A 144,179-nucleotide genomic window follows, 5' to 3' on the forward strand; every position below is an offset into this window, starting at 1 on the left:
AACCAATCTGGTTTGCATAAGCTTCGGATATTTTATTAGCCATGTGGCATTTTCCAGCCTATGGAAATTAAGCTATGGTCAGGGCCAAGTCTGACTAAAAAAACCAAAAAAAACAAAAAAACAAAAAAACAAAACAAAAAAAATAGGCAATCACACAATTTTAACAAGCTCACATGTTTTAATATAACCTCAAATCTATTTTCACTATTTCCATTTCCTGCCCAATAACCACTCCCATACTGAGATGCAGGGACTGAAGCCTCCTTTTTTTCTCCCACTGGAGAAATCTTATCTTACTCTATTAGGACATAAATAAACACTAAGACCCATGCTAAACCTCAAAAATCCTAAACAAATATGCAATATATTCTTCATATGCTCACCTATTTCTTTCTTATAATGGCTTTCCCTGGATCTGTGGTTCAGATGCTTACTTTGTGACAAAAGTATTTTGATTCAATTATCTGTGAAGGGAAATATCAAAGAAAAACCATCATGAAGATGTCTGGCCTCTTAAAACTATGTTGCCTTTAGGAACTCATGTTAGAAGTGTAGGAGCTGAAGTTTTCTGTCTGAATTCAATTTCAATTAGATTTTAATATCAGACCTCCCTCTGATTATTAATATTCCACCACCCAATTTTCAAAAATGTAATTTGTGATGCAATAACCTTGTTGCCTCTGTATTTCCATCATCACATTTGCCCTCACTCCACATTCTATATAGTCTGTGTGAATAAGCTCTTAATCAAAATCGTATTCCATTCTTGAGAGTATAACATTCCCAAACTAAGTTTGTAAAAGCGACATCTTTTTCACTCAAACTTTGTAAATTACGATCTTAACATCAATGGTTTAATGTAGTCTCAGAATGAGGAAAAAATAAGGAGGGAAGTTTGTGTGTTTTAATAATCCTTCCTTTACTTCTAATGAAGATAAAAGTTTAGATGAAATTTAATGAGACATTTGTCTATCAAAGGTAAAGTCTATGCAATATCTCCTGGACAACACATAAAATGGGCCTCTTTGAAGGAAAAAAGGAGTTCTTCATATTTAAAGTATCATGTAATAGTAAGAAAAAAGTAAATCTACAAATCACTGATGGAATATCCATGGTGTGGTATGTTACCATTTCATAAATTTTGACTATCCTTACAGAAATTGAATTAACCCAGTCTAAATGCAAATAGGCTTTATTTATTTATTTACTTATTCATTCATTTATTTATTTAAGGCCAACTTCAGTTTCTAGTAGACACCAATAATGTTGTAATGAGGATTGTGAGATTATGTGAAGTCATTGGGGAAGATTATCATGATCAATTAATGATGTCTGTCATGAGTTTAGCAAGGAGAAGTTGTAGTACATATATATGCAAAATATTTTGCATCTCTGGTCTATGTGAAGTAGAACAAGACTGATGGTATTAGTCCGTTCTTCACTGCTATAAAGACATACCTGAGACTGGGTAATTTATGGAGAAAAGAGGTTTAACTGGCTCACAGTTCCACATGCTGTACAGTAAGCATGGCTGGGGAGGCCTCAGGAAACTTACAATCATGGTAGAAGGTGAAGGGGAAACGAGTGTTTTACATGGCTGGGGCAGGAGGAAGAGAGTGAAGGGGGAAGTGTTACACACTTTTAAACAACCACATCTCTTGAGAACTCACTCACTATCATGAGAATAGCAAGGGAAAAATCCGCCCCCATTATCCAATCACCTCTCAACAGGTCCCTCCCCCAACATTGGGAATTACAATTTAACATGAAATTTGGGTGGGGACACAGAGCCCCAAGCCATATCCCTGATTAAAGTTTTCTATTATTTTCCTATTATACATTAGGAAAATTTTCCCATACTTTTGGAATTAGAGCTGTCAGGGCTGAGGTTTGGGAATGAGAACTTTAAAAAATTTCCCCCATTGATTATAACAAGGAGCTGAGTTCAGGAGCCATTGTTTTAAGAATCAGATTTATATCAAGCTTATTTTTTAATATTTAAAAAAGTTTTGTGGACACATAGAAGTTTTATATACTTATGGGGCACATGAGATGTTTTAATGCAAGCATGCAATGTGTAATAATCACATCATGGAGAATGAGGAATTCATCCCCTTAAGCATTTTCAAACATATTTTTCATTTCAGAGCTAAGTGGTAAGCAATGAGTGAGTGTGTGCTTGTGTGTGGCAGGCAGGAGGGGGCAGTATAGGAAAGAAACAATAGAATTCTTGTTGACAAAGGACTGCTTTATTGCTTTGCAATTATTTTGCATGTGGGTTTTTGTTATTATGGAGATCAACTTCAGAGGAGAATAAAAAGTAGATATAGACTAGTCCAAGAGAATAAGAAAGAAAAAGAAAGCAGAGTATAATAGTCATGTAGGGTCATAGGTCTTTCTGTTTTCTGAAATTTACATTACAGAGTTACAGTGGTTCACTTGCCTTAGTTAAACATCTGTTAAGTCTCAGAGGAGGAAGAGAACTGGGGCAATTATTTGCAAATTCATTGACTTACTTGAGATTTGCTTTAAGTTTCCGTTTCAATCATATCATGGAGATCGAACTAGAATTTATTTCCTGGTTGAGTGATCCTAAGAAGTCATGCCCTGCTCTCTTCTACTACCATACCATTTTATTGCAAGCTACAGCACCTCATACACACAAAAAAGAATATATCAATGAATATCTAATTTTTTTAGAGACAGGTTCTCACTGTGTTGCCCAGGCTGGACTTGAACTCCTGGCCTCAAGTTATTTTCTTGCCTCAGCTTCCCAAGTGCTGGAATTATAGGTGTGAGCCACTTGGGCCAACCCAAAATTTTTCACAAACATGTTTATGTATATGTGTGTGCGTGTGTGTGTGTGAGTGTGTGTGTGTGTGAATGTGTGTGGGTGTATGTATATACCTATCTACTAAATTCTCTTCCCCGTCCGCCTTCTGCTTTTCCTTCTTTCCATCTCTCTCCCTCTTTCACACACACACACGCGCGCGCACACACACACACACACACACACACGCGCGTGTCCTATGTAGCTATTTCTGTTAAGGCATTCTAATAAAGGAAAAACTTTTTAAAAGTCCACAGAAATTAAAGCTTCTCAAGATGCATCACGATCCAACGAATAAAAATAACAATGTTTTGCAACATGCAAAATCACAACATATTGCAAAAGATAATTGAAATTCCTGCATATGCCTAGGATATTAATATTTTTCCCTGCTTTTTTGTAATTAGATTGATGTGCGTATTTAAAAATCTGCTCCCCACATGTGCTTAAGAATGCCAGGTTTTTCCTGAGTCATATTGCCAACTCAAATACTAGGTTTGAATGTGTCTTCTATCCCAGTGGTACATACACGTGTGATATTTTAGCATCACTGCAAGGTGCTGGTGTACTGAGAATATCAGCACAGATGTTAGAGAATGCTATTATTCAGAAATAAATTATTCATTTCCTGGGCACTTTCAGTTTTATATTGACAATAGTAGCCATTACAATCCAATCTGATTTACATTCTCAGCATTTACCTTTCAAACTGATAGGTCTCTGAAGCAATAAACATTTTTGAAGTTTAGAAATTATTTTCAGTCTGGTTTTCTAGATGCAGAAACTGAGATAGCGATTTGAATGTACATGTATCAGCGAGTGTGCTGAAGAGATAGGATTGAGGAAAGACCAGCAGGAGTTGGTCCACTTTGAGGCAAGGGGGTCAATATTTATATCCCCAATGTATTAGTTTGATGGAGTTGTGATATGGTTTGGATCCGTGTCCTGCCCAAATCTCATGTTGATATGTAATCCCCAATGCAGGGGTTGGGTCCTGGTAGGAGGTGATTGGATCAAGGGGGCCATTTCCTATTAATGGTTTATCACCATTCTGCAAGTGCCATCCTCACGATAGAGTTGTCATGAGATCTGGTTATTTTAAAATGTGCAGCACCTCCCCTGGCCCCTTTTTCCATTGCTGGTCACGTAAGACATGCTTGCTTCTCCTTCATCTTCTGCCATGATTGTAAGTTTCCTGAGGCCTCCCCAGAGGCTGATGTTGCCAAGCTTCCTATACAGCCTGCAGAACTGTGAGTCAATTAAACCTCTTTTCTTTATAAATTACCCAATCTCAGGTATTTCTTTAGAAAAATGTGAGAACAAACTAATACAGAATATTGGTACCAAGAAGCAGGGCACTGCTATAAGGATACGTGAAAATGTGGAAGCAGCTTTGGAACTGAGAAACCAGCAGAGGTTGGAAGAGTGTGGAGGGCTCAGAAGAAGAGAGAATGGTAAAGAAAATGTTGGAACTTCCTAGAAGCTTGTTGAATGATTGTGACCAAAATGCTGATAGTAATATGGACAACGAAGTCCAAGTTGATGAAGTATTGGATGGAAATGAGTAACTTATTGGGAACTGAAGCAAAGGTCAATTTTGTTATGCATTAGCAAAGAGGTTGGCTGCGTTGTGCAACCTGGCCATGTGATTGAAAAGCAAAGTCCCTTTTCAGGGGAGAAACTCAAGCAGGCTGCAGAAATTCGCATAGGTGAAAAGGAGCCAAATGCTAATATCCAAGACATGGGGAAAAGACTTCAAAGGCATTTCAGAGACCTTTGTGGCAGCTCCTCCAATCACAGGCCCAGAGGTCTAGGAGGGAAAAATGGTTTTCTGGGTGAGGTCCAGGGCCCTGCCACCCTGTGCAGCATTGGGACACTGCCCCCTACCTCCCAACTGCTCCAGCTCCAGCCATGGCTCAAGGGGGTCCAAGTATAACTTGGGCTACTGCTTTAGTAGGTAAAAGCAATAAGCCTTGGCAGCTTCTTATGGTGTTAAGTCCATAGGTGCACAGATTGCAAGAGTTCAGGCTCAGGAGCCTCTGCCCAGATTTCAGAGAATATATGGAAAAATCTGAATGTCCAAGTGGAAGGCTGCTATAGGGGTGGAGCCTTCATGGAGAACCTTTAATAGGACAGTACAAAGCAGAAATGTAGGTTGGAGCCCCCACACAGAGTCCCCACTGGGGCACTGTCTAGTTAAGCTGTGAGAAGAGGATCACCATCCTCCAGGCCCTAGAATTGTAGATTCGACAACAGCTTGCACTGTGAACCTGGAAAAGCCACAGGCAATCAATGCAAGCTTGTAAAAGCAGCCAAAGGGGTTGTATCCTGCAAAACCACAAGGGTGGAGCTGCCCAAGACATTGTGATCCCACTCCTTGTACCAGTGTGCCCTGAATGTGAGATGTAGAATCAGAGGAGAATATTTTGGAGCTTTAAGATTTAATGACTGCCCTGCTGGGTTTCAGGTTTGCCCAGGGCCTGTAGCCCTTTCTTTTGGTTAATTTCTCCATTTTGAAATAGGAGTAATTACCCAATGGTTGTACACCCATTGTATCTTGAAGTACCTTGCTTGTTTTATATTTTACAAGCCCATAGGCAGAAGGGACTAGTCTTGTCTCAGATAAAACTTTGGACTGTGGACTTTTGAGTTAATGCTGGAATGAGTTAAGACTTTAGGGGACTGTTGGAAAGGCATGATTGTATTTTGAAATGTGAGAAGGATGAGATTTGGGAGGGACCAGGGATAGAATGATATGGGTTGGGTGTGTCTCCCCACCTAAATCTCGTGTTGAAATGTAATCCTCCATCCTGGAAGTGGGGCATAGCAAAAGGTGATTGGCTTATGGCGGCTCTTTCTCATTAGTGATTGAGCACCAGCCCCCTAGTGCTGTTCTTGTGATAGAGTTCTCATGAGATCTGGTTGTTTAAAAGTGTGTAGCACCACCTCCCTCCTTGCTCCTGCTCCAGCCATTTAAGACGTGCCTGCTTCTCCTTTGTCTTCTGCCATGATGGTAAGTTTCCTGAGGTCTCTCCAGAAGCTGATGCTGCTGTGCTTCTTATATAGCCTGCAGAACTGTGAGCCAGTTAAACATTTTTCTTTATAAATTACCCAGTCTTAGGTCTTTCTTTTCCTTCCTTCCTTCCTTCCTTCCTTCCTTCCTTCCTTCCTTCCTTCCTTCCTTTCTTTCTTTCTTTCTTTCTTTCTTTCTTTCTTTCTTTCTTTCTTTCTTTCTTTCTTTCTTTCTTTCTTTCTTTCTCTCTCTCTCTCTCTCTCTCTCTCTCTCTCTCTCTCTTTCTTTCTGTCTTATTTTCTTTGAGACAGAGTCTCACACTGTCGCCTGGGCTGGAGTGATCTCGACTCACTGCAACCTCCGCCTCCTGGGTTCGAGAGATTCTTCTGCTTCAGCCTCCTGAGTAGCTGGGACTACAGGAGCCCGCCACCATGCCCAGCTAATTTTTTTGTATTTTTAGTAGAGATGGGATTTTACTATGTTAGCCAGGCTGGTCTCTAACTGCTGACCTCGTGATCTGCCCGTCTCGGCCTCCCAAAGTGTTGGGATTACAGGAGTGAGCCACCGCGCCCAGCCTGGTATTTCTTCATAGCAGTGGAAGAACAGACTAACACATGATGTCTTAGCAAAATACTAGACTGGGTGGCTTCAGTAACAAAAATTTACTGTCTCATAGTTCTGGAGGCTGGACATCCAAGATCAAGATGCTAGTGGAGTTGTTTTTTCTGAGGGCCATAAAGAAAAGAACCTTTATCAGACCTCTCTCCTTGGCTTGCAGGTGTCCACCTGCTTGCTGCCCCTTCACTTGGTCTTTCCTCTGTATCTGCATGCTCTTTAAGGCTTTTTTTGTGTGCAAGTTTCCTCTTGTTAGGACACAAGACAGGTTGGATTTGGGCCCCCGTAACAACCTCACCTTGATTTAAGCACCTGTTTAAAGGTGCTATCTCCAAACATAGTCACATTTTGAGGTACTTGGGGTTAGGGCTTCAATGTATGAATTTGGGGTGAACACAATTCAGCTTGTAACCCCCATCAATCCAATCTTTCATTCACTGGCTATAGGCAACATCTAGGGAAGGGGTGAGGAGTAACTTTTCAGTGTCCCTGAGAAGTCACTTAGAGCAGTGGGAGGATAGATAGAGGTGTTACTGAATAAAGGTGATCTGGCAGGGCAACCCACAGTGTCATCTGCAGAATGTATTATATGCCAGTGGAAGAATCATGAAGTTCATAAACTTGGAATGGAGAACTTTATTTCTCATAAAGGGTTGCAGCCTCTAGGCTGGCCACTACACAAGCTGGAAAACATAGCCTCTGGAAAACGCCAAGTTGAAGCACTTTGAGGCAGGGGGAAAAGGAACAGTTTATGCCCAGCAGTTGACTAAGTATACATATCCTATAAACTAAAGGAGGAGTCATGAATATTTATGAAAGGAGAAACTGTGCCCACGAGAAATTGAACTTCATGCCTCTTCAGGAATTGCATAGAAAAAAATGGCCATGCTAGCATGATGAGGGTGGAGGTTTTGGCCCTCTGATGTCAAAAGGTGAAGCAGAGGACATGAAAACCTTTACTGCACATCCTCCATGAGTTAATCAAAAGCAGTCCAGAGGTGGTGGTCGTTTTTTAGGAAGTAGTGCATTGTAAAACTAGTGAGCTGTCATGTCAAAACTGCAAAGCTGGAGGGGGGGTCCAGTGGTGGCCTCAGATGACTGATTAAGGGAAATAATGGAATGAATCAGCTGTTTCTTGTTTTCCAGAACTTGTTTCTGCTTACTCCTCAGGAAAGAATTCTGGTTGAAGGTTAATAAGGGAGGGGAGGACTGAGGCAAATCTGACTTCTTATCCCAACATGGCTGGGAGCTCAGTTTTCCCTTTGGTCCCTTTGGCTCAGAAGGGGTCCATTCAGTCAGTCAGCGGGCTTAGGATTTTATTTTTATTTCTCAATATATAGAAGTAACTAATATTTCATGATCCCTTAATAAGATATTTCATCAAATTTAGTAACCCATTAACTATAACATGCACTATTATTTCAAGTACCGTAAATAAAGAAAACCGTGCCACAAGATGGGGATCTAATAGGAAACCTCCACAAAAGTGGGACACGAAAGAACTAAATTCTCAATGTCAAGAAAAATGAGCAATGATACTACCATTCAGAAAGGCAGTAAGAAACATTCATGTTTCTATATTGGCACATGATAGAAGAAAGAAAAAAATAACTCCCTTAAAAATCTGGACCTTAAGTGCTCTTACTAACGTGAATTTTTGACTTAAATTCACAATACTCAAGTGGTCCAAAAAACCTTAAGCAGACAATTTAATTAAAAGTGCTCTCAGGTATGTAGTGCCCCCAAATAATTGGAGAAGCAAGTACCAATGTGACCAAACGGTGAAGATGCACTGATTAGAAAATGCTTCTTCCACAGATGTCAAATGATAAATAGTGATGATAAATAGTGATGATTATAAGGACAGATAAAATTTTGTATCATCTGGGGTTGTTCTTTTAGTGTTGGCAAACTACAGCCTGTGGGCTGGCTGTTGTTATAAATAAAGTTTTATTGGAAGACAATCATGCCCATTCATTTCTATACAATCTATGGCAACTTTTGTGCTATAACAGCACAGTTAAATAGTTGCCACAGAGACCACCATATGACCTACAAAACTGGCAAGAATTATTATCTGACCCTTTACAAAAAAAGTTTGCTGAACTCCTGATGAATTTCCACCTATTAAATTATTTCATTTTAACCACAATCTTATGTGGTAGATAATATTATATCCCCATTTTATAGACTGGGAAACAGGGAACAAGAGGTTAAATGACTTACCCAATGTCACATACCAGTAAATAGTATAAGAAAAATTTGATTATACGTATGTCATTATTTTCCAGTGGTTAATTATGTAAGAGGGGAAGGTGTCCAAAGAAAATGGGCTAGGCGATAGTAGGAGTTCAATAGATAATTTGCTGTATGAATAAATGCATGAATTAATGGATATAGTCAAGATGTGGCAGAACCAGGATTTTTAACCCAGGCCACTCTGAATCCAAATTCCAATATCTCTTAAAAACTAGATATAAAAGTGTAAGTAACTGCAGAGACTGCCTTAGCCTCTACCCTTAACTAACTTGACACAGTAACCCACACCGTTTTTTCTAATAAAAACATGCTGACTCATGCATCCACTAGGGTACTCACAAATACTTTTGTTCCCAGCAGATGTGCTGTATGAATCTCATTTCAATCTGTATTTTTATTAACTGACCTACTGTGGTCCTGATTACATTGAAGAAGAGGTCATGCATTGTACCAGATACAGGACTTTCTATAAGTTAATAGATCCAAAGGCAGGGAAATAATTTTCCTTAACAAATTATCCATTTGTTTCCCAATGTTTAGAAGAAAAGTCATTATTTTTGTTCCCAATTAAAATAAAATTACTTAAAAACACTATGTTAATTGAATGCTGATTATAAAGTGAAACATAATTTGAGTGAAGTATTTATATCTGTGCTTATAACTTTTTTTTTTTTTTTTTTTTTTGAGACGGAGTCTGGCTCTGTCGCTCAGGCTGGAGTGCAGTGATGCGACCTCGGCTCACTGCAAGCTCCGAACGCCCCTGCGGGTTCACACCAGTATCCTGCTTTTGCCTTCCTAGTAGCTGGGACTACCGGTGCCCGCCACCTCGCCCCGCTAATTTTTTTTTTTTTGTATTTTTAGTACACACGGAGTTTCACCGTGTTAGCCAGGATGGTCTGGATCTCCTGACCTCGTGATCCACCCGCCTCGACCTCCAAAGTGCTGGGATTACAGCGTGAGCCACTGCGCCCAGCCTGTACTTATAAACATTTCTATAAAATATTGCACTTAAAATTGTTGTAAAAAGATTATTAAAATAGGAAAATAGTTCAAAAATTAATAGAAAAAAAGGATTTCTTTTAAATTATGAAAAACTTTTTTAATTTAAGCAAGAAAATATTCACCTACTGGTGATATTAGCAACAAAATGGCAGGTTCTATTCTCCAAAGAAGCTCACTGTGCAGTAGGGGAGCCTGTGCTGAACCCAAGCAGATCTGGCTCTGGAGTCTCTGCTTTTAACCACTGTATTCTACTGCCTTTTCCTGAGAAATGCCATTTTGCACAAAGATCTCTGCAAATTGCTTAAAAAGCTTTCTATTGGAGCAGAGTGGAGGAGATATTTGAAATGAGTTTTGAATGGATCACGGGAGCTTAGCAAGAGAACGAGGAAGAAAGAAAGGTGAGATGAAATTTAAAAAATAAAAAATGTTCAGAGGCCAGAGGCATGAAAAAACATATTAAGGTCAGCGAGTTTAAAGTGGTTTGGTAACGGTAGAGGGTAGGTTGAATGTTGCGACATGGTGAAGGATAAAACAAGCAAAGTAATAATAACATGCCCTATTTTGACTTTCAGTCAAAGAACAGCAAAGAGTCACTGAATAATTTAAACAACAGAATGAGAAACTCCATTTTCATTATTGAAAATTGTCATTCTGGCAGTAGCATGTGAAATGACTTGGAATGGGGAAGGCTGGGATCTCTCTGAACCTTCCTTAACAGTGGTCTTTGTTGACCTCTCCTCTCCTGTCTATTTTTCTTCTTCTTTTTTTTTTTTTTTTGAGACGGAGTCTCGCTCTGTCACCTAGGCTGGCGTGCAGTGGCCGGATCTCAGCTCACTGCAAGCTCCGCCTTCCGGGTTCATGCCATTCTCCTGCCTCAGCTTCCTGAGTAGCTGGGACTACAGGCGCCCACCACCATGCCGGGCTAGGAGACAGGGTTTCACAGTGTTAGCCAGGATGGTCTCGATCTCCTGACCTTGTGATCCACCCATCTCGGCCTCCCAAAGTGCTGGGATTACAGGCGTGAGCCACCGCACCTGACCTCCTGTCTATTCTTTACATACCACCATAACCCAAGAGCCAGGCCCTGGCCTCTTCTTTTCACTTTCTACACTTCCTTGACTAATCTCATCCATCCCCATGATTCACACATCTATTCATGTGAGCTGGATCCCTCTCTTGAGAAACAGTCTGATGGTGCACATTCACAGCAGCTTGGAGCAGAGGAATCTCAAAGTCCATATATCTAAAGGAACAGAAGAAGCTCAACTCTGTGGATTCAGATCTGACTGACAATCCTCCAACCCATGCCATGAACTGAAATTAGCAATTGACCTTACCATCCCATCCTACAGGCAAGCCAGGAAATCAGAGGCCTTCCTAATTTTCTCTCTTTCTCTCACCACCCATTGCATTTTATCCCATCAATTTTAAATTAATACTTGTATTCTGTTAACTCAACATATAATAGGCCCATCCCTGCCTTCAGTGTGGAACCTGAAGAGCTTTTAAACTATATAGATGTCAGAACTCCAATGCCCAGAGAAGTCTGAGATAAATGGTCTGGCATGAGGCTCAGGACTGGTATCTCTTAAATGTTTTTTAGGTGCTTTGGATGTGCAGATATGAGTGAGAATCATTGCTCTCAGCCAAATAAGCTGTTAGCGATTTGTCCATTGCTTCCACCTCCATGTTCTCTCTTACTCTCAGCCCATGGCATGTCCTTCAGCCATGTTCAAGGCATGGTCAGTTCCTGAATATGCCGATTTATTCCAAGCCTCCCTGCTGTGACTTATGCTGTCCTCTATGTCTGGATTTCCTACCTTAATCCTTCCCTGTATACTTAAGCCTTCTCTCTTCAAGTAGAACAGATTATTCCTTCATTTTGCCTCAGCCCATGAGGTCCTTCCTCATATTTTAGAGTATCTATCACTTCATTGCCTTTGTTCTTTACCTATCTATCTTCCCCACTGGAAATCACTCTGAGTTGAGGGATCATCCAATTTCATTCCTAGAAATATTTCAGAACCTTACATTTAGAACAGACTCTCTTAAACTATACACTATTGACATTTTGGGCTAGAGAATCCTCTGTTGTAGGGATCTGTCCTATAGTATGTTTAGCAACATCCCTTGTGTCTACACACTAGATGATAAGTAGCAACCCCTTCTCACTTGTGATAATCAATAAGTGGCACATGCCTATAGTCCCAGTTACTCAGGAAGCTGAGCTAGAAGGAGCTCTTGAATTTGGCCAGCCTGCGCAATGCAGCACAATCCTGTAAATAAATAAATAAATAACAACAACAACAACAACAACAACAAAAAACACCTACAAACATTGTCCCAACTCTGTGGTGGGGGTAAGGACAAAATCAACCCTGGCTGAGGACAACTGAGATGCTAAAACTGACATGTAGAAAGTGTGGCTGCGTGTTATGCTGAATTATGCTTATTCTTTAAATTAAGCCTCCCTGTGTAGTCTCCTCTTCTGTTGACTCAGGGCTTAGCCATGTGACTTCCTTTGGTCAATAGGTCATCAACAAGGACAATGCCTGCAGAGGCTTGAAGAAAGCTTGTTGCACTGGGGAGTGCCCCTTTGGAGTTCAGCTACCATGTATAAAGCCCAGGCTAGCTTCCTTGAGGATGAGGCACCACAAGAAAAGAGAGACACCCATACCATGAGGAGAAAGAAGCCCAAGTCTTCCAACATTCCAGCAAGGCCTGCTCCCAGTGTACCTGCTGTATGAATATACCCAGGTGAGACCAGTAGTAGAACATCCCAGTCAAACCACGGGATCATGAGAAATAATAAATCATTATCTGTGATTTTATATTTAGAACACCCCATCATCTCAGCCCAAAAATTTATTGAACTGATAATAAATTTCAGCAAAGTCTCAGTATACAAAATACATGTGCAAAGACAACAATCATTCCTTTACACCAACAATAGGCAAGCAGAAAGTCAAATCGTGAATGAATTCCCATTCACAATGGCTACAAAGACAATAAAATATGTAGGAATACAGCTAACAAAGGATGTGAAGGACCTCATGAAGGAGAACTACAAACCATTGCTCGAGGAAATAAGAGAGGACGCAAACAAATGGAAAAGCATTCCATCCTCATGGATAGGAAGAATCAATATCGTGAAAATGACCACACAGCCCAAAGTAATTTATAGATTCAATGTTCTTCCTATCAAGCTACCATTAACATTCTTCACAGAATTAGAAAAAATCTACTTTAAATTTCATATGGAATTAAAGAAGACCCCATATAGCCAGGACAATCCTAAACAAAAAGAACAAAGCTGGAGGCATCACATTACATGACTTCAAACTATACTACAAGGTTACAGTAACAAAAACAGCATGGTACTGGTACCAAAACAGACATATAGACCAATGGAGCAGAACAGAGACCTCAGAAATAACACCACACATCTACAACCATCTACAACCTAACAAAAACAAGCAATGGGGAAAGGATCGCCTATTCATTAAATGGTGCTGGGAAAATTGGCTAGCCATATGCAGAAAACTGAAACTGAACCCCTTACTTACACCTTATACAAAAATTCACTCAAGATGGGTTAAAGAATTAAATGTAAAACCCAAAACCATAAAAACCCTAGAAGAAAACCTAGGCAATACCATTCAGGACATAGGCATGGGCAAAGACTTCATGACAAAAACACCAGACACATTTGCAACAAAAGCCAAAATTGACAAATGGGATCTAATTAAACTAAAGAACTTCTGCCCAGCAAAAGAAACTATCATCAGAGTGAACAGGCAATGTACAGAATGGGAGGAAATTTTTGCATTCTACCCATTTGACAAAGGTCTAATGTCCATAATTTACAAGAAGCTTAAACATATTTACAAAAAACGAACAAACAACCCCATCAAAAAGTGGGCAAAGGATATGAACAAACACTTCTCAGAAAAAGACATTTACATGGCCAACAAACATTTGATAAAAAGCTCAACATCACTGATCATCAGAGAAATGCAAATCAAAACCACAATGAGACACCATCTCATGCCAGTCAGATGGCAATTATTAAAAAGTCAGGAAACAATAGATGCTGGCAAGGCTGTGGAGAAATAGGAACACTTTTACACTGTTGGTGGGAGTGTAAATTAGTTCAACCATTGTGGAAGACAGTATGGCGACTCAAGGATATAGAACCAGAAATACCATTTGACCCAGCAATCCCATTATTGGGTATATATCCAAAGAAATATAAATCATTCTAGTATAAAGACACATGCACACATATGTCTATTGCAGCACTGTTTACAACAGCAAAGACATGGAATGAACCAAAATGTCAATCAATGATAGACTGGATAAAGAAAATGTGATATATATATATACACATACACCTTGGAATACTATGCAGCCATACAAAGGAATGAGGTCATGTCTTTTGCAGGGACATGGATTAAGCTGGAAGCCATCGTCCTCAGCAAACTACCACAGGAACAGGAAACCAAACACCCATGGTCTTGCTCATAACTGGGAATTGAACATTGAGAACACATGGACACAGAGAGGGGAAAAATACACACCAGGACCTGTTGCGGATAGTGGGTGAAAGGAGGGAACTTAGAGGACAGGTCATTAGGTGCAGCAAACCACCATGGCGCATGTATACCTATGTAATAAACCTTCACGTTCTGCACATGTATCCCTTTTTTTTTATTTTTAGAAGAAATAAGGAAAAGAAAATCATTACACAAAGCCACTAAGTTGTGGGTAGTATATTATGCAGTAATACAGAACATAGAGGTCGTTTTAAAAGTGCAGTGAAAGGAACTGAGAATATGAACTAGGGCAGTGGTGGTGGGAATACAAAGTGGTGTGGAATTTAGTTCAATGTTTTCTGTACTCTTTGCTGAGCAATCTACTAAGTACCCTGCAGGATTCATATTTATCAATAATTGATGATTTATACTTGTACACTTCTTTAAAGATTTGAAAACCCTTATAACCTCAGTAATTATTTTCTTAAGTGCTTGCCATGCATCAGGCACTTTACAAGCATTAGTTCATTTAATCCTCGTAACAACACTATGAAGTGAGTCATACTATCAGTTCATTTTATAAATGAGGGAACCAAGGCTCATAAAGTTAAATACTTGACCCCATCAAATAGCTAGTAAGTGGTGAAACCAGGATTCAGACCGAGCTCTGTCTGACTCCTGAAGAATTGCTTTTAAATATTCTTCTACATTTTTCAAAAAAGTATTTGGTGTAAGATCTTCTTTATTTGATCTTTGTGGGAGTAGAGAAAAGCTATTTGCCATTCTTTTCATTCTCAACGATCCCTTTCCCAGGCTGAAGTTTCAGTTTAACAGGGAGCATTTTTATTATGAATAACTGCAAGGTCAATCTGTGGTACATTTTTACTTCCTGAATGATACAAGTTTAAGGGAGATGGATGTGATGGACATGGATTTCCAATCTGTTAGCAGCCACCAAAGATTATTTGCTGTCAACTGATTAGCTCCTCATCTCCCTTCTCTTCTTCAAAATCTAAGGAAAGTTCTGTCTTTTCCAGTACTTCTAGGACTTTTTGTGATGTAAAATGGGGAGCATGAGTCAGAGAGAAAGTCAACTTGAGTGGACAGAGCCAGAGGTGTGCTTCTGCTGAAGGTAGGGATTTGAGTGGATAGCAGGAAGGAGTGGTCCCTAAGAGGGAGTAAGTTCACATATGACCTTGCTACATATCAAGGTTATAGATTCCTTTACTTGCTCTATTTACAACTTTCCCAAATGTTGCTTACACTATCTGAAGCCACATAACCAAGGATTATAAACTTTCTTGAGAAAGCATTGCTAAACTTCCCCAGACTTGGCAAAGTACACGCTTAGCTGTTCTTATCATGCCTACAGCTGTGGGGCGCTTTCTTTGAAGAGTCTCTCTTCCCCACAACCAAATGCAGTATCAGAAAATTCCACCTGAGAAACTATTGTTTTTTAGACGTCATTTGAAATATGGCTTTTGAGATTTCAAATTAAATTAACAGCAGCCTGCAGTCTTGACTCCTAGAGAAAACTGTGCATAAAAAGCCGAGCCATCTTTTGATCTAAAAGTTCTGTATGTATTTAAATTTCCTACTATCTCATGTCTACATTAGAAATGCCCATCTGGGTTTGCTGAATGAGGAATAATTTTGTGTCCATTTGTTTTTCTCTGATTTTAAGTGACCTCACTAGCTCAAGATAAAAGAATATTTTACCTCGGTGAGAGAGGACTAAAGTTTTTTGACAATGCCACCTGTGATACAGCCAAGTGCTTTTTAACCTACTGTACATATCTAAGTGGATATTTAACTGAAAAGAAAATAAATTTGATTCGATGCTTGAGTCTAGGCTAATGTCAACTGTGACAGAACTTTTCTTTCTTTACTCTGTAATCCAGCAGAGGGCACTGATCAAACATCAGTGGCTTTAAACCTAGATGCCTTGCTCACTGAATAGTTTATCAGTGCTATTAGATAATATTTCTCTTCAAGCCATTATCTAACTGGAAGCAAACTTTGGAAAATGATGTGTACATTGGCCTTGGTAAATGGTTTATGGATTTAAAATAATAATTTTCAACACAACTGCACCCTGTGTTCTCTATATTTGTGCTGTTCAATACAGCAACCACTTGCCATAAGGGGTTATTGAGCACTTGAAATGTGGCTAGTTTGAATTGAGATGTATTGTTAAGCATACAATATACACTGGCTTTTAAAGACTTAATGCCAAAAAAAGAATGCAAAATATCTCACTAGTTTTTTTTTTTTTTTTTTTTTTTTTAATTGGGGAAAGGATGAAATCATATTTTGGATATGTTGGGTTAAATATACTATTTAAATAAATTTCAGCTGTTTCTTTTCACTTTTTTAACTTTTCTACCAGAAAATTTAAAATGACAGATCTTGCTAGCATTGCATTTCCATTGTAAAGCACTGATCTCACTCTTATAAAACTTCGTTTCTTCTCTAAGAGTAAGTGTTTTCCAATTATACTGCCTATTTTGAGGTCCAAGCCCCTATTTTTGCCTGCCCTCAATGTTTCTCATCTTCCCAGATGAATCCAGAAGCCACAGGTCCCCAGTGGTACCTTGGCACTCTCATAGCACTTTAAAAAGTCAAAGGCCGAGCCGGACACGGTGGCTAACATCTGTAATCCCAGCACTTTGGGAGGCCGAGGTGGGTGGCATCCCTGAGCTCAGGAGTTTGCAACCAGCCTGGGCAACACAGCGAAACCCCATCTCTACTAAAATACAAAAAATTAGCCGGACGTGGTGGCGGGCGTCTGTAGTCCCAGCTACTAGGGAGGCTGAGGCAGGGGAATTGCTTGAACCTGGGAGGTGGAGGTTGCAGTGAGCAGAGGCCACTGCACTCCAGCCTGGGCGACAGAGGGAGACCCCTAGTGGGATGGGGGTGGGGGAGCGGAGGGGAATCCAGAGGCGACCTCTGAGATCTTGTCCTTACCCTGGGAGAATATGGAACTCAGAGAAATCATCTGATCCCAGTAATATGTGACAACAAGCAGGAAAGGTTTGCTTGAGGAAAAAAAAAAAAAAAAAGAAGTTCTTGTTTTAAACGCTGAAGCTTTGGAACCACAGTTTCATGATGAACAAACATTCACTGAACCCCCTACTTTATGCCAGAGGCTTTTCCATAATTATCTCCTTTAATTATCACAAGAAAACTTGGCAAGTGTCAGAGTTATTGCCATGCTACAGAAGTAACATCGAGACTTAGAGAGGTGGGACAACTTTGCCGAGACCACACAGCTGGTAAGTGGCAGAAGAGACCTTAGGAGCCAGCTTTGTTCAGCCTGTTTGATGCTCTCTCCGTCTGCGGCTGTCAGGTTAAGAACACCCCGGGTCTGAGATGGTGATTGCAGGCAGTCAGTGAATAGGCTCTGCTCACTATCAGGTGGTCAGTAACCACATCGAGGAGCCAAAGCAGGGAGCTGGCAGCTTGGGAGCAGGGACATCACTTCTGACAGCAATGGGACGCTGAATAAATCAGTTATTGAACTAAAGAATAGAGAAAGAGAGAGAGAGCATGTAACATAAAAATCTCCTCTTTTGTGATCTTAATAAGATAAATGTTTCATTGTTCTCACCTCTGATTGGGGCCTATTTTCGGCAACAAAAGAACTGCTTTGGAACTATGAATATTCTGCTGATTAGACAAACTAGGTTCATTAGAAAGATCAAACAGAAAAGTTACAGAGAAAACAGAATTTACCAGCATAGTTCAGACTCAGGGGCTTACCACGGTATCATTTTCTCCATAACTGGATTCTTGAAACAGCAAAGAATTCTTTTCTGTCATCACCCCTCATGTTTTCTAAACTAGAAACCGGAAATGTGTTGCTGTAATTGTGTTCATGGCATCTTTGTAATTTTCCAGGCCTTAAATGAGCCAGTCCGAAAGCAATACTGGTTTAGGCAAAATGAAACTTAGCCTTCCAAGAATACATATTTGGTAAAGGCTGAGCTGATGTTAATAACTAATATTTATTGAGTGCTATTTGTCTGATGGTTACATGCAGTATTTCATTAAATCCTAATTCATTTTAAGAGAGCAACACTGTGATTATCCCTATTTTACCAAAAAGGAAGCTGAGGCTCAGAAAATTTATGTAATTTGCTCTAAGTCATAGAACTCACCAGAGTGAGGATTGTCACCACTGACTCTTACTCAAGAGCTTTGACGCACAACCATTACACCATGCTGTCTTCCTTAGAGAACATCTAGTTATCATGCAAAAAGTTATTTTCTTTCTCTGGCCCATTAAAACCATACAAAAATCTGTATCAACAGCATTTGCAATGCACTGGATACTTTTACCCTTTTCATTCTTTTACTAGCAAAAAATTGGTACCAAAGGTAAGCCCATGTGTGTATGCAGGCAGTTGGTTCCTGCTCACCTCATTTTACCGTTTGCTTTCACTTGAAGGAAAGGAATAACTGAGAGCAACCTTTACTGCTATAATTGGATTTTTGTCATCAGGTATGGTTTGGTTCAATTGTATCTTAAGATAAATAATACACATTTTGGGTTTAGTTTTATAGAATCTATTTTCTGTAACCTTAGAAGTCTTAAATTTTATCTAGGAAAGCATTGTATTCAACACTTTCAACTTGCATGTAACCTGCTAGGGGGAAAAAAAAAAAGGCTAATTTAAGAAGATCTTTCTAATCTTGTCTTCCAACCTTCACAGTGAACATACCCATCTGAAATTTACATTTTTTGTCATCTTAAACTTTGCATAAAACTTCTAAAAATGTTCTTATCTATGAACTGCAGGAACCTGAAGAATAATTTTGTCTCCAAAATAATTACTGGAGCACTTCCATGTTCTTTGTGTTGTTGAGAAATTTTGTCTTTTTTTTTTTTTTAAGTATGCAGCTTTAAAAAAAAATCTTTGTTTAAGGCCCTAAATATCATGCATAGGGTATTCGATGAACAAGAGTTTGGGGAAAACCATTTATTATTAGTAGTATGTTATTGTTAACAACATGCAGTTTATATTTTATTATAATTTTTTAATTTAACTTTTATTTTAAGTTCAGGAGCATGTGTACAGGTTTGTTTTACAGGTTAACATATGTCATGGGGTTTTGTTGTACCAATTATTTTGCCAACCAGATATTTAGCCTAGTACCCATTAGTTATTTTTCCTGATTTTCTCCCTCTTCCCACTTTCCAGCCTCTGATAGGCCCCAATGTGTGTTGTTCCCCTTTGTGTGTCCATGTGTTCTCATCATTTAGCTCCCACTAATAAGTGAGAACATGTGGTATTTGATTTCTTGTTCCTGTGTCAGTTTGCTAAGGATAAGGGCCTCTAGCATGCAGCTTATATTTTAAAGAAAACTGATGAGTTGGCCCCAGTTGTGGAATGAAGAGTTTTCAGCTTGTGTTGGGAACCAAAAAGACTGTTAAGTGTAATTCAAATGTTAAAACAGGGTAGTAGAACATTTTACTGATGGCTTACTAGTTTCTAGTAAAAATGAAACTCATCCCCTAACTGTGGAAATTCAGCGTAACTGTGGAGTCTCATAAAATTATACTGTGAGCTATTACGACAAACACAAAAGGAAAAAAAATGCAATTTAAGAAACATATTCTGAATGTACTTTTTAAGAAAAACGTAAATTCTTTAAAAATCATGTGACAATCTGCAGAAGGAATTATGGTAGATTCTTCTAGTAATAGAAAATAGTATTTCTATTATTAGGTAACAGTTTTGTGGATTTGTATTATCCATCTCAAGAATTTTTATAAAAGCCTGGTTTTCTTTTGCTTTTTAAAAATGTCCTATCCTGACTGACCCTCTTAAGGTCAGACTTGAAGACAAGCTTCTTACCTGATACTCCTTAAGTGTCTAAAACAGTGTTTATAAACTTTCATCTACAGGTGACTCACCTGAGTGCACTGTTAAAATGCAAATTCTGATTCGAGTGAGATGGGGCCTGAGATTCAGCATTTCCAGCAAGCTCGCCTGGGATGCCCTCACTGCTGGCGGGCAGACTTCACTTTGTGTGGCAATGCAGGGGAGCCCTGACTATTCCAGCCTTGCCTATCCTCTCTGTTCCCACTCAATCCATCCACAAACCTATTGGCTCTGCCCTCAAAATCTATCCAGAATATAATCACTTCTCACCCAACTGCATAGAGAAGCCCTCAGGCCAAGCCACCATCATTCCCTTCCTAATCTCTGCTCTGGCTTCCTAAATGACATCTGTCATTGACTCTTGCCCTTGAAGAATATTTTTCTCACAAACAGCAGAGAGATCTTTCTCCAAACATAAATTAAATCAAATCTATTCCTTATTATTTCCTAATTGTTTCCCAGCCCATTAATACCCAAACCTAAACTGTTTGCCATCAGTAAGACCCTCCCTTATCTGACCTGTTTCACCTTGTCTGCTACTTCTCTCTGTTTTTCACTCCATTTCAGCCAGACCAGATGACATGTTATTCCTTTAAAACACCATGGGCATTCTTACCTCAGGGCCTTCATATTTGCTATTCCTTCTTTCTGGAAAGTACATTATCTAAATCTTTAAATGACTCCTTACCTTATTCAGGTCTCTATTCCAATATCTGCTCTTGAAATAAACCTCCCCATACCTCCCCATACCCTGTTTACAATACTGCTCCAGTTATTATGGATGTGTAGCTGAGAAATGTAGTGGTTTAAAACAAAAATATCTATTTTACTTTTCAATTTGTAGTCTGGGCAGGGCTTGGTGGGAACAGCCCTTTTCTGCTCCACTCAACTTTGGCTGAGGAAGGTGGCTAAACGGCTGGGGACTGGAATCATCTGAAGGCTCACTCACCCACAAGCCTGACACCTGGACCGAGAAGACTCAACATCTAGGGCTCCTCTGGCATCTGTCTGTGTCTCTATGTGGCATCATACATGGTCTTTTTATCATAGTTGCTTCAGGTTAGCCAGACTCTGGGATCACAGGTGGAGAGGCAGAGAGGGAGGGAGAAAGAGACAGAAAGAAGAAGAGAGAGAGCACTAGGTGGAAGCCAAATGGCCATTTGTGACTCAGCTTTGGAAGTTACTCATACACAGTTCTCACCTCTGCTGTCTTGTTGCCTGCCAAATTCTATTAGTTGGAGGCAAGTCACTAAGGATGGCCCACATTCAAGGAAAAAGAAAATAAATTCCGCCTTTTGGAGGAGGAATGCCAAAGAATTTGAAAACATTTTGCAAAACCCACCACAAGATCCAGCTGCTCAACCAAGATTCTGCCTTATTTTTCTTCCCAATGCTGATCACATAGATCTCTTGTCTGTTCCTCTTACTAGAAATGTAAGCCCCATGAGAGGAGGGACTTGGTCTTCTTTACTCTGCTTCACCAGTAACTCAAAACAGCTGGGCGAAGAGTAGACATTCACAAGTACTGGTTGGGTCAATTTATTTATTTAATAAACTTGTTTTCTCTGCAGACCTCAGTTCAATTCCTGCTTAATAACATTACTAATGAATTCATATACGAAATCTTCTTAGAATAGTGCAGGGCCCCATAGTCTATGCTCAGTTAATTCTAGGAATTGTCCCTAATAAGAGCTAACATTGACAGTGTGCTTAGTACCCACTGAACTCTTCATATGGGTTACTTTATTTAATCTCCCAGGAAATCCATGAGATGATACTATGATTACACCCTGACTTCACATAGCTACTTAGTGACTGGAATTCAAAACCAATCCTGTCTAATTCCAAAGTACAAGCTCTCAATCTTCCTCTATAGTGCATTTTGATCATTTATATGGGCAAGGTGGAAAGTAAGTGATTTTGGATTAAGACACAGAATCTTATCCTGGCTCTTCTATTTCACCTCTTTTAGCTTCAGTTTTCCCATTTGTAGAATGGGGATGATAATGATATCTACCGGAGAGGGGTACTGTACAGTTCAAATGAGCTACATGTGTGAGTGACTTGCCAATAATACAGTGCTAAATGAATATATTAAAATAATTAGTTGAGAGGCCAATAGGCTGAGGCAGCTCCAGCACTCTGGGCTCTATGTAAGCAAATTGAAACCTGATTCACTGGAAATAATAAAACAAAACTTAGGCTTAACCAGTCAGAAACTGCCAAATAAGATTTCTATAGGAATTTTCCACTTGAATGATTCAAATAAGGCCACTGCTCCACTTCAACCAGTCAAATATTTTCTTTGCCTTGCTTCCACATTCACCCTGTAAAAGCTTGTAACTCATACTCCTGTTGGTGGAACCCCCAACCACCTGTGGTCTGGAATTGCCTGATTTATAAATTTCTGTTAGCTCAAAGAAACTGTTTATATTTTAATGTGCTTCAGTTTATCTTTTAACAGTAAAATATAATCCTTAAAATTTTACTATGTATCCTAATCATTGCTATAGAAATCTGTATGCATAATTTATTCTAATTTTAAGTATTTGGTTCCTAGTATAAGATTGACTGTACTGGTCTATTTCACAGTGTCTTAGACAGAATAAGATTTTGGTAATCGTTTCAGGAATTAATGAGTAGTTCCAACACTCATAGTTTGAAAAGTGCCCCTAAAATTAAGAAAAAATGCATATTCTTTATGTTTATTTGAAACGAATTACCTAAAATTCTTTCAGAAGTGAATAGGGTAATTGTTAAAAAATAGAAAAAAAAATCGTCTTACTATGCATGGAATCATGAAAGTGTGAAGATGGGAAAGAACAGAGTCATAGTTCAAAATCCTGATAAACCACTTAATAGAAAGGACAACCTCCTAAATGTTTTTATTTTAAACTTTCACTTCCTCACATGTAAAATGAATGTGATAGTACTAACCTCATATGTTGGATTAAATGGTATAAGGTAAATAGAAGTACTTTGCAATATATAAGTTATTGCATAAATATAAGGCATCATCATCTATTCCTTTTAAGTCTAGGCTAATTTCTACTGATCTTAGAAAATGAATATTACCCTGGTGATTCTTAGAAGAAGTAACTAAACATCACTTTAGAAATTTTTGAAAACATGTATTTTAAAATTATAAAAATGAACTCATGAAGTTTATTAATGGAACAAATGCTTTTGCTTTTCATTGTAAAGAAAATGGTTCTGATAGGAATATATTGCCCACAAGTGCTGTAATGGAGGCCTTGCAAATCCTTGATAATTTATTCTTTCTTAAGTGTACCAGGTGAAAATAGGGCATGCCCTGAGATGAATCCTGTAAATATTCTCCCAAGTATCATCCTCCAGCTGATTCTCACTCACAGATATTTGATTTTGTTTGGGATAATGTCTTAGTTTGGGCTGTTATAACAAATTACCATAGACTGGGTGGCTTAAACAGTAAACATCTATTTCTCACAATCAGGAGGCTGGAAAGTCTAACATCAAGGGACTGGCAGATCCAGTGTCTGGTGACGGATGCTTCCTGGTTTGTAAATGGCCATCTTCTCATTGTATCCTCACATGACAGAGAGTAGAGAGAGCAAGAGCAAGCTCTGGTGTCTTCTTTTAGGAGGGTTCTCTTCTCATGGCCTAATCACTTCTCAAAGGCCCTACCTCCTAATACAATCATATTGTGGGGTATGATTTCAAACTATGAATTTGGGGGATGAGAATACAAATATTCCGACCACAGCATGATCAGCCCCAAGGGCCAATATGTGATGCATTTTCATTAATTGTGCGTATCGTATTTTTCTTTGCAAAACACTTGTTTTCCTAGTCATGCATAGCTGGAATTAACCTTCTAATAAAATTTTGTTGATGAAGTATAAGTGGAGGTTTGCCAAGAGACTTCTGGGGAGGGGACACTTTCTGATAAGAACCACACTTAAGCAATCTCAATAGCTACACTCCTTTCCATTCCTTCCTTGTTGAGACATAAATAAGTCTCTAACATTTGTAACCATGAGGAATAGACTAAGAAAATAGAAATATCTCTTTATGTAATGGAATCCTGATGTAATTGAGCCTCTCAATAACCCTTGTACTGTCTACCTACTTACTTACTATCTTAAGTAAATAATAAAAATTCTATGATTAAGGCCACTTTAGTCATTTGGTTGCTGTTGTGGTTACTTGGAGATGACTGTATATTAACTGATATACGCTATAGTATCTCTCTAGGAAAGAGTAACATAAAGCAAGGGATTTGTGTACTATGTTAAAATATTCATTTGATTCTAGCAAAAGTTCAAATAAAAAAAAACAAATAATCCCTACAACAAAAAATATTGCTCCATAATAATCTTTTACATGAAGACTCTGTGAGTCCCTAAATAACTTTAGAAATTAGAAATTCTAATTTCTCTGAGATTTTCTTCATTCTTTGGCCAGACAAGCAGCATCCCAGAGAACTTCTTTTTCTAATTAAAATATGAATAAAATTTCACTGGTTAAGTATGGCATGACCCATTAAAAATAAGAACAATGAAAATAACAATTTTCAGGTTACTGTTCATCGAACATACGGACTTATCAGTTTTGTACTCTGGTCAATGCTATTTAGAAATTCCTTCTTTTTGAAAGGTTTTTCTCCTTCAAATTCTGTGAAGGGACTGAAAGTTCAAGGCATCTGGATTTAAGAGAGTTAAAAATCAGATGGCAAAGTGACCCCAAAAAAGTTAAAAATAAGAAGAGATGGGATTTCACTGTGTTAGCCAGGATGGTCTCCATCTCCTGACCTCGTGATCCGCCCGCCTCGGCCTCCCAAAGTGCTGGGATTACAGGCGTGAGCCACTGCGCCCGGTCACAAGATGAAGATTTTGATAAGCCAAATTAGGGAGTTAGGCATCATCTTTCATAGGAGCAATAATGAGAGACTGCATTATCTTATTCAGGGAAAGATTTAATGCAATGAACACATTAAAGGAACCATGCTGGCCTCGGGATAATGAGTCATTTAGATGGGGTGAGATGGGGAAAGAGACCACTCAGTTGGTTGTTGTCATAATTTAGGCAAAAATAGTGATAACCTAAATGTGGTACCAGAAAGTGAACTGGCAACAAGTGCAACAATTATAGGCATTAAACAAAGGATATACAATCATCCCTTGGTATCCATGGGGATTGGTTCCAGTAACTCTGCAGATAACAAAATCCAAGGATACTCAAGTCCCTGATATAAAATGGCATAGTTTTTGCCCACAATCTATCTATATCTCTTCGTGTGTTTAAAATCATCTCTAGACTACTTATTATGCCTAATGCAAAGTAAATGCTACGTAAATAGTTTGTATACTCTATTTTTTAATTTGCATTTTTATTGTTACATTGCTATTTTTTATTTTTATTTGTCAAATATTGATCTACAGTTGGTTGCATCTGCAAATGTGGAGCCAATGGATACAGAATCTGCTGAAAATGGAGGGTTGACTGTATAAGCAAACAGACAGAAGTTTGTGCCATATTAGATATGGACATAGAGGGAGTGAGAATAGCTACAATGACAGAAACACCTGGATTTCTAGCTTCAGAAAACTAGACAGAAATCAGTGGTACTGTTCACTGGGATTGCTTAACTAAGCCAAATGCTGCAGAGAAATAAAATTGCAAGAGAGGGGAAAAGGTATAGAAGGCCTTGGTATTTATGTGAAGAATATGGTCTATGTGGGAGAAGAGTAGAGGGGATGCCAGATGTTTGTGGCTTGAAGAGGGAGTAGACAGTAAGTTGATAAGTAAGTGGAGGCAGATACATCTTGAAGATGTAGAGAAAGAGAGGGGCAAACTGAAGGAAAATGGAAAGTTAAGGCTGAAAGAAAACTTTGGTTTGAATAGGAGAGAGCCAAGTAAGTTTCATGGATCCAGCCTTAACAGTTGGTTATCTTCATTCTCTTCTCTTACACATCAAATACTAAAACAAGCAAAGAACACCTTCTGTTATTTTCCTTTCTTTTAGACTCACTCTGTGGCATTGCAGACAATACAAGGAAAGATGGTTTAACATTAGGAGAATTGAATCCCAGGGGCAGCACTGTGACTCAGAAACCAAAAGGGACCATTTCTTATTTGAAATCAGCCATGCAATTCCACTGGTTTTACAATGACTCCAGCCACCATTCCTTAGACACTTCCGGGTCTACTGCTTTTTACCTGGGTCCTTTCCCTTTTGACCACAGATCCTTCTGGAATCTCCAGTGTGAGCCTTCCTTTTCCAGGGGCCTCCTCCTGTGTCTTCTTTACTTTGACACAAAACCAGTTCGATTTTCGTTTCACTTTCTCTTGTTAAAGACAGATGCATTTCTAAAAATAAAGAGTCAAATACTTCATGTATAGAAATGTATATCAGCTTTGGAAGCTGACGGCATTTGTGGCAGTGATGGCTCTGTGTTCATTAAAAAAAAAAAAGTATTGCCTTTTCTTCCTGGTGATTAGCTGCCTGTCCAGCCTTTTGTGCAGTTAAGAGAGATCATATTATGCAATGCACACTGTGGGCCGAAATGCTATGTGTCACCTCGCATGGTCACGTGTTTTCATGTATTCTTTTTTTTTTCCTTTCAGGTGGCTGTAATGGCTTTAACCCCAACGCAGTATTTGGAAGCCACTTGTTGGAAGATTAAGGAGCCAGAAGGTAGAAAGAGCTCCTGTCTCTGATTCACCACCTGAGGGAGCACTATCTAACTATCAGACATTTTTATCAGCAGGAAATAAACTTCTATTGTGTTAAGCCTCTAAGAATTCAGGGTTTATCCATTAAAAAACAACCAAAATACTAACAAATAGATTATTCATTCATGATAGTAACATTTGCCATACATGGACTTAATACCAAGCACTGTATAAGTAGTATATCATTTAATTGTCTTATCAGCTGCTACATGAAGTAGATATCATTCTCCTTATTTTATAGATAAGGAAGGAATCTATGTTTCACAATGTTAAATAAACTGGTCCTGACAGTGCGTAATAACTTTTTAAAGGCTATTTAGAGTCTCAGAGTCTTTACCTAAAAGATTATTACAGAACAAAGCACAGGAAGGTTTGCTTGAGACTCATAGAGAAAGTAAGTTCCTCATTCATTTTAAATCTGTATGTATAAAACACTTGGAGACAGTGTAATCAAAATATAATTATATATAGTGTTACAATTCATAATAGCATTTTAATTACCTGAAAAATTACATGTTCTAACATGTATATGCAAGGTCAAATTCTAGAGTATCTTTTAAAACAATAAAAAAGGAAAAGATTCCTTTTTCTAAAAATAAGTCCAAGTCATAGGAGTGTGTCATCTAATAAAAACTTTCCAGATATAGCTTTTACTTGACATAACCTATTTAAAACGAAGAACTCAAAACCAACCTGGTTTGACCTAAGTGTACATGCTCAAGTATTGCACGCACGATCTTGAATATTCACATTACGGTTCATTGAAAAGGCAATGGGCTTTGCAACAAGATTGACAACAAAAGGAAAAATGATGAGGAAAATTGCCTTACTTATCTGCTACAGTACTCTTGATTGCCAAGTGTAATTTTACGGTTCATTATAAGAGAGGGAAAAGTTTGACCATTAACTTGAGTACTTGCATATCCTATTGATACAAAGAATAAGTTGCTTGAAACACACTTGGTTCTTAATGAAGCCACTGTAATTTTGTGTTTTTAAAGCATCATCAGTTTTCATCAGTTTTGCCCCTGCTGGAGTTTTATGCAGGTAAAATAGCTAAAGGTCATCAGACACTGTGGGAGTAAAACAACTATAGAAAAATGAAGATGTTAAAATGACACGAGTGTGACATGAGCTATTTTCTGAGTTACCACTTGACATAGTATGATATTTGACTGGTAATTGAGGTAAATAGCATTGCTGTTGCAGATGTCATGATAGATCAGATAGGGGTCAGATAACATAACAAGTTTAATCATCCTTTAACACAGGTGAATGTTGTTCTAAATTTCTATGGGGAATGCACCCATTTAAAATTGTATTCCTCCATTCTACTAAATATTCCTAAACTTTAGTTCCCTAAAGGGCACACCACTGTTCAAAACACTTTAATACCTCCTCATTATCTGGAACTGTGTTGTTCAAAACTATAGCCACTAACCACATGTGGACTATTTAAATTCCATTCAGTTGAGGTTAAAATTCAGTTTCCCAGTCACAATAGGCAAATTTCAAGTGTTCAATGCCTTCAAGTGGCTAGTGGCTACTGTATTACAATGCAACTCTACACAGTTTCCAACAACTCAGAATGTTCTATTTGATAGCTTATATCTAGAGCTGGACTATTCAACATGGTAGCCCCTGGCCACATATGGAGATTGAGTGCTTGAAATGTGGCCAAATTTGAGATGTGTCATCCATGTAAATTACATACCAGATTTGGAAAACATAGTTCAAAAAAAATACTGCAAAATAGCTCATTAATAATTTTGTATGCTAATGACATGTTGAACAATACTTTATATATACTTTTAAATAAAATATAGTACTAAAGTTAATTTCATCTGTTACTTTTTAACTTTTTAAGACATGACAACTAGAAGATTTCAATTTATTTATTTATTTTGATGTGGAGTCTCACTCTGTCGCCCAGGCTGGAGTGCAGTGGTGCGATCTCAGCTCACTGCAACCTCTGCCTCCCGGGCACAAGTCATTCTCCCACCTCAGCCTCCCAAGTAGCTGACATTACAAGTGCATGCCACAACACCTGGCTAATTTTTGTATTTTTGGTGGAGATGGGGTTTCACCATGATGCCCAGGCTGGTCTCAAACTCCTGACCTCAAGTGATCCACCCGCCTTGGCCTTCCAAAGTGGTGGCATTGCAGGTGAAAGCTACCATGTTTGGCCTAGAAAATTTAAATTTAGGCATGTAGCTTGCATTGTAGTTCAACTGGACAACACTGATCTACAATGAAAAAGTCTATATGATAAAGGCCTCAAGGACATAACCGTAGTGCAACAAAGTGGGGCTTCTTAACTTGCTGTCTACTGGAGGAACTATGGGGGTGCTCACCAAACAGAGGAAGAGACACAGTTATAGTAGGGATCTGCGGAAGAGCAGAATTTAAGAGGAATTTAGATGATGTAGTATTTTGGTAGAATCAAGCAAAGGAGGGAGGGCTATTTATAGAGGGATTAACCTCAGGCCCAGACTGAGAAGCAGACATTTATTGTAGCTTTGAAAACTATAAAGTCAAGATAAATATGGCATGTATTTAAAAACCCTTCATTTGAAATTCTTAATTAAGTTGAAAATTGAGACTGTGTTTGTGGGCCAAAGTGACTCAGTCCAATCAAAGGTGAAATGCTCTGCTCTTACTAATAGATGATTCTTCACCATTATGTTCTTTCATTAATCATCAAAAGGAGTGTTCACAAGTTCATCATCAAATAAAATTAGTATTTCTTGGCGTAGCATTAAAGTCCATCCATGATCTGACTCTGTGGTTCCCAGTAATATTCCACACTATGATTCCTCATACACACTGTGATAATGCAAAACTGTTCTCAAAGCTTGCCCTGTTCTTGCTAACTCTTTAATTTGCTCGTATTATTTCCCTTCTGCTAGAAGGCTCTTCCCGCTCCTTCTGTTGAAAAACTTAAAGACTCAGTTCAATAATCACAGCTTCTTCTAAAGACTTCCCAGATTTCATCCTTTATAGTAAAGCAAGTATAAAACAAATATCCAAGAACATTTGGCTTTGACCTTCCAGGGGCAAATGAGGGGTACACTTTCTACTTTGTGAGATGCTTATTTGGTCTTGTGCCCTCTAGGCTGCCTGTCACTTGTCCAGCTCCTGAAAAGCAGAGGACCTGCCCTGTTTGTACGTTTTTCCCCACCCCGTAAAAGCAGTTCATTTCACATGGGAAGTTCTTAAAAAAAATCTGATGAATGAATAATTATTCTTACATAAAGATAAAATGTAATTATGTTGGCAGTGAAAAAAACTATCGTGTGTAGTTTAGGCCTAGGCAGATCCTGTAACTTCCACTTATTTTCTCTTTGCAAACACAGCTCCAAGTAATTCAGTTACTATACACAGACTGAAGAAATAATGACGTCAAACCTGGCTTTGCCTATACTTGAATGCATTTAGTTGTTTTGGTGCTTCACACTTGAATTTCAGTTTGCCTGCATAGAACACACACACACGCTCAGACACACACATGGTCTAAATCTGTGCATGCTGGAGGGAGAGAGAGGAAGAAAAGCGTGGTCTTTGTTTTAGAGGGTTAGTGCTGACTCAAGATGCCTGAAAGGCTCCTATCATACCACCCTGACTATGCCTTGTGTGATAACAGCTATCAACATTCATACTAATGTCAGATTGACTCTGAAGCAGTCTCTGCTTTATTCACTCATTCATATCATTTACTATGCATATAATTCATGCAAGACATTGCTTGTTAATGCATTTATATGATGGGAAATTATTCTAAGCACATATTTTGCAAGCCATATTTATGCATGGATAGAACCGGTAGATTAAAAGGCAGTATTCTTTGAGGATCTGTTGCGAAATTATCTTACCAGTACCCTGTTATAATGTCAAAAATCTTCATTTTTCTCTGCAATTATAAATATATCTTAACATAGGAAATGCTAGTAAAATACTACAAAGAGCAATGAGCTAGGGAACGCAAGGCTGGTGTCCCACCTGATTTGTTAGCCACGTGATTTGAGAAATATTATTTTCTCATTTTTAAGACACCTTGTGCCTATTTCCTCTTCTCAGAAAAAAGCAATAAAGCATTGCTCTTTACCTTCTTAATGATAAGAATCAAAAAAGAAAGATTGCCAAGCCTGGTCCATGGGGACTATGATTCAGGGGGTGTAGAGAGAAATCTAGAAATCTGTTGTGCTGTGTTTTGTTTTTATTAAATGTCCTGGTGATTGTAAAGAAAATTTGAAAAACTCTGATTTAGACCTGGCTTCACACTTCAAAGTGTGTGAGAATCACCAGGAGGCTTGTTAAAAAATGCAAATTGTGGGGTCTCACCTCTAATGATTCTGATTCAGCAGATCCGAGATGGGGCCCAGGAATCTGAAATTTTAATGAGCATTTCTAGGGAATTCGGGTGCGAATTCACAGACCACAGTCTGAGAAGTACAGATCTCAACTGTGACTTTTGGGAGGTTAGAGATTGTCTAGTTCATGGCCATAATTCCAGCAACCAGAGCAGAGTGGACGCTCAACAACTATTGCAGAATTGAGTGAAATTGCCCTATGATACAATATTTTCCTTTTACCTAGAAAAAAAGAACCATCATTTAGAAGTGGTAAAATAATGTATTTACTAATAAAATAACAAAGATAATTTATCTAATTCATCTCTATCTTAGTTTCTTTGGTACTTTGATATTTCCAGGTCATTTACTCATTCATCAAGTACTTACGGAATGTGTGAGGCACTGGTAATATAGCAGTGAACAAATTGACATGGTTTCTTTTCTCCTGGAACTCATGGTATAAGTAGATTTTCTGGCTATCTACTGCTGGATAATGGACCACTCTAAAACATTGGTTTACAACCACAACAATGATCTATACTCAAAGTAGGGTCAACGTGACAACTTGTCTCTGTCCCATATGGTATTAGCTTTTGCAACTAACTGTGGCTGAAGATTCAGTTCCAATAGGTTGGCTTACAACTTGGTGTTGACTGCCACCTGGGAACTAAGTCAGGGATGTTAGCTGAGCCCTTGGTTTCTTTCCACGTGGCCTTCCCAGCAACTGCTTGGGCTTCCACATAGCATGGGAGTCTCAGTGTAGTTGGACTTCTTACATGCAGACTGGCTTTTCTCAAAGACCACTGTCTACCAGAATACAGTGTAGGCTGCAATGTTTCTTCTGAGTTACCCTCTGAATCACAGAATGTTACTTCCATTAAATTCTATTTGTCAGTCAAGTCACTATGGCTGCCCAGATTCATAAAGTGGGGGATTATTCCCCACTTTCAATGACAAGTGTAGCAAAGAATTTGTGGCCATCTTTAATTTACCAAGGAGTGAGACGGATATTTAACAATTAACTAAATACACTTGCAATAAGGACCAGTAAGGAAAAGTATCTGGTACTAGGAAAACATAAAACAGAGGGAGGTAATTAGGAAAAGACCCCCTAAGGAGGTAATATTAAAGATGAGATGGGCTCTAAGTTAGAGTGCTACAATAAAATGCAAGGAGTTAGTAATTAGAAAGCAGGTAGAATAATTAGGCAAAAGAGACAAGGATAAAAATGATAAGAGCTAGTCTTAATTACTTGCTTCCTCTGTGCCAGGCACTGTTTCAAGCCTTTACATGCATTATCTCATTTAACCTTCACAAAGATCCCAGGAGATAAATAATTGTATTCCTATTTTACATAAACTGAGAAGTAAAGAGTTCCTCAAGATGGTGTGGCTAGCAGGTGGCAGAACCGGGGTTTTAGGGTCTTGCTTTACTCGAGAAATTTATGATATGGACATTCTTGCACCATATACTGTCATCCTGAGGGCTATGAGTAGCCCCGAAATTCCAGCAGGGAACACAGCTGAAGAGCAAGTTACACACAAAGTAAGAGTGAACGAACATCAGAGGTGAACTTCATCTACTGCACCCTGGCTCTAGTGGAGGGTTGTAATTTTCTCTCACAGCAGTGTTTTAGAAGGAGATTGGAAAATAGCAGCTGGACTCCTATTGGTAACTAGGAAAGGGGAAGCATTTCCTTTGATTTAACTCCGTTACCGAATCCGATAATTTTTTTTTTAAGCCCAGAAAGACCCTTATTGCCTCTCTCTCCAGGTGGGGGCATAGATATTTTTCTTCAAAATCAGACAGGATTTGCTAAATAAATAATATTCCTTTAAATAAACCTTGAAAGGCAAACGTCAGCTGTGTACGTTTCCAGAGGTCTGGTGACAGTGCAGTGAATGTATCACCCAAGTGACGTGGGTTTTGTGATCTACAGATGTAATACTTCATCTGGACCCGTGTGACATACTGTCAGGTCTGTGTTGCTTTGATGATGTATTACTTGGGAAAATAAGGTTAGCTGTCAAAAACTCATTCTGGGGAACTGAGAGTTTGGCTGGGGGGAAAATTCATTTCGGGCCTTAAAGAAACACATTTTTCATTGGAGTGGAGGGAATGATGACACGGCTAGAGTCAAAAAGCTTGAGGGCCTTGTGAACTCTCATGGCAATTGCATCTTTCAATACAGATGACTCAGGGGAACAGCAAGGGACAAATGTATATAGACAGAACCCTTCTTTATTTGGGGTGTTTGCAGCAGCCAATATATACAACTATAGGATGGTACAAATGGGTTAGTTTCTGTGAATTCCCATTGGAATGTCCTTGAGACAGCATAGGCTGTAAAAGCTGTTTCAGAAGGCTACGTTTTTGTAATAAACATCTGGAATTAGAGTTTTGCATTGGGGGCTAGAAAGTGTCTTATAATTATTTTGCATATCTCTATTTATGGATGCATTAACAACTCTTATTTTACAGAGAGTGATAATGTATTCCGAAATGATCTTTAATACTGATATTTCAAAATCTGTTTTTAAAAATGTGTGTCATCTGAAATTAAAAAAAAATGTCTTCAGTATTTTATCTACTTTCAGATGTGCTGACTAATCTTGGAACTTGATTTACATTTATCACTAAATTCAGATTTCACATCCATGTATTGTTAATTTCTGCCTGAACTTAATATGTTTACAATAATGCAAAACTTCTATAATAGATTTTCCGAGAAAATAAATATCAAAAAATAAAAGCAAAAAACGAAAACAAAACATAATCCTTGAGGGAGCCAAATGGAAGAACTATTTCTTTTGGGTAAAAAAGCAAGTCCATAGATGTTCTGAAGTTTTAGAGTTGGGCTCTGAATTTAGTAACAGTTAGATCTGTTTACTTAGCTAGAAGATACAAGTGAGTGAACAATCGTTTATTCATCACTGAGGTGAATTTCACTTTGTGATTTGAAGAAAGGCCAAGAGTTATTCTTAAATCTAATAAAACACTTTGACTTAAGTAGTAAAATAGTGGTCATGAAACCAAAACTTTTATATATCTTGTTCTTTGTTTTTTTTTTTTTTTTTAACATAGTAAAGGTAAAGGTATAAAACACAATAATATTTCATTTTCCAAATTTAAGGAATAATCCAAAGTGTTTTCAAATTTTGTTTGTAACAGTTTGTCCTAATTACTGTAATTATGTCTGTATAACTCTTATATATCTTGGTAGGGGGTGGAGTAAGATAAGGTAAGGCAAGGGATTGGTCTAAATAATTCCCTGATGAGAGATACAAAGAACAGTAATATATACTCAATAATCATTTTTAAATAAATTCCTATATTGACGTTGCTCTAAGTCTTTTTTTTTTTTTTTTTTTTGAGATGGAGTCTGGCTCTGTCGCCCAGGCTGGAGTGCAGTGGCCAGATCTCAGCTCACTGCAAGCTCCGCCTCCCGGGTTTAAGCCATTCTCCTGCCTCAGCTTCCGGAGTAGCTGGGACTACAGGCGCCCGCCACCTCGCCCGGCTAGTTTTTTGTATTTTTTTAGTAGAGACGGGGTTTCACCGTGTTAGCCAGGATGCTCTCGATCTCCTGACCTCGTGATCCGCCCGTCTCGGCCTCCCGAAGTGCTGGGATTACAGGCTTGCTCTGAGTCTTAAAATAACTTTTCAATAGATAAGCACACAAACAGTAAATTTATTGCCAAATGAAAATTGTGATTGCTCCTAAGAGCACCTTACCATATCTTTGTCCAAAGAAAATACAGCCTCAGGAGAGAAGCCTTTCAAATATATCAATTGGTATATATATATATATATATATATATATATATATATATACACACACACATATTTTTTTTGCAAAATTTAAATGCATCTTTACTTTATCTAAAATTATTAGAGCTCTTCTGTTTTTTAAAGAAAGATCCAAGAGAGTTTATAATACAATAACATAAATATTTATTTTTTAAAAATCAATGTAATGAATATGTTATTTATTATTTTTTGGTGAGCTCAAAGTTATAATTTGTTTCTCAAGAAATTTGAAATGATGGATTAAACTTGATTTATATAATAATAATAATGAAGATGATGATAAAAATAATATTGGTTACTCTTTTAAAGAAAAATAAAGCAAAATCTATTTATGTTTAAATGCCCGAAACAAATCCAGCAAAAATAGCTAAGATAAAAAAAATGAAGGATATATATGTATATGCATATCCACAAATGTATACATATATTTTACATATAAACATATATGTGTGTGTGTGTGTACATATATAATTGCGTGTGTGTGTATATGTATATATTTCCTTTTTCTATTTCTTTAAAACATGAAGGTGTAGGAAAATGTGCTTAAATTGTGACAAACAAGGAAGGGCTGATGACGCATTTTGAATGAATTCAAGTCCTCAGTGTGTGGAAAAAGAGGGGTCTGGGTATAGACTGTGTTGAGGACACGAAAGACTTTGGGACTCCCTGTCATCCAGGAAAGGATTTTTGAGTGACCTGAGAAAGAAAGACATACATAAGTCCGAGAGCGGGTGCATTGAACTTGCTAAGTGATATTGGAGTGGAATGTTCAACAAAGCCAAATATAGAAAACATTTAAAATTTCAGACATAAAACTGGGCCCCTCTACCACCTAAGAGGGTGAGTATTTGCCTCTTAAGCTCCTCAGCGAAGGTTAATATGACGAAATACGCAGGAATCCAGGTCTAACCTGGAGAGATGACTACTATCATCTTACTTAACACCTGGAGGAATGGGCAGAGGGTTAGATGCATTGTTAAGTGAGGACAACACAGAAAGTTGTAGGGGCTTGATGGTAAAGCAATATAGAGCATACATCAAGAAAACATAATGCCCTGTCCTATGGTCACCTTTAGGAATGTGGCTATTACCTTAAGAGAAAATGTTTCAAATGCACGTTCCTCTCATTACACGGCTCAGTGTTTCCCAGGTAGTGCCACTCCTCCCAAGAGTATTCAGAATGACTTTAGGTAGCATTTCAGCAACATTTCTTTTTCAAGCATTCATTTGTTTCAAAGGTATGTTAGAAAAAATACATGTCTGGAGCAAAAAACTCATGATTTCACAAATATTATTGCTTAAAATAAGGCCAAGTCAGTATTCAAATGAATTTAAAAAACAATAATGAGTTGATATTAGGCAAAAATATTTAGTGAGCACACAGATGCAGTGACAATAGTCAGGAGGCTAAGCCAAAGACTGAGATTTGAAAATGTTTTATGTCCTGAATATAGTCTAGATTTGTCCCTTCTTAATTCTGTCCCCATTCTTTCTCCCATGACTGATATAATTTGTGAGCCAAGTGTAAAATACAGGGTCCCTTGTGCAAAAATTTCTAAAAGTTTCAAGATAGTGACAGTAGAGCAAACCAAGTGTGGGATGCTTCTTAGCACAGGGCACAATGCAACCGATGAAGGAAGTCTCCCACTCACTCAGGAGGCTGGCTCTACTCTCTCCATGTAGGGAGACAGGTATGTGGGGATATGGCAAAGTCAGATACTAGTCTTTGCTCCAGGAAATCCGAGGTGGAGAGTCAGAAAATGTGTGGAGCATTTGTGTGTGTGTGTGTGTGTGTGTTGGTGGTGGTGGTGGTGGTGGTCATGAGGTGGTTGCTGTTGTTGTTTTCCTTGGAAAACTAGAGAGAATATAAGACAACTCTGAAACTCTGGAAGAGACAAACATTGGAACTTTCATTACTCTCACGGAAGAACATGTGAACATGTAGTTCTGTTAATTACAAAACCTGAGTTCACATCTCCTGTGGAAGATCTTTTTTTTTTTTTTTTTTCTGAGATGGAGTTTCACTCTTGTGGCCCAGTCTGGAGTGCAATGGTGTGATCTCGGCTCATCGCAATCTCTGCCTCCTGGGTTCAAGCGATTCTCTTGCCTCAGCCTCCCTGGTAGCTGGGAGTATAGGCTCACACCACCACACCCGGCTAATCTTTTGTATTTTTAGTAGACACAGGGTTTCACCATGTTAGCCAGGATGGTCTCGATCTGCTGACCTTGTGATCTGCCTGCCTCGGCCTCCCAAAGTGCTGGGAATACATGAGCCACTGTACCTGGCCCCTGGAAGATCTCAAGACTGCATGCGTATTGCACTCTCCTGTGGAATCTCTTATTTCACATGGATGATACAATTTCCTAAGTTACTTTTCTAGGTTAACTGAGGACTCCCAGAAGGCCACGTCTGCTAGGAAGAATGGTATTTCAGTCTCTAGTGCATAAACTATGAGATGATGCAGGGGCTGCTTTGCTCTCTAGATGCATTTCATTTCTGGCTTGATAAGGCTGCAGAAATCAGAATGTTTCTCCTTTTCTCCTACCCTCCCTTTCTTTTTCCCTTAATCACTTTCTCTCTTTTGCTTTTAGGTCTCATCTTTGCGGGCTCTCTCCAGATTGCCCAGGTTTATTGTTCTTCCTTTGTGTTCCCCTGCTACTTTATTTTCCTTAATGCTTTCTCTTGGCAAACGCGAATTTCAGACACCAACTTGAAGTTGTTGCCTTGTTTGGCTGTTTTCCTTCTAGATCCTGAGGTGTGTGGAGGCAAGACCATACCTTATTCGTTGCTTGTTCTCTATATTTTGTCTAAGATTCTGGCATGGAACACACACTTAATGCATATTTGGTGAATGAATGAATAAATGATTTAACGTATCAATTAACATACATGCGAAGGGCGACAATATTAAGATGTTTGAAAAAGACACAAGCAAAATTTTCTAAAACATATTTTTTACTGTTTATGATTTATAAATTATGTTTTCCATATAGATTTTTAGGCACTTGTAAGTATCTTTTTTTTTTTTTGATACTTTTGGTTCAGACTGTATTTGTCATATAAATTATTGCTTCTAAAAATATTTTCTATAGTTATTTAAAGTCTAATTTCAAAATTGAATTCATATTGAAAGCTCATATACACCAAACCCATAATTTTATTGAAATATTCCAAAAAATGTGCCTTCAGCATAGGTCTTAAAAAACATTTTAAAAATGTCAATATTTATCTTTTAAAAATAGAAACCATGTTTGTGATTTTTTTGTTGCTGTTGTTTTTAGGAATTAACCTGCTCTTCTACCCTATGTGTAAAACAGTTTTAATTTGTGTAACCATTATTTTTGTAATAATGGGGACATATGGTAATTCATGTGATAAATCATGTCTGATTTCCGAAATATAAATCACAATGAACTTCAAAAATGCGGTTTTCTTGACTTTCTTTAATTTAGTTAGGGAGTTTGTTAGCTTTGGTGCTATATAGCCAGTTTAATTTTAATATATTCATTTATGACACTATTAATTCTAGAAACTCTGGACTTAGATTCAAGTATTAGTTACAAATCAACAAATTAGTAATCTAACATGCCTATCTGCTTATGGATATAAAAGTCAGAGATTGTGTAGGATTACATTATTAGGTTCATGTGGAAAACTCAATAAATTTTTGACTTACAGAAGTACTTTATCATTAAGAAATTTTGAAATAATAATGTGATATGATGGCTTGAGAAATCTGTGAATCATGTGCAAATAAAGTAGATAAACTAAGCTTTTCAAAAACATGTTTCTGACTGTGTGACATCTTGTGGAGAGGCTTTGGAAGATCTGACAGGGGAATGGCCAATTTGGAGCTTTTGGTAGAAAGGTAAATGTATAAAAGTAGCTGAGATTTGTCACAAATGTTTCCTGCATTTCTCTTTGGAAAGCAATGGACTTGAATTGCTGTAATATAAATAAGAATAAAATCTATTTCCAGTGGGGATGAATAGGGATGGATACTAAGTGATGTCTGAGTATCCTTTGATCTGCAGAATTCATTTTTTCACATTTTTCGATATCAATAGTCATATATTATTGGAGAGAAAAGCAACAGTAAACCTCAGTAAATATATTTCTTTGCCATTTTCTCTCCAGCATTGCTCTTGGGCACATTCATTTTTAGTTTGCTTTATCTGTTAGTTTTTAATAGAGATGTGTAGGAATTGTCTGCTGATTATGGATTCATCGATATGTCTTTTAAATTTTGTCAGTTTTTGCTTTGTAAATTTTTATCAATTGTGAAGCTCATAATAGTGTATGATTGTTATACATTTGGTGGTTTTTCATCTTAATTTTAAATTATGTCCTCTTTCTTTTGCCTTAATTTCTTTTCTGTTCGATGTAAAGTTGCTACACCAACTTTAACTTGGTAGCTATTTGTATAGTGTATTTTCCCTCCCTTTTATTTCTAACCATTTAGCTGGGATTTGGATTTTTATCAGATAAGATAACATGTCTTGGCCAGGTGTGGTGGCTCACACCTGTAATCCCAGCACTTTGGGAGGCCAAAGTGGGAGGATTACTTGAGTCCAGGAGTTTGAGACCAGCTTGGGCAACATAGTGAGTCCCAGTCTCTAATTAAAACAATATTAAAAAAAAAAGATACCATGTCTTTTAATGTGTGAGTTTAAATGGTTTCACATGTGACTACTTACTAATTTGGAATCTTCTAACCTCTTGTTTTGTCTTTTGAACTGATTCTTCTTCTTCTGTGTTTCTTTCATTCCTGTCTTTTACTGATTTCATAGAGTTTAAATATTCTTTTTTTTTTTTCTTTTTGATGGTCTGTATGCAATTGATTAGTTTTGGTGGTTATTCTTAAATACATAACATACATAATTAGTTATAAATGGTTCTAATAATATTTAATGGTATTCAGTGTTTTCATCTTCTTCTCAAATATGACAAGAATTTAGCATGTTTTAAAACAAATGTTTCTCATTTTTTGTTATTGCTCCACTCCGAACCCAAGGAAGTTTCCTTGAGGCAAAGTCATTTCTACTGGGTGTGTATGCTTTAAACATTAATCTTATTATTATACATTGTGTACTTTATTTTTTTTTTTAATTTTTATTTTACTTTAAGTTCAGGAATACATGTGCACGATGTGCAGGTTTGTTACATAGGTATACCTGTGCCACGGTGGTTTGCGGCACCCATCAACCCATCATTTAGGTTTTAAGCTCTGCATGCATTAGCTATTTGTGCTGATGCTCTCCCTCCACTGCCCACCACCTTCCCGAACCCCTGCTGCCAACACGCCCTGGTGTGTGTTGTTTTTCTCCCTGTGTCCATGTGTTCTCATTGTTCAACTTCCACTTATGGGTGAGAACATAGAGGTGTTTGGTTTTCTATTCCTGTGTCAGTTCGCTGAGGATAATAGCTTCTGGCTTCATCCACGTCCCTGCAAAGGACGTCATCTCATTCCTTTTTGTGACTGGATAGTATTCCATGGTGTATATGTGCCACATTTTCTTTATCCAATCTATCATTGATGGGCATTTGGGTTGGTTCCATGTCTTTGCTATTGTAAATAGTGCTGCAGTAAACACACGTGTGCATGTATCTTCATAGTAGAACGATTGATATTCTTTCTACTGGCATATACCCAGTAATGGGGATTGCTGGATCAAATGGTATTTCTGGTTCTAGATAGTTGAGAAACTGGTACACTGTCTTCCACAATGGTTGAACTAATTTACATTCCCACCAACAGTGTAAAAGTGTTTCTATTTCTCCACAGCCTCCCCCGCATCTGTTGTTTCTTGACTTTTTAATAATCCCCATTCTAACTGGTGTGAGATGGTATCTTATTGTGGTTTTCATTTGCATTTCTCTAATGATCAGTGATGTTAAGCTTTTTTTATATGCTTGTTTGTAACATACATGTCTTGAGAAGTTTCTGTTCATATCCTTTGCCCACTTTTTGATGGGGTTGTTTTATTTTTTCTGATAAATTCATTTAAGTTCCTTGCAAATTCTGGATATTAGATCTTTGTCAGATGGGTAGATTGCAAAAATATTCTCTCAGTCTGTAGCTTGCCTGTTCACTCTGATGATAGTTTCTTTTGCTGTGCAGAAGCTCTTTAGTTTAATTATATTCCATTTGTTAATTTTGGCTTTTGTTTCTTTAATGAAATGTTTGCCCATGCCTATGTCCAGAATGGTATTGCCTAGGTTTCTTCTAGCGTTTTTTTTTGTGTGTTTGTTTTATGGTTTTGGGTTTTACATTTAAGTCTTGTATCTATCAAGTTAATTTTCATATAAGGTGTAAGGAAAGGTTTCAGTTTTCTGCATATGACTAGCCAGTTTTCCCAGCACTATTTATTAAATAGAGAATCCTTTTTCTATTGCTTGTTTTTGTCAGGTTTGCTGCAGATCAGATGGGTGTAGATGCGTGGTGTTATTTCTGAGATCTCTGTTCTGCTCCATTGATCTATATGTCTGTTTTGGTACCAATACCATGCTATTTTGGTTACTGTAACCTTGCAGTATAGTTTGAAGTCACTGTGATACCTCCAGCATTATTCTTTTTGCCTTAGGATTATCTTGGCTATTCAGGTTGTTTTTTTGCTTCCATATGAAATTTAAACTACAGTTTTCTAATTCTTAGAAGAATGTCAATGGTAGTTTGATGGGAATGACATTGAATCTATTAATTACTTTCACCAGTATGGGCATTTTCACAAAATTTATTCTTCTATCTACAAGGATGGAGTTTTTATTTTTTTATTCGTGTCCTCTCTTATTTCCTTGAGCAGTGGTTTATAGTTCTCCTTGAAGAGATCCTTCACATTCCTTGTTAGTTGTATTCCTAGGTATTTTATTCTTTTTGTAGCAGTTGTGAATGGGAGTTCATTCATGATTTGGCTTTCTGCTTGTCTTTGGTTGGTTTAAAGGAATGCTTGTGGTTTTTGCACATTGATTTTGTATACTGAGACTTTGCTGAAGTTGCTTATCAGCTTCAGGAGTTTTTGGGCTGAGATGATGTGGTTTTCCAAATATAGAATCATGTCATCTGCAAAAAGAGACAATTTGACTTCCTCTCTTCCTATTTGAATACGCTATATATTTCGTTCTCTGGCCTGATTGCCCTGGCCATAACTTCCAATGCTATGATGAATAGGAAAGGTGAGAGATGACATCCTTGTTTTGTGACGGTTTTCAAAGGAACTGCTTCCAGCTTTTGCACATTCAGTGTGATATTGGCTGTAAGTTTGTCATAAAAAGCTCTTATTGTTTTGAGCTATGTTCCATTAATACCTAGTTTATTGAGAATTTTTAACATGAAGGAATGTTGAATTTTAGTGAAGGCCATTTCTGCATCTATTGAGATCATTATGTGGTTTTTGTCATTGGTTCTGTTTATGTGATGGGTTATGTTTATTGATTTGCATATGTTGAACCAGCCTTGCATCCCAGGGATGAAGGTGGCTTGATAGTGGTGGATAAACTTTTTATGTGCTTCTGCAATCAGTTTGCCAGTATTTTATTGAGGATTTTTTCCATTGATGTTCATCAGGGTATTGGCCTATAGTTTTCTTTTTTTGTTGGGCTTTTGCTGGGTTTTGGTTTCAGGATGACGCTGACCTCATAAAATGAGCTAGGGAAGAGTTCCTCTTTTTCAGTTGTTTGGAATAGTTTTAGAATGAATGGTACCAGCTGTGCTTTCTACCCCTGGCCTAATTCAGTCATGAATCAGTCTGGCACTGGGCTTTTTTTGGTTGGTAAGCTATTAATTACTACCTCAATTTCAAAATTTGTTATTCGTCTACTCAGGAATTCAATTTCTTCCTGGTTTAGACTTGGGAGAGTGTATGCATCCAGAAATGTATCTATCTCTTCTAGATTTTCTAGTTTGTTTGCATGGAAGTGTTTATAGTATTTTGATGGTAGTTTGTATTTCTGTGAGGTCAGTGGTGATATCCCCTTTATCATGTTTTATTGTGTCTATTTGGTTCTTCTCTTTTTTCTTCTTTATTACTCTAGTTAGCAGTCTATATATTTTGTTAATTAAAAAAAAATACCAGCTCCTGCATTCATTGATTTTTTTGACGTGTTTTTCATGTCTCTATCTCCTTCTGTTCCATTCTGATCTTAGTTAATTCTTCTCTTCTGCTAGCTTTTGGATCTGTTTGCTCTTGCTTCTCTAATTCTAATTGTGAAGCTAGGGTCAATTTGGGATCTTTCTAGCTTTCTGATGCAGATATTTAGTGCTATAAATTTCCCTCTTAACACTGCTTTAGCTGTGTCTCAGGGATTCTGGTACATTGTCTCTTTGTTCTCATTGGTTTCAAAGAACTTCTTCATTTCTACCTTAATTTCATTATTTACCCAGGAGTCATTCAGGAGCAGGTTGTTCAATTTCCATATAGTTGTGTGGTTTTGAGTGAGTTTCTTAATCCTGAGTTCTAATTTGATTTCACTGTGGTCGGAAATACTCTTGGTTATGATTTCAGTTATTTTGCATTTCCTGAGAGTATTTTACTTCCAATTATGTGGCCAATTTTAAAATAAATGCCATGTGGTACTGAGAAGAATGTATATTCTGTTGATTTGGTATGGAAAGTTCTGTAGATATCTATTAAGCCCACTTGATCCAGAGCTGAGTTCAAATCCTGAATACACTTGTTAATTTTCTCTTTGATCTGTCTAATACTGACAGTGGGGTGTTAAAGTCTCCCATTATTATTGTATGGGAGTCTAAGTCTCTTCATAGATCTCTAAGAACTTGTTTTATGAATCTGAGTGCTCCAGTATTGGGTACATATATATTTAGGATAGTTAGCTCTTCTTGGTGAATTGATCCCTTTATCATTATGTAATGCCCTTCTTTGTAATTTTTGATCTTTATTGATTTAAAGTCTGCTTTGTCAGAGACTCAAATTGCAACCCGTACCTTTTCTGTTTTCTCTTTGCTTTGTAAATTTTCCTACATCCCTTTATTTTGAGCCTATGTGTGTCTTTGCATGTGAGACGGGTCTCTTGAATACAGCACATTGATGGCTCTTGACTCTTTATCCAATTTGCCAGTCTGTGTCGTTTAGATTTAAGGTTAATATTGTTATGTGTGAGTGAATTTGCTCCTGTTGTCATGATGCTAGCTGGTTATTTTGCACACTAGTTGATGCAGTTTCTTCACGGTGTCATTGGTCTTTATGTTTTGGTGTGTTTTTACAGTGGCTGGTACTGGGTTTTCCTTTTCATATTTAGTGCTGCTTTCAGGAGGTCTTGCAAGCCAGGCCTGGTGGTGATGAAGTCCCTCAGCATTTGCTTGTCTGAAAAGGATTTTATTTCTCCTTCACTTATGAAGCTTAGTTTGGCCAGATGTGAAATTCTTGGTTGATAATTATTTTCTTTAAGAATGTTGCATATTGTCTCCCACTGTCTTCTGGCTTGTAGGGTTTCTTCTGAGAGATCCATTGTTAGTCTGATGGGCTTCCATTTGTAGGTGACCTGGCCTTTCTCTCTGGCGGACCTTAACAATTTTTCTTTCATTTCAACCTTGGAGAATCTGATGATTGTGTGTTTTAGTTTGATCTTCTCATGGACTGTCTTAGTGGTGTTCTCTTTATTTCCTGAATTTGCATGTTGGCCTGTCTTGCTAGGTTGGGGAAGTTCTCCTACATAATATGCTGAAGTGTGTTTTCCAACTTGGTTCCACGCTCCCTGTCCCTTTCAGGTAGTCCAGTCAACTGTAGGTTTGGACTGTTTACAAAGTGTCTTATTTTTTGGAGGTTGTCTTTCATTCCTTTACATTCTTTTTTCTCTGATCTTGTCTGCCTGCCCTATTTCAGAAAGATGGTCTTCAATTTCTTTGATATTCTTGATATTCTTTCTTCTACTTGATCAATTTGACTATTGATACTCGTGTGTGTTTGATGAAGTTTTCGTGCTGTGTTTTTCAGCCCCATCAGGTCATTTATGTTTCTCTCTAAACTGGTTATTCTAATTAGCAGCTCCTGTAACCTTTTATCAAGGTTCTTACCTTCTTTGCATTGGGTTAAAACATACTCCTTTACCTCAGCACAGTTTGTTATTAACCACCTTCTGAAGCCTACTTCTGTCAATTCACCCATCTCATCCTTCATCCATCTCACCCTCCATCCAGTTCTGTGCCAATGCTGGAGAAGTACTGAGATCATTTGAAGGAGAGGAGGCACTCTGGCCTTTTGAGTTTTCAGTGTTCTTTCATTGATTCTTTCTCATCTTCAAAAGTTTGTCTAGTTTTGATCTTTGAGGCTGTTGATCCTTGGAAGAGGTTTTGGTGGGGGCTTTCTTGTTGATGGTGTTGTTGCTGCTTTCTGTTTGTTTGTTTGTTTGTTTGTTTTATTCAATAGTCAGGTCCCTCTTCTGTAGGGCTGCTGTGGTTTCCTGGGTGTTTACTTCAGGTCCCATTCATCTGGTTCGCTCTCACACCTGGAGATGTCACTTGAGGAGGCTGGAGAGCAGCAAAGATGGGTGCTTGCTCCTTCCTCTGGGATCTCTGACCTCAAAGGGCACTGACCAGATGCCCATAGGAATGCTCCCATATAGGGTGTCTAACAACCTCTGTTGGAGGGTCTCATCCATTAGGGTGACAGGGAACACAGGATCCATTTAACAAAATGCTTTGGCTATCCTTTGATGGAGGGAGTGTGCTGTGTTAGGGGAAACCCACTAGTCTGGGATGCCCAGGTTCCTCAGAACTAGTAGGGGAAAGACTAAATTTCCTGGTCCACAAAGAATATGGCCACCCCTCCCCTTAGGGGCTCAGGCCCAAGTAGGTCAGAGTTCTGTCCCTGAGCCCCTAGCTGGAGTTGGAGTTCTGAGGCCCCACCTAGTGAGGAGAGATGGGTCAGGATCAGGCCTGAAGAGGCAGTCTGACTTCAGTCTGCCACAGCTGGTGTATTGGGCTTGGGACCAAGTTGTCCAGCCTCCCTGGCTCCAGTAGAGGAAAAGCCCAGCCTGGAGCTATAGAGATGGCTACCACCCTTCCCCTGTCCTGGGAACTTAGTGTGTTAGGCAGCTATCAGTCCCAGTGTTGGCTGCCACCTCTCCCCAAAGACTTAGACAGAAGACTTAGACAGCAGGCAGCCACAGCTGTGGTGATGCTGCCCCTCCCCTCAGGGAGTTGGCAGGCTTAGGCAGATTCTAGCTGAGTGGTTGTTGAGAATCTGCGTGGCTCCATGGTTGAGACCTTCGGCTTCACTGGCATGGGCTCACATGTGGGATCTTTCAATACACAGGTTGCACAGTTCCGTGGAAAAAAATCATGGTTTCCCAGGTTGTGTAGCATGCTCACTCACTGCCTCCCTTGGCTGGGGGTGGGAGCTCCCCTGCCCCATATGGCTCTCAGAGGAATCCCCGCACCATGATACTCTTCCTTCCTCTTCATGGGTCACGCCAGCTGCCTAGTCAGTCCTGATGACAGAAACTGGCTACCTCCGATGCCGGTGGAGAAGTCACACGTTGTTTTGGTTCTTTTCAGTGGGAGCCTCCTATTGCCTCTGCTTCTAGTCTGTCATCTTAGCCCCCTTCTTTTTACTTTTTATTATTACCTAGAGTTTTATTTCCAAATATAATCTCCAATCTTTTATTGTCTTTATATTTTACACTTGAATAAATGTTATTATTGAAATAAATACATAACATTTTGTTTTTTATTAAAAAGCAATCTGGCAACATGCGTTAAAACAGAAAAGGTGGATGTCTTTTGACACAGTAATTCACCTTCTGAGAGTGCATGTTTGTGTGTAAAGGATTGGGTATAAATGTTTATTGCTATATTGTTTATAGTGTCAAAAACAAGCAAACAAAACAAAATCCTGAAACAACATGGACGTCCATGTGTTGGAGGATGGCTAAATAAATCTAAACATTCCCACCATGGAACACTATGCAGTTAGTTGACTTAGAGCCATGGTTTTCAACTGGTGTAAGAAACCCAGAGGCCATTTGGTAATGTCTGGAGACTTTCTGGGCTGTCATAGCTGAGGGAGTAGGGATGGATATGTTGCTGGCATCTAGTGGGTAGAGGCCAGAGATATACAAAACACCCCAAGTGTGCAGGATAACCCTTGATCCCTCATCCCACAGCAAATAATTATCTAGCCTAAAATGTCAAAATTGTTAATATTAAGAAATTTTGACTCAATTTCCATAAAATAAGGTAGAATGAGAAAACGGTATGCAGGAAATGCGTATAATATTATCCATTTTTGTAAAACAGCCGAATACCCCCTTTCTTCATACATGTGTGAACACCTACTATAATAACCTAAGCACAATCTAAATTACAGCATTATTTGACCATGAAAAGATATGAAAACATATATTTCAAATTTTTAAGATTGTTTTCATGGCCTGGGTGAAAGAGGAGACAAGAAATTGGGCAGAAAAAGAGAACTAGGAGTAAATAAAAGCAAAAACATATATATATATAAAAAATTGTATTTGCTGTAAAGTATGTGTCCCTTTAGAAATACATATGAAACTTCAGAAAAAGTGGAAAAATAATTTTAAAGTTTACTTACATTTTCTAACGTAATCCATCACTTTCTGAGCTTGATATTATTTCCTAAAGCCTATGTCTTCTTTCTGGATTAAATTTTCTTCTTGTTGAAGCACATCTTGCAGTAGTTTTTAGTAAAAGTTAGAGAGTGGCAACTCCTCTTATTGGGGTTGTAAACCCCTTTTATTTTTATTTCAGAAAATATCTTCACTTTTGTCTTCTCTCTTGAAAAATCAGTTAGTTGGAATTAAAATCCTAGATTGACAGATATTTTACCTCAGCGCTTTAAAGAAATTATTTTTCTGTCTTCTGACAATCACTGTTACCAGTAAGAAGTCTCCTTTCAGTCCGTTTGCCATTTCTGAATGTTAATCTGTCTTCTTCTCTGGCAGCTTTTAAGATCTTCTTATTCTTGATGTCGGTAGTTTTATGATCATAAAAGTAGGCTTGGCTTGCTGTCTTATATTTTCTAACTCATAGTAGGAGCACTCTTTTAATCTGAAGCGCCACTACTTTTCTTTAATTCTGAATATTCCTCAGCCCTTATCTCTTAGAATTTTGTTTATTCTTCATCCCATCCACTGAGTTTTGCCTGACTGTTTCACATGGAGGACTTTCAGTCTGCATGAATCTGGTGGTGTGAAGCTCTTAGCCATGAACACCAAAGACTGAATTTTGGACCCTACAGATCAGGAATTTTGTCTTATTTCTGTTTCGTGTTTATCCTGATTTAGGTTTATGAGGAATTGTATCTTGTTTCTGGGTGCAGCTACAGTTGATTCTCACTATTCGTGGTATTTATGTATGTTCTACAAAGTCACCATGAACACTGAATTAGTAACTACTGAACAATTGTTTCTAGTGGAAATACAAGATTAAGTTTCTGTGAATTTCTGGTGGCAACATTCTAATCAACTAATCAATAGGTAACTCTTTTATCTGTCTTTTGTTTAAAAACACTTTATTTAATATATATTGTTGATTAGCATTGAACTCAGGCTAATTCAAGCTTGAACAAAGCTTATCAAACACACATATTTTCTTCATAGAATACATTTCATGCTTCTTGCACTTAGGAATATTAGACAACATTACGCTTGGAGGCCATTTTAAACAGTTAAATCCAATAAGAATGAAAGAAATGGACTAAGTATACCACCAGACACTTGTTGAAAAGGAAGAGCAGGATGGTAGAATAGAAACTCTCTGGCAACTGTTCCCATGCAGAAGCAGCAAATCAAATAAATATCCCCACAAGAAAACACTTTCGCAAGAGCTAAAGAAGCCAGATGAGAGATCACAGGTCCTAGTTTTAACATAATAGCAAGAAAAGGTACATTGAAGGGTGTAGGAAGGACAGTCTTGCATTGCCTGTACTACCTGCTCCCCTGACTGCCATCCCAGGCACTACAGCATGGACATACCTTTTTGGGGGAGCAAGAGGAAAATATACCTTGGACATAGCCTTGGAACTGAGGACAAGAAAACTACACCAAAATATGCCAGGCAGAACCCCACAGTCCCTGATACCAGGGTGGTGTCCATAGACAAAAATCCTAAAACTGCTCTACGCCAGAAGAAAATCTGCCACCCTCGTGGACAAAACCAAAGTCCCACTTGCTTTACTGCTGGCTGACTAAAATGACCTCAGGCCCTGAATCAATATAAATGTCAGGAAGGCCATAATGACCACAATTCCTGGGTCAGCCCCAATGCTGCCCTGTTCTGGGAAGGCATGGGTTTTTGGTGAGACCCAGCATCACATTAATTGTGGCAGACACAGAAGTGCCCATGCCACTATTTTTCCATACTTCCCAGGCAGGGCAGTATGAAGAGAGACTCCTTCCTCTTGGGAAAAGAAAATGTGCAGAAGACTTTGCCTTAAAACCCAGTACTAGCCGTGCCACAGTAAAACACAGGACCATGTAGAATATGGTGGCCTCTGATTTCAAAATGGTGCTCTGGATGGAGATACTAGACCCACCCTAAGCCAGAAGAGAATCCACTGACCTAGCAGACCAGATCCAAATCCAAGCTGGTTTTGAAACCATATCACTAAAGTGGCCTTGGGTCATGAATAAATATCAGTGACAGGCAGTGGCTGTGGGCCTTGGGTGAGGCCTGGTACTGCATTGGCGTAGGAGGCCATGAGCTTCAGGTATGACCCAGCATGATGCAAGCTATGCCAGCCACAGGACTGCCCATGCCACTTCTCTCCCAATTCCAACCAATGCAACATGGAGCAAGATTCCTTCATCTGAAAAGAAGAGAGAACTGAGCAAGGAACTTTGACTGAAAACCCAAAAAACTCTCCGTAATTTTTCCCAACTTCATCAGGGCTAGGGATCTTGTAGCCTTAAGAGAGTTGCAGTAAACATGTGTTTAGATAACCCTCTAGTGCTGAAGTGACTGCAGTGACCATGGGCTTAGGGAATTCAACAGTCAATCCCTTTGAGTCCTGGAAGGCCCTCTGAAGAGGGATGGGTACAAACAAGTTCCACTGTGAAGACTGAAATAAATACCTAACTCTTCAATGCCCAGACATTGGTATATGTCCACAAGCATTAAGAATGTTCAGGGAGCCAGGTTCTGTGGCTCACACCTGTAATCCTAGCACTTTGGGAGGCCAAGGTGGGCAGATCATGAGGTCAGGAGATCGAGACCATCCTGGCCAACATGGCGAAACCCCACCTCTATTAAAAATACAAAAATTAGCTGGGTGTGGTGATGCATGTCTGTAATCCCAGTTTCTTGGAAAACTGAGGCAGGAGAATGGCTTGAACCCGGGAGGCAGAGATTGCAGTGAGCCAAGATTGTGCCAGTGTACTCCAGCCTGGCAATAGAGTGAGACTTCGTCAAAAAAAGAAGAAAAAAAAGAGGACGTTCATGGAAATACGACCTTACCAAACAGACTAAATATGTTGTCAGTGACCAACTATGAAGAGATAAAAATATGTGACGTCTCAGATAGAAAATTCAATATAGCTGTTTTGAAGAAGTTCAGCAAACTTCAGGAAAACACAGGGAAGTATAAGTCAGAAATTTATCAGATACATTTAACAAGGAGATTTAAATAATAATTAAAATAATCCTGGACGTAAAAATTACAATGGACAAAATGAAAACTGCAGTAGAGAGTCTCAGCAGCAGAATTGATTAAGCAGAAGGAAGAATCAGTGAGCTCAACTATCTGAATAGATATCACAGGTAGTTTGAGATATTAGGCTATCTGAAGATACACAACAAGGAGAAAAAACAATGAAAAGAAACAAAGAATGCATCTGAGATCTATGTGAAAACTTTAAAAATGCAAACTTTGTAGTCATTTGAATTCAAGAGGGAGTAGAGAAAGAAAAAGGGATAGAAAACTTATTCAAATAATAATAACAGAAAACTCTCCAAACTTAGAGAAATACATAAATATCTTGGTACAGGAAGTTTAAAATCACCAAGGAGATTCAAACTAGGTAAGACTACTAAAAGGCATATAATAAAGAGACTCTCAAAGCTTAAAGACAAAGAGAGGATTTTAAAAACAGTGAGAGAAAAGAAAGAATTTGCATATAAAAGAACTCTGATATGTCTGATAGCAGACTTCTCAGTGGAAACCTTTCCAGACACAGGGGAATGGGATGACATATTTAAAGCTGTGAAGGGGGTGAGGGAAAGCACTGCCAACCAAGAATACTATACTCAGAAAAGCCATCTTTCAAACATGACGGAGAGATACTTTCCTAGAGTAAAAAAGCTGAGGGAATCCATTATCAACAGACCTACCAGATAAGAAATAAAAAAATACAAAAGTGCAATAATAAAACATGGAATACAACTCTCTGATAGAAGTAACTATACAGGCAAATAAGAATACTCAAATATTCTAATTTGTAATGAAGGGTAAAATATTATCAAAAAAAATAACTTCACCAATGTCTAAAGATACAGGCATTGTAAAAAGATGTAAATTGAGACATCAAAAAGTCCAAATGTCACAGGATCCTTAAGGTGTTGTTTTGCCAGCTGGAAACCTCTGTGACTGGTGGCACCTCTCCTTTAGATTTGCTCAGACTCACCGGGCTCATTCTGCCCACTTGGCCCAGCAGGCTGCATTTGGCTAATGGTAGTGGCCTGATCCCACATTTGCCAAGGGACAGTCAGGTGCAGAGAAGCAAGGGGTGTGTGAGTTAGTGAGCATAGTGTCCAGCCACTGTGCACAGCCAGGAATGTCAGCTGCTGCAGTGGGGTGGGTAGCTCCAGGTGCCAGCATAGGTGCTGGCTCTGTGTGAGGCTGCATCTGGACCAGATGTACCACAAGCAGCTTCCACTGCAGGCACCTGTGTCTACACAAGGGGAACACAGTGACGTCTGAAAGCTCAGAGATACCAGGAACTTCAGAGCCCCAAAGAGGGTGTTACAGCATGTCACAGCTCTGGTTCATGCAGCCCCGAGGTCTGGGCTCCCAAAAGCGCTACAGCACTCCTCTCCTTATCATCAGCAGTGTGATGAGTGGGGGATGTGTTTTCAGCCCATTTGTGTTACAGCTCTTCCAGTCCTGCTGCCCTGCTCCGGCCCATGGACCCTGGGTTGGCCCAGACCCGCCACTGATTCCTGTTATGTGGGGCAGCTGCCTAGCACCAGTGGAGGGCAGGAGGGCTATAGTGTTTAAGCAGCTCTGATTTGGGGAATCTCGAGGTCTGGGTCCCCAAAAGGGTTGCCATTCTTTACTCCCACAGTCAGAGAGTGTGTCACTGCTTGCAGCTCAGAGAGCCGGCCAGGAACATGTTACAGCTGCTTTTGCTTCTGTTGTTCAGCAGGTCCCAAGTTCTTATCCTGTATCCAGAAAAATGAGGTTATGTGAACAACTGTATGGTGAGCAAGGCAAGGAGGAGTTTTACTGAGTGACAGAACATCTCTCAGGAGACCTAAAGTGGGTAGCTCCTTTCCACAGACAGGTCGTCCTGATGAGTGTCTGAGTCCGGCAGAGTCTGGGGTTTTTATGTGCTTGGAATGGAGGAAGTGCATGCTGACTCTCCACGGGTGGCCATGGGTGTGCCTGGAAAAAGCACCAACCGACTGGCAAAAAGGCATCAGTGAAGTTCTCAGTTTGGGTGGCAGACTCCACCCAGAACTAAATATAAGTACCTGGGTACAGGAAGATCAAACTCCCTTTCATATATAGATCCATCCTGTTAGTCCTGTCTTCTAGATAGGACTATCGATGTATATATGAAAGGGGGTTTATTAGGGAGTATTGACTCACATGATCAAAATGTGAAATTCCACAACAGGCCGCCTGCAAGCTGAAGAGCAAGGAAGTCAGTCTAAGTCCCCAAACCTCAAAAGTAGGGAAGCCAAATTTGGAGCCTTCAGTCTGTGGCTGAAGGCCCGAGAGTCCCTGGCAAACCACTGGTGTAAGTCCGAGTCCAAAAGCCGAAGGATTTGGAGTCCAATGTTTGATGGCAGGATGCATGAGAGTAAGATGGGGGCCAGAAGACTCAGCTAGTCTAGTCCTTCCATGTTTCTCCGTCTGCTTGTATCCCAGCTGCACTGGCAGCTGATTAGATGGTGCCCACCCAAATTGAAGGTGGGTCTGCCTCACCCAGTCCACTGACTCAGTGGTTAATCTCCTTTGGTAACATCCTCAGAGACACACCTAGGGAAAATACTCTGCGTCCTTCAATTCAGTCAAGTTGGCACTCAATATTAACTATCACATGCCCCTTCCTGTCTAAGAATCTGTCTGCCTTCTGCCACCAATAACATGCTATCCATAGCACCCAGGCTGTCTGTGCTGAGGGGAACCTGTAGGTTTTCACCAAGCTGCCCTCACTGCCACCCCAGCCTTCCTCCTTCAGCTCATTGGCACCCAAAATTTCAGAAGGTGCTGAGGCATTGGTGTGCTAGTGTGTCAACACCACCCTGAGCGTGTGCACATCCAGCTGGGTCGTGACAGTGAGTGGGATTGGCTACGTCTTTGCTGCGCATCACAGTGGGTACCGGGAGCAGAGAGAAACCAGGGAGTGGGAGCAGGCACTTCTGAGCCTTCAGGGGCAGGAGGCTTCTTAGGCCCCAGAGAGTACAGGGATGCATGGTTTCAGAGCAATGGCTGGGAGGCTGCAGCTGTATCTGGGAGCATGGGCTCCTGCCCTATCAACTCAGTAGGGTGCAGGGCTCTCACTGTAATCACCTGTTCCTGGTCACAGCCAACTGCAAGAAGCATTCAGCTCCCGGTGCCCTCACCTACTGCAGCTGGTATCCCTACAGGGGCCGCTCCAGATGAGCCACTGCCACCATCAAAAATGTGGAAACTGGATGGAATTAAAATATAGACAGTTTTAGTTAGTTTTCCTTTTCTTTAAAATCAAAGTTAAGCTGTCAACAGTTTAAAATAACTTATTATACTATAAGATGTAGAATTTTTATCTGTAAGTCTGATAGCAAACACAAAGCAAAAATCTATTGTGGATGCACTAAAAATAAAAAGCGAGAAAGGACAACGCTACCAGAAAAAAATCACGCAACCACAAGAAGACAGGAGGAAAGGAAGAGAGGAGTTACAAAACAACCAGAAAGCAAGTAACAAAATGGAAATATTAATTATTTACCTATCAATAATAGCCTTGAATGTACATGGACGAAATTCTCCATATAAAAGACAAAAGGTGGCTGACCTTATGTAAAAGAAGACCCAACTATATGCTGCTGAAAAAGAAGCCATTTTACCCATAAAGACATGATAGACTGAAAGTAAAGAGCTGGAAAAGGTTATCTCATATCAATGGAAACCAAAAAAGAACAGGAGTAACTATACTTCTCTCAGATGCAATAGGCTTTTAGTGAAAAATGAAATATAAGGACCAAGAAGGACATTATATAATGATAAATGTGTTGATACAGAAAAATAATATAACAATTATAAATATGTATTTAGCCAACACTGAAGCACATAAGTATATAAGGCAAATATAAAGAGACCTAAAGGGAGAGATTGACTGCAATACAGTAGCAGTAGGAGACTTCAACACTTTCACTTTCAGCACTGGACAGATCATCCAGACAGAAAATCAACAAATAAATACTGCAGTTAAACTTTACCCTGGGATAAATGAATCTAACAGACATTTACAGAACATTCCACTCAATAGCTGCAGAATACACATTTCTCTTAATAGCCATGAAATGTTTTTCAGGATAGGCTATACATTATGCCACAAGATACATCTTAGCAATTTTAAAATTTAAATTATAACAAATATCACTTCTGACCAAAGTGGAATACAACTAGAAATCAATAGGGAGAAACTTTGGAAACTGTGCAAATACCTGGAAATTGAACAACATGCTGATGAATAACCAATGTGTCGATAATAAAATTAAAAATGAAATTTAAAAAAATTATTGAGACAAATCAAAGCGAAAACACATGTGGCAAACCCATGGGAAAAGCAGTTCTCAGAAGGAAGTTTATAGCAATAAACACCTACATCGAAGAAGTAGAGAAAGCCCCAGTAAACAACATAACATTATACCTCAAAGAACTAGAAAAACAATAACAATATAAACCCAAAGTAAATAGAAGGAAAGAAATAATTATTAGAGCAGAAATAAAGAAAATATAGACTAAATAAAACAATACAAAAGATCGATGAAACCAAGAGCCAGTTTTCTGAAAAGATAAACAAAATTGGCAGACCTCTAACTGACTAAGGGAAAATAAAGAAAATTCAAATAAATATAATTAGAGATGAAAATGAAGACGTAACAACTAATAACTACAGAAATACAAAAGATTATAAGACATTACTATGAAAAACTATATGCCAACAAGTGGAAAAACCTAGAAGAAATAAATAAGTTTCTGGACACATACAACTGACCAAGACTGACATGAAGAAAAGGAAAACCTGAACAGACCAATAACAAGTAACAGGATCAACACACTAATAAAAATGTTCACATGAAGCAAAAGCCCAAGACCTGGAGTCTTCTCTGCTGTTCTACAAACATATAAAGGAGAACTATTACCAATTCTACTTAAACTATTAAAAAAAAAAAAACTGAAGAGGAGGGAATACTTCCAAACTTATTCTGTGATAAAGGAGCCTCCCCAGCCATGTGGAACTGTCAGTCTATTAAACCTCATTCCTTTATAAATTACTCAGTTTCAGATATATCTTTATTAGTAAAATAAGAACAGACTAATATAACATCCCTACATGAAAAAAAAAAAAAACTCAACAAACTAGGTATAGAAGGAGCATACCTCTATACAGTAAATGCTATATATGACAAACCCACAGCTAATATCATTCTGAAGTGAGAAAAGTTGAAAGCTTTTCCTCTAAGATCTAGAACAAGACAAGGAAGCCCACTTTTACCACTTTAACTCAATATTGTTCTGGTAGTTCTAGTCAGGCCAATTAGAAAAGAGAAATAAACAAAAGACATCCATATTGGAAAGAAGAAAGTCAAACTGTCCCTGTTTGCAGATGGCATAATCATATAAAGAGGGAACACTAAATATTCCACAAAAACCTGTTAGAATTAGTAAATGAATTTGGTAAAACTGGGGGATACAAAATAAACACACAAAAATCATTAGCATTACTATTTGCAAATAGTGGACTATCTGAAAAAGAAACCAAGAAAACAATTCCATTACAATAGCTACAGAATAAAAATAAAAATATCTAGGAAAAAAACTTTACCAAGAAGGAAAACATTCTCTATGCTGAAAACTATAAAATCTTTATGAAGGGAATTGAAGAGGACACAAATAAATGCAAAGATATTCTATACTTATGTATTGGAAGAATTAATATTGTTAAAATGTCCATATACCTCAGAGTGATTTACAGATTCAATGTAATTCCTATCAAAACACGAATGACTTTCTTCACAGAAATAGGACAATCTTAAAATTCACATCAAAATACAAAAAGAAACCCTCAGATAGCCAAAGCAATCTTGAGCAAAACTACAAAGCTAAAGACATCACACTACCTGACTTCTAAATATACTACAAAGCTATAATAACCAAAACAGCATGGTACTAGCTTAAAAGCAGACATATAGACTAATGGAACAGAATAGACTACCCAGAAATAAATCCATGCATTTACAGCTGACTAAGAACATACACTGCAAAAAGGCCAGTCTTTTCGATAAATTGTGCTGGTAAAACCTGTTATCCACATGCAGAAGGATGAAACTAGTCCCTTATCTCTCAAAATATACAAAATCACCTCTAAATGGATTAAAGACTTAAATGTAACACCCAAAACTATGGAACTACTAAATGAAAACATAGGGGAAACACTTCATAAAATTGGACTGGGAAATGGTTTTTGGAGTAAGATCTCAAAAGCACAAGTAATAAAAGAAAAAATAGACAATGGGATTATATTGGATGAAAGAGTTTCTACACAGAAAAAAAATTAATAGAGACAACCTGCAGAATGGGAGAAAGTGTTTACAAATGACATCTGACAAGGGGTAAATATCCAGGACCTTAAACAACTCATAACAAAAATTCCCACAATTAATCCAGTTATAAAACAAGCAAAAGACCTGAGTACATCTTTTGTATATCTTGAAGAAAGCATGCAAATGCCCAATAAGTTGATTTTTAAAATCCTCAACATCAGTACTCATCAGGAAAATGCAAATTAAAATCACGATGTTAACTCACTCCAGTTAAAATGGCTATTACCAAAAAGAGAAAAAGTAACAAATGCAGGATGAGGACATGGAGAAAGGGAAACTCTTATGCACTGTTGGTGGGAATGTAAATTAGTATTGTTGTCATAGAAAACAGTATAGGGGTTCCTCAAAAACTAAAAAGAGAACTACCAGATGCTCTAGCAATCCCATTATTAGGTATGTATTCAAAGGAAATGAAATCAGTATGTCAAAGAGATTGGTGCAGTCACATTTATTGCAGCACTATTTACAATAGACAAAATATGGAATCAACTTAAATGCCCATCTACAGATGAATATTGCTGCAGTATGGATGAATCTGGAGGATACTGTGTTAAGTGAAATAAGCAAGACACAGACAAACACTGCATGATCTCATTCATATGTGGAGTCTAAGAAAGTTGTTTTCATAGAGGCAGAGAGTAGAATAGTGGTTACCAGAGGCTGGGGAGGGTAGGGAGTTGAAGAGTACTGGGAGACATTGGTCAATGTGTACAAAGTTACAGTGAGACCGGAATAATTAGTTCTGGTGTTCCATTACATAGTAGGATGACTATAGCAAATAACAATGTCGTTATATTTCAAGATAGCTAGACAAAATTTTTTTCGAGACAGAGTCTTGGTCTCTCTCCCAGGCTGGAGTGCAGTGACATGATCCCAGCTCACTGCAGCATCAAATTCCTGGCTCAAAAGGTCCACCTGCCTCAGTCTCCCAAGTAGCTGGGACTAGAGGTGTGTACCACTACACCTGGCTAATTTTTCACTTTTCGTAGAGATAAGGTATCACTGTGTTGTCCATGTTGAAGAGAAGATTTTGAATATTATCACCACAAAGAAATGATAAATGATTAAAGTGATGAATATGGCAATTATTCTGATTTAATCACTCTACAATGTATGCATGCATTGATTCCTCACACTCCACCCCATAAGCATGTACAATTATCTCGTGTCAGTTATAAATTTAAAAATTAATAAACAAAAGACACACTGTTTATAGTGTGAAAGCTGAAACAAGAAGGCAGAGTATTCCCTTGTTTGATCTCAGCTAGGAACCTGTGCATCAGGTGATTCAAATATTTGCCTCTTCCTGCATGTCATAAATGATCACAATGGTTTTCTATATTTTTCTTTACTTGACATTGTTACATGTTTAAAACAAGAGAATCACATTAAAGCTTAGGCTCAGCAAGTCACCTTGACCACAGGTCCTATGTGGTTCTTTATTGCTTAAGAGTTTTACACTGTGGCTCTCCAGTCAGAAAGATTTGTGTAAATTCCAACTCCAAAACTTATCTGCTGCCTCACCTTGGGAAATTCTGTAACATTGCTAAATCTGCTTCTTCATCAAAAAAAGACAAAAAACCAGGGATCGTATCAGTATTCTGTCCTGCTGATTAAATAAAATAATACATGGAAGATACTCAGTACACCGCCTGATAATAGTCCAAAACAAATGTTAGTTATTATTACCATTTATTTTCTTATAGTCTCTAACTGTCAAGCATGCATGTTTCTTTTCTTAATAGATTGTATGGTTTTTGACAGCATGAAAAATATCAAGGATCTTGGTCCTCCCCTTGATTAATTCATTAATATAGTGTGGAGTTTCACACAACCTGCATTTTTGGCCTTTTGTCTAGAATAATTCTTTGTTATGGGAACTCAAATGTGCATTATAAAAATAGAAGCCAGTAATACTCTCTTTCTTCCAAGTTGCAAAACCCTAAAATACCTTTAGCGATTGGCAATTGTCTCTGGGGATGAGGTGTACAACAGCCTTTGGCTGACAACCATTGATATATTGGTATACATGCAGTTAGTTTTTTTCTCTTTTTCTTTTCTTTCCCTTACTTTTCTTTCTTTCTTTTTTTTTCTTTTTTGAGGCAGGGTCTTGTTCTGCAGCCCAGGCTGGAGTGTAGTGGCACAATCTTGGCTCACTGAAGTCTCTTCAAACCCCTATGCATAGGGGATTCTCCCACCTTAGCCTCCCAAGTAGCTGGGACTACAGATGCACACTACCATTCCTGACTAATTTCTATATTTTTTTTGTAGAGATGAGGTGTCACTATGTTGCCCAGGTTTGTCTCGAATTCCTGGGTTCAACAGATTCTCCTTTCTCAGCCTCTCAAAGTGCTGAGATTATAGGCATGAGCCACTGCATTGGTCAGTTAGTATTTAATAAATATTTGTTAAATCAGTCTAAGAAAACTGGATTAGAGACCTATCATTGTTAGAATATTTCACATTCCTCATGAGATATGTTTACTGGTGGATACTACTTCTTTTCTAGAGATAAAAAAGGAAAATACTTACGAATGTTGGAAAAGCTGTTTTCTGGTTTAAGCAGAATTGTTTTAGTAATGAGAACACAGTATATTAAAAATATTAAATGCATACCACATAAATACTAGCCCTTTTAAATCATTCTCTCAAATAATTCCCCCAAGAGAAATTACTATGATTTTCAGAAAACTAGGGCTTAGGCTATTAAATAAGTTGCATAAGGTCACAAAGGTAATGTGTTTTCAAGTGAAAAAGTATGGATATCCATTTTTCCCAGCATCATTTATTGAAGAGACTGTCATTTTCCCAATGTCTATTATTGGTTTCTTTGTCAAAAATCAGTATGATGTAGATGCATGAATTAATTTCTGGGATATCTATTCTGTTTCCGTGTTCTATGTACTTGTTTTTATGCCAGTACCATGCTGTTTTGGTTACTATTGTAGCATATTTTACAGTTAGCAAGTGTGATGCTTTCAGTTTTGTTGTTTTTGCTCAGGATTACTTTGTCTCTTCAGTGTCCTTGTGGTTCCACGCAAATTTTAGGAATTTTTTCTTTTTCCTGAAGAATGACATTGATATTTTGAAAGAGATTGCATTAAAGCTGTAGATTGCTTTGAGCAATATGGCCATTTTAGCAATATTAATTCTTCCAATCCATAAATACTGGATATCTTTCCATGTATTTGTGTCTTCTTCAATTTCTTTCATCAAAGTTTTGTAGTTTTCATTATAGAGATCTTTCATCTTCTTCATTAACTTTACTCTTAGATATCTTATTTTTTGTCACTACTGCAAATGGAATTACTTTCTTGATTCCTTTTTCAGATAGTTTGCTATTAATGTATAGAAATGCTATTGATTTTTATGTTTATTTCACACTCTCACCATTATAAAAAATCAACTCTAAATGAATTATAGATTTAAATATAAAATTGAAAATGATACAGCTACTAGAAAAAAATAGGGGAAATACTTTCAAATCTTTGGGTGGGCAAGAATTTTTAAAATAAGGCTTTATTAGTATAGGCAATACAAGCAAAATTAAACAAATAGGAGCACATCAAACTAAAAAGCCTTTGCACAGCAAATTAAATAACAGAGTAAAAAAACAACCTTCAGAATGGGAGAATGTATTTGAAACCTCTATATCTGATAAGGGATTAACTTCAAGAATACATAGAAACTTAACAGCACACACAAAAAAACAAATAATCCAATTAAAAATGAGCAAAAGACCTTACTAGTTACTTCTCAAAAGTAGACATTTAAATTTCTAACAGGCACATAAAAAAATGCTCAACATCATTAATCATCAGAAAAATGCAAACCAAAACCACAGTGAGATACGACCTCTCTCCAGTTATAATGCCTAGAATCAAAAAAAGAGAATAAAAGAAGTGTTGGCAAGGATGTGAAGAAAAGGGAATATGTATACTCTGTTGGTGGGATTGTAAATTAGTATAGCCACTACAGAAAACAATACAGAGTTTCCTGAAAAAATTAAGAATAAAACTGCTATATGATCCAGCAATTTTACTACTGGGTATATATCCAAATGAAATGAAATTAGTATGTTGAACACATATATCTGCATTCCCAAGTTTACTGCAGCACTATTTACAATAGCCAAAATGTGGATTAAACTCAAGTGTTCAACAACGAATGAATGAGAGAAGAAAATGTGGCATACACACACATGTGATTTGTGTGTGTGTATATATATATATACACACACACACAAATATATATGTGTGTGTATATATACACACACACACAAATATATGTATACAATATATACAATAGAATAGTATTCAGCCACAAAACAAAATGAAATCCTGTCATTTGCAACAATATGAATGGAACTGGAGGACGTAATATTAAGTTAAATTATATTTCACGCAGACACAGAAACACAAATATCACATGACTTTACTTATATATGGGGAATCTAAAAACAACAAAAAAAGTTGATATATAGGGAGAGAGTAAAACAGTGGTTACCAGAGACTGAGGAGGGGTGGAGGAGGGGAAGATGGAAAAATTGGTCAATGGATACAACTGCAATTAAATAGGAGGAATAACTTCTGATGTTCTATTGCATACTAGGGTGACAATAGTTAACATTAAGACATGACTTATTACAAAATAGCTAGAACAGAGGCTTTTGAATGTCCTCACTATAAAGATATGTTACACATATGAGGGGATGATCATGCTAAACACACTCTGAGTTAATCATGTTATAATATATGTATCAAAACATTAAATTATAATCTACAAATACGTATAATTTCAATGTCAATTAATTTAATTTTTAAAAATTATAAAAAAGAAATTCATACATGGGTATTCTGACTTTGAAACTCATGTGCATGTTTAATGCTTAAAGATCAGCATTAGTATTTAAAAACTGAGGAACTGGAAGGAGATAAATTTATGTTTTTGTTTATGTATTTGCCATACTAAAAATACAAATTTTTTTTTTTATAAAAAGCTATTAGAAGAAATCTAATAACAGAGTTAAGGTGAAATGATCAACAGTGGAAGATAGTTACAACAATAATTCCTCTTCATTTCTGTCACTTTTGAATCATAATAAAACAGGGAAAAACTTCAAAGATGACCTGATCTGAAGAGACAGTACACAACCTTTCTCATCTTCTCCATCCCTAGGTTCCTATTGAAGACACACATAAATCTATATCTATCATATATTATATGCAAGAAAAGTAGTCTTATTATATAAGCTTGGTATTCCTGAAAGGAGACAACGAATAGAACTGAGGTTACTTAAATTTTGTATGACTCCCATGGCCAATAAAATACTTGTTCGTACAACTGAGGAACCTGTATAATATAAAAATTAAAAATTAAAAGTTCATTTCCAGGTATGATAAATATGAGCATCATGAAAGTTGCATGGTTGGCATTAGAGAATTTATCCATACCAGGCTGAAATCCTTTTGCCTTTTTTTCCCCTCAGACTCACTTGGTTTGATGAATTAAAATTGGACAAGGCAGGTACAGTGAAAAGCTGAGTCCAGCATGTAGTAAACAGTTAAAACATATTGGATATTTCTATTAGTCACTATGATAAAAAGAGTTTATATCAGTGTTGTATCAAAGTTGAATGTTAGGTATCATGTATTGCAGTAAGAAGCTAAAAATCTTAGAGCATGTTATATATTTTATTCATAAATTAAAATTTTGAAAATAAGCTACTAAAACTTTAGATTCTCAATAGCAAAATTAAAGTGCAAAAAAGTTTTAAAACTAAAGTGATCTATCAGAGATAGCACAAACCTGATCTTTGCCATCCTTTGATGTTCATTAAAATACATTAGTATAACCAATATTTATTGGACTAAGTTTGAAGAACATTCAAGTCTCCTTTACATTTATCAACAATACAGTCATAATTTGCTCTCTCAGTGCCAAAACCATTTGTCAACTTGAAGCAATGTAGAGGGGAACATTTGATCAAACCATTGACTGTTTTCTAAGACACCACATGTGTGGCCTAGAATTTGTACTTTTTCATTTGGTTGGTACATGTTGAAAACTGTGAGGGATCTTATGCTCTGTTTGTCTTCTTGGTCAGATGTATCTATCTCTGTGTGAAAATTCAGTCAACAGACACTCTGAGACTGATTTATACCTCTGAAAAATGTGAATAAGAAGCTTTGACTCAGATGTAAACTTCCAACTAATGCTATTGTACGTGCTGTGTATTAATTGCTTTTAATTATTGCCAATATATAAAGGGATGTATTAACATTATGAGAAGATGTGAAATATAATGTGCCATTTTAAAACTACCAGGTACATAAAAGAAGATCTGAATCATTTATACTGAATGTTGGCTAGGACATTTTAGGGGAAAGGATGTCTTATTGTACCAACTGTTTTCCCTTTGACTACTAGACTGACTATGCTGACTGTGTATGTATTTTTTCCCCTTAAGAGAGGTAGCATCTTTTTTTTGTTTGTTCATTTGGAGATGGAGTTTCTCTCTTGTTGCCCAGGCTCAAGTGTAATGGTGCAATCTAGGCTCACTGCAACCTCTGCCTCCCGGGTTCAAGCAATTCTCTTGCCTCAGCCTCCCAAGTAGCTGCGATTACAGGCATTTGCCACCATACCCAGCTAATTTTGTATTTTTAGAGAGACAGGGTTTCACCATGTTGGCCAGGCTGGTCTCGAACCCCCGACCTCAAGTGATCCACCCGCCTCCACTTCCTGGAGTGCTGGGATTACAGGCATGAGCCACCGTGCCCAGCTGAGGTAGCATCTCTTTAAGATATCTCCAACAAACCTCTTCTCTTAATGTTGCGAATTTTCTCAGGACTACCATACTAACCATAATTCTCAAGGCAAATAGAATTGTGGTAATTGGATTAAACGCATCAGAGTTCTCTTGGAACTGAGGTCAATCCCACTCAAATTCTACGGCTGCTACCAACTGGGAGATGGTGGAAATAGATGCTGAGGAGTCAAATGTACAGTAAACATACAATGCTCACCGCTAGTAGTGGACAGGGTTTTGAGGTTTGACTATTTCTTTATTTCTTTTTTTTCGCTTCTTCTTTTTTTAAAAAAATTATACTGTAAGTTCTAGGGTACATGTGCACAATGTGCAGGTTTGTTACATAGGTATATATGTGCCATGTTGGTTTGCTGCACCCATCAACTTGTCATTTACACTGGATATTTCTCCTAATGCTATCCCTCCCCCAATCTGTCACTCCCCAACAGGCCCTGGTGTGTGATGTTCCTCGCCCTGTGTCCATGTGTTCTCATTGTTCAGTTCCCACCAATGAATGAAAACATGAGGTGTTTGGTTTCTGTCCTTGTGATAGTTTGCTGAGAATGATGGTTTCCAGCTTCATTCATGCCCCTGCAAAGGCAATGAACTCATCCTTCTTTAAGGATGCATAGTATTCCATGGTGTATATGTTCCACATTTTCTTAACCCAGTCTATCATTGATGGACATTTGAGTTGATTCCAAGTCTTTGCTATTGTGAATAGTGCTGCAATATATGTGTGCATGTGTCTTTGTAGTAGAATCATTTATAATCCTTTGGCTATATACTCAGTAATGGGATCGCTGGGTCAAATGGTATTTCTAGTTCTAGATCCTTGAGGAATTGCCACACTGTCTTCCACAATGATTGAACTAACTTACACTCCTACCAACAACGTAAAAGCATTCCTATTTCTCCACATCCTCTCCAGTATCTGTTGTTTCCTTACTTTTTAATGATCACCATTCTAACTGGCATGAGATAGTATCTCATCGTCATTTTGATTTGCATTTCTCTGATGAACAATGATGATGAGCATTTTTTCATGTGTCTTTTGGCTGCATAAATGTCTTCTTTTGAGAAGTGTCTGTTCATATCCTTTGCCCACTTTTTGATGAAGTTTTTTTTTTTTTTTTTTTTCTTGTAAATTTGTTTAAGTTCTTTGTAGATTCTGGATATTAGCCCTTTGTCAGATGGGTAGATTGCAAAAATTTTCCCCCATTCTGTAGGTTGCCTGTTCACTCTGATGATAGTTTCTTTTGCTGTGCAGAAGGTCTTTAGTTTAATTGGATCCCATTTGTCTATTTTGGCTTTTGTTGCCATTGCTTTTGCTGTTTTAGTCATGAAGTCTTTGCCCATGCCTATGTCCTGAATGACATTGCCTAGGTTTTCTTCTAGGGTTTTTATGGTTTTAGGTATAACATTTAAGTATTAAATCCATCTGAATTAATTTTTGTATAAGGTGTAAGGAAGGGATCCAGTTTCAGCTTTCTACATATGGCTAGCCAGTTTTCCCAGCACTATTTATTAAATAGGGAATCCTTTCCCTGTTGCTTGTCTATGTCAGGTTTGTCAAAGATTAGATTTTTGTAGATGTGTGGTGTTATTTCTGAGGCCTCTGTTCTGTTCCATTGGTCTTTATATCTGTTTTGGTAGCAGTGCCATGCTGTTTTTGTTACTGTAGCCTTGTAGTATAGTTTGAAGTCAGGTAGTGTGATGCCTCCAGCTTTGTTCTTTTTGCTTAGGAATGTCTTGGCTATGTGGGCTCTTTTTTGGTTTCATATGAACTTTAAAGTAGTTTTTATCCAATTCTGTGATGAAAGTCATTGGTAGCTTGATGGGGATGGCATTGAAAGTATAAATTACCTTGGGCAGTATGGCCATTTTCATGATATTGATTCTTCCTATCCACGAGCATGGAATGTTCTTCCATTTGTTTGTGTCCTCTTTTATTTCATTGAGCAGTGGTTTGTATTTCTCCTTGAAGAGGTCCTTCAGGATCCCTTGTAAGTTGTATTACTAGGTATTTTATTCTCTTTGTAGCAATTGTGAATGGGAGTTCACTCATTATTTGGCTCTCTGTTTGTCTATTGTTGGTGTATAGGAATGCTTGTGATTTTTCCACATTGATTGTGAATCCTGAGACTTTGCTGAAGTTGCTTATCAGCTTAAGGATATATTGGGCTGAGACGATGGGGTATTCTAAATATACAATCATGTCATCTGCAAACAGGGACAATTTGACTTCCTCTTTTCCTAACTGAGTACTCTTTACTTCTTTCTCTTGCCTGATTGCCCTGGCCAGAACTTCCAACACTATGTTGAATAGGAGTGGTGAGAGAGGGCATCCTTATCTTCTGCCACTTTTCAAAGGGAATTCTTCCACTTTTTGCCCATTCATTATGATATTGGCTGTGGGTATGTCATAAATAGCTCTTATTATTTTGAGATACTTGAGATAGTTTCCATCTAGTTTATTGAGAGTTTTTAGCATGAAGGGCTGCTGAATTTTGTTGAAGGCCTTTTCTGCATCTATTGAGATAATCATGTGGTTTTTGTCATTGGTTCTGTGTAAGTGATGGATTACATTTATTGATTTGCATGTGTTGAACCAGTCTTGCATCCCAGGGATGAAGCCAACTTGATCATGGTGGATAACCTTTTTGATGTGCTGCTGGATCTGGTTTGCCAGTATTTTATTGGGGATTTTCGCATTGATGTTCATCAGGGATATTGGCCTGAAATTCTCTTTTTTTTTGTTGTGTCTCTGCCAGGCTTTGGTATCGGGATGATATTGGTCTCATAAAATGAGTTAGGTGGGATTCCCTCTTTTTTTATTGATTTGGAATAGTTTCAGAAGAAATGGTACTGGCTCCTCTTTGTACCTCTGCTAGAATTTGACTGTGAATCTGTCTGGTCCTGGTCTTTTCTTTGGTTGGTAGGCTATTAATTATTGCCTCAATTTCAGAATCAGTTATTGGTGTATTCAGAGATTCAACTTCTTCCTGGTTTAGTCTTGGGAGGGTGTATGTACACAGGAATTTATCCATTTCTTCTAGATTTTCTAGTTTATATGTATAGAGGCATTTATAGTATTCTCTGATGGTAGTTTGTATTTCTGTGGGATCAGTGGTGACATCCCCTTTATCATTTTTCATTGCATCTATTTGATTCTTCTCTTTTCTTCTTTATTAGTCTTGCTAGTGGTCTACCTATTTTGTTGATCTTTTCAAAAAACCAGCTTCTGGATTCATTGATTTTTTTGAAGGGTTTTTTGTGTCTCTATCTCCTTCAGTTCTTCTCTGATCTTAGTTGTTTCTTGCGTTCTGTTAGCTTTTGAACTTGTTTGCTCTTGCTTCTCTAGTTCTTTTAATTGTGATGTTAGGGTGTCGATTTCAGATCTTTCCTGCTGTCTCTTGTGGTCATTTGGTGCTACAAAATTCCCTCTACACACTGCTTTAAATGTCTCCCAGAGATTCTGGTATGTTGTGTCTTTGTTCTCATTGGTTTCAAAGAACATACTTATTTCTGCCTTCATTTTGTTATGTACCCAGTAGTCATTCAGGAGCAGGTTGTTCAGTTTCCATGTAGTTATGTGGTTTTGAGTGAGTTTCTTAATCCTGAGTTCTGATTTGATTGCACTGTGGTCTAAGAGACAGTTTGTTGTGATTTCTCTTCTTTTACATTTGCTGAGGAGTGTTTTGCTTCCAATTATGTGATCAATTTTAGAAAAAGTGTGATGTGGTGCTGAGAAGAATGTATATGCCACTGATTTGAGGTGAAGAGTTCTGTAGATGTCTGTTAGATCCACTTGGTGCAGAGCTGAGTTCAAGTCCTGTATATCCTTGTTAACCTCCTGTCTCACTGATCTGTCTAATATTGACAGTGGGGTGTTAAAGTCTCCTATTATTATTGTGTGGGAGTCTAAGTCTCTTTGTAGGTCTCTAAGGACTTGATTTATGAATCTGGTTGCTCTTGTACTGGGTGCATATATATTTAGGATAGTTAGCTCTTCTTGTTGAATTGATCCCTTTACCATTATGTAATGGCGTTGTCTCTTTTGATCTTTGTTGGTTTAAAATCTGTTTTATCAGAGACTAGAATTGTAACCCCTGCTTTTTGTTGTTGTTGTTGTTTTTTGCTTTCCATTTGCTTGGTAGATCTCCCTCCATTCCTTTATTTTGAGACTACGTGTGTCTGCATGTGAGATGGGTCTCCTGAATACAACACACTGATGGGTCTTGACTCTTTATCCAATTTGCCAGTTTGTGTCTTTTAACTGGGGCATTTAGCCCATTTACATTTAAGGTTAATATTGTTATGTGTGAATTTGATCCTGTCATTATGATGTTAGCTGGTTATTTTGCCCCTTAATTGATGCAGTTTCTTCATAGAATAGAAGGATTTTACAATTTGGCATGTTTTTGCGGTGGGGCTGATACTAATTGTCCCTTTCTATGTTTAGTGCTTCCTTCAAGAGCTCTTGTAAGGCAGGCCAAGTGATGACAAAATCTCTCAGCATTTGCTTGTCTCTAAAGGCTTTTATTTCTCCTTCACTTATGAAGCTTAGTTTGACTGGATATGAAATTCTGGGTTAATAATTCTTTTCTTTAAGAATGTTGAATATTGGCCCCCCTCTCTTCTGGCTTGTAGGGTTTCCGCAGAGAGATCCGCTATTAGTCTGATGGGCTTCCTTTGTGATAACCCTACCTCTCTCTTTGGCTGCCCTTAATATTTTTTCTTCATTTCAACCTTGGTGAATCTGATGATTATGTGTGTTGGGGTTGTTCTTCTCGAGGAGTATCTTTGTGATGTTCTCTGTATTTCCTGAATTTGAATGTTGGCCTGCCTTGCTAGGTTGGGGAAGTTCTCTTGGATAATATCCTGAAGAGTGTTTTCTAACTAGGTTCCATTCTCCCTGTCACTTTCAGGTACATCAATCTAATGTAGATTTGATCTTTTCATATAGTCCCATATTTCTTAGAGACTTTGTTTCTTTTTACTCTTTTTTTTCTCTAATCTTGTCTTCTTGCTTTATTTTATTAATGTGATCTTCAATCACTAATATCCGTTCTTCCACTTGATTGAACTGGCTATTGAAGCTTGTGCATGCATCACAGAGTCTCGTGCTCTGGTTTTCAGCTCCATCGGGTCATTTAAGGTTTTTGCTACACTGTTTATTCTAGTTAACCATTCATCTAACTTTTTTTCATCACTATGGGTTAGAACATTCTCCTTTAGCTTAGGGAAGTTTGTTATTACGACCTTCTGAAGCCCACTTCCGTCAACTTGTCAAACTCATTCTCTGTCCTGTTTTGTTCCATTGCTGTCAAGGAGCTTTGATCCTTTGGAGAAGAGGCATTCTTGTTTTTGGAATTTTCAGCTTTTCTGCTCTGATTTCTCCCCATCTTTGTGGTTTTTATCTACCTCTGGTCTTTGATGTGGGTGACCTACAGATAAGGTTTTGGTGTGGATGTGCTTTTTTTTGATGTTGATGCTCTTCCTTTCTGTTTGTTAGCTGCCCTTCTAACAGTCAGGCACCTCCGCTTCACGTATGTTGGAGCCTGCTGGAGGTCCACTCCAGACCCTGTTGCCTGGGTATCACCAGTGGAGGTTGCAGAATGGGAAATATTTCAGAACAGCAAATATTGCTGCCTGATTCTTCCTCTGGAAGCCTAGTCCCAGAGGGGCACCTGTCTGTATAAGGTGTCTCATGTTACATGGGGTTCAGGTACCCACTTGAGGAGGCAGTTGTTCTCAGAACTCAAGCACTGTGCTAGGAGAACCACTACTCTCTTCAGAGCTGTCAGACAGGGACATATAAGTCTGCAGAAGTTATCTGCTACTTTATGTTCAGCTACGCCCTGCCTACAGGGGAGGAGCCTATAGAGGCAGTAGTTCTTGCTGAGCTGTGGTGGGGTCTGCCCAGTTCGAGCCTCCCAGCCTCTTTGTTTACCTACTCAAGCCTCAGCAATGACAGATGCCCCTCCCCCCACCAGGCTGCAGCCTCACAGATTGATCTCAGACTGCTGCACTAGCAGTGAGCAAGGCTCCGTGGGTGTGGGACCCACCGAGCCAGGCACAGGAGGGAATCTCTTGGTCTGCCGTTTGCTAAGACCTTGGGAAAAGTGAAGTATTTGGGCAGGAGTGTACCATTTTTTCAGATACAGACTGTCACGGCTTCCCTTGGCTAGGAAAGGGAAATCCCTGACCCCTTGTGCTTCTTGGGCGAGGTGACACCCTGCCCTGCTTTGGCTTGCCTTCTGTGGGCTGCACCCACTGTCCAACCATTCCCAATGAGAGGAACCAGCTACCTCAGTTGGAAATGCAGAAATCACCCATCTTCTGCATCGATCTTGCTGGAAGCTGCAGACCAGAGCTGTTCCCATTCAGCCATCTTGAAAGCAACCCCATTTCTTTATTTATGAGTGGATCCAACCTGTTTCCATCCACATGATAACATCATACAACTGAATATCAGTGTGAACAGATCCCCTATCCATAGTTAATTGACTCCAAAAGGGCTACATTTATCCTTGTTTAAGCAATCAAACTCCTTTTCCTGCAAATTAGAAAGTAAAATAAGTGACTCTAGTCTCCCCTCGGATGTGTTCTTAAAGATTTCAGATACAAATTTAGCAGCTGAAACCCGTGGCCATCCCGTACTCTCTCAACTAGGTAGCAGTGAAAACACTATGTAGTAAGAAAAAGAACTAACCTTGCATGCAGAAAGCAAAACTTTTAAAAATATGCAGACTATTTTCAATGGTCGCTACTGCTAGCACTCCAATCACTTATTCCATTCCTCAGATCCTGAGACACCCAGTAACTTCACTGGAGAGCTTCCTTCTTGCTTAACCTAAACTCAGTTGAGTTTTCCTCACTTGCAGCCAAAATAATTCTAAAGAACATGACATTATTTGTTTAGATAAAATTTGTTTTCCCTTTCTATCAAATAAAGTTTTCTCCATAGATGGGGAGCACACACCACACACACACACACACACACATATGGATTCATGCATGCGCACACACACACACACCCATTATGAGAAGTAATTTCTCACAACGGCTGGAAATCTCGACATTTAGAGTTCAAATTACTAAATTGAGACTATTATTCTTTTGGGGATGATGGAGAGACAATAGAAGACTCAATAAGGCACAAGACATTTTTAAAATATTCATAATGTGATGTGACTTGATATATCGATGAGAGGAGATGGATTTTGGAGGAAACTGGCAATGATATCAAAGCAATGACTGTATCCACTTACAACATCTTTATAAGAATTTTCCTTTAGAATGACTCTTGTGATTTCTTTCTGCCTCGATCCTGGGATAAAACTTATTTCCGAGATCTACTATCCAGAAGAACTTCTGGATTTTTAACATTATTCCATTTTCCTAAAGTGTCACAATAATCAGGGGAGGAGGGTAAAAATTATTGAAATTTCTGGCCCGTAATATACAATCGGTAATATTTTGGCCAATGAGTGAATGGATGATTAAATAATCTAATTAAGTTGATATGTACTGTAAATCTCATAGTTTGACTTTCATATCAAGGGATGTTTTTTGTGTTAATATCAATCCTATGTTTATATTTATAGAACATAAAATTGCAGCATTTTAAACTTATAATTGTTTGCCCTGGACTCTTAGATCCTTGTTACTTGAGGTGTGGTCCAGAGATCAGCAGCAGTCACATCATTTGCAACATTTTGGGAGCGGTTAAAGTATAGATCCCAGTTCCATCCCCACCAACTGAATAAGAATCTGCAGTTAAAATAAACCCCCAAGTATTCTGATACACGTTAAAGTTAAAGAATCTTTGGAACACATGACACATTTTTATGTTGTTTTGAAATTATGAAATATAATAAACCTAACCTTGATAAAATGTCATGTTATATTTTCCACTTAAGCTGCATCGTTTATTTCTTGCCACAGATATTAATGACTAATTTGCTGTGCTAAATCACAGGAATTGGTAATCAAATGAGATTGGCTTTAAACCTATACTTTGATGAAACTGACATTTAAAAATATAGTAAAGTGTTTTTTAAAGCAATAATGCAGAACTATGGGGCATCATTTAGTTTTGTGTTATAGGCTTTTTTTTTTTTTGCAGGAAAAGTATGATTTCTAAATTAAATGTATTATAGAGATCTGCAAAGCTACCAGATGTATTGATTCTTATGTTTGTTGGTGTTTGCATATAACATCGATATTATTCAGAGCACATCAGTGGGTTTAGAAAATTTAATCTTAATCTTATTGGCAATATCATATTATCTCTTGATACTAATTGGCATTAAATTTAGAAAAATCACTGACTGCATTAGCAGTTGTGCATGAATATCTGAGTGTACTGTTATTTCAAATCTGGAAGTCATTGTAAGAACATCTTTTTTTAGAATTTAAGTTATATATTGTGTTACATGACTGTAGCATTGGAGAGAAACTAATCTTTATCAATAATTTAATTACAATGAATTAAAGTATACATGTAATTACCTACATTGTATTAAAAGTGGACATATTTATAAGGAATTCTAGGTGAAATATTAGTCTTAGCATCATTCGAACTAGACTCTGATTATACAAAATTTCCCAATTCATCTTTCTACTGCACCAAATTAACTCTAGACTACTAAACGTTTTATACCTTGATGAAGCAAAAATTCTTCGGATAATTATATCCAAGGGGAATTTTACTACATTCTTATTTTTCCACAAAAAGAGCTAAGAAGTTCTTTTAACATAAACAGATTCTTTCAAGAAATATTTATTGAGTCCCTATATGAAGAAAATAATTCAGATTAGCTGGTGGGAAAAAACAAGTCACAAAACAACTGTCTCTTTCCCATATAGCCCATAAGCAGAATATATATATCTGTTTTGAGCGTGTGACCATCATTGAAGAGAAAGGCTAATCCTTTCATCTTATTTTTTAATATATTTCAAATTCTCTATATGATTTTTAAATAAGTTGTAGGCCTTACTAAGCACTGATATTATGCCAGAATGTTTGGCAAACATTCAATTTTATTATCTCATTGAATTGACTAAAAATTTGATAAATTGTATAGTATGTGTTGTTAATCCCATTTTGCACATCAGAAAACAAAGGCTCTGCAAGCTTTTGGCTATCTTGTTCAAGATCACAGAGATAGTAATCTGTGGATACAGAAATTATAGCCATCCTTCAGAGTGTGTGTGTGTGTGTATAGAGTTAATTATAAGCTTCTGATTCTGTTGAATAACAATGAATATAAGCACCAAATAAGGAAACCTTTACAAACAGCATAAGAAAGCTCATTTTGAAGACACTGCCCTTGGACACAGTAGCACAGAACTACCATCAAAAGGGTGACATAATTTACATTGAGTCCTAGTGGTTGTCAACAAGCACAAGTTTTTATTTTTGCCTCCATTGACAAAGAGGATGAGTTTTAGTACAGGCAATGCCAGTCTACTAGTACAAGCTACTGTTCTGTGACAGCACAAAAATTAACTTATCCAAAAGGATAGAAAATGAGAAGAAAGTTTGAGTCTGCTTATCATGTGTACCAGAGTGTGACCACCATTGTTGCTTACCGTTCCCCTCTCTCACTGTAATTTTTTTTCCACTGGATGCCTCTGAGTATTACTTTCCAACTTGATGGTATTTCTCGGAAAAATATTAGCACCCTGGCAGGCCAAAGTTAGAGAAATCTACCCGATAGCAGCCAGTTAGTACCTGACACTCACCTTTTTTTTTCTTTTTTTCATTCCACACCCAACCTTTCAAGAGAGAAATGCAAGGCAGGCAAACTGGTGAGTCCCCTGAAGGCCCTTAAAGTGACTAATGTACACTTTGTTTTGCAATCACATGGGGCCTGTGAAAGCAGAGTGACTATTTTTATCTAATTGGGTTAGAGTTGGACTCCCCACAGACCCAAAAGTATAGGAATCTAGATCATCATTTAGGAGGTAGCTTCAATGGAAATGCTGGCGGCTTGAACAGGAGTCCTCTTGGTAACAAAGGAATGAAAGGCTCCTATCTGAGCTCTGCATGGAAGACTCCCTCTTACACTTTTTACTGTTGTTTTTAACTAATTCAAGGACTACTGATTTTTCTCTTTGTATTAAAGTTACACTTGGTCTAAAGTTTTATATTTGTGAGTAGTTTTTACAATTTTGCACAGCTTAATATGTTATGTGTTTAGTCTCAATTATCACTCTCCACCTCCTACTTGTAATACATTTGTAACTGGTAGGAACTAGCTCATTTAAACCATATTAATCACACTCTGTATGAATTGATATTTGTTAGCATGGATTATACTGATGGCTACTTCAAATTTACACTTCACCTCCCCTCGCTTTTTGCCAGCTACCATAAGCCCAGCTGTATTTTATTCTTTCAAGAGAAAAGAAAGAAAAAATAAAGAAAAACTCTGGGTCCAGAGCTAAGTGTCAAAGATAATAGAAACAAAGTGCTGAGATTTTTCCTGGTGGAATAATGGACAGTTTTCTTAAACAGACTCTTTATAAATTGACATGTTTATTTAGTTTCTGATCACTAATGAAATGATCAAAACAGTGCTGCGATTTATAAAGCATAATACTTGGATATACCAAGCCTTTTATTCTCTCAAGTCCCCTTGCAGAAATGAGAAACCTAAAGGCTAGGTCAGTTACCATTCAGTAGTGCATCAGAACTGGCTTGTATATTACTGGTGTCTCATCCCAATTTCTTGTTAATGATGTCACCTTGTTGACTGGAAAAAAAAAAACCCATGGTAGGAGTCATTTGCTTTATGGGAATAAGTAAATGCTACAAGTTAGGGCTCCCTTTCGAAATCACCTCTCCTCCTGGAGAGGAGCAATAATGCTCCTCATTGTTGAGCATTTACCAGTGCACCATTGCCTATGACCATATCATGCTTGCTGTCTTGTATCATCAACACTAGTTCTTCCTTAACAAATGCAGGCCATTATTAATGCACAAGCCTAACCAAACATACACTCAGAATGACTGCAAATTCATTGGAAAACATCCAACACCAAGCTCACACTTGGTATTTTCTGACTTCCTGGGCACAAATTAGGATCTCAGGCAATATTTGCTGAGTGAATAAATTGTCATATATAATAAAATAAAGGCCTATCTATTTGCATATTTATAACCATCTTCAGAAACAGATGCATTTCCTGTAAACTAACTCTGTCGGTAACCATAGCATGCTAGTTTATAATCATTGATGGCAAGTTTCACAGGATAAAAGAAAAAGTTATTGAAAAAGTAGTACTGAAATCAAAATCAAACTGAACTACTTGCTAAATTTGGGACATTAGAACAGTTTTTCATATTTTATACATTTTATTTTCTCATCTAAAAATGTAGGCAATAATATCTACCATATGTGTATTATGAGGATTCAAGTAATATTTAGCACATCATAATCTGTATTCAAAAATTGCAATGGATACTGCTGATATATAAAAATAATACTTGTTACTTTTACATTTATTATCTTAAATATAGTCTGCCGAGGATAACTGATGTTTCTAAATATCATGTGATTGGAATATAAAATAACATACAATTTTCCAGATATGAAGTCATTGGTAATTCCTTGAACAACACTGAGTATAAATCTCAATGAGTGGGATTTTTTATTGAGTCACAGAATTCAAGTAGGTATGGCCTAAGCATTTACTTTACAAAATAGTAAGATGTTCTTTTAATTGTCTAGCTGAAGTTTGCTATTAAATGTACCTAAATAAGATATTTAAATTAATTAATTATTATTATTATTATTTTTTTTGAGAGAAGTCTCACGCTTATCCCCCTGGTTTGAGTGTAATGGCTCGATCTTGGCTCATTGCAACCTCCGCCTCCCAGGTTCAAATGATTTGCCTGCCTCTGCCTCCCAAATAGCTTGGATTACATCGCCTGCCACCACTACCGGATAATTTTTGTATATTTTAGTAGAGATGGGGTTTCACCATGTTGGCCAGGCTGGGGTCTCGAACTCCCGGCCTCAGGTGATCTGCCCACCTCGACCTCCCAAAGTGCGGGGATTACAGGTGTGAGCCACTGCGCCCGGCCATTAATGATACATTTTTAAGAGCAGAGAAAAGCAATTTCCTAAATATCAAAAAAATAAAAACAGGCATCTTTTGGCTTTTGTTGTTACCCTCAAGAAAACAGGTGATAATACAATAATTTTACTCTAAAACAATGATTCTCAAACATTACAGTGCAGAAAAATCACCAGAGAAGCCTGTGGGGAAAAAATGAAGATTATTCACGTTCCTTCTACTGTCTTCCTATCCGGGGAGGAAGAATAGAGAGGGAAGAAGGGAAGAAGAGAGAGGAAGGAAAGGGAGAGAGGAAAGAATGAGTGAGAGGAAAGGTGAGAGGGAGATAAAAAGGGAGGGAGGAAGAAGGGAAATAGGAGAATATTTTCCAAAGAGATTAATGTTTACATCAGTCTGCTATTTTTTTTTTTTTTTGAGTCTTGGGATTTGAAAAATACATTGGGATTTAAATTTATGTCATTCAGGTAGATAAATCTCTTAGGGTATATCAGCTTATTTGAAATGGTATAAGTTAAAATGAAATTAAGTCAAATATGATTTTCCACAGCTACGTTCCAGACCACATAATGAATTAAGAATAGCACCAGCTGTAATCAAATGCAGGTGATATAACTGAACAACAGAAAGCCTTCAGAAGGGATGTAGATTGGTGAAGCTATGCTGCAGAGTCACCAATGATACAACATTGCACTTGATACAGTACGGCACCACAGGGTACTGTGTAAAATTATTATGCTCTTCCTAACTCATATCCCCTTATTAATGTAACACAGTGTAAAAAAAGCAAAACCATTGGGATCCTGGAATTCAGAAGGACTCCACTCTTTGCAGAAATCTGTCACTAGCATGACTTTAGGTAACAATGGGGTAATTAGAATTCCCTAATAGTTATTTTGACTTATAAATGTCTTTCTTGATCTTTTTGTTGTTACTATTAGTTTTTACGAACCAAGTTATCTGCATTTAAAGGTCAATTTCTAGGTCCTTCTGCTAAATTGTAAGCAAATGATTTTGCTTTTTAAACCTAGTAATTTATCAAGAATAGCAGCTATACACCATGTACCATGAATGGATACATACCTGCTTTGAAAGTGCACAAATTGACACATATTTGCTTCAAAGTTTTAAATCCTTGATTTTTTTATGAGAGTAAAATATTATGCTTGAATGGTGGTCAGATTTAAAAGCACTGCACTGAATTTTGTCTTAACTCTAGAATAAAAAAATTATTCTTTCTTTAAAAGACAACACAGTCATGTGTCACATAACAGTATTCTGGTCATTGATGGACCACATTTACAACAGCGGTTTCATAAGATTATAATGGAGCTAAAAAATTCCTATCACTTAGTGATGTTGTAGATGTCATAGCACAAAACATTACTCACATATTTGTGGTGATGCTGGCATGAGCAAACCTACTGCACTGACAGTCCTATAGAAGTCTAGCACATGGAATTAGTACATACTACTAGAGAATGATTATAAACACCTGTGTTACTGGTTCATATATTTACCATACTCCATTTTTTATCATTATTTTGGAATATATTCCTTCTACTTATATAAAAAAGTTAACTGTAAAGCAGGCTTAGACTGGCCCTTTAGGAGGTCTTCCAGAAGAAAGTATTGTCATCATAGTGGATGACAGCTCCATGTATGTTATTGCCCCGGAAGACCTTCCAATGGTGCAAAATGTGGAGGTGGAAGACAGTGATATTGATGATTCTGACCTTATGTGGGCCTCAGCTAATGTGTGTGTTTGTGTCTTAGCTTTTAATAAAAAAGTTTAAAAAGAAAAGGAGAAAAATGCTTATAGAATAAGGATATAAAGAAAGAAAACATTTTTGTACAGCTGTACAATGTTTATGTTTTAAGCTCAGTGTTATTATAAGAGTAAAAAAGTTAAAAAAAACGTATAATATAAAAATGTTACAGTGAGCAAAGGTTAGTTTATTATTACAGAGAATTTTTTTTTTTTTTTTTTTTTTTTGGGACAAAGTCTCGCTCTGTCACCCAGGCTAGAGGGCAGTGGCACAATCTCGGCTCACTGCAACCTCCGCTTCCTGGGTTCAAATGATTCTCCTGTCGCAGCCTCCTGAGTAGCTGGGATTACAGGAGCATGCTGCCATGCCGGGCTAATTTTTGTATTTTAGTAGAAATGAATTTTAACCGTGTTGCTCAGGCTGGTCTCGAACTCCTGAGCTCAGACAATCCGCCCACCTCGGCCTCCCAAAGTACTAGGATTACAGGCGTGAGCCACCGCGCCCAACCAATATTTTTTTTTATAAATGTAATGTAGCCTAAGTGTAGAGTCTAAAGTAGTGTACAGTAATGTCCTGGGCCCTCACATTCACTTACCACTCATTCACTGACTCACCCAGAGTGACTTCCAGTCCTGCAAGTTCTATTAAATGGTAAGTGCCCTATACGGTGCACCATTTTTAATCTTTTATACCGTATTTTAGTGTACTTTTTTATGTTTAGATATGTTTAGATACATAATGTAGTCCTCATGTTATAATTACCTACAATATTTAATACAGTAACCTGCTCCACAGGTTTATGGCATAGGAGCAATAGGCTATACCATGTAGTCTAGGTGTATAGTAGACTATACCATCTAGGTTTGTGTAAGTACACTCTGTAACGTTTGTACAATGGTGAAATAAGCTAAGGATCCATTTCTCAGAATGCATCCCCATCATTAAGTGATGCAAAATTATATTCTAAAAATAATATAATAGTGGATCCCAAATCTCATCAGTGAATCATCTTCTAGTGTATTAAAATGTAAATATACTTCGTGACTAGAGATTAATATAATTGATATTACAGAAACAAACATAACGGAGTCATGTTTCAGTCAGAATTCAGATGGGATACAGAAACTATTCTGAGCATTTTAAGCAGATAATTCAATACATGGATTTGATGACACAAGCAACATAAAAGCTTACAAAGTCAAAAAAGAGAATGAGGAAGCAACACAGAAGTTAGCAATAGCAGACTCAGCTACCATCCCTAGGGCTGGAGAGATAGAAGAAAAGGATTGTATCAGACCCCAGAGAGCCGTTTAGCTGCTGCTTGATGGGAGCTGCAACCACCCAGGGTGCAGACGTTGCCCGTAAATATGCCCAAGGCACAGCAAAGTGGGAAAGAAGGACCCTAACTTCTCCCTTCTGCTTTTCAAAAGTGTGGGGAATGCGTCTGAGAATTAAATAGTCAAAGAATGGCACAAATAGCATCTCTACATATGTGTTGTTCCTTAAAGCTGTCCTCTTGCAAGATTTCACATACACTTAAATGTTGATTCCATTGCACAGTATATTTTTATATCTTCACTTTTAGGGTTTTTGCTACCCGCAAAAGAAAATCTGTCTTTCCCAGAGTCCATGAATAGTATAAGTTCATTTATGTCCTGGCCCACTGTTATAATTACTGCACATGTTAACATGACTGTAATTTGTCTGTGCTATAAAATGTGAATCACCAGATGTTGATTGCCAGAAGATGAGATCTGTCTGTGCTAGAAAGTTTCAAGAGCTTTCCCATTAGGGAAATGAAGGATGATGTACTTTGACTGTGTTTGCTCAAATTTTGTGATAGCCAAATGAAAACATGTAACACTGTTAGTTTTTAACTACTGATCTTTAATGGTTCTTGAATCAGGCCTTTAAGGCCAGTTAATGGTGGCATAGGGAGAAGGCTAAGATTTGTTGAGTACCTACTATGTACTGGCCACTATAGAGATAGTTTGCATGCATTATCTTACGATTATCTTACAATATTACAAGATAGGTATTGTTTTTAGTTTAGTTTTTTTGTTTTTTTTGTTTTTTTTTTTGGACAAAGTCTCACTTTGTCACCAAACTGGAGTGCAGTGGACCAATCACAGCCCGCTGCAGTCTCAACCTCGACTTTCTGGGCTAAAGGCATCCTCCCACCTCAGCCCCCAGTTAGCTGGGACTACAGGCATGTGCCATCAGTCCTGGCTAATTTTTGTATTTTCAGAAGAGACAGGGTTTCACCATGTTGCCCAGGCTGGTCTGGAACTCCTGCACTCAAGGGACACACTCACCTCCTTCTTCCAAAATGCTGGGATTACAAGCATGAACCACTGTGCCCACTGTGCCCAGCCAGGTATTATTTAATATCCATTCTCTCTTCCTTACAGATATATATATATGAATATTTTGAACCGAACTCATTTGTGGCTTTATTTTATATGATCTAACATTATTGGTCTTACTTTTTCTACTTATCTTCAGTTGCATTTATTTGTATATTTTTGTGAGCAACTTTTAAACTTTGGGGGAATGAAACAGGCTCTAAATAAAGAAATGTCACTCCACTTGAAATATAAGTGTGAATTACCATACTGGATGGTGAATGTTTTTTACGACAGATACTATTGTATTAACTTTTATTCTTCCAATACCAAGTGCCAGATAGAAATGACATTAAGATTTGTGTGTGTGTGTTTATGTGTGTGTGTGCCTACACTTGAATGTGCATATTCATTATTTCAATTAAGTCTGATTTTTATGTCATGAGGAAATTTCTGTGATGGTATCTAATATATCTTCTGCTTCTCTGTCATTCTTCTATGTATACAAACTTATTAAAAAAGAAAGTGTGTATTTTCCACTGGCTTTTTTCTGGGTCCTCTCCTAAGAATTAGGTTTCACTAACTTGAGTATTGTATTTTCTCACTGTAATATACTGAATTTGAAAAAGACTCTCTAATCACTAAAGAAAAATTTGCAGTTAAAAAATTATGTTTGCACTTTGTCGTTTTGCTGCAACTTTTCTGTATTTCTATTGTGTCCTTCAGTCTGTAAGACAATAAACACATGTCGTAGGATAAAGCAGTCTTCTGAGTACCACTGGGATGTTTCAATCTACGGAAGTCTGACAATTCTCACAATTCTCATCACATTTCTTTAATAAAGCGGGCTCTGTAATTTTAGAGTCATCTTTCTTTGTCTTAGAACAATAAGTTTGTGAGAGCGTCAGCATGGTCTCTCAACAATTCTTGTCAGTGGAAAATGTGTTTACATGTTGCTAGCAGCACAATGAATTGCTCACTGGGGACCTAAGCAGATGACAATGAGGTTTATTGCCTGAGAGTCTTAACGATTATTTTACATAACTTGGCTTGGGACCGTACTACAAAACAAACAACTTTTGAGAGCTTTTTTTGCTTTGGTAATTTTGTGTTGTTGAGATCGTATGGAGAGGCAGGCAGCTCTGCAGACTATGGAACAATGAGCTAGCATATACAAATCCGAGCTGATACCTTGAGGTAATTCTTCTTTGCAAAGTGAAAAGATATTCGGTAATCAGGCACTGCTAATGCATCTCCATGATAATATATTCTTGTCTTGAACACAGCAATTTATTTTTCTGCTAACATATTCCTGCTAGCATTTATGTCTCTATCTACCACTCAATTATATATGCATGAGTTCATGGTTTCAAATTGTGTGTCTTATTCCCACCCTCCTCTGCACTCGAAACACTTAATCTAACAGTGTATTATTTATCTCTGTTAAGCAGTGTGTTCATACAGGTACAAGCTTATCCAAGAACTTTCTAAACACCACAGAATTACAGGTCAACAAACCCACTGACTTTGTATGCATTTGACAAAATAACCATTTCATTCAAGGAGAGAAAATGTCAATAAAGCAGCTTTTAAAAAAATTAATTGAGCATATGATTGACTGGTGGATTGAGAATGGTCAGAATACCACTCAAAATAAAAGAGATTTGGGGAGAGAAATATACTAAAATATTCTGCTAAATTAGAAGACTACTTTTCAAACAATTGGCAGGTGAAGTTCTTCTTCCCAGGTCCTAAGAGAAAGGGAAGAATCTGGTATATCTAAATGATTGAGGTCTTATTCTTGAACTTAGCAAACCTCTGCCTACTTATAAATTTACACATGGGTGTCCATCAGAGTGGCATCTAGATGGGAGGAAGGAAAGGATTTCTGGCACTCTCTCCTGCTTGATTTCTCCATTGCTCTTGTCACTGGAAGGCAACGTGGGGCACTGCAGCCAGAAAATGAGACATCTTAGTTGCTGCTATGACGCATGCCACTCACTTGCTTTTCCTTGAACCAGGAAAACCTCACAGCTATTTACTCACTCTTCCTTTATTTTGACAGACACTGCAATGGAAATTCATATTGATTTTCACTAGTTCTAAGATCTTACATCTTTTAAGCCTCATAAAAGCAAACTATCAAGAAGAAAACCCCCAATGCATTATCACCAAAATTGGACGCAGGAGGAAGATAATTTATCTATGTCATTCAGTAATATTCTTTTTTTCTTTAATGGTGGATTAAATTTTTTTGTAACCTTCTTAAACTTTTGTTACCTTTGTAATTTACAGTAACAAGTTAAATGCTAATGCAATTGATAGGGGTGAGCAACTGGTCAATGACTGGCCTGATCAGACTACATAATGTTGCTGAAATTGCTAAAATATGCAGGTCCATTGTAATTTTGACAGAAAACAGTTTTCTGCAGGGCTTTATATCTCCCTAGGTGACATTAAAAGCCAACAATGTTGTAAGTACCAAATTTCTTTGGAGGAAAGTTGAGAGACCTCAGCAACCTAGACATCATGTTAAAAATAAATAAAGTCTGAGTATCTTGAAATTTCACTTGTGTTGGTTTTGAATGGGAAATTTGATGGTAGAGTATAATACTGCAGTTAAAAGACTTGCATTCACTTTCCTCCCACAGCCAAGTTACAAATTATAACAGGTAAGGACTTTTTTTTTTTTTTTTTTTTTGCTTAGGTCTAGGGCAAAATAAATTGGATATTTTGTGCAGTAATTTAGTGATGTGGTGGTAGGCAATGGGAGTGGGGGAAAAGGGTATGCATATTTAGCATGCACCATTTAAGGATGCAAGATAACATTTATTTTAGTAACTTTGGTGGAGCCTAGGATGGCTGTTAATGGCTAGTCTGAACAATAAACATCTGCCAGTATCTTCTTTCTAAAAATAGTTTCTTTCTTTGACTATATCATTTTTATTTCTATTAGGTGCTCTTTATTTTTGTTTTCTACATACAGAACCAGATTATCATTAGTTCACACGGCACAGTTTCACAAAAGAGAAAAAGGCGTGACATCTGAGTACATTCAGCACTCCACATCAGGGCTCATGGCAGGTCCAGCTATGTAATGTACAGAGCCCAGTGCAAATTGGAAATATGAGACCCCTTATTAAAAATTTATTAAGAATTTTTAAGATGGTGAGACTGGATTTCTGAACCTGCCTAGTATGTTAGAGCACCCCTAGATGTAGGTTGCTCAGTAATGAAGGTACACTGGATAACATCTCTTGCTCATCTAGCTAAACACTCAGCCAAAATGAAGAAGGTTTCATCCATTTGTGATCAAGTCCATTTTATTACTTAATCTTTGAGGTGGAAGGTGGTGAAATTTAGTAGTTTATCTTTGAGGAAGTCAGATCTGAGTGTGAATTCAGACTATATCGCTTCTTGTTTGGCTGGTCTGCAACATGGTTTGGTTTAAATACCTTCTCTGCAAAATGAAGAGAATATCTGCAACATAGAATTCTGGTTAGGATAACTCAGATACATCTCTGTCACAGGCATTCAGTAAATAATATCCTTGACTATGGTAAAATAAAAACAGTTTATTATCTTAACGACCAAGAATTATATTAATTACTATTAGCTTTGGTTATCAAAAGCAGTGCCTTGCAAATATAAAATATAATCTCTAGAAAATAAGACCCTTTAAAAGAGAGAAAGGGTTGTGAAATCCAACAGTTAAATGATCTCAAGCATAAATGTGACATGAAGATTTTCTTTAATAATACAGTAATGGAAGCTTAAATTAGGCTTTAATCATTGTGTGAATGTGTGTTTTATGGAAGAAAAATTCTCTTGTTATAATTGTGCTTTCACTTAGGGAGAGCAATTATTTAAATAAACATCACCAAGGAAATTAAGAGATTTACTATGAATGAACCATACAAAGGTAAATAACTACTACTCTATGGAGAGAAAGAGAAGAATTTAATCTGGAAAACTTTGAGTGTTAGCCAGTTAAAATATTTGCATTGAACAAAATGATTTCCATAGCAATGGGAATTTGGAGGTCTCAGAACAATTTAATTCTAACATTCTATCTCATTTCCTAATATATTTCATCTTGATGAGAGGCCAAAAATTCTTGCGATATCAAAAGATATAAATATCAATGGATAATTTTTTTCTAGAAAAACACATTTTAAGTATAGAGAATGTTACATCAGATATAGCATGGAATTTGGATCCAAACAGACTGTTCAAATTTCATCTTCTAACATTGAATAATATTTTTTTAATTCGGCAAGTCATTTAACCTCTCTGATCCTAGATTCTTCATTCTTAAAATCTGGGTAACAATGCCCACATAACAAGAATTGAATTAAGAATGTCGTCTTATGTATGTAAGTGGCTTTCCAACATAGTTGTTGCTCAATAAATGATGGCTGTTGCTATTTACTAACAGTAATAATAAAATTTGAGAATATTTCTGATTTTTATAGTTGCATTTTATCTTTCCAAATAGGTTATTCGCTGGTTGTGGACTGGCACCATAGTAAAACTACTTTTCTTTCCTCAAAAACTCTCAGTACAACTTTAAACAGCAAACAGCCACCCAGGAAAAAGAACTCTGTAAAAATACATTATTTTGTTCAACAATGAAGCATTCTGTATCTAGACCTGGGCTGAAAATACAGATGCTTATAGACCAAGAGAGAAGGTGGCCTGGATCATTCCTTATGAAATTTTGACTTGTGCTCCTTTGACCCAGACACACATCATGTCATGTAAATCTCATACAAATATTCTCCATTTGACCAAGATATGCCCTTTCCTGTTTTTAGAAATTTAGAGACTTTCAATCTATCTTTCACTTTGTCACAGTTTGGTAGCGTCATAGGTTCAATACTATTTTATTTTCTTCTTAATGTTAAGAACATCCAATTATATAAGTGCAATGATAGATAGTAACTGGCAGTCTATCCCAGTGTCAGGGGACATTGTGAAGTGGTGGAGACTGTGGTAAATGGGAAAGTTTACACCCTACCCAAAGGGGCAGCTACACATCTGATAATTCTGGTAATAAATTCTGATAATGTTTATAAACTATTTTCTTAATTAGCCCAGGTGCCTGGATTTCTATAACTATTACTGACTAGTTAAAATGAGTAAAAATGGTAGTGACTTAATGCATTTTTAAGATCTTTCCAGATTTCGAGGAACAAAGTATTCTTGTTTACTGTCTGCCAAATGGAGGTGTCATGAAAGAATATGTGACAAGACAAAGAAGAGAGGAATGCATTTCAGCAGCTAGGGAGTAAAGTTTCATAGAGAAATGCAATGCTGTTTTGGTTCAGTAAGAAAAAAAAACAAACAACCCCATCAAAAAGTGGGCAAAGGATATGAACAGACACTTCTCAAAAGAAGACATTTATGCATCCAACAGACACATGAAAAAATGCTCATCATCACTAGCCATCAGAGAAATGCAAATCCAAACCACAATGAGATACCATCTCACACCAGTTAGAATGGCGATCATTAAAAAGTCAGGAAACAATAGGTGCTGGAGAGGATGTGGAAAAATAGGAACACTTTTACACTGGTGGTGGGACTGTAAACCAGTTCAACCATTGTGGCAGACAGTGTGGAAATTCCTCAAGGATCTAGAACTAGGAATACCATTTGACCCAGCCATCCCATTACTGGGTATATACCCAAAGGACTATAAATCATGCTGCTATAAAGACACATGCATGAGCATGTTTATTGAGGCACTATTCACAATAGCAAAGACTTGGAACCAACCCAAATGTCCATCAATGATAGCCTGGATTAAGAAAATGTGGCACATATACACCATGGAATACTATGCAGCCATAAAAAAAGATGAGTTCATGTCCTTTGTAGGGACATGGATGCAGCTTGAAACCATCATTCTCAGCAAACTATCGCAAGAACAGAAAACCAAACGTCACATGTTCTCACTCACAGGTGGGAACTGAAAAATGAGAACACTTGGACACAGGAAGGGGAACATCACACACCAGGGCCTGTTGTGGGGTGGGAGGAGGGGGGAGGGAGAGCATTAGGAGATATACCTAATGTAAATGATGGGTTAATGGGTGCAGCACACTAACATGGCCCATGTATACATATGTAACAAACCTGCATGTTGTGCACATGTACCCTAGAACATAAAGTATAATACTAAATAAATAGATAAATAAATAAAAGAAAAAAGAAAGGTGTCTGCCAGCACCTGCAATGACTCATCACCTCCTTAAGGATTTGTCCTCTGAAGTAGCCATTCAGTTCTCCCCATTACAACATGTTGCTAACCCATGTACTCTTTCTGCTCAACTCTCCACGTGCTTGGGATACCACTGTTACATTCTTCTGTGCTGTTTCCTGTCTCATGATTGCTACTACATCAATAACACATGCCTTTTAGCTGTCTCATAGTTTTTCCAGCTTGCACCTCAGTTCAGATTCCTCTACAGGGAAGATCTTACTGGGTCTGTTAGTCACCATCCAGTTTACCTGGTGTTCTTCTTGGCCAAGCTTTCAAGTCACTTCACTGTTTAGCTTGAAGACCACTGATCTGTGGGCATGTCCCTTGAAGTCAGGTCCCCACATTGGTCCAATCAGTTGTGGTCAAGTTTGGTAGAGTCACGTGGTCTGAAGCTCAGTGACTCCTTCACAAGAAACTCCTTGAGGTCATGGAAAACTCTGAGGCACCTCAGGAGGAATAGAAAATATTCTAGCTTGTATTATCTTGACTGACTGATACAAATAATAATTTTTACTCTATCTCTTCAGCTTAACTATAGGTTGCCAAAAATCCTCAATGATTCAAATGCATTTTTAATTCAAAAAAGCAACACATTATTTGATATTTGGCTCAGTAGTCCTATGTCTTCTGAAGTTAGCAGGGTTCACAATGTTTGTTCTGCCCAGAAATGATTTATGCCTTTTGATACTCAAACTCTATTAACAGTTGGTAAAGTTTTAAAATAGAATTGCAAATTTCCATATTGCTCTATACAAAGATCATATGCATGACAGCTCACTGATGATGTAAAGTGGAGCTGCTTGTGCAGTCTAATTCTGAACAGTGGGTCAGTAAAATATCAAATTAATTATTGGGAGAGATTTATATAAAGTGTCATTTCTAATAGGTAACTAAAGTATCTGTCCTGAATGCTTGATTTCTAATTAGCTATGAAGTTCTAGCGTTAGTGAGTTATGCATAGATTCAGTTAGGAGGAATTCCTTTGACATAGAGGACAGAACTTTGGAATGAATAATGCCTTACAATTATTCATTTCTCCCTTTTAGATTTATATCTAAAATTTCCTATTCCCATCAAAGTGAAGTATAGTTCAGTTTTCTGGACAAATATTATCTTTGAATTCTGAATCTTCACAACTGTAAAGACTTTTTATTTCTTGTTTAAGTCCAAAGTTAGAATTCTCTGCTGGTAATGAGTTCCTTTGTCTCCTTCAGAAGTCCGTTGAGTCACTTCTCCACACATTTAGACCACATGCACACACGCATCATGAGAAGGAGAAAATTGAAATGTTCTAATTACAAATGAATAAATATTCTCTGAAATAATTTGTTTTCTGTTCAAGTTTTACTTTAGTAAGATTCCAAATTGAAACTCTTATCTACAATGTTTGAACAACTCAGTGAAAAGCTACAGTTAACAAAAAGTGAACAACAGAATCATCAATAGAAAATTCCTATGTAATATTTCAAAAAGACTGTTGGTTTATCGGATCCCTTTGTTCTGCTTTACTTTGATTTTCAGTCAATTCCAATATGGACCGTAATAAAAATGACCTCACTTTATTTGTTGTTATTATTATTATTATTATTATTATTATTATTATTTTGAGATGGAGTCCCACTGTCACCCAGGTTGAAGTGCAGTGGTGCAATCTCGGCTCACTGCAACCTCCACAATCTGGGTTCAAGCAATTCTCCTGTCTCAACCTCCTGAGTAACTGAGATTACAGGCATGCGCCATGTCCAGCTAATTATTGTATTTTTAGTAGAAATGGGATTTCACCATGTTGGCCAGGCTGGCCTCAAACCCCTGACCTCAGGTGATCTGCCCACCTCGGCCCCCCAGTGCTAGGATTACAGACATGAGCCGCCACTCCCGGCCCCCTAAAATGACCTAATTTTTAAAAACCTAAACCACTAAAACAGTCAATTTTGATTATTCCCTTATTTATTGGGGTAAAAAATACATAATATGAAATCTACCCTCTTAACACATTTTTAAATGTACACTATGGTATTGTTAACTATAAACACAATGTTGAACAGCACATTTCTAGAACTTTTGGAACTTGCCCATTGAACAGCAAATCCTCATTTTCCCTCCCTTCATACTTGGCAGGCACCATTCCACCTCTGTTTTCATGACCTTGACTACTTCAGATACGTCGTGTAAATGGAATTCATGCAGTATGTGTCCTTCTGTGACTGACTTATTTCACTTAGCATAGTGCCCTCAATGTTCCTCCTTGCTGTAGCATATGACAGAATTTTCTTCCCTTTTTACGACTGAATAATATTCAATTGTATGTGTATGCCACATTTTCTTTATTCATTCATCCATCAATGGACATTAAGATTGCTTCAAGATTATGTTGTCTAATTTCCCCAGTTTGTGAATTTTCCAGCTTTCTTTAGCTGTCGATTTCTAGTTTCACTCCACTGTGATCAGAAAAGATGCTTGGCGTGATTTCAATCTTTTAAAATTTATTAGGACTTGTTTTTTGTGATCGTTCTTGGAAAATGTTTCACATGCTTTAAAGAATAATTTACATTCTACTGCTATTAGGTAGACTGTTCTGTGTATTAATCATAAACATTTTTTTCCTAAGGTGTAGTTCATGTCTTCTGTATCCTACTAATCTTCTGTCCGGATTGAATACCCTACATGATAGGGTATTAAAGTCTCCACGATGAGTGTGTTGCTATCTACTTCTTTCTTTTAGTTGTCAATGTTTGCTTCATATATTTAGGTACTGTAATGTTAGATGTATGTATTCTAATAATTATTATATATTCCTGGTAAATTCATCCTTTTCTCACTATATAATGTCCTTCTTTGTCTCTTGTAACAGGTTTTTACTTAAAGTCTATTTTGTCTGATATGGGTATGTCTGCCCAGCTCTCTTTTGGTTTCCAGTTACGTGGAAGATTCTTTTCTACCCTTTCACTTTCAGTTTATGTGCATTCTTAAGTGGAAAGTGAGAGTAGATTCACATAATTGGATCCTGTTTTTGTTTTTTTCATTTTTTCAGCCACTCTGTCCTTTGTCTGGGGATTTAATGTATTTCCATTTAGAGTAATTATTGATAGAAAATAAATTAATATTGCCATTAAAAAGTATTTTCTAGCTGCTTTATAGATCTTTTGTCCTTCTTTTCCTCTATTGCTGTCTTCCTCTGTGTCTTAAAAATTTTTTGCATTGATGTATTTTGATACATTTCTCATTTTCTTTTGTGTTTCTGCTATACATTTTCTTTGTGGTTACCATGTGGCTTACATAAAATCTTACATAGTTATAGCAATCTCGTTTAAGCTGATGACAACATAAGTTCAATTACATACATAAACTACTTTTAATCCTCCCTACAATGCTTTATATTATTGTCATAAATTACATTTTAATTTTATATTTATTCATATATTATAATATTGGTTATTTTCAATATACATCAATGTGGAACTTATAGATTACTTATGTGTTTATTTATTTATTAATTTATTTTTATTTTATCTTTTTGGAGACAGAGTCTCCCTCTGTCTGGAGTGCAGTGGTGCGATCTTGGCTCATTGCACTTCCACCTCTCGGGTTCAAGTGGTTGACCTGCCTCAACCTCCTGAGTAGCCTGGATTATAGAAGTGTGCCACCATGCCCACCTAAATTTTGGATTTTTAGTAGAGACAGCGTTTAACCATGTTGGGCAGGCTCATCTCAAACTCCTGAACTCAAGTGATCTGCCCGCCTCAGCCTCCCAAAATGCTGGGATTACAGGGGCAAGTCACTGCACCCGGCCAGTCTAGATTACTTCTATTTTTTTTAAAAAAAAAATTGTAAATATGTACTTGAGTATTTATATTATGATTTGTCTGCACGGGAAAGTCAAGCTGAATTAATAATGAGTATGTGAAATAATGTGTTAAATACTATAAAACTGCTTACTAGAAATTTACTCCAATTTGCACACTCACAATTCTTTTTCAATCCAAATTGTCATGGCCACGCACACACACAAACAAAACAAAACAAAACAAAACAAAAACCCACACTCTTGTAGGCCCCAGCATGTGATAGATTTTTTAAAAAAGAGTTTGTTCATGTTTTAGCTCTTTGCACAGTAACAGCTACCCATTCTAGTCTCTTAGCCACGTGGCAGGCTTGTGTGCATGTGTTTCAGGATTTGCTGGCATGCAGCTTGCAAAAGTCAGAGGAGAGAAAGAGAGAAAGAGAAAGAAGGAAGGAAGGAAGGAAGGAAGGAAGGAAGGAAGGAAAGAAAGAAAGAAAGAAAGAAAGAAAGAAAGAAAGAAAGGAAGGAAGGAAGGAAGGAAGGAAGGAAGGAAGGAAGGAAGGAAGGAAGGAAGGAAGGAAGGAAGGAAGGAAGGAGAGAGAGAGAAAGAAAGAAAGAAAGAAAGAAAGAAAGAAAGAAAGAAAGAAAGAAAGAAAGGAAGGAGAAAGAAAGAAGAAAGAAAGAAAGAAAGGAAAGAAGGAAAGAAAGAGAAAGAAAGAAAGAAAGAAAGAAAGAAAGAAAGAAAGAAAGAAAGAAAGAAAGAAAGAAAGAAAGAAAGAAAGAGAAAGCAAGCAAGCAAGAAAGAACCTGTCCTTTAAATACTGGGAATCTGTGCTCTCATTGTTGATTGCTGCTTCTGATCATAGGCAGGAAATCATTGTTTTTGCACCTCCCCCCATGTTGCAAGCTTCTCCCGCACAGAGATAGCCTACTACAATCCGAAAAATAAAAACAGAAATAAAACCTAATATATTCTGTGGAGAAGGGAGGATCTGATTCCTAGAGTTACCGCTTTATTAGATTCAAATGTCCAGCTTTCAACAACAACAACAAAAACATCACAAGGCATAAAAAGAAATAGGAAATATAGCTCAATTAAAAGGGAAAAGCGGCCGGGCGCGGTGGCTCAAGCCTGTAATCCCAGCACTCTGGGAGGCCGAGACGGGCGGATCACGAGGTCAGGAGATCCAGACCATCCTGGCTAACACGGTGAAACCCCGTCTCTACTAAAAAAAAAATACAAAAATCTAGCCGGGCTAGGTGGCGGGCGCCTGTAGTCCCAGCTACTCGGGAGGCTGAGGCAGGAGAATGGCGTGAACCCGGGAGGCGGAGTTTGCAGTGAGCTGAGATCTGGCCACTGCACTCCAGCCTGGGCGACAGAGCGAGGCTCCGTCTCCAAAAAAAAAAAAAAAAAAAAAAAAAAAAAAAAAAAAAAAGGGAAAAGCAACAATAGAAAAATTGTCCCTAAAAAATCTACCTCATGGTGAATCTGCCAGACAAAGACTTTAAAATAACTATCTTAAAGAAGATCAAAGAACTAAAGGAAGATGTAAAAAAAGTATAAAAGACAAATGATGTGTGAATGAAATGGAAACATCAATAAAGAGATAGGAAACAGAAAAGAAACTAAATGAAATTAGAAGCTGAAAAATAGAAAACTGACATAAAACTTTACTTGAGGGATTCAAATGCAGGTTTGGACCAGCAGAAAGAACTTGTACACTTAAAATACAACAGTGGACATCATCAAGTCAAGGGGAACAGAACGGAAAAACGTTAAAGAAAAGTGGAACAGAGCCTAAGGGGGCTATGGGACACCATAAAATACACCAACATATACACAGAAGGACTCCCAAAGGAGAAGTTAGAGAAAAGGGCAGAGAAGATATATGAAGGGAAAAAAAGCAAATTACAGGCTAATATCCTTTATGAACCTTGATGCAGAAATCCTCAGGACAGTATTAGCAAATCAAATTCAATTGCATATTAAAATGATCATACACCATGACCAAATGGATTTCTACCTGGGATGCAAAGATGATTTAACATATGAAAATAAATTAATGTAATATACCACATTAACAGATTGAAGAAATAAGTTCACATAATCATCTTTATTGATGCGGAGAAAAACATTTAACAAAATGTAACTAACTAAGACTGCTTCTACATTATAAAAATTATGTATAAAAGACTCAAAACCAACGTTATTCTCATTGGTGAAAGACTGAAAGCTTTTTCTATAACATTAAGAACAAAACAAGGATGCCTATTCTCACTACTTCTATTCGACAAAGTACTGGAAGTTAGTCAATGAAAAGCAATAAAAGGCATCCAAATAGAAAATGAATAAGTGAAATCATCTGTTTGTAGACAACAGGATCTTATATGTAGAAAACCCTAAAGACTTCACAAAAAACATTATAACTAATAAACAAATTCGGTAAGGTTGCAGAATACAAAATTGACATACAAAAATCAGTTGTGTTTCTATACACTAATAATGTATAATCCAAAAGGATATTTTAAAAAACAATCTCATCTATAATACAATCAAAAAGAATAAAGTCTTAGGAAAACATTTAAACAAGAAAGTGACAGACATATACACTGCAAATTATAAAACATTGTTGAAAGAAATTTAAAAAACATAAATTAATGCAAAAATATCCAATGTTCATGGATTGGAAGACAATATTGTTAATATGTCTATACTATCCAAAGTGATCTATCTATGTATTAAATGCAATTTCAATCAAAATCCTAGTGACATATTTTCCAGAAGTAGGAAAACCCATGCTAAAATTTACATGGAATGTCCAAGAACCCTGAATAGCCAAGACAATGTTGATAAAAAAGAACAAAGCTGGATGATTCATAATTCCTGATTTAAAAACTTGCTACAAAGCTACAGCAATAAAAACAGTGTGGTTCTGTCATAAAGACAAACATATGGAATGGATACAAATGGAATGGAATAGAGAGCCCAGAAGTCAACCCTCAAATATATGGTCAGATGATAATCAACAAGAATGTGAGGATCATTCAATGGGGAAAAGGACAATTTTTCAACAAATGTTATTGGGAAAACTGGACATCCTCATGTAGAAGACTGAAGTTGGATCTTTAACTAACATTATTTAAAAATTGATTGGAACAATTCAAAATTGTTCCATGTCCCAAATGTAACACTTAAAACTACAATTTTTAGTCAACGATATTGGGCAAAATTTTCATGACACTGAATTTGTCAATGATTTCTTGGCTATTATACCAAAGGCATAGGCAACAACAACAAAATAAACAAATTGAACTTCATTAAAATTTCTAAAAATTGTGTGTTAAAACACACTATCAACAGAGCAAAATACAACCCAGAACATGGGAGAAAAATATATTTGCAAATTTTATATCTGATAAAGGATTAACATTTAGTATATATAGAATACCCCTAAAGTTCAGCAACAAAAAACCTAACAACTTGATTCAAAATTGTGCAACAGATTTGAAAAGACCTTTGTCGAGAAAAGATAATCAAATAGTCAGTGAGTGATATGGTTGTCTGTGTTCCTACCCAAATCTCATCTTGAATTGTAGCTCCCATAATTCCCATGTGTTGTGGAAGGGACCTGGTGGGGTGTAATTAAATTGTTGGGGCTGGGCTTTCCCTTGCAGTTCTTGTGATAGTGAGTAAGCGTCATGAGTGTCATGAGATCTGATGGTTTTATAATTGAATCATGGTGGCTGGGCTTTCCCATGCTGTTCTTGTGATAGTGAATATGTCTCATGAGATCTGATGGTTTTATAAAGTGCAGTTCTCCTGCACATGCTTTTTTTAACTGCTGCAACGTAAGACATGCCTTTGCTTCTCCTTTGCCTTCTACCAAGATTGTGAGGCCTTCCCAGCCACGTGGAACTGTGAGTCCATTAAAGCTCTTTCCTTTGTAAATTATCCAGTCTCGGGTATGTCTTTATTAGCAGAATGAGAACAGACTAATACAATGAGCATGATGATTCTTTAGGAAAAAGCACTTCAAAACTACAGTAAGATACCACGCCATACCCATTAGGATGGCTAGTATTAGAAAAAAGAAGATAAAGAAAAGAAAATGTGTTGGCAAGTATGTGGAGAAATTGGAACCCTTGTGCACTGTTGGTAGGAATGCAAAAATGGTGCAGCCACCATGGATACAGTATGGCAATTCCTCAAAAACTGAAAAGTAGAACTACCATATGATTCCAGAATTCCACTTCTTGGTATACATCCAACATAATTGAACTCAAGGTCTCAAAAAGATATTTGTACAACCATGTTCACAGCAGTATTATTCACAATAGCTAAAATGTGGAAGCAACTCAAATATCTATTGACAGATGAATGGATAAGTAAAATGTGGTGTATACTTACACAGGAATATTGTTCAGCCTTAAAAAGGGAGGACACTTGGACACATGCTATGACATGAATGAACTTTGAAGACATGTTGCTACATTAAATAATACAGTCACGAAAAGACAAATGCTGTTTGATTCCACTTAAATGAGGCACTTAAAGCTGTCAAACTCATGGAGACATCATGGTTGCCTGGGTCTGTCAAGGAGGGGGAAATGGATAGAGTTTAATGGGTATGAATTTTCAGTTTGCAAGATAGAAAGAGTTTTGTAGATGAATGGTGATGATGGTTACACAACAACATAACTGTATATAATACCACCAAATTGTACACTTAAAAATGACTAAGATAGTAAATTTTATGTTATGTGTATTTTACCACATTAAAACATTTAAAAATATTGTCACTCTTTAGAATTTGCATTTCTTCAATTTTGATGTTTCAAGTCTTCTCATGTATTTATTGGTGATTTGTATTTTTTTAATTGTCTGTTCATATCATTTGCCTAATTTTTAAAAACAACTGAGTAGTTCATTTGCTATTGACTTGAATGAAGTATCTACACACAGTAAAAAATAATCCTTTGTCTGACATATAAACCTTTAAAGCAGAAAATTTCATCATTATCTGGTGACTCAGGATAAAGTGGAGCTGGTCTGAGGGAGAAACTGCTTTTGGTAGACTATTTTTTTTGGTCAACACTCTCTTTGTCTCCCTAATATTGGTCATGCAAATCTATAATTTGTATTTCATTGAGACCATGCTGTGATTTCAAAATGAACTTCCAAAATCAAACATTCTATATCTTTGGACATTGAAGTCCCAGTAAAGCTTGTAAAGTTTTATTTTTCCATAAACTACATTTGTAGGGTTGTGTTTGCCTTGTATTCTGAGAGATTTTTTATTCCTCAAAGGTTTTATAAAAATAAATGAGTTGATTTATAAAAATGCAATTCATATTTTATTATTTTTTTCTCATAATGCTTACTTTATCTTGATTCATAAGTGAGTGATGTATTGGATTAATTCTTCACATACACCAGTTTGATTTTAATTTGTTGAACAGCATTATTCATAAATAGTAAAATAAATAATTTCATGTTAGAAAGCCTGATTCTAAAATGCCTCTAATTCTCAGCATGGCTTGGTGTTTATCATGTAGAATATTTGATTCTACAAAACACTCACATATATTTTGAAAGCTTTACAACATTTCTATTCTTATGCCTGGAAATAATATAATAGAGAACTTTAAGTATTTTAGAAACCACTAATCTATCTCCACCAAACACATTTAAATTAACACATTTAAACCCTCACAATTTAAATTAAAATTTAGCTGCGATTAATTACAGTACAAAAACTAGTTGTGATGGTTTAGCATAAAACTAATGTTTGAAACTTGAAATAATTTAAACACTTCAAAATTGACCAAAAGCTGTTGTTTCACCTTTGGATTTTTAACAGCCAATTACTATTTAGTATTTAGCAGTGAGAAATGGCTACTTTAAAGAGTTTCTGTCTTTCCACTTCAAAGGAAGCCTGTGGGAACCCTCATGATTCCTAGTATGGAAGTTGAAAATGAATCATGTATATAACACTCAATATTGAATATATAATGACATAAGTGTATAATATGAAGAGTCCGGAGACCCAAAGGTTCTTCTCAATCCTTCCTCTGATTCAGTGTGAGAACAGGGTCAATGTTCTTTGCTTTTTTGGTCTCCCTTCTCATCCTCAGAAAAGATGGTTTGGAATCACCAATAGATTTACTGCAAAACTTATGTAGTTTAAACTTCATGGATCCTCACTTGCACACGTTACTTTCAAAGCCCTGGGAGCTCAAATGTTTCTGACTTCATGTTTTAAAATTATTTTTCTTAAGAAAGCCACCTCACACCCCCAACCCCAGTGGCATGCGCTGCTGGATTCACAAACACTAGATTCATCACTGATTAGAATACATTATTTAAGATTTCCTCCAGTTCGACAGTCCAATCCTTCTATATGAATACTTAATAATTGTTTATACCTAGTTACTTATAACTGTTGTCACCCATAGTGTTTTCTCCCCTAGGAAGTTTCTGCTTTTTAAAATAACACTTTACAGCTATTACGAAGATTGATTTTCACTGAGATGTTGTAAAAACTCTGCAGATCCATTATACTAGATCTATATATACCATGTATTATACCAGTCAGGATTCTCTTGGGAAACAGAACCAGTAGGTTCTGTTCAAGGGCAGGAGATAAGAAAAAATATCCCAGCTCAAGCAGTGAGATGAAAAGAAGGTGGTTAGTTCTCCTTCCTCCACCTTTTGTTTTATTCAAGCCTGCAGTGGATTGGATGATGCTTACACCATGGGTAAAAGGAATCTGCTTTACTGATTCTACCAATTCAAAAGCTAATCTCATCTGGAAACACCCTCATAGACGCACTCAGAAACAATGTTTAATCTGGGAACCACCTGGCCCACTCAAGCTGACACATAAAATTAACCATCACATCTGTCTTCTTATCTTTAATTCTTCCCTCTGCTGACTTTTCTTGCCTCTGAGTTTAACAATTCTCAAACTGTGATCTCAGCATTAGGTACATCAGAATCGCCAGGAGTTTTATTTTATTTTTTTAATGAAGATTCTCAGGACTACAATCCAGATTTACTGAATAATAAAAGCAGAGAGGGTTGCAGATACAAGAAATCCACATTTTGAACACGTCCTCCAAATGTTTGTACCCCTAGTCTTTAAAAGTCAAATATTTATTTGCATGTTCTAGAAAATGTGCGTGAACGTGCTTTTTCAAAATCGGGAGCAGATGGCAAGGAGAATAAGAATGTAAAAAAAGCTAAATGTAGGTGAAAATGTGTGACCTATTCCCCAAACAAATATAAAATGATGATATTATTATATTTTGATGTATTATATCCCACGATATTCTGTGACCCAATGTGCATCCCCTTTTTATTATGACATTTTCCCTTTCCATTTTTCTTGGTTCTCATAGCTGGTCTAAAAAGAGGAGAGAGAAAAGCTAGAAAGAAAAGCTAGAAAGAAAATCTGTTCCCCTTCCCGAGTCCAAGTGATCTCACTGTTCAGTTCCCACCTATGAGTGAGAACATGCGGTGTTTGGTTTTCTGTTCTTGCGATAGTTTGCTGAGAATGATGGTTTCCAGCTGCAAATATGTCCCTACAAAGGACACAAACTCATCCTTTTTTATGGCTGCATAGTATTCCATGGTGTATATGTGCCACATTTTGGGGGGAGGGATTGCACTGGGAGTTATACCTGATGTAAATGACGAGTTGATGGGTGCTGATGAGTTGATGGGTGCAGCACACCAACATGGCACAAGTATACATATGTAACAAACCTGCACATTATGCACATGTACCCTAGAACTTAAATTACATATAAAAAAAAAACATACAGTGAAGTTTTCTTCCAAGGATTTAGTAAAACTTTGCTCTAAAAAGAAAGAAAGAAAGAAAGAAAGAAAGAAAGAAAGAAAGAAAGAAAGAAAGAAAGAAAGAAAGAAAGAGAAAGAAAGAAAGAAAGAAAGAAAGAAAGAAAGAAAGAAAGAAAGAAAGAAAGAAAGAAAGAAAGAAAGAAAGAAAGAAAGAAAGAAAGGAAAGCTGCCCTTGCCTTGTTGACTTTCTCGCTTGTAGTTTCAGAACATAAGAGGTGTTCTGGATAGATTAAGAGAAGTCACGGGGCAGAGACACTTGGTCTCACCCTTCCATTAATGCTCTGCAGAGAATCTTTGTGTACACCTCCCTTATACTGCAAGGGGCTGCACTAGTAAAGTTAGGAGAGAGGTGCAGCATACACACACACACAGAGTGAAGGTCTGGTTTGCACACTGCTCCTTTCCAAATTCCCTATGTGCTAGATGCTGAGTTGAGAACCTGCTGCCTGCCATGAGGCCTTATGAGGGAATTCAAGATGACCCCAAGAAGGAAGCCATGTGCAAAGCATGGACCAGGAACCATAATGCGTGACCAGGAGAAGCTTAAGGGCTCCAATATATTTTCATATTGAAAGGAGAGATTTTGGAATGTTGTGGTAGTTAGATGAGTCCCACTTCACCTCACCCCCCCATCTCCTGGAAGCCCCTGAGAAACAGTCACAGATCACAGTGGGGAAATACGATTTCCATTATGAGAAGCCATCAACACTAAATGTTGAAAAACAAAGGGAGTATTTACAGAGGGCTTTTCACAGTGCTGTAACATCTTTCGCTAGTTTTTTAATATGACAATTTGCTTGAATAAGTGTGTCTGGAAGATAGGGAATCAAAGAGGAAAAACAAAGATGTGAGACAATTATTTGAAAAAGACTTCAATCAGCTGAGATTCCATGCTGGATTTTGGAAGACGTAATAACATACTGTATGTGATTACCAGGGGTACGAGCAAGTGTGTGTGTGTGTAACAAAGAAAAGTGTACATCATTTCATCTGATGTGTCTGTTGCTCAGTTGAAATGTTATGCTGCCCAAGCTGTTGAGGTTGTTTATTTTCTTATTCAGTAGCCATGCATTTCACTGTGGGTTTAAAAATGGAGACTCACCTCAAGGATTCACTGGAAATAAAAGTTCCTACAGCCAAGCCAGTTGTTCATTTGCTCTTTATTTTCAATACCAGGAAGTATGATATGGTTGAAGGAAGAGTATAAATGAAGATTGGAACAGTGTAAATAAATAATTTTTGTTTGGTGTGAAGAGAATTTTTAACATAACTTTTGTGAAAGAAAAATTTTTAAAGAAAAACAAGAAGGCAAATCCAGCCAAGTGCTTCTTGAAAGTCAGTTCTCAATATCATAAAGGATTCGTGGGAAAATATTACATGTGGGCAATCAAATTAATTTCCATTAATTAATTATTCTGAGTTTTCATGCTTCTTGGAATCTTCCTCTTAAGAGCTCAGCCAACAATTTTAGTCTTTACAACCACATGTAAAGTCAAAATGGATATATTAATTTGAGGCTCAGTATGGACCATCATATCTAGGGGACAACTCTTTATAAGTATAGCTTTCTTTTTAATCAATTTTATATTTTCATCTCAGGATTAGTGGTGTTCTTGAATATAATAAGTAGGCAACAAAAAGAAATAGGAAGAGTATTCGGAAGTCAGGCCATTCATTTATACAAATGATTTATAAACATGCTGTTGAAACACATAGCTCTTTCTTGCAGCATGGTTTTCTGTGCATCAGTGTTATTTACCCACATTTTGTTAACAAGTGTTTTGTTTCATGAGGTTACAGAAAAATGCATATAAAATGACAGTACTATTATTATTGCTTCTCTTAAACAGTAGCTTTGAGATTTGAAGACATTCCATCAGCATGTTGATCAGAAGGAAAAAGGCGCCTTAGGAAAGAGGCTAAACTGGTCTATAAAGTTATTTGAAGGAATCATCTTGGGAAGTTAGTTCCAAAAGAAAAACTTTCTATTGCTGGAGGGCTATTCATTATCTCTGAGGTTGGCAGATTAGTGAGTTGCTGTTGTCTTTGATAACATGTCAAAAATAAGCTCAAAGTTATGAGATCAATTCTGGTATTAAAGAATTAGTTTTACATTGAGGTATTGTTGAGCTCTACCAGAACCCCAGGGGCTATTTGAGAATTCTGGGTGTACATTAAAAATCCTTTTTCACTACCCGGGATATACTTTTGTCTACATGTCAATGGTTCTAATGACTAATGCTGGGTATGCAGCAAAAAATGGTATTGGTTTTACAGTAAATTCTTTTTCATTTTATTGCATTTTGAGTAACAATTTAATTCTTAAAATTCCTGGGGAAGTAATGATTAATCAGATTGGATGAATAATTTTCAAATTATACTATGCTTTAACCAATTTCCCCAGAATTCAATGTCTGCCCAACTTTTAATATTTATTTCTCCCAGGGATTGCAATTATGTTGTTACTTATTCTAGCCAACATTTTTAAAATTGGATTTTGTTTTTCAAATGTAGTATCAATATTATCACTAAATATTTATTTGGCATACACATTTCTACCTTACCTCTTCAAAGATCAGTCTCATCTCTGGATGCTATTGTTCTTAATGATGCTAATGATTTGCTCTTTGATCAATATGGCTGCATAAATCACAGTGAAAGTAAATACTTGTAGTGATTGAAACTTCTAAGTTACCTCTGTATGCTACTATCTGCTCATTTCCTGTATTTAAAAAAATTCAGTATTTTACTTAGTACAGACTTTTCCCCATGCCTGAGGAAGTAGTAAACTCTCCAAGAAAGGAGAAATAGCTACATATTTCTATAGAAACAGAGAAACAAGCTGTAATAAAGACTATAAATTTGGATACTTGTTAAATGGCTGAGATAGCTATTAAATGCATTCTAACATCCAAAATAATTGAGAATAATAGCAAAACAATCATCATGAATGGTGAAACAAACATAAACTAAAAAGAAACTGCTATTCATTATTTTTTGTGACTTTTTCTAGTGCCAGATAATTCTTCCCTACTGTGATAATGGTATGAAACATCAATGTAAGCTATAAAATATGAAGGAATTTTCAAAATATTTTCATAATTATTTCATTACCCACACTTTCATTACCAAAAATATTTCAAAATATGTTAATACTATAATTGACTTGATAAGCTGGACCTTCCAAGAAAAGGATTGCACTTTGTTTGATACAATAATTCTTTCAGTAATGTTTATTTTGGACTTGGTGTGTGCAAGATTCTTTACCAAATTATAAAGATAAAAAGATTAATGAAATATGTATGTTGTTTCAAGATACTATGAACTTCCTTCCTTCCTTCCTTCCTTCCTTCCTTCCTTCCTTCCTTCCTTCCTTCCTTCCTTCCTCCCTCCCTCCCTCCCTCCCTCCCTTCCCTCTCTTCCTTTTTCCCTCTCTCCCTCTTCCTTCCCTCCGTTCCATGACTATATTTTGACCTGCTGCTTGTTAGACCTAATGCCTAGCACTGGACATAAAACATGATTTTTATTTTCATTAAATCAATTCAAGAAAAACTTTCAAACAAAACAGCCTATAACTAAGCAGCTTAGCTCAAATTGCATTTACAATTTTTTAAATTACCTCCTTACTCTCCAGTCTCAATATGTAGCTTTGCGACAAACTACAAATGTGTTTGCTTTCATCTTGAAATATAGCCTCAGAATGTGCTGTGAACCTCCACTCTCCTCTCCCTTTCCCACTTTATGCTCCCACGCCTTATGCACATTTCTTTACCTAGATGCTTGTTGAGCACACACCATGCTCTCTAATCTGGTCATAAATTTCCTTAGAAACTTTAGGGGCCGGATCCTGATAAAGACCAGACACCTCCGGAGTTCTCTTTCCAACAAATGATTACTTCAAGGCTGGAATCCACTCCTGACTAGAGATTGACTGCGATTGATTGGTAACCTGGTTGGGCCCATCATGGCACGGGTCCCTTCACTAGATGGAATAATAATTCAAAACAAGTCATCCGAGCAGGTTGCACCACCTGACACCTCCTAACCCCTTTGTTTCTCCTTCATTCCAAACCTCTCGCTTTAAAAACCCCTGAATTCCCTCCACAAATTAAACAGTGGAAATGTTTGGAAAAATTTTCCGCCCACTCTTCCCCTTGCTACCACAGATAATAAAGCTTGCTGTTTCCAGCACACCTCACTCTTGTTATTTTGGCTTCTTTCTCCAGGTAGCAAGCAGCCGGACCCTTTCGTCCTTTACAAGTCTTTTAATAGGATAGTCTTCAAATGTCTTCCTCAGTCAAAAATATGATTCTATCCTTCCAAGAACGTAACCTTTTCTTTACCTTTTCTCTCTGACCCGTTTTCTTTGGGAGGAGTTTAAAAAGGAAGGGTGGGTATTCCATATGTATATGAAATTTCCTGTTGGATCCTGAAAAAATGATGAATTTTTCAATGATGTATCTAGAAAATAGTGACTTCTGTGATTTAACTTATGATATACTAGCATATGTTTCGTGACAGAAGAAAACCCTTAAATTTAGTATGCAGAACTCACTGTTGGGGGCACAATGAAACAGACTCATACCGTGACTTGCCTGCATTCTGGATGGGATAATTGAGTCCACAGAGCTGCACTTCATCATCTGCTAAGTCGGCAGTTAATTTTCTTTCTAGTGCATTATTTACTTCAAAATTAACATTCAACATTCATGGGATCTTAAGGAATACAAGCTAGCCTAAAAGGTTTAGGCTTCTTCTACATTTGTCTTCTACATGAAGGGAACAATTTTATAGCAGACCCAAGTGCCCTAAATTGTTGACAACCTAGCAACATTTTACACTTAAAATTCTTCAGCTGGTTCTTGGATATTTTGAACAAGGACATTAGATTATTCTTGGTACTTATGGCTACACAGCAAAAGTAACATCTGGGAAGGAAATAAGTCGTTACAAATGGATGTGGACATCTGTTTTTTGATGGAAAAAGAGCTTCTGTCCTACAAAATATTTTCTCATAATAATGGATAATAATGTGTTTGTTTATTTACTTATTTTTATTTGTTTTCTTTTAACTGGAGACCACAGAATTTTCTTAGAAAATATTTATTTGCAATATCATGCAATATTTGCAATATTCCAAGCATTGCAGACCACTTTGTCTGGTGGCAAGTCCTAATCTCTGCAGTGACAATAACATGTATTTAGTGTGGCACAGAGTGACTTTGGTGTCAAAAAGACATTGCTACAAATCTCAGTATTTATAACAAGAACTCCTTTCAGTTCTCTCTTTGGGGTTTTTATTGTCCACGTATCTCCCTTTTAGCGGTAGAGGAAAGGCAGTCATGCTGTTTTTGAACTCTACTTAAAATCTAACCTGGGACTAATAAAAAGAAAGTTAGAGATCCTCTCTGGCAGCCAAAGACCCTGGAGTGAAAAAGCAGAAAATGAAAATTGTTTGTTAAAAGTGACCACAGCAAAGGCTAGAAGGTGAGGACCAAAGGAGAGAGCTGGTAAGAGATATTCTGTGACACTGGTTGTCCAATCATTCACTGAGTCTTTGTGGGTCTCCAACAAACTTCCAGTCCTTTCCTGCTGTCAGTGGAGAATCCCCACTTAATAATTTAAGAACTACACTTACAATAGCTTTTCTATTTTCATATCTTTCTTGATGCTTCTTCTCCACCACCCTCAAACCCCAAGCGCTAAGATTTTCTCAGTCTTCCTTCTAAATATCTATTACATGCATTTGACTTCTATTCATCGCTGATCTCCATGGCCATTTCCCACTGTCTAAAACTTTTCAACCAGTGCCATTGACTGAGGCCTTAAGCAATTTCTGTAATATATTCCTGAGTAGTGCTTCATGATCTCATCTTTGTCTACCTTTCCAATTTAATCTGTATTGTTTTCCTTTCTACTATATTGCACAGAAGCCATCCGGTACTTGCAACTTCTGTTTGCTATTCACAAAAGCCATGTTCATTCCAAGGCAGGAATATCCTCCCTCACAGTTTTCATCTGCTGTATTCCTACTCACTCTTCAGTTCTAACTGAAAGGTCACTTGCTTATAAAGGCCTCTCCTGACTTCGTAGATTTGTGTTATTCTCTCTGCTATATGCTTTCATAATACCCTGTATTTTTTAATATTAACCTTTTTAATATCAACTTAAAAAATCACAATCACTTAATATGTTTGCTTTCTACCAACCTGTGAGTTTCAAGAAATTGGGTACCATTCTGTTTCTGTTTATCTTGTATTGCCAGGACTGGGCAGTGTGCATACATATAGTAAAGCCTAAATAAAGATTTGTTGCTTAACTAAATGAATGGTAATACCAATAATTCATTTGGGAATTAGACATAAACACCAATTTACTCTGTATAGTGTCATCAAATCATCAAAGACATTGATTTGGATATTACAAATCAGGTAAATCCTTCTATGTAGAATTAGTGCCTTTATTTATTTTAAAAATCATTTAGTCCACATGAAATTATTGTACACCTCTGTAAGCCTGAAGAACCGCTGTTATACCAGAAATTGTTTTGAAATGGCGGGTGTTCAAATTATAATTGTACTACGTGTTTTACAGTATTATTTATAGTGTGGCTTTGTTTTAAAAATACATAATTTATAGATCACAGAAAGGTATATTAGATTATTATTCAAAAGTATTAATTTCCTCCCCATCTGCCTCCATGGCACGAGTGTACCTCCCTGTCTCTTGACTTTGGATTTGGATGTCACTTGCTTTGGCGAGTGGGATGTCAGCAGATATGACATGCAATACAAACAAAAACTCACCATGTCCTTCTGCAATTACGGATTTGAACAATTGTTTTTCTGACATTCTCTTGAAGAACTTTCACCCTGAATCCTACTGTCCCCTTAAGACAGATCTGTCAAATGATTACATAGACTGCAGAGCCAACCCAGCTGACCTGCAGACCCAATACAGAAATGCATGTTTTTTGTTGAATGCCATTATTATCTGATTGTTTTTATGCAATAAGAGTTTACTTATACACGAAGTTCCCATGTGAATTTGTAGGCAAGATGGTGCAAAGCAGATGGTCAGTTGCTGCCTGAGGGCACCACATAGGTGAAACCTCCTTAATTCTTTGAATGCAATATAAATATGTAAAGATTATTAAGGCTATGATGTAAAGTTGTTAAACAGAGAAGTACAAAATAACTGATTGAAACATCATAGGAGTAAATAAAGAAGACAGTCAAGGATGGTCATGCAGCTTTCATCTCCTAGGTCCTCCCTCTCCAGGTTACCTCCTTCTAATCATAGAAACTGGCTCAGCTCTGTGTCTTACATGAGTCTCTCTCTCTCTCTACTTTCAAGTCACTTGAAATGATCAGAGAACCAGTGAATTCTTAACTAACAGAAGCTAACTAGATTTGTCCCTAAATTGTAATACTAAAACATGCAGAGATTTTTGTGAAGGCTGTAACCAATCATTAAAACATAGAAGTGTGATCTTCTTTTCACCATCATAAAGCATCAAAAGGCATTTTTAACATGATGCTATAATTCATAATCAGTAAAAATTTTCCAGTACGTTGGAAGCTGAAGTATGCTTTCAAAAAATGAAATTGGTACTCTACTTCCATTAATGAGTGCTTTGAAGTATGTATGGAGATAGCTTTCCTCATTTTCAATAATTCTTCTTGTTCATTACAGCATTTAAAGGGGTAGAGGGTGGGGAGTAAAAATATCATTTTGCAGGCACAAAAATTTTAACTAGCAGCAGATGGTGAGACTGTAAAGAAACTGCTCCTCACATGAAACTTATGGAAATTGGTTTCTTTCTAATACAGTCACACATCATTTAGTTCTAGAATCAGGGGTCAGGGCAATATTTGCCATATGCTAACCCTAGTATATCTACCTCTTGCTGGTATGGATGCTACATTTCATGGAATTTGATTTGAGCCAAAGCATGCTGTAATTTTTATAATAACAAGCCATGGCCTTTGCTGACATTTTACCACTGCTCAATAATGAATTCTCTCTAGAGCTGGAAGCTGTTTTTTAAATTTGAAATAAAGTTTAATCTTAAGTTCTTTGGAACAACAACAACAACAACAACAAACAAACTTTATTAATTTTCTACATGCAACCCAGTCTTTCTGTCTGAGAACAAAGGAAAACTGGTGTGTGTGTGTGTGTGCATGCACACCTGTGTATGTGTACCTGTTGATGTGAGGGTGGAAGAATGCCATGCAGGAAGGAATAGGCTGGAAATTTACAGTCCCTCTCTGGTAATTTAAAAACTGTGTCCACAAGTTCTTGGATATACTTTCCTTCCAATGTCAGAGACAAATTCCTCTCCTGCTGAATGTAGATTAGAATTTTTGATTTGTTAGTAACAATGAAAATGTGGTAGAAATGACACTGTGACTTCCAAGAGTAGGTCATAAAAAGGACAACTTCTATCTGGCTCTCTCAGATCATTTATTCTGGGAAAAGACAGCTGCTATGTTGTGAGGTAACTCAAGTAGCCCTGTGGGGAGTTCTGTGTGAAGAGGAACTGGGACCTCCTGCCAACAACAAGCACCAAATTGTCAGCATGTGGGCACACCATGTCGGGGGCAGTTCTTACAGTCCCACTCAATGCTTCAGTGGACTGCAGCTCTTTTGAGTATATGACTGCACCTCATGAGGTACACTGAGCTAGAACTGCCCAGGTAAGCTGGTCTTGAATTCGTGACTCACATCCATTGTGTGAATTTATAAAATATTTTTTATTATTTTAAGCTACTAAGTTTTGAGGTAACGGTTACTCTGCTATAAATAACTAATCTGCACAAGCTTATTAAGTGTATCGTCTTATTCAATTATCATAGCAATAAGATGGGTACTAGTATAATCATTTTCACATATAAGAGAGACTAAAACTAAGTTGAGGTAATTAAATTACTATATTTGCTCATGGGGTCTGTATATGAATAAGGATTAAATTCAGCTGCAAGCAACAGGACCTGTAACATAAAAATGATAAGACAAATACATATTTCCACTCATAATATTATATATTAGGAAATCAAGGGCTGGTTCTTTTGCTCATGGAATGTACTCTGGGTCCTAGCTGCTTCTAACTCTTTAGATCATGGTTACTAGCATGTGGCTTTATACTCATGTTCACATGATAGTTGCCACATTACCAGCTGTTGTAACCAAATTTTGGGCAAGAAGAAGGAAAGGGGGAAAAGTCAATAGTCTTTGGATAGCTTAGCCTTTTTGTGTCAGGAAGAAAAATCTGTTTCATGACACTCCTGCACCATAATGGCCATGCTTATGATGAATTGCCTCTCTTAGCTACAAAAGAGGCTGAGCTCATTGGCCCTTGGAGTGAAAAGTCAGGATTCTGTTGGAAAGTAAGAAATGAATAATGGATATGTTTAGGCAACTAAGTGTGGCTGCTATGGTCTACATTTTTGGTTATTCTGTATATTCAGATAAATCTTTATCCCACTTTTTAATTTTGCAACCATACTTGTCATAAAAGAAACAACCTCCAAGCTTCATCCAGATACTAACTCTAGCTCAAAGTCTAAAAATTCTGGATGGTATACAGATTACTTCATCATTCCCAAACCTCAGAGTAAAATTAAAAATGTATGCCATACAAGCCTACTATTTCATGGTTACAAAATAAATGGATCTTTATACTTATTAGCATCTAGGTAACCAATTAAATTGTCCACACTTAACTCACATTTTCCTTGCAGTTAACATGAACAAGTCGTTCAAGAGATGTAAAATTATTGTACCTCCAATATTCAAATTATACTTTGATAGAAATCAGTTTGTTCAAATTCTTAAAATTTTAAAAAACTTTTGTATTTCTCCAGTTGTTAATGAAAGCAAGTAATTGTAACCCAAAAATTAAATAGCCCACTCTTCATGTGAGTAATACACTCAAAGTTCATTAAAATGTATACTGTATTATTCAGTAATAATTATGTACAGTCATTGTAAAAATTTATCAAACTTGGATAAAATTTATCACGGTTTAGTTAAATTTAAGTGGTTAATTAAATAATCTACATATGTGTACTCTTTTCTAACAGAGAGTTAATCTGTTTAGCTCAATTGCCAGTAGGTTTTTTCTGAAAATAGCTTATTATAAGCCTAACATCGTAAAAAATATCATTCCAAAAGCCATTTGGACATTAAACGCAATATAGTCAACTGAGTATATAATTTATGTTCTTCCCTAAATTGTATTAAATGCAAAAAAAAAAAAAGACTTAAAAGTGAATAAGTCCTTACTAGACCTGAGAAAATGAGACTGAAATTTTACGAAACAAACCAGAGGTTTTATAAAATTGTCTAAAGATACATCTTGTATGTTACAAAAATATAATAAAAAAGAACGCTTGAAAAATATATACGTTGTCAAATTTAAAAAAGATCAATAGAAATATTACAATTTTAAATGAATGAAATTTTTCAAAACATAGTTAACTCAATCGCAACAAATAAAGAGAAATGAAAACCTAGGAGATATGGTATTTAATTCAAAGGAACATAGTGAAAACAGAGTGGAGGAAATAAATATTAAAAAGTGACCAATATTAGGGGGAAAAAACCCCTGTATTTAAAATAAAAAAGCCAGCTGAGGGCCAAGTAAGACAAGCTGTTGAAAAGTCTCATTTCATATATTCTTGCCAAATTTCTGACAATAAAAGATTATAAGAATTTCAGGAAGAAAATACTGAGGTTGCATTCCAGAAAAATAAAAAGGAATTAAAGAAAGAGGAAGGTATGAGATCCGCTCAACAATGCAATTAGCACAGGTGTTCAGTAAAAAGAGATCTTAGGATGAAGAGTTATACACCATCCTTAAAAAGCAATCAGTTAAAGTAAGAAGTCTGTAGCCTGCACAAAAACTATTTTCAAGAAGAAGGTACTTTGTATTTATGAACTTGGAATCTCTAATGACGAAGAAGGTACTTTCTATTTATGAACTTGGAATCTCTAATGACAAGAAAGCACAATGCAAATATGAGACACATTAAAATGTTTTATTAGTTTGTAAAATTGTTAGAAAGTTCGAAAAAAAGAGTGCAGTTGAATTTTACACTCTAGAAGCTCTCCTCTGAGTTGCCTGCACTTAGCAACCAAGTTTTGTACTGTCAGTCTAAACAGACTTCTTGATTTTGCAATAAATAACATGTACCCAATCATGCCATTGGCATAATTACAAGTATAGGTCATTAAATTTTTCATTTTGGAATGTATCTGTAGAGTATGGTTTGGGAGATCTAGCTGTGGTGACAAAATAGACTCTAAGTGTTATAAAAACATAATTTTAAATGTAGAATTAATTGATAGGGGACAGAAGAGGTGAGGTGGGAAGGAAGTATTTTTAGGGTAATCAATTGCCTGATATTTCACAATGGCAATCAGATATATAATCATATCTATTTTCTAGAAGAAATAAAAAATGAAGCATTCATTTAAACTTAAGAAAACTCAAAGAAGAATTCCTGTCTAGGTTTTAAAGGCCCTGCAAAAATTGCAAATTTGCTTACCTTTCTGACTTGTTTCCTTATTGGAGGTCAAAACAATGACTTACTTTCTATTTCTCTCGCACTCCAAGCCCTTTTCTGCCTCTGGTCCTTTCCATTTGTTGTATCTTTGCTACAAAAATTCTTTCTAAAATTTTTGGTGTGGCTGTCTTCTTATACTTGTGCACGTTCAACTCAGTTGTCACTTTCCAACATTTCAAAGGAGATCTCCACCTTGCCCCTTGGTCACTTCACACCATGAATTATTTTGCTTTATGGTTTTCTTAATATTTGTCACCATCTAATATTATGGTAGTTTTTTGTTCAATATCTCTTCTCTCTTGCTTGAATATAAGCTCCAAGAGAACAACTTAAAAAAAGTTCTCATTGGGTTGATCAGTGATAATTTGTTGAAGGAATCAATTTAAATAATAAAAGTAATACTATCAATAGTAATTAGCAATCATGGCAATCATGTTATGGGCTATATTGTGAATCTCCAAATGTATATGTTGAAATCCTATCCCATAATACCTCAGGATGTGATTTTATTTGTAGATAGGGTTTTACAGAGGTAATAACGTTAAAATGAGGTCTTTAGGGTAGGCCTTAATCCAATTATGATTGGTGTTTTTATAAGAAGAGAAGGTTGGGATACAGATTTACACAGGGAAAAGACTGTGAAGACAGAGGAAAAAGGACATCTACCAGCCCAGGAGAGAGGCCTCAGAAAAAATCAACCATGAGCTTGGACTTCTAGTCTCAAAAATGTGAGAAAATTAATTGTTGTTGTTGTCACCCACTTTGTAGGAGGCTATCCTAGCAAACTAATGCAAGAACTATCACAACTCAGGAGAAGAATGGACTGTGGATGTGCTAAGTGACTTAAAGGAGCTGATACATGATGTTTCATAACAGGGAAAAAAACTAGGTCCTGAGTAAACTTTACCAAAAAAAGAAAAATATGGCATAAACATATAATGTAGAAAACTAATAAACATGAGAAGTGTTAAAATGGATTAAAGTGATTGCTTCTTAGAAGCAGGGCTAGAAATAGACAGCAGATGAGAGGCATTTTAAAAAATAACAATCCGTATTGTGTAATTTTTCATTGTTGGATTACTTGTATGAAAAAAGATATAATTAATTTTTTAGTATTGAACTATTTACGGAAAGGTATAAGTGACTTGTTGCATCTGTATCTACTTTTGTCCTAATACATTTGTATTTCATGAGGCATTCTGGTTTACAGAGTATAAAAAAGAAAATAAAATGGTTGTGAGAGCTAATTTATTCTTTAGATTTTGAAAATGAAGAAAACATTGGTGAAAATACAAGACAGAAAAGTCTGCAGTAAGAAACAGACTTCAAAGGAGTTTTCCCTGGGAAAGCAGACTGGGAATAAGATATAATGTAGGAGATGTTTATAAACCCTAACCACAGTGATGAAAACAGATGGAGTAACAGGTAGTAAAACAACAGATGAAATATAGAATGTTGATGGTGAAGAGGAGAAGGTAATGACCAGATTGAATTTTCTGGAGGGACTTCAATTCAATACTTTTGAGAAAGTTAATGTTATTTGATATAACTGAGGGACAATTCTTCTGTACCCATGTTCTAGCCATTGTCACCAACTGTGTGGAGAATTCAACTTTTAAAATTATCAGTAAATACGTAATGTAAAATTGGTTCATGGCAGCCAGTTAGCCCTGATTTTGAAATTAAAGAGCATAATCAAGTATTAAAGGGAAACACAAATATCATTGCCGGACTAGTAGTCTAGATCAAACTATTTGCTATTACCTTTCTAGGAAAAGGATAACTTGAAGCATTCTTTTAAAAAAATTGGGTTTCCATGTTTTTTTTAAAATATAGGTGGACTTCTTTTATGAAGAAAATATACTATAAAAATGTAAGCCAAATAATTCGATTACTCATTATAAGTGAAATGGAATTTGGAGATTATTTATGGGTAGACTAGAGTAATTATACAAATATAATAAGCACAAGTAGATAATCTTAGATGTAGGACATTATTCAAAATGATTTCGGATTTTTAGTTTTAATTGGCAAGAAAACTTCTTCTTTGTCCCTATAATTTTAAAAGTCACCATCAAATTGAAAATGACCCAATAATCCCGTAGATAGTATTTTTTTATATAAATACAGAAATTGACCCTTCTGGTCTTAAAACTTGAAAATTATATTTGTTTTATCTGAGTTCCTTCCTCTGAAAATTACCTTCGGACATCTCAAAAAAATATATCAAAGAATTGAAACTCACCAGATCCAGACAATGAGATACGCCCTCATTCATCATGATGCCTTCCTTGCCCCTTTCTAGCTCCTGTTTTCTCACACATTGTTGCATTTCTTTCCTGCTATATAAAACCCCAATTTCAGTCAGTTAGGGAGATGAATTTGAGTGATCTCCCGTCTCCTCTGCTGCAGAAGCCAATTAAAGCCTTCCTCCTTGGCAATACTCATTGTCTCAGTCATTGGCTTTCTACGCGGAGAGCACCAGGACCTAGACTAAACCCCTGGTGTTACGGTAACAGAATGATTGACAGTGATTGAGCTTTCATCATGTATATTGATTGTCTTCCATTACAGCCAAATGTGTCATAAGATATTCTACCCTTGTTCACTTTACTTTTTGTAAGTCTCTGGCTTTGACTTCCACAATATTATTGAAATATTCTTAATAGATGAACAAGGGCTTTTTCATAATTACACCTTCACTTTATTAGAACTGTCAGCGTCTCTGAGCTCCAGATTTATTTATCTAACTATCTGCTGGTTCCTTCTATTTGGGTGTTTCCTAGATACCTCAAAATCAAACTTTGGAAGCTGGAGCTTACTACCTTCCTGTTCTTTCTTCCAACTAGTTGCTCAAACCAGAAATTCAGGTAATATTATTGACTCTTCCAACCTGTTTTCTAACCTCATTTACTGATCACCAATTAAGGTGCATATTAACTCCTATGTATTTCTTCTAATCTGTCAGTTTCTCTCTGTCCACAAGTCTTTATTCGAATTAAGTCCAATATCATCTTTTGTCTGTGTTATAGCAATTCCCTTCTAACTAATCTTATTGTCTACAATCTTTTGCAACTCCATTCCCTTCTTCACATTGCCAACAAGACAACCTTTTTCAAAAGTAAGTCATATAAACATGTAGGTGTGTATACATTATATGGATATGTCTGTATACTTATGTATGTATACATGCATGAGTGTGTGTATGTAATTCCACATTTTAAAGTTCATTGGTTTGTCTCAGAATGAACTTCCAAATACTTAATCTGGCTTAAGAATAACCTGTGTTGTTTCTGAAATCTTTATGTAGTATTTCTGTTTATTTATCCAGCCCTACCTTACATTGTATCGTCTCCAGATTTTAAACCATCTGTATTGAACCACATTCAGTTCCAGAATAATTATGACATTCTTTTTTTTTCCTTTAGGGTTTTATTTCCCAAAACATACTTTTCCTTCTATTGGCAACTCTTTTTTTTCTTCTTCTTCTTCAAACCAAGCTCTCCTGCTTTTTCACTCCTGCTTCTGGATAATCCCATGGATGGAAAGGGCGAATCACTGGATCTGTGGCCTTTCCTCTCGTCTCCTGGACATCTAGGGTTTGCCCATGGGTAATTATCCTTGTAACATTAACTCAAAGAATTGCTAGGAGTTTGCTTTATTGGATCAAGATAAGTGAGAATCCAGCCAGGGACTATAGGACTGGCTGAAGCAGTTGCTTTTTGAGTAATATGTGCTGATGAGATATAGCCATCCTAGAGTATGCAGGCAAGTCACATACCCCTAAGTGAACATCTAAACAACTAGGCATAAAGGTAGAGTGAGCTCAGAGCTGGGGCTTTTCCAGGCTGAGATTCTGCATACACTTAGCTTGCCTCTCATAACAATGTTTTTGGTTTTGTTGTTTTTTTTATTATTATTATTATTATTATTATTATATTATACTTTAAGTTCTAGGGTACATGTGCATAACGTGCAGGTTTGTTACATATGTATACTTGTGCCATGTTGCTGTGCTGCACCCATCAACTTGTCAGCACCCATCAACTCGTCATTTACGTCAGGTATAACTCCCAATGCAATCCCTCCCCCCTCCCCCCACCCCGTGATAGGCCCCGGTGTGTGATGTTCCCCTTCCCGAGTCCAAGTGATCTCATTGTTCAGTTCCCACCTATGAGTGAGAACATGCGGTGTTTGGTTTTCTGTTCTTGCAATAGTTTGCTGAGAATGATGGTTTCAAGCTGCATCCATGTCCCTACAAAGGACATGAACTCATCCTTTTTTATGGCTGCATAGTATTCCATGGTGTATATGTGCCACATTTTCTTAATCCAGTCTGTCACTGATGGACATTTGGGTTGATTCCAAGTCTTTGCTATTGTGAATAGTGCCGTAATAAACATATGTGTGCATGCGTCTTTATAGCAGCATGATTTATAATCCTTTGGGTATATACCCAGTAATGGGATGGCTGGGTCATATGTTACTTCTAGTTCTAGATCCTTGAGGAATCGCCACACTGTTTTCCATAATGGTTGAACCAGTTTACAATCCCACCAACAGTGTAAAAGTGTTCCTATTTCTCCACATCCTCTCCAGCACCTGTTGTTTCCTGACTTTTTAATGATCGCCATTCTAACTGGTGTGAGATGGTATCTTGTTGTGGTTTGGATTTGCATTTCTCTGATGGCCAGTGATGATGAGTATTTTTTCATGTGTCTGTTGGCTGTATGAATGTCTTCTTTTGAGAAATGTCTGTTCATATCCTTTTCCCACTTTTTGATGGGGTTGTTTGTTTTTTTCTTGTAAATTTCTTTGAGTTCTTTGTAGGTTCTGGATATTAGCCCATTTTCAGATGAGTAGATTGCAAACATTTTCTCGCATTCTGTAGGTTGCCTGTTCACTCTGATGGTAGTTTCTTTTGCTGTGCAGAAGCTCTTTAGTTTAATTAGATCCCATTTGTCAATTTTGGCTTTTGTTGCTGTTGCTTTTGGTGTTTTAGACATGAAGTCCTTGCCCATGCCTATGTCCTGAATGGTATTACCTAGGTTTTCTTCTAGGGTTTTTATGGTATTAGGTCTTACATTTAAGTCTTTAATCCATCTTGAATTAATTTTTGTATAAGGAGTAAGGAAAGGATCCAGTTTCAGCTTTCTACTTATGGCTAGCCAATTTTCTCAGCACCATTTATTAAATAGGGAATCCTTTCCCCATTTCTTGTTTTTCTCAGGTTTGTCAAAGATCAGATGGCTGTATATGTGTGGTATTATTTCTGAGGACTCTGTTCTGTTCCATTGGTCTATATCTCTGTTTTGGTACCAGTACCATGCTCTTTTGGTTACTGTAGCCTTGTAGTATAGTTTGAAGTCAGGTAGCGTGATGCCTCCAGCTTTGTTCTTTTGACTTAGGATTGTCTTGGCAATGTGGGCTCTTTTTTGGTTCCATATGAACTTTAAAGCAGTTTTTTCCAATTCTGTGAAGAAACTCATTGATAGCTTGATGGGGATGGCATTGAATCTATAAATTACCTTGGGCAGTATGGCCATTTTCACGATATTGATTCTTTCTATCCATGGGCAGGGTAGGTTCTTCCATTTGTTTGTGTCCTCTTTTATTTCACTGAGCAGTGGTTTGTATTTCTCCTTGAAGAGGTCCTTTACATCCCTTGTAAGTTGGATTCCTAGGTATTTTATTCTCTTTGTAGCAATTGTGAATGGAAGTTCATTCATGATTTGGCTCTCTGTTTGTCTGTTACTGGTGTATAAGAATGCTTGTGATTTTTGCACATTTATTTTGTATCCTGAGACGTTGCTGAAGTTGCTGGGGTTTTCTAAATATACAATCATGTCATCTGCAAACAGGGACAATTTGACTTCTTCTTTTCCTAACTGAATACCCTTTGTTTCTTTCTCTTGCCTGATTGCCCTAGCCAGGACTTCCAACACTATGTTGAATAGGAGTGGTGAGAGAGGGCATCCCTGTCTTGTGCCAGTTTTCAAAGGGAATTTTTCCAGTTTTTGCCCATTCAGTATGATATTGGCTGTGGATTTGTCATAAATAGCTCTTATTATTTTGAGATACGTTCCATCAATACCGAATTTATTGAGCGTTTTTTAGCATGAAGGGCTGTTGAATTTTGTCAAAGGCCTTTTCTGCATCTATTGAGATAATCATGTGGTTTTTGTCTTTGGTTCTGCTTATATGCTGGATTACATTTATTGATTTGCATATGTTGAACCAGCCTTGCATCCCAGGGATGAAGCCCACTTGATCATGGTGGATAAGCTTTTTGATGTGCTGCTGGATCCAGTTTGCCAGTATTTTATTGAGGATCTTTGCATCGATGTTCATCAGGGATATTGGTCTAAAATTCTCTTTTTTTTGTTGTGTCTCTGCCAGGCTTTGGTATCAGGATGATGTTGGCCTCATAAAATGAGTTAGGGAGGATTCCCTCTTTTTCTATTGATTGGAATAGTTTCAGAAGGAATGGTACCAGCTCCTCCTTGCACCTCTGGTAGAATTCAGCTGTGAATCCATCTGGTCCTGGACTTTTTTTGGTTGGTAGGCTATTAATTATTGCCTCTATTTCAGAGCCTGCTATTGGTCTATTCAGGGATTCAGCTTCTTCCTTGTTTAGTCTTGGGAGAGTGTAAGTGTCCAGGAAATTATCCATTTCTTCTAGATTTTCTAGTTTATTTGTGTAGAGGTGTTTATAGTATTCTCTGATGGTAGTTTGTATTTCTGTGGGGTCGGTGGTGATATCCCCTTTATCATTTTTTATTGCATCTATTTGACTCTTCTCTCTATTCTTCTTTATTAGTCTTGCTAGCGGTCTATCAGTTTTGTTGATCTTTTCAAAAAGCCAACTCCTGGATTCATTGATTTTTTTGGAGGGTTTTTTGTGTCTCTATCTCCTTCAGTTCTGCTCTGATCTTAGTTATTTCTTGCCTTCTGCTAGCTTTTGAATGTGTTTGCTCTTGCTTCTCTAGTTCTTTTAATTGTGATGATAGAGAGTCAATTTTAGATCTTTCCAGCTTTCTCTTGTGGGCATTTAGTGCTATAAATTTCCCTCTACACACTGCTTTAAATGTGTCCCAGAGATTCTGGTATGTTGTACCTTTGTTCTCATTGGTTTCAAGGAACATCTTTATTTCTGCCTTCATTTCGTTATGTACCCAGTAGTCATTCAGGAGCAGGTTGTTCAGTTTCCATGTAGTTGAGCGGTTTCGATTGAGTTTCTTAGTCCTGAGTTCTAGTTTGATTGCACTGTGGTCTGAGAGACAGTTTGTTATAATTTCTGTTCTTGTACATTTGCTGAGGAGTGCTTTACTTCCAATTATGCGGTCAATTTTGGATTAAGTGTGATGTGGTGCTGAGTAGAATGTATATTCTGTTGATTTGGGGTGGAGAGTTCTGTAGATGTCTATTAGGTCTGCTTGCTGCAGAGATGAGTTCAATTCCTGGATATCCTTGTTAACTTTCTGTCTCGTTGATCTGTCTAATGTTGACAGTGGGGTGTTGAAGTCTCCCATTATTATTTTATGGGAGTCTAAGTCTCTTTGTAAGTCTCTAAGGACTTGCTTTATGAATCTGGGTTCTCCTGTATTGGGTGCATATATATTTAGGATAGTTAACTCTTCCTGTTGAATTGATCCCTTTACCATTATGTAATGGCCTTCTTTGTCTCTTTTGATCTTTAATGGTTTAAAGTCTGTTTTATCAGAGACTAGTATTGCAACCCCTGCTTTCTTTTTTTCTCCATTTGCTTGGTAGATCTTCCTCCATCCCTTTATTTTGAGCCTATGAATGTCTCTGCATGTGAGATGGGTCTCCTGAATACAGCAAACTGATGGGTCTTGACTCTTTATCCAGTTTGCCAGTCTGTGTCTTTTAACTGGAGCATTTAGTCCACTTATATTTAAGGTTAATGTTGTTATGTGTGAACTTGATCCTGCCATTATGATATTAACTGGTTATTTTGCTCGTTACTTGATGCAGTTTCTTCCTAGCCTCGATGGTCTTTACATTTTGGCATGTTTTTGCAATGGCTGGTACCGGTTGTTCCTTTCCATGTTTAGTGCTTCCTTCAGGGTCTCTTGTAAGGCAGGCCTGGTGGTGACAAAATCTCTAAGCATTTGCTAATCTGTAAAGGATTTTATTTCTCCTTCACTTATGAAACTTAGTTTGGCTGGATATGAAATTCTGGGTTGAAAATTCTTTTCTTTAAGAATGTTGAATATTGGCCCCCACTCTCTTCTGGCTTGTAGAGTTTCTACCGAGAGATCTGCTGTTAGTCTGATGGGCTTCCGTTTGTGGGTAACCCGACCTTTCTCTCTGGCTGCCCTTAAGATTTTTTCCTTCATTTCAACTTTGGTGAATCTGGCAATTATGTATCTCGGAGTTGCTCTTCTCGAGGAGTATCTTTGTGACGTTCTCTGTATTTCCTGAATTTGAATGTTGGCCTGCCCTACTAGGTTGGGGAAGTTCTCCTGGATGATATCCTGCAGAGTGTTTTCCAACTTGGTTCCATTTTCCCCCTCACTTTCAGGCACCCCAATCAGACGTAGATTTGGTCTTTTACATAATCCCATGCTTCTTGCAGGCTTTGTTCATTTCTTTTTCTTCTTTTTTCTTTAGATTTCTCTTCCCGCTTCATTTCATTCATTTGTTCCTCAATCACTGATACTATTTCTTCCAGTTGATTGAGTCGGTTACTGAAGCTTGTGCATTTGTCACGTATTTCTCATGTCATGGTTTTCATCTCTGTCAGTTCGTTTATGGCCTTCTCTGCATTAATTATTCTAGTTATCAATTCTTCCACTCTTTTTTCAAGATTTTTAGTTTCTTTGTGCTGGGTACATAATTCCTCCTTTAGCTCTGAGAAGTTTGATGGACTGGAGGCTTCTTTTCTCATCTCGTCAAAGTCATTCTCCGTCCAGCTTTGATCCGTTGCTGGCGATGAGCTGCGTTCCTTTGCCGTGGAGATGCGCTCTTATTTTTTGAATTTCCAGCTTTTCTGCCCTGCTTTTTCCCCATCTTTGTGGTTTTATCTGCCTCTGGTCTTTGATGATGGTGACGTACTGATGGGGTTTTGGTGTGGGTGTCCTTCCTGTTTGTTAGTTTTCCTTCTAACAGTCAGGACCCTCAGCTGTAGGTCTGTTGGAGATTGCTTGAGGTCCACTCCAGACCCTGTTTGCCTGGGTATCAGCAGCAGAGGCTGCAGAAGATAGAATATTTCTGAACAGCGAGTGTACCTGTCTGATTCTTGCTTTGGAAGCTTCCTCTCAGGGGTGTACTCCTCCCTGGGAGGTGTGGGGTGTCGGTCTGCCCCTAGTGGGGGATGTCTCCCAGTTAGGCTACTCAGGGGTCAGGGACCCACTTGAGCAGGCAGTCTGTCCATTCTCAGATCTCAACTTCTGTGTTGGGAGATCCACGGCTCTCTTCAAAGCTGTCAGACAGAGTCGTTTGCATCTGCAGAGGCTTCAGCTGCTTTTTTGTTGTTGTTGTTGTTGTTGTTTAGCTGTGCCCTGTCCCCAGAGGTGGGGTCTACAGAGACAGGCAGGACTCCTTGAGCTGCTGTGAGCTCCACCCAGTTCGAGCTTCCCAGCAGCTTTGTTTACCTACTTAAGCCTTGGCAATGGTGGGCGCCCCTCCCCCAGCCTCGCTGCTGCTGTGCTGGTAGATCGCAGACTTCTGTGCTAGCAATGAGGGAGGCTCCGTGGGAGTGGGACCCTCCTGGCCAGGTGTGGGATATAATCTCCTGGTGTGCTCGTTTGCTAAGATCCTCGGTAAAGCGCAATATTGGGGTGGGAGTTACCCGATTTTCCAGGTGTTGTGTGTCTCAGTTCCCCTGGCTAGGAAAAGGGATTCCCTTCCCCCTTGCACTTCCCAGGTGAGGGATGCCTCGCCCTGCTTCAGCTCTCGCTGGACGGGCTGCAGCAGCTGACCAGCACCAATTGTCCCGCACTCTCTAGTGAGATGAACCTAGTGAGATGAACCTCCCTAGTGAGTTGAAATGCAGAAATCACCTGTCTTCTGTGTCGCTGGCACTGGGAGTTGGAGACTAGAGCTGTTCCTATTTGGCCGTCTTGCTCCGCCCCCCCATGACAATGTTTATCTTGAGTGTGGAATGACATAGACTCTGTGCCTGGGAGTCATAAGAACTCTACAATGCTGCCATCGTGCATGCTCTGTTGTTTCTTTTCTCCATCCTTCCTTAAAGCTTAGTAAACCTGGTCTTACTAGAAGCATGTTGTGTCTCATGAATTAGACTGCCAACAAAAACTGAAGACCACTGACAGTGGTAAGCAGATGGTGCTGCATTTCCATTGATTCTTTAGGCTTCACTAATAGGTCACTTCATCTGAGAAGCATTCCCTGATTGATCAGCTAAGTTAAAGATGCAAATTTTAATGTACTCATAAAGGCTATATAACTCTCCCCTCAACATTTATTGAACTATATGCTAATTATTTCTTATCTTTATTCCTCACTGCATTACATGGACACAACATCTTATTCATAGGTGTATTTCCAATGCATGATACAACGATTGGCACTTAGGTGCATAGTTAAATTTATTGAATAAACAAACAGCTAAAGAACATAAATCTCATTGTGCCATGGAGAATAGAGAAATGGTTAACAAGATTTAGATAACTATAGCTAAATTTTCTATTTATTCCCCCATTGCATCAGTTCATATTTGCTATATAACAAACTCCAAAACTCAGTGGATGAAAACTAAAATAATTATTTATTATTGCACATGTGTCTGCAGGTTGGCTTGGGTGTGACTTATCAATGCGTGGTTAGGACACTCTACTTTGGGCTGTAGTGACTGGGTAGCTGTTCTTCTCACTGTACATCTGTGAGTCAGCAGGAAAGCTCTACTCCACATGTCTCTTATGATCCTTGTACCAACAGGATACCCAGGCCATGCTTTGTATATGGCAATGGCAGAGGTGAAAAGAGTCAGTGAAGTCTTGTTGGGTCTCGTGTTCATAGGCTTGGCACTGGCACAATGTTACTTCTGCTTGAATGTCATTCACCAAAACAAGTCATGTGGCCACATCCAAAGCCAAAGACCAGGAAGATATATTCCATCTACACTGAGGCCACGGGGGATGGTAAAGCAGCAATGTGATCAACCACAACCACCAACATAACATGCAGTAATTTTAGAATACTTGATCTCTTTTAAATAAAATTGTTTTTATATTCTGTATCACACAAATTATTTGTGGAAAAATTTCAATCATTTCATCACTTTAAACTGGATTTATTTCAATCAAAACGAATGTACTGAGAGGCTCCAAATAGCAGCCAAGTGTGAAGTTGTTCTCATTTTACCCTACATCTTCCTTCCTGTCTACCTCTCTGTGGGCAACAGGTATTAGCTCAAGACCAGGGGGCTCTTTCCTGCTCAAGATGTTCCCTTCCTGACTGCCCAAACTGTGGTCTTCTGGCTTACTTAACCAGCTGCACAGTTGTGAAGGCAAATCCTCACACTAAATCCATCCACAAAAACCATATCTCCTACTGGTTCTGCTTCTCTGGTGAACTTTAGCTGGTATACTCCCTCTCAATGCTCATTGTCCAGTCGTTCCCCAAGTCCTGCTTATTCTTTTTTCTAAGTAGTACCCTAATATTGCTGAAGAATATACTGCCACCTGGGGATCCAATTTTAATTTCTCACTTCTTCCAGTGATAATTGCGAGTCATTTATTTCTGTCCTTTCCCACTGCCATTATCCAAGACCAAAATGTCGTTTGCTCTAACCAGAATGACAAGAAGAGCCTCGTAACCTGTACTCAGCAAGCCATTCATATCTAAACTACTTTTCTTCTTTGAATATAGGAAACTTTCATGAATACAAACTTGAACAGGTTAGCTTATACTTACTCTTCCTGTGGTTTCCCACTGGGAAGTCCTCATCCTTAACATGACCTAAAAGCTTCTGCACTCCCTGGCTTTTCCCCCATGTCTCCATTGCCCTTTCGTACCACACCTTACCTTTTCATCCACTGGCCTCCAATGGTCTTCCAACATTCTCCGCAGTGTAGGCAGAAATTTCCCCAAAGATGTCCATGTGCTACTCTCTGGAACATCTGAGTATGTCATGTCATATGGTGAGGTGGAAAAAAGGCTGCTGATGAAATTGAGATTGCTAATCAGTTGACCTTCAGAAGAGGTGATTATACTGGACCACTGGGTGGTCTCAATGTTGTTAAAAGGGTCTTTATTAGTGAAAGAAGGAGGTAGGAGAGTCAAAGTCAGAGTTTGAGGGAGATTTGAAGACATTACACTGCTGGCTTTGAGAATGGAGAAAGGGGCCACAATTTCAGAAATGCAGGAAACCTCTAAATGCTGGAAAAGGCAAAGAAATGCATTCTTTCACTGAAGCTTCAAAAGGAAAACACCCTGGCTAATATCTTGATTTTTGCCCAATGAGACCCATTTTGAACTTCCGATTTCCAAAATTTTAACATAATAAATGGTATATTTTAAGCCACCACATTTGTAGTAATTGTTACAATAGCAAAAGGAAACTATTGTATGAAATTCTTCCATACATTTTCAGTTTAAAATTTCAAAACTGATAGAATAGATTATCTAATTTTTATTTTTAAATAAAAATAATTGCCATCTAGTATATCCTGATTTTCATTAAATAAAGCGCTTTTAAGTTTTAACTTTTTATTTTTAAATAATCAAATTTATAGAAAACTCACAAGAATAGTACAAAGAATTCTCACACACAATATATCCAGATCCTCCAATTTTTAACATTTTATCATATTTGTTTATTATTCTCTCTCTCCCTTTCTCTCTCTCTCTCTATATATATATATGCACAAAAATGCATGCAGTTGTTATTGAAAAAAATTAACATATAAACAATTACAAAGGGCACTATCTCAGAATAAAGCAGAATCCCTTACATTCAATAACTTCACAATATGGTCCTTACATTTTCCTTGTTTTATCATGGACCAGTAAAATTCTAATTATGGAAAACCACTGGTTCATGGACAAGCATGCTGAAAACACTGTCTTAGTAAAGTCTTACTTATACATCCTTATGCTTACTGTATTAGCCAGTTTTCACATTGTTATGAAGAACTACCTGAGACTGAGTAATTATAAAGAAAAGAGGTTTAATTGGCTCACAGTTTTGCAGGTTATACAAGAAACATGACTGGGAGGCCTCAGGAAACATACAGTCATGACGGAAGGCAAAGGGGAAGCAGGCTCTTCCAACATTGGAGATTAAAATTCGACATGAAATTTGGGCAGGAACACAAAAGCAAACCACATCACTTACCCTTAAATGACTCATTTTCAGAAAAGCTTTATATTCCCACACTAGAGTTTATTCCTGAAGTCTGAGTTTCTCTTGAAACCTGAACTTCTTGATGTCCCCCATAACACTGGCATACCCTCTATCACCTTATGTTCCTTGAGGGCAGGAGCCATATTTTTGTCTACCATATAATCTTCTTAGGACAGAAGCTGGCACAGAGTACATACTCTTTAAAAATGTATTCACTATGTTAAATAATTGACAAAGAACAGAAAAAGTAGAGAATGTAGAGCTCATTAAAAAAATGTTCTTATAATACTAAAACTGTATTTCATATTGCCTCAGATTTATACTTTTAATTCTAATTTGCCCAGAAAAACGTGTCCAAAGAAAATGCTTACCTTAATTTTAAGTCTAACAACATGTAAGCCTTAGAATTATGAAAAGCAAATTTGGATCTGATAACCTTCAACTCAAAATGAAAAGGTAAACTAGGATTTATTGAAAAGGCATCACTTTTTGGTCCTTTATTTGTGATCTAGGATTATCTAGTTAAGCCGCCACCTAATGAATGGAGAGGATACAGTTCTGTCTCTTTCCATAATGTTTATCAGATAGCTATTTTATTTCATTTAAAAATTAATCTATTATATCGGTACATGCTTGTGAATTATGCTTTATTTAAAGCCCAGTGATTATTCTCACATTTTTTCTCCCAAGCCTAATCAAAAAGAAGCTTCAACTCCTTACTTGGCATTCTGATTCATATAAAATTTCTTTAAGTGAGCTGGCCTGGGTATTGTTTTTTCCTTGTTGATTATATTATGTTGGTGCAAAAGTGAAAACAAAAAGAAAACAAAACAAAAATCCCACAAAAAACAGCAATTACTTTTGCACCAACCTAATAAAATAACACTATATATATATATTCTTATGACCACGTTGGTGTCTCCTGAAATGAAAAGTGGTTCATTTAAATGTAGAATCTTTACTTAGTTCTTTAGGTCAATGTATTGTCTTTGTTGGTTTTACTTGAAATATATGGTTAATTTTATTCATCATTAACTAGTATTATCCTGAAAATACCTGACTAAAGTTGAATTGCTTTCTTCTAAACAGCTAAGACGCTCATTAGCATTACTGAACATGTTTTCACTTTTTTTGTAATTTATTTTGGTCAAAGAGAAGATCAATTACATTTTGAAAATACTATCCACGTTGTTACAAACCTTCTAATCAATTCAAGCAGGGAAGATGTACATTCATTATTTTATAATCTAGTTAGCATCTAAGGTAGTGATAAATGTCTTACTCAGAATAAAAACACACATTTATTTCTTTTCTAACCTACAAATTACTTGTATAACTCAATATTTTACCTTGCTTCCAATATTTAAAAAGTAGATGATTTAAGGTAAATCAGTGAATTCATTCCTCTTGACTTTAAATGTGCCCTCATCATATGCATTCCAAAGAAAAATTATCTAATCTATGAAGATGTATTGTAATCACTGAATAATCTGCTCAATACATTTATAACTGCAATTTTATGCATTGTGAAGCACTGTAATTTCTCAGTATTGCTAACTCTACTCTAATGCCTGGCAAAAAGAAGGTGCAAAACTATTCAGAGTATATACTGACTCCAGAGAATCAAATATATTGGGGAAACAGAAAGAATGAGGTAGCATTTTGAATGCAAAAACTAGAAAATGCCAGATTTCTAGTTCCTCAACCCTTTATATTGGTTACAGAGTTTGTTGAGGTAGAAATAGGAAGTGAAAATGTTTCTGTGGAAGGGATAATAAAATACTTTTAAGTTTTCATTTTATTTCTATTTTAAAATTTCTTTCTTGGCAGTAGTTGTACTGAGACGGAAACAACTGAGGTCTGAGCCATTTGGGAGAATGACATGCAGAAAGCTCAGTGCATTAAGTGCTCAAAAATATACAAAATGACTGGCTTATGGAAATTATTGCTTTATTTTGTTGAATATCTGGTTAGGCAAATGAAGGGTATTCTCTATTCTCCACACTAGCTACTTTATGAAGTTGGTCTGTATCTTTGAGTTATGAATGCATGTGTTTGCTAGATAACTGTAGCAGAATGGTCACCATATTTAGGGGGCATAATAAGAAAAGTTTATGGTAAAATTGATGTTTGAACATCGTGATGTTTGAACTTTAAATGTATGCATTCCTATCTATCTTTAATAAATGAGCTAATCTAAGTATATGTGACTTCTTATGATATGTGATATATATATTTTTCTTTTATTTCTTTTTGGAAACTGAATTTTGCTCTATAGCCCAGGCTGGAGTGCAGTGGTGTGATCTTGGTTCACTGTAACCTCTACCTCCCGGGTTCAAGCGATTCTCTTTCCTCAGCCTCCCAAGTAGCTGGGATTACAGGTGCCTACTACCATGCCCAGCTAATTTTTGTGTTTTTAGTAGAGACAGGGCTTCACCATGTTGGCCAGGTTAGTCTCAAACTCCTGACCTCAGACCATCCACCTACCTCAGCCTCACAAAGTGCCAGGATTATAGGTGTGAGCCACCACGCCCAGCCGATACATGGTATTTCAAAGACAAAATACATTAATTCACTATGAGCTGTAAGACGGTGTTACAGATAATTAGAACTTGAGGGACAAAGACAACATGTCAATAGGGTTGTTTTCATCGTATTTTTCCTGCAATTCTCCCAGTTAGCATATGGTCGATACTTGATGACATCCTTGAAAGAATGAATAAATAAATGATAGAGGAATTGTGAATTAAGAATATTGCACATAAATGAGAGAAAAAGATTCATATTGTAAGATAGATATATGGGGGGAGAAGATCAAACATAAAAGCTGAGTAAAAAAAGTCAAGGAGATAGACTGGGAAAAATATTAACTCTAAGGCAGTGAGAAGAAAGTTATTTTATGGGACCTGTTTTGAATTGAACTGAGCACCTGAACATAGGCAGAAATTGAGATTGTGTATTGCAGCCACAAAGGAAAGCACCTAGGTTAGTTGTGCATACCCTAATGTGTGACCTTGAAATAAACATCCTGGATCCAAGTCAGACATGATTCACAAATTTATAGATTTTTACTATTTTCCAAAAAAATGTATTTAGCAACTTAACATGTAACATCTCATTCATTCTTTACAACCCTGAGATAGTTATTATGTTATGGCCAATGTTTTGCAAAGGGAAAGTTGTGATAGGGAAAGATTAAATAGTATACCCTTGGCTCCCACAGCTGAGAGTGGGGGAAAGTAGGATAGAACCCAGGCGATGCTCTTTGAGTTGTTGCTCTTAACCTTTAGAAAGATCTCCAGAATAAGAAGGAGTTAAGGGTTATGACTTCTCACTACTTGAGATGAATTTTTGAGAAAATTGTGGGAGGAGGCCGGGCGCGGTGGCTCAAGCCTGTAATCCCAGCACTTTGGGAGGCCGAGACGGGCGGATCACGAGGTCAGGAGATCGAGACCATCCTGGCTAACACAGTGAAACCCCGTCTCTACTAAAAATACAAAAACTTAGCCGGGCGAGGTGGCAGGCGCCTGTAGTCCCAGCTACTCGGGAGGCTGAGGCAGGAGAATGGCGTGAATCTGGGAGGCGGAGCTTGCAGTGAGCTGAGATCCGGCCACTGCACTCCAGCCTGGGTGACAGAGCGAGACTCCGTCTCAAAAAAAAAAAAAAAAAAAAAAAGAAAGAAAAAAAGAAAATTGTGGGAGGAGAAAGATGGGTGGAAATATCTCAAAAAGGTGTGTGGGCCTGCAGGAAAACTAGTGCTTCCATCAGTGAGTATCAGCAGGTACGAGAGCAGCAGCACAATCTGTGTGGCTACAGATTCTCCAGGCATCAGGAGAGATGGCCTTGAACCTTCTTCATTACGAGGCTGGGAAGGTACAACCCTGACTGTGGTCAAGAGGCAGGCTGCCACCTCATGTCAGGCATGATGGCATCAAGAGAAGACTGACATTCAGTGGTTGGAGCTCTGTAGGGAAAAAAGAAAAAAAAAAATCCAGTAACCCCTTTAAAATATAACTAAATGTCAGTTATACCCTTAAATATTCCAGAGAGTATCAGTACCTAGATTTAAACTGATGAATTCAATCATTTCTGCATCATCCAGCTTAATAACAAAAGCTTATAGGTTTTACATTCTTCAGAGAATAGTCTGGTAACCACAGACAGACAATTTCTTTCCAACATGTTATTTGCTTGAAAGGGCTTTATCCCCCAAGGATATTATGCTAGGAACTCATAGACAGCACAATAAATAGAAATTGAGACACTGGACACTAAGTTCTCAGGTACTAATAGGCAGCTTTGCAGTAAAGTACTCAATTGCATTTTTTTAGATTTTTTTTTTTATAATTGGACTCATTGCTTTCAATTTAAAGATACTCCTTCTGGAATAGATATCTGAAAAAAAAATGAAAATATAAGTAAGATATCTTTAAAAATAAGTTTATATTTTCCAGTTTTTTTACATACTCTGACATGTATATAGTAAGTACTCAATAAACGGTAACTATTGTGCTTTCTACATCCAACTTTTAAAATATCAGTTTTTGGTTTATTTGCTCAGACACTTTATGCTACTCTAGCGAAATACCTTTGCTCCCCAAGTCACTAGATGGAAGTGTGTCACGCTGGGTATCAAGGAGTGAGGCTGGGTTTCTAAGGCTTTGTCTCAATGAACAGGCTTTGTGTCTAGGCTGGAACGTCTCTTTACCGCCTTAGGCAGTAGAATGAAGACAGAAGTGAAAGGAATGAATCTGTGCTGATAATTTTGTCAGACCTCATGTTCTCTTGATTTAAAATAATCAGTAGTACAGCCTCTGAAATGAAATGGATAGTAGGGTTTGAAGTCAACACAACAGAAAAAGAGAAGGTTGTGTGGATTTGCACGGCTATTTTATGCAGACGTGCATGTGTTTGCTTGATTTATTTGGCATTCCAGCTTATCTGCCTTCTGCAGGGCGCATGGTTCTCTTGGGGAGTATCCTCCCTCATCTGTATGGTTCTGATGAAGCTGGAAGGGCAATACCCTTTCACTGTAAAGAGCACACGGCTGTGGGGTGGATTCATAACCGAGTGTTAATACTTACTGTGTGACTTTGGGAAACTTACTTAACCTTTTTGTGCACCAGGAGCTTCATTTTAAAATGGAGATAATACAGTACCTTCCTTATTGGGTCATTTGTTTAGCCTGGATTTCCCTCAAAAGTAGAGCCTAAGATAAAGGATTGAGTGCAGGTGGTTTGCACTGCAAAGGGATCTCAAGGAGTGGAAGCATAGAACGAGTGAAACAGGGAGGGAGGAAAACCTAATCCAAGGTTTTGTGTCCAAGCTGTTCATGGCTGTGAACACTAGGTCTTGACCCTGTTGCAGGTCCTTTGAGGACTGTTCAGACTGCATTATAGAATTGTCTCCAAGGGATCAAGGAGGGGAGGAGTATTTACATAAAACCTCCCATTCTATGTTGGGCAAGGTTGGCCCATTGAAGTGTTCCGTCTCTTGTATATGTAGGTTTGCACATGTGTATCAGAATATTTCCGTAAGAGACTCTCCCAGCTCTGATAGAGAAGCCCGGCACAGAAGTTACTGTGAGAGACAAGATGCTGTCATATTATATCCAATAGCTGCCACCAACTGGCTGGAGTAAAAGAAAGAGGACTTGGAGATTTGACAGGAGATGTTGATAAAGGATTAAATGGGGAAAAAAAATGTGTGCAAAACTTCTAGGCCATTGTCTGGCTCAGAGTATGTACTCAATTCATGTTAACTAGCAAGTATATGCACTTTTCTGGGCATATATATATAAAAAATATATATCCAACAATTTCTTTTTTATATTTTATATATATAATTATATATATCCAATTATATATAACTATATTATATATAGTTATATATTAAATTACGTTATGTTTTTACGTTTCCTTCTCCTGTTATATCATGCATATATTGTGTCTTAGGATAAAATTGTCAAAACTTCACTCAACCATGTTCCAGGAACAATACTGACAGTTTATCACTCCTTTGTCTTCACAGAAGAAGGGAGAATTAATTGTAACTTGACCAATGTCCAGAGATTTGCTAGACTTGCAAGCAAGATTATCCAGGGAATAGAAGAGTTAACAAATTGCTATGGACCCAAAGTGGCCAATCAGTACATATGTCTGAACAGGATCTCTTCCTATCCTCCATACACAGGCAGACTCTCACACACACAAATGGGTGCACACACACAGAGTTGAGCTAACAGCAAGTTTTAGAGAGTATGAGTCATTTCTCAGAAAAATTTTATGACTGCTTTAGCCCACAAACAAGGCAAGCAATTTAGACTGACGTTTAGACCTACTTATTTTCTTAATTTCCAATTTTTTCACTGGGAACACTGAACTTTTCCTAATCATTGTGGATAATGAATTAGTAAGCTTAGTTTTAGGTCACTCATGATTTCTTTTCTTAATCCATAATTGAAAAAGTATTTCATTTTTGTCTTTGTTTTTCCTTTGATGCTTCCTCATGATATTTAAATTTTTATTTCTTATGCTGATAAAATTTGTAGAAGCATATAGGCAGAGTGTTCAGCAAGATAACTGTAAGTGAGGACCTTTTTAAAGTCTACTTTTCTTACAGAAGACCAAGAAATTTGATATACCATCTGAGGAAGTAAGTAAGCATAAGGGAAATAAAATTTTTAGTAAAGGTAGAAATGTCAATGGCCATATTCTTTATTTTTTGACCCCCAAAGTTTTCAGGAGGTCAGAAGTTCATTTTAAACATTTTAAATTTATTTTTAAAAATTTGTTAGGTTACTTGTACATTTTCTGGACTGTCTAGTGAGTGTTAAACACATGCTTTATAATATTATCAAAAGCCAAACTATCGATATGCATTTTGACAGATCCTTTTTAGTTTGTTAAATTAAACATTTTGACTATTTTGTGTGTGATCTTGAAAATGAGAGTATTGGTTCAGTTTTTGAAAATCTCAGATGTAATGAGATTGGTCCCCAGCAGAAGTGGTGGGTAAGAAAAAGTTAAGCTTGTCAAGTCATTTTATGAAAGATGCAGTAAGGGAGAGTTGGGTGGGAGGACTACTCAGAGCTGATTAAAATCAGCTGCAGCATCTGATAAGGCATTTCAAATGTTTGTGGTTTTGTGTTAAATGCTAAAGAGATCAGGTGTGTACCCCATAATGGATTCACCTAGGCTCCTCCCAGCATTTTTAACTACAGCAGTGATAATGAATGGTCACATATCTAAGCACAAATTTAAGACTTGAGAAGTTTGGGTCTGGTGTTAAGAGTGACTTACTATAAATAAGGACTGGCTGCCCTTGAACATTTTTAGAGCATGTGTGAATCTGCTGTTAAAACTAGCAAAATTCATTGCCCGTTTTTCCTTTGCAAGTGGAAAAATTTACAGTATCTCTCTTGGGTCTCTTGAGCTATGTGGAGATGCACAAATCTCAGTTTTAGTGAGAGCCATACACATGCTTTATTAGTCTTATGGGAACCAGAATCAGCTTCATTGACTGGGAGATTTGCTCATTTTAGAAAAGTACATGGACTTTTATATTTAGGATACCCTATATTATCTTAATTGTGACTCTTTTAACGTACTTATTGCTTAATTCATGGGAGTTTCTTTACAGTTTTTATCTTCTTATCTCTATTGCTTGGATTTGAAGATACAGCAATTAGGACAAGATGACCGACCTTCCCCAGGGTCAGCGAGGAAACACAGTGCCATCCAGTGAAATATTTGCATTCTATTAAGATAATGATGATCTAGATTATTTAAAATAGTAACGATAATAACTAATATAATATCTCATTTTTAATAAGGTGGTATTTTCCAATAGATTTTATACACTAGTATATTTAACTTATAGTTATTCATATTTATTACACAAATATCGTAGGCAAGATGCTGAGAGAAAAAGTAAGTACAGACCTTGCCTTAAAGATACTTATAGTCTGGTATGGTCAATGGGACAGTTTAAAAATAGCCACATACCCAAAGGAAATGCATATATATGTTCACCAAATGCCATAAATTAAATATTCACAGCAGTACTATCCATGATAGTAAAAAACTAGAATTACTCACGCATCCATCAACATAGAATGAATTGCTAAATTGTAGCATAGTTGCATGATAGACTACATTATAGCCATAAGAATAAATAAACTGCAGCCATAACCAATAACATCGAGGAATCCCAAACTTGTTCTGTTGAGTGGAAGAAGGCAGATACAAAACAGCATAAACTGGATGATTTTATTTATGCCAAGAAGAGATTAAAACATATATGTGCTGCTGGAAGTCAGTAAAGAGTTAGTGTTGAGAGGTGCAGTGACTGGGAGAGGACGGAAGGGGCTCTCTGGTATGCTGGCCATGTTCTCTTTCTTTGAACAGTGTTCTCCGTGTTCAGTTTATGAAAATGTATTAACTTTGCATGTATGATTTGTGCATTTCTCTGCATAATATACTTAATTGAATTTTTGAAATAAGCGGTATCATTAAGTAGAATAAGAAAAGACCTTTGTGGATAAAATCTTTTGTAAGAAACTGGGCTGTATCTACCATGTGCTACTACCTTAGTATCTTTGTGTAAAGTTGTTTTTTTTTTTTTTTTTAATTTAAAAAAAATCACGGCCGGGCGCGGTGGCTCAAGCCTGTAATCCCAGCACTTTGGGAGGCCGAGACGGGCGGATCATGAGGTCAGGAGATCGAGACCATCCTGGCTAACACAGTGAAACCCCGTCTCTACTAAAATACAAAAAAAAAAACTAGCCGGGCGAGGTGGCGGGCGCCTGTAGTCCCAGCTACTCGGGAGGCTGAGGCAGGAGAATGGCGTGAACCCGGGAGGCGGAGCTTGCAGTGAGCTGAGATCCGGCCACTGCACTCCAGCCTGGGCGACAGAGCGAGACTCCGTCCCAAAAAAAAAATTAAAAAAAAAAAAAAAAAAAAAAAATCACTTGCCTTAGTTTTTGGAGGAATTGGGAGGATTTGAAGATCTGGAGATAGAGACAGTCCTGGAATAAGAAAGCGTATAAAGCAAAGTAAAAGGGTGGGAAAGTATTATTGGGTAACAGACTGAATGGACTTGCAAGTACTTGAAGAGAAGTTGGAAAAGTACAAAGAAGAAAGTATGTTGTTAGGATTCAGCCACACAATAACATGTTTTAAACTATCATGGAAGATGGTTTCTATTTTTTTTTCTTTAGGTGATGGGAATTGATGAAAAATTTTGCACTATGGAATGGCATCATTAACATTAGATATGTGAATATCTGGCAAATGAGCTTTAGGGGATGGATTGAAATGCAGAGAGACTGAAGGAGGAAAGATTTGATCATCTTTTCTCTGCAATATTACACAGGATTTTCACATGGGTCTTCAGCGGATGACAATCAGCAGTGGGACAGTGACTGGTGCCTAAAGTGTGCTCAATATATTTACTAAATGAATAATAATGTGAAGCGATAAACAAAATAAAAGGATTTTACATTTGATTCTGTAAATTAGGATTCTTAATAAGTTTGCTTTTTCAAGTGGTTCATCATAAGCAGAATCTTGGTTTTGTTTTTGCAAGGTAATGCCACTTAAAATTGGCACTGGAGTACTTGATAGTCTTTCATAATCTGTACATGACATTCAGTTCATTGAACCTTATCTATTTTGAATCTGGATTGTGTATAGGATTCAATGATAGGCCAGGTTGTACTGTCTTTCTGCTAATTCCTTCACAAAGCACTCTGAAGTAAAATATAAACTTTCCTCAGGTAGAATATTGTACCTCTTTCCTGATTATTATCCTGGATAGAAGATCTACAGTTATCATATCCTTTTGAGTAATTTGGTTAAAAATTATTGACATTATAATTCTTCAGTAGTTCTTGAAGTGAAAGTTGGTAATTCCAACTTTTTTAGAAATCAGGTCAATGGTAGTAAATGCTATGTCTGTGTTTTCCCATTGAATTCTGGCTTACTTTTTAGGATTTGGTGTCAGTTTTTAAGGAACTCATATAGGTATTTCTTGAATTATATGGTTTCACTATTCTTGGTTGTGATTACTTGGAAAAACTTCGACACACGTGGTGGCAATTGGCTATGGTCATTTGTCTCTGAGAAGGATGAGAGGGATGCTACAGCTACCAGAACCAAGTAAGGATGTGAGGCAGGTGGAACACAGACAATTTATCCGCAAAGTGCATGGGTAGAAAGGATGCCTGGATCATCTAATTCTTTTGAGCTAGTGTTTGCTGAACTGAATCTGCTAGATAATTATCTTCATCTTCACTTTATACTCCTCGACACAGCTTAATTGTAAGAGAATGAAGAAGATACAATGTCTAGCTGATTCGTTATAGTGAACAACTCCAATTTTAGCTCCTATTTTAAACTCTTCCATCCTTCCCTTCTGTCATCACTTGCCCACTTCTAATCCAACTTCCACATTCTCACGAATATTCTCTTCTAAAAATTGTATTTTATTGGCCGGGCGCAGTGGTTCACTCCTGTAATCCCAGCACTTTGGAAAGCCAAGGCAGGCGGATCACAAGGTCAGGAGATCGAGATCATCCTGGCCAACATGTGAAAACCTGTCTCTACTAAAGTGCAAAAGAATTAGCCAGGCGTGGTGGTGTGTGCCTGTAGTCCCAGCTACATGGGAGGCTGAGGCAGGGGAATTGCTTGAATCTGGGAGGTGGAGGTTGCAGTGAGCCGAGATTGGGCCACTGCACTCCAGCCTGGCAACAGAGCTCTTCTCCGTCTCAAAAAAAACCAAAACAAAACAAAACAAAAAACGTACTTTATTATGCTACTTCTCTGCTGAAAACTTTGATGGAACAATTTGGGAGGCATTAACCATTTTAACTGGCTTTTAGTAGGTGTTAGTGGTTTAGTAAGTTTTTTGTTTCAACACTGAGAAAAATCCATCACTAATGGCAAGCTCAGAAATAACAAGACCCTGAAAAGATTTTAGCTTAGTTTTGTTTTGTTTTGCTGATTTTATTTTAAACTATCCACTCTATGTCAAGGTCTTCAGTAGTGTTAATGAATTAGTTATCTCTGAAACACATCCTGGAGTACATTATAGATAAATACTGTTGCAATTTAAATATTGATTCAGGAATAAGTGCTTGAGATTGCAAAATATATTTTTTTAAAATAATGCTTTTATTTTTGTTTCTTTATGGTGAATTAAAAAAGCTTTTGAGTTTGAATTTATTCATATGGGAACTAAAAACTTTTACAATGCATCCCCCAAGAAAACACATTAAGAATTTTAAAAGGGAACACAGAGATTCGAAGAAATATCAGGTTCAGTCCAGATTAATCACAGAATGAATCAGATAGCTATTCTTTCACAAATCATGCTATTTCTGAAATCTAATTATTATTAATGCCAACATGCCATATTTTTAATGGAAATTCTTTTAACATTTTAAAAACTCTTCTATCATCCATACTTCATACAAAAATCCCACAAATGTGGAAGCATTTTTACACATGCCATTATTTAGAATGTTTTAATAATAAAAAAAAACATCTGAAATAAAGTTTTACTTATTCTTTACTGTAACAGAGAGCTGACACACAACTTTAAAAGATGATATTTGCCATATGGGAATTGGGGATGTTGAATCAAAGAATATTCTTAGTGTGTATATAATCTCTTTTATAAAAAAGTATATCCTGAATTCATATTTTTGCTTTTTCAAGGTAGATTTTGCTCTTTCTTTTGGCATCTATTTTTCTTTTGCAAAATGAAAGACAGCAAAATATTTGCAAGTCATGGTTTCATAAGATATGATTATAAAAAGATAAGCAATGCAAATCCAATGCATCTTGTTTTCCTTACCTTTTTAAAAATTTTCTTTTGCCTTTACAGATTTACTTTCTTACACTCCCTCTGAAAATATTTTCTGTTTAAGAAGGGGAAAAAAATGCCTTGTGACAATTTGCATAATATGTTAATGTGGATATGCATCGAGACATCTGGATGGCATTTTAATATCTCATTCTCATTCAAGGAACTAGACCTCACACAGATGGTAGAGACAATTTTAAGAGCATTGTTGTAAACAAATAAGGCGTCCAGGAAACCAAACACACTCCAAGATAGGCTTTGCCACCAAAGTAGCTTTTTAGTGAGATGTTTTGACTACAAGATTGTACAGCCCTTATCAGTCTCTGACAAAAGGAGAGATACCAGGAGGCAGTTTTCTTATGCAAAAGAAAAGGACAAAAAATGTGCCACCAGTCATGAATTTTCAATTTTGAACATTTTAAGTATTAAATATATTTTATACACATATACAGAATATATGTGCATATGTGTGCATGTGTGTATATATATACACACACGCATTCATATGTACATATAACATATACATGTGTGTATATACATACATACAAGGATCTATTTTAATAAAGTATACCTATACAATTTAACAATAAGTTGACCTCTTCCTCCCTTCTTTTCTTAGAAATGACTGGAGTCAAACCTTTGCGTACTGAAAACACAGGATTCTGGAATTGTTTGGTCTAGGTTTAAAACCCAATCCACCATTAACTAGCTTTGTTATTTGGGGCAGATGACTCATTCTCTTGTTATATGTGTTTTATCATCTGGGATGATAATGACCCTTGTGTCACAAGGTTGATATAAAGAGTAAATGCAGTAATTACACATCAAACGTTTAGCACATGCCAATGCATAGGTAGCACTCAATACATGTCAGTAGTTATCATTGCTTAATTTTTACTACTTTTTACTTTGCTTTATTTTTGAATCTGGACATCTCTAACACAAAACCTTTGACTTGTTTTTATATGTAGTAAGAGAAGATTTCTAGGTCTCCTGGGCTTGTGACAAGGACCCAGTCCCTGGATTCAGACAGACTGACCCTTATACTTGAGTCTATCTCTTACCAACTAGACTATCATTGAAACTCTGTCAGAGTCAGCTTGCTTATGTAGCAGCGGAGCACAGTTCTGAATTCACTGGATTATTTTGCCGATGTGACAATGCACATGAAGTAAATGTTTTTCGATGTGCCTATTTTTAGGTCACATGTCTTTTTACTGAGATTTGCATGGTGACTGTTACCTAAAGGATTGCACATCCAGCAACCTTATTTCTCCTTACTCTATTTCTCTGATATTCATTGATTAATTTGAATTAATTTGAACCAATTAAGATTTGGGATTCAGAAGTGTTTGACTGAGCTTTTTTTTTTTTTTTTTTGAGACGGAGTCCCTCTCTGTCGCCCAGGCTGGAATGCAGCAATGGCACAATCTCGGCTCACTGCAAGCTCCGCCTCCCAGGTTCACGCCATTCTCCTGCCTCTGGCTGAGTTTTTAAGATATGGATGTTACATTTGAGGAGCTTGTTGTCATGTTTGTCTTTAATTATGCCAAAAGAAGTAACAGTTTCTCAGGACAGACAGCCAGAAAAGGAGTTAGTGGTGTGAACATCCACCTGGAAGAGAGAGAAGACACCCAGCCTGGGACAGAGAAAAGATAGAGTGCTTTTCCTTGGGTTCCAAATAACTTCCTTTCTTCGATTCCATGGCACATCTTAGATTCATTCAGATTGAGTTTTGTATTCGTCTTGTATATGATAGGTTTCATATAGCGAAACTATCCCAGATTAAGATGACAAGTAACTAGATCATTGGTGGGACAAGTTATTCATTTCGCCTATGTTGTCTATATAACGCTAATGAGCATTAGCAGATTGCATACTATAAAACCATTTTGAAGACCACATCTATTGTGAAATTTGAAAATGAACTGACAATACCAGGGAATGGAAAGAGCAGAAATGGCAAATCTTTGGTATACCCTTGACAGACATCACTAATCAATCATAGCTTCTTTTCCCTTGAATACAGAGAAAGTCTTGGAATGCTTTTCATTGAATGATGTCATGAAGGCACTCAACTTCATTAAGAGAAGTGTGGGATGTGGTATGAGAAAGTCAAAGCAAGTGGTTTAGGACTAGTCCTGGGAATAACTTTCTAAGTGGGCTATACATTCCATGTCATACATGGGGCAAGTATAGTGTCTTAAAGAAGATGTACAAAATGAACAAAAACGATGCAAAAATGTTTTACATTGTTCATGTTTTCAAGGGACTAAGTGAGATCTGAATGAAAAGGCAAGTTCATAACAGCAAAACAAAACAAGACACATAGTGTTTTATTAAGGGACAAGTGAATTTAACAGATAATGAGAGCAATCAGATGTAAGAGGTCATGTGTCCTGAGGACTTGGGAGACTGGGGAGAGAGCATTATAAAGGTATGCATAGGCACAAATGAGCAAGCCAAGTTGTATGGAGCAGACATTCATACCAGAAAGCAATGGGAAATATAATTGACAGATCAAACAGGAAATAAGCTGTGAAAATCCTTGAATCCATACTAAGAAATGAGCATATTTGTAGGCAATGGAGAACATTTGAAGAGTTCAAATATGTAATTGTGGATATCAGAACTGAGGGGGATCCTAAGAGATCAATTGGCCTAGCCCACTACCTTAGTGCAGATGTGTTCATATTGTTTTATTTGATAGAAATAGCTGATTATTTATGCTCAAAGTGAATTTCTCATGATAGTAAGGGGAGATTAAATGGCTTAGTTCTTTATTGAAGTTTATTTGATTATATTAGTATATTGTAGTTTATTGCATGTATAAGATCAGTATACGCTTACAGTATTACACTTTCTCAGGGTTTCTCAACCTCAGAACTTTTTGCCATTTTGGACTTTTTTGAGACAAGAGGAGTCTGAATTATAGGATGTTTAGAAGCTTCCCTGGCCTCTATCTCTAAGCGCCAATAGTACCTTTCCCTCTAGTTGTGACAGCCAAAAGTGCATCTAGATGTTGCTAAATGTCCTCTGTGGGTCAAGATGCTTTTTTCAGACATTACTAAAGGTCCTCTGTACATTACAGTTATCTCTGGTTGAGAATCAATGACTTGGAGCAAGAATTTATTTTTTAAAATTGAAGTAGAGAAAGCACTTGCATAGAGTTCAAAACAGAATATTGACATATAATTAGGTAGCGATTTACAGGATAAGTTAGAGAAGGTAGAAATGGGAGGCAATGAGAATATGCAGAAATGATCATGTCAGTCTAGAAGTGAATAGATGGGTTTATAAGCTAGAGCTCTGTGGCTCTGATAGTAGTAGAGGTACTGATAGTAATAGAATAGCAGCAGTTGTAATGGTAGTAGACGCAGCATTAATTGTGCACTCATAAAAGCACTTCTCACGAGTACCTTTAGAAATATTTGCTACCATGGTTATCCCCATACTGCCAATGAGGAAGCTGAGGTTTAGTGGTCGCCCGTGGCAATGGTTGGGATTCCAACTCATATCTGTCTTGCTTCCAACACTTTCTATTGCTTCATCTCTGAAACAGGTTCTGCCTTGCAAGTGGTTGATAGGAAAAGGCAATCTGAATGGTCACACTCTCTGTTGTTTGTTAAATTATGCCATCCTTCCCGAAATCTCACTCTCTTTATTTAGAGATGTGAAGAAAAATTGTTCCCCTTAAGAACGGCATAGGCTGGTACAAGACTTAGAGCCCCATCTGCTCTAGTTTGTTGGATACTGCCACATTACATTAATTAGTAGAGAGAGAGCATTCACATGCATAATGTGCCCATTTTTCAAAAACATATTTTACATGGTTCTGTCTTTTCCTTAAAAATTCATTACAAAGATAAGAGTGTGTTTATCACATAAATACAGCCAAATTATGGCATAAGGGAGCTTTAAGAAAATAGACAAAAGAAGTTATAAAATTTTAGAGATTATAAAATATTTGTTACTGGTATTATGCTATGTTTTTCATGCTGTCTTAAAGACTTTTTATAGATATTATTCTATGCTCATAACGAGATTTTGCAATTCCAGTATGCACATGAATGGACAAAACCTCCAGTTAGCTTGGTAACTAATTAGCTTCTTTTCTGAACTCTCCAAGCTGCTCATTTCTGTCCTTTTATTTTAAAATAGAACACCTTTTGTTTCTTTCTCTGAGACACAGACACACCTACAACTCCAAGTAGGAGAAATAAAAGGAGAAAAACTCCAGAAAGAACTGTTTGGAGTTGGTTAAAAGATTGTCCAGATGATCTTTATTTTAATGTTGCGAAAATATAGATGCCTATCTTGGAATCAACAAATAAATTATACTCATATTAAATTGCATTCTAAATTTCTGACTTTAGGGGTTTATTTTATATATATAATATATACTTTATATATATATGAATAAAACGTTATATATGTATATCAGTAAACATATGAGCCCATGCATAGGACATAAAAACTAGGTTCAATAGGAGCTCAGTTTACTTTGTTTCTCTGAACTATAGTTTCTCAATATGTGAGATGGGAATAAAACAGGAACTTCACAGGCTGTTAAATGTGTCAATGAGTGAATGTATGTAAAATGCTTACACAATGTCTAGCATAAACTATATTACATATGGTGACTTTCCTATGGTAACAGTTATTTACCAATCTCTGCAGTTGCCTTAATGGAATTGTAATAAAACTGGACGTGAAAGGCTATTGTAATTTCAGCCCAATGCCCAATATTCATGGAAAAATATTATTTCAGCTTTTCTATGCATAGAATATTTTTCTCTACCAAACATCTGTGAAGGTGATTTTCATTTAACTATTTAATGCATCAATAACCTCCCTTCTATTTTCGTATTCCATCTACATCATCAAAAAAGAAATTTTAATTATACTTTGGATAAATAATAGGAATAAAATGGCATGAATCAAAACACAGGATTTATGCATATTCTCTATGAAAAACAGAACTAAATGGTTGTTAATAAAGTTTACACCCATTAAGGAAGTGTCTGAGTCTACCAGCTAGAATTAAAGTATAGTTGAAACTGTTGCTGTGGGATGAAATTATGCTCACTTTAATATTTCTGATATGTTTTCTTTGTACTAGAAAAAAAGATATTTTAAAAATGCTGCATTTATCTTTATCTCTCTGTGCATATGAGGATTTAATACCTTATTTTCACTTTAGTTTCTTTGGACAATGCACACTTTGGAGGAGTGTATTCTATATTAAGAATTTATTAGATTTCATCAAATGGCAGGTGGTTATGAATTTTGTTTCCAAAAAGGAGACCAAAGGGATATTCCATATTAAAAGTGTTATTCCCTTTTGGTGGAAACATGCAAATCATTTGTTTTTGCTAAAAAACATCTATGAAACATTTCTTCTTTCATTATTTCCCTTGGGAATGGCAGCTCGCTATTATTCATAATTGTAAATGCAATTGACATTCGGAAGTTTAGGTTCATGGGACTAAGATATTCTTTGGACATTTTAGGGATGCCAAGCCCAGGAAAATCTAGTTATTTTTTGCAATACACATGTATATACAGCATGTTAATTGGAGTAACAGAGATGGCCATTTCAAATTTGGCTCTGTTATTCATCATTTTTTTTTTAAAGGCAAAGAGTGTTGGTAAGCGAATTTAACCAGAAGAGCAGTCGATTCTTTTGAAATAATGACATAGTGGAAAATAAAAGCACATATACATCAAAAAACAATTTGTGAACTAAAACATGGTTAAATGTAATCTATTGCCATGAAGTAAAAACGTTTGAAATAAGGAAGACTGTACTTTCAGCTACACTGACAATAAAATGACAACAAAAAAGCAGGACTCTCCACAATTCAAGACTTGCTGCTTCTACGATGACCCAGTCTTGATTATTTACTTCTGCTATATGAGTGAGTGAATGTTAAGACTGATGTATTACACCTAAAAGATTGGAAGACACCTTTGATTCCATTCCAGTCCACCATGTCATGCTAGAACCAGGACATCTGCTCTCCACAGTAAATCTCCATAAAATTTTACTAGGGAGAAAAGAATCCTCTACATATGAGGTAGAGATGTGAATCAGACAAGTGCTTAAATACATGATTCATCTAACTGCCTCTGAATAATTGGTTAACTTCAGCCACCTGTATTTATAAGCATGTAGGTGTTCAATACCACCGCACACTCTCCACAAACAACAACTGCCCTGGGTTGTCAAAAGATAATTGCGTGGTGGCAAAATGTACTGCTTGAACAGTGCCAAGGTAAAGGATAAAAAACCAGGAACCACATTGTATGGAAGCGAAGACTGCATTATACTAAGAATTCCACCTTAGAGTCCAATCTGACCATCTGAATCCGAATCGGACTATAGTGGATGGACTGACGCTACCCTGGAGCCTTACTTCCCTAACTTTGTTTTCGCAGGCCCTAATATACACCCCAGGCAAACAGGCACACAGCTGTATGGGTTTGGCAGATTACTGCCCATTTCATTGTTCAGTGGTTCTGGAAAGGCACCGAATGCAACTCTAGCCTGGAAACATTTGGAAAAATAATACTGTTCATGATATCTTTGTTTCTTCCTTAGTGACAGTTGAAGGTGACTTTCCTTTGTACAATTCTGCTTGCCGTTAGCAATTTTCCAAAATTAAATACCATATTTTGTGTTTGATAGGCACAGGTGTGTCTGTTACCAAGGGCAAGCCCACCTGCGCAACACTCTGCATTCATTTATATACTGAGAACTTTATTTAGAACCCAGTTTTACAGAAAATAATCAAGTTGGGTGAACCACTTTTGAGGGCAATGAATTCTTTAATTCTAACTTTGAGTTCTGAAAAGGGCAAATTTATTTGCTTCCGATAGAAGTAATATAGGGCTAGTCGATATCTTAGCAGTTCAGAAAATAGGATGTACCATCTACCTATATTAACTGTTTGTGCATTAATTTCTGAATCTGATTTTAAAAACTCCATCATGTTCTAAACCTGATAGTTTGGAAAGTTGTAAGACCGAGTCTAGAGACTCATGTTAAAATTCTAGATTTTGGTGCAAGAGGAATAGCTCTCGTTTTTGTCCAAGCCACTTTATTTTCCAATGTCTTCATTATTTTATCTGCCAATTGAACCCATCAGAGTAGAGGAATGCCCGGAATTATTTGAAGCTCTGAAAGTTCTACAATTTGGGGGCTAGAGAAATGGAATATGTGAATTCTACCAATTAAGCCACCATCTCTTCAGACAAAATTAATTTAATACTTGGGGTAAGATGGGTTGACCCTGAATATTTACAATATACTAATATTTTCCAAAGAGTGTGCCACATGGGACAAGAGTCTGTTAAGGAATTCTACAAGAATGGGAGGTTGTGTGGTTAAACATTTGGCATGCTTGGCACATTTTCTCCCTCTTCCTGAGGAGTTATAGTTTTTATTCACATTTAAAGGATCTGAGAAATCCTGCAGAAAAGAAAATTACTATGTAGCTTTGTTTAACCCAATGTTTCCCAAACTTAGTGGACTTAATGCATTCAACATCTTTCCTTTGCTCTTCCAAATTACTCTTCAGCCTTCCCTACCCTGCTCTGTGTTCATGAAACTGACCTGTGTGAGTTCTAACTTGAGCTTTCCTTCCTACTGGCTCCTGGTTGTTTGACTATCAAGAGAAACTTCTGAAGGAAGGAGGGCAGGAAAAGGCATCTGAGGAAAGAGAGAAGTAAGGTACTTGTTTTCCTGGCTTCCTCTCTCCAAGCTGACTGCATCTGCCCACCAGAGGTCACATTTCTTGTCAAGTGTTCCCTCCACACAGTTTACCCTCCAGATTCCCGCAAACTCTTATTTCCCTCCATCCTTTCAGTCATAGTCTGTAGATTACTGCCTTCCTTTTCAATTTTCCTATAACCTGCCCACATCTATTCAAATAGTGCTTGTTTTAGACACTCCTCAAATTACCAAATTTGAGTGTCATCTTTTCTCTGCAGGAACTCTAAGAGATATATACACATAGTATCTTTTTTACATTGCTGATGCAAGCCATTTTTATGGAAAAACAAATTGCTGTATTTAAAGTGAGGAAAATTATTTTGATATCAAAGTATCTGAAACTTTGTTGTTGCTTGACTTGCTAACCATAATTGTCCAACCGGACCTCTTCTCCGTGTGTAGATATATGCTAAAACCAAGTCAGTAAAAGCAGGTCCTTCTGAGTCCTATCTGAGTTTATTTTACCATTGTCAGCTTACTTTTTGCTCTCAATGGGCCCATGAGTGATAACTATCTCAACAGTTAGACATCAGCAAACCATGCCATTTAGCTGATTTGTCAACAGACATTTGTAAAGCATCTTTGTGTGTGTGTGACATTGAACTAGATGCTGAGAATAAAAAGGTAGAGAAAGATTAACATTATTCCCAGGGTATCCCAAAGCAGCCTGTATTCCCACCACTACAACAATAATAAAGTGTGAATACCGATAATAAATGTAATAATACCTAACACTTACATAGCTCTGAGTGCAATAAGACATTTACATAGTTTGAGTGCTTTATCTGTATGAACTCATTCAATCTTCGCAACAACCTTATGAAAAACTACTGTTATTATCTCTCTTTGACAAATAAGAAAAAGGTGACAAAATCAGGCTAAATGAATCTGTTCGTCTTCACGGGTAATTAAGTGATGGGAGTGGATTTTTAGTCCATGTAGTCTGGTCACAGAGAAGGTATAATTTAAAAAAGGCAAGGAGAGGTGCAATAGGAGGGCTTGATTCAATTGAGATCCAAAGGACAAAAAAGTAAAGAGAGAAGAGTATTTCAGAAGGGAAGACCTTGTGCAAAGGTACTCTTAAATTGTCATGACACTGCATCATTAGAGCAGATGATATATGGGAAGGCCAGTCAAAATGGAGTTGTTAAGAGGTTGTCTATACAAATACATCAGTTAAGTACATGCACTCATGTGTTCTTTGGTGTGCTATACATGATATCAAAGACATGAACTCAACCTAGGTGTCCATTAGTGGTGGATTGGATAAAGAAAATGTGGTACATATAGGTACCAAGGAACATAGTCATAATAAAGAATCAAATTATGTCCTTTTAAGCAACATGGATTAAGCTGAAGGCCATAATCCTAAGTGAATTAATGCAGAAACAGAAAATCAAATACAAAATGTTCTCACTAATGAGTAAGAGCTGAACATTGAGTATACATGGACATGTAGATGCAAGCAATAGACACCGGGGACTAAAAGAGAGGAGAGAGAAGTGGGGAACGGTTGAAAAACTACCTATTTGGTCCTATGCTAACTTCCTGGATGACAGGATCCATACCCCCAAATTCAGCATTACACAATATACCTATGTAACAAACCTTCACATGCATCCCCCATATCTAAAATAAAAGCTAAAATTTAATTTAAAAA

This window comes from Macaca mulatta, chromosome 2, assembly GCF_049350105.2.
Source record: "Macaca mulatta isolate MMU2019108-1 chromosome 2, T2T-MMU8v2.0, whole genome shotgun sequence".
Lineage (NCBI taxonomy): Eukaryota > Metazoa > Chordata > Mammalia > Primates > Cercopithecidae > Macaca > Macaca mulatta.